A 144,179-nucleotide genomic window follows, 5' to 3' on the forward strand; every position below is an offset into this window, starting at 1 on the left:
AGGGTGTCTAAATATTTTTTTTACTGTGGGACTGAGGTGGACTGTCATCTCAGGCATTTAATTCATACTTCTTTTTGAGTATATTATTTTCTTTGGGTGTATTTTCTTCTCAGCCATAAAAGCACTGATTTTCTTGCTTCATTTTCAAGCTAATTCTTCACAAAGTAGCCCAAATTTTCCACTAATTCTCACCGATGCTGCCAGTGGCATTTACAGAAAAGTGCTGCCCCAGAGTTCAACTACTCAACAGTGTTGATTTCTAGTAGACTGTATTCTTCCGCTTCCCCCACCCAAAACCTGCAGCTACAACATTTACTGGTCTTCTGCAGATGAGAAAACTCCTGTTGGCCCTGAGGGAAAAGACCAGCTCTCACTCTTGGAGAGTTGGGGACCTGTAACGTGGCTTCCTTGCCAGCCCATTTTGGCAAGCTGCAAGGGAGGCACCAAAATGTGGAGTCTTCCTTTTCAGTCTTGTCAGCAAAACACACTGAGCAGGTGGTGCCAGCCCCAGCAGATTGTTCCTTACAGCCAAGAGCAATGACGTTCTTTAAGCTGGAAGGGGACAACAGCATCCAGTAGAACAAAGTAGAATCATCCATCTTATGCTGGGTGAGAGAAAACTCATTACTCTCCTCAGTGGTCCAAGTCCTTCCACCTGCACAACTGGTTTTGGTTGTGCACCCACAACTGGGTTCTCAACACTCTCCTGTTCTATGCCAACAGAGTTTGGCACAGAAACTGCACATTATCCCAAAAATCACAGGCAGCTCTTAAAAACGGCTGTGGGTAGGTTGTGTACCTTGGGCATTTCTGAGAAGGGTTCAGAGGCAGCTCCTCTGCGACCGTGGAAAGCTTCATGGTGGCTGCGTTGTGGAGGCAAGCAGACAAATTTGCACATCACAGAGTGATGAGGAGGAAGCTCCTCAGGTGAGTTCTGCACAAGAGGTGTTCGACAGTGTGTGAGGCTGGACACTGCAGGTGATGCTGAATGGAATTGTCAGCTCTTGCTTCCTATGAAAAAAGAGGACAAAGAGATGCAAACTACCTCACTTTTCAGTCTGGAGTAGTAGAAGTAACTAGGACTGTCATCTTCTGGATGCTAGTAAAGTGTGTGTCAGGATCCAGATGAGAACTGTGTGTGGAGCCCTGCAAACATGAAGCCTAATGAGAGTGCAAGAGCATTTGTTGGCCCCATCACTCTGTCAGTGATTTTGCCAGCAGCCCAAGCAGCAGTGTTTCAGGGCAGATTATTTTAAAAAGTGGTCCAGAACCTTTCAGTTGGCACCTGCAGGGTGGCCCTTTCCAGATGAGTTGCAGGTGCAAATAAGTCTATGTGAGTTTTTCTTTACCTACCTTGTATGAAATTCAGCTTTAGGGGGCAGCCCTCAGAGGTATTTGTGACCAGTCCTCAGAGTGACAGCAGAGTGTTTGTTCTCCTTTTCTTCCTCTCCTCCATTTCTGGGTGATGCATGTCAAGATCACTGCGGAGGAGGGGACAAAACCCTTCCTTGTGAAAAACCTCGTTTACTGAGACATGAATAGAAGATTTGTACCTGCCAGGAGGACTGCAGGGAGGGGAAAAAAAAAAAAAGGAAGAAAGAAAAGGAAAAAAGAAAATGTCATCCAGTGGATCTCAAGAGCTGTCACCACACCAGCAGTGAGTCAACAGAGCCGTGAGAACCTTCCTGCAGCCTCAGCCAGGCAGGGCACTGCCAAGCCAGGCCAGGCGTTTCAGCCCTGCATTCGGAAAAGAAAGGAGCCCAGTTCCCGACAAACAAGCTGTGGGCAGGGTGCCAGCTGCCTGGTTTCTGAGCACTAAGGAGGTGGGAAAGCTGCTCCTTGGAGAAAGGCTGGACTCAGGCACTGGAGATCGGAAGATTTAACCCTTCCAGGTTGGTGTTGTGGAATGTCTCAGGGACACCGAGTGTGCCCAGAGTGCCAAAACTCACGAGCGACAAATCCTGTCTTGCACAACCCGATGAAGCTCACTTTTAAAAGTTGTTTGCCATCAAAAGCCTCTGTAAAGCACCTTCAGAGGACACAGCCATCTATTTAATAGTTTTCAGGATGGTGTCAAATCAAAGGCAACAATCCAGGCACATAGAAAAAGGCACTTACCATATTTCACCTGTTGGTGTTGCAGTCTCCATAACTCTAATGCATCTGTGTGGCCAATACTGCCCCACAATTCTTTTTAGCATTTAGCATTACAAAAAATATGCATTATCTTGGGAAAAAAGAGTCAAGGGTAGCTTGTGTAGTGCTGCCAGTTTTATTTTCCTCTGCAGTCAAATGCAGGTAATCTTCAGTGTTAAATTTCAGATGTTAATTTTTAAGTCTGTTTCCCCACCCTCACACACCAGTTTGTTTCTCAGATGTGTATGAGTGTGCTTTGATTTTCTTACTTCTTTTATCATCCACAGACCACCTGCCTTCTGCCTCACAGACCAGCACAAGATGTTGTGTGCCACAGACTGGAAAGCACTTTTCCCTTCTAAAACCTTACTATCACAAAATGCTGAGTTAAACTGCAGCTTTATATTAAAAAAGAGTAGCCATAAAATCCTAAGAGACGTCCTAGCAGGACACCTCTAACTGGTTATAAAGGCGAAAAATAAAATACAGAGGGGTTAAAGAATATTGCCTACTTCAGAGAAAATGCAAAAGAAACTTCTTCTCAAATTATGCACACTTTGTAGTAACTTTTAAATGCAGGAGAAGGAGTCTCAGAAGTTTGCACTGTGAACTACTAAGGGTATGGAAGGAAATTTATTAGAAACATAGGAAAAGTACTACTGGTCAGTTTGTCAGTTCTTGCTAAGGGACATGAGCATCTCACAGTTGCTATAGCTATGAAGAAGCAACCTGGATAAGAGTCAGTGCTTGATCCCGTGTCGCATCCTACAACTGATCTGATCCCCTCAGGCTTGCCCAGGTTCCTGACCTTTGTCTCTGCCATTCCCTGATGCACTCAAATCATCTTTTCACACTGCAGAAAGCCTGCTTGGGGGTATTCCATGCATTATGGATGATACATGTGCTTAAGAGCCTTGACTCTCATTGCTCAGGAAAATTCACTACATGACCCCATGCCCTTCCGTGACTACCCACTAAAACACTTATCTCTCACATGAAATCATAAACTTCTGTGGCTGCAAAAATAGGTAGTATCATCTGGTTTGGAGCTGTGAATCTTAAAGCATCAGCTGAATGAGCAGGGAAAAGCCTGTTCTTCTGCATTATTATTTAAAAAAATAATTTCTGGGGTGGAAGCCTACACAGAGTAGCTTGGCCTAGAGATGCCCGTACCCCATTTTTCCTTTAAAAGCAGATGATTCTGGTTTGAGTGGTGTCAATGCCGCAAATTTGGGAAGAATTAAAGACTAATGTGTTGTTTCATCCCCTTTTTTATGTGGCTGGATAGAACAAAAATTCATATTACTATAGTAACAGGCTTAAACAGTACTCTGGAACTTGTCAATACTTATCCTGTGATCTAACAGTGGTTTGTTGACTGTGCTACTCTGCAAGGCAAGGGCATTAAGTCAGAGCTTTATTCTTTTAACATATGGTCCCCAGAAAAGAAATTTTCTCCTGTGCTTTGTACTCTGCACTACTCTTAAGTGCACCAACAATAAGATTCATAAAGAGAGGCATTGCTTACCTGTGATTAAATCCCACAAATAAAATTATAGACATAAAAACGAGGCTGCATAGATCCAGATGAGCATTAACAAGTGTGAAGGCCTGCGAGAGTAATGTGCTATTTTACTATTATTGTAGCATATGTTTGTCTTTAAAGAAGGTGTCTGTGAAAGGTATTGCATGGGGATTTAAGTCATGTGGGTAGGTGCAAGTAGCACAGGATTAGGTGGCTGGGGAACCAGGCTAAGACCAAGGAAATTACATCATTCCCAAATTCAGAAAACTCAGGAGTGAATTTCAAGGGATTGGGGAAGCACTCCAACAGAAAAGGTTTTAGGAGATAGGTGAAAATGAGGATGCTGCACTTTTTGCTTGGTGTTTTGTTGTTGTTGTTTGGCTTTTTTGGCGTTTGGTTGTTGTTTTGGAGCTGTATTCCTGTGAGACCTTCAAAAAGTACGGTTCTGTTGGTCAGCTCAGGCATCTCTCCCGGACCCACACAGGGAGAGCCACCTCCCGTGGGATGAAATCAGTTCCCAGGATTACACAGGAGGTTTTGACTTGACTTATTTCTGTAGCTTGTTGGAAAGCAGAAAATGGCTTTTTAGGAACACAGCTCATTCAAAGCTGGCCAGTAGGGGTATGTGGATCTACCTGCAGGACTGGCCACATTCCCACATGTACTGCCTGCACTCCCAACAATGCCAGGAAAAGTGCTCCCAAAAAGTCAGGTATGAATGGATTTTGAGATGTGGGATTCACTAACCAAGGGGAAAGCATGGTATCTGGCTTTAGAAGGCAAGAGTATGACAACATGGAGAATGATAGAGCAGTCAAATGGAGTTCAACACCCAGAAAACTACTCAACCAACTTATTAGACAATCAGTCAGTGATTCTCAGAGCATAAGGGGAAGGGAAACAGCCAATGTGGATTTGTGAAGAGCAAATTGTGTCAAACCAACCAAATTTCCTTCTCTGGCAAGGTCACAGGGCTGGTGGGTAAGGGTGTGCTCTGGATGTGGCATACCTTGGCTTCAGTGAGATTTTCAACAGCGTGAGGCTGGAGAGGTCTGAGCAGCACTTTCGCAGATAAAACTGGAATTCAAAACAGCTCTGATAAAACAAAGTAAAACAGATCTAAAATCAGCAGGATGAAACTCAGTGAGAGAGCAGCATTCAGGAAGGAAAATTGGGTGTCCAAAAGAAGGCCAAGCTGGTGAGAGGGACTGTGCTGCTTCACAAACCAGACAGGGGGACAGAGAAAAGTGGGACTGAGCATGAATCAACAATGTGATACTGTTGGAAAAAAGGCAAATGTCATTCTGGGACAAAACAGCAAGTGCTGTAAACAATTGCTCTACTCTGCACTGCATTGAAGAACCCCGAGGAGCAGCCCTGTGCCCAGACCTTGGCACCAGGCTCTGCAGAGGATTCAGGCAGATGGGAGCATACAGGAAAGAGGAGAAAGAGGAGCTGCAAGGCAATGTAATGCCTTATTTATGGGGAAAGGATGAAGGAATAATTTGTTTAGATTAGAAAAAGGGTCCTACCATACACAATAAATAAAACAATATTAAATGCAGAAACTTGTGGGTTTGCTGGCAGTGTGGTGGCTTTGCTGGTGATCTGCGAGAGACTTCAGGCACAGAACTGGGGAGCTGGTCCAAAATGCTTGGGAATGAGCACATTGCCAGGGAAATGGCACATTCACTTGGGCTTGCCTAAGGGCAGGAAATGGTCCCACTGAACTCCAGGCCACCACTTCATAGTCCCAACCTCTTCTTGACCATGATCCAAACCCACCAGGAGCCCCTGGTCTGAGTCCCCAGCTGTACATTTCAATGTGTGGCTCTCCTAGGAAATGCTGAGCCCCTGAGGATGCTGTGATGGGCTTTTGGCATGCAGGGTGGGAAGGACAGGACACCACTGTCAGTCTGTCTGCCACATGGCACCCTGGGGTGGCTGGGCAGGTGTGGAGCAAGACTACTTCAGTGCCAAAAACCCCAAAAAACCAAAACAAAACAGAAACCCAAACCAAAACAAAACCAAACAAAAAAGTCAACAAACACACAAACAAAACCAACCAAAACAATAGCAAATAATTTCTGGCTCTGGAGCAAAGGACATCTGCGGGTGATAATAAATCTCCATAAAGTGTGAACCATTCCGCTGAGAGAGGTTTAGCTGGGGATTATTGCTCTTGTGCAGGACTGTCTTCCTATGAACAGGTGAGGGTGAGGACAGGGCACCTGCCTAACAGCATCACTGGCTGGGGTTATCTCTGCCAAGTACCACTCATTTTGAGGTGGGAGGGTTAAGAGGAGTCACACGTGTCTCTGGCAGTTGCCAAAATCATGCTTGCTTGCCTTTGGAAAACCAAAATCCCACTTACTTTCCCTGCACTTCACATGACATTCCTCTCTTCCTGGATCTTTTGTAAGATCAGAAAGGGACCAGGAAATCCGCTTACTTTGCTGCTCATGATCATAAGATCATGGATGGTACTGCCACTTGGCTGGTGCTGCACTGCACAGACCACGTGTCCAGTGATTTTCTTACTCACATGCTGCACCTTGGCTGCTCTTATATTATCCTTTGGTCTTCCCTCATTCATACACTCCTTCTGGGAGAAAAATGCTTTTGATAAAGGATTCAAGACTGATTCTGAAATTGAAGAGGAATTTTTTTTTTCAGTTTCTGGGTTTTTCATCAACTTGCTGTTTCCAGGCTAATTTTCTGAGTAGCTGTCCCCTACAGTCCAGAAATGGATCACATTGGAGAGTTCCACTGCTCTCTGACAGTGATGTGTAAACCTTCCCCACCTCCACAGCACAGCTCAGACTGGGATGCTCATGGCTTTGCATGAGCCTCCCACAACTGAGAAGTAAATCTGCAGCACCAAGGATGTGATCTTACCCAGGGTAGAAATGTCTTTTCTATCAGTGGACATAATTTAATGCACATCTGCTACATTTCTAAAGTTGTGCAGAACATTGTATTTTACTGTTAGCACATCTTTTGGGACTGTGCATCCCTTTGGATTCTCTTGGAGGGTTCCCATTCCATCCTGGAGAAGGGCGGAGGGAAGTAGTTCAAACCGAAAAATGTCCCTCCTGCCCTAACCCCCATGCCTTCTTCCTCATAGAGAATAACCAGGCTTTCTGAGAACAGAAAAGAAACATGTGATAGTGCTTTTAGTGTCTGCTGCTTTTCCATGCCCTCCTCTGTGCTTGTTTCCTGGGGCTCTACACAATTTCCAGCAAAGAAAATATTTCTGAGCAATCCTCTGAAAATCCCCCTCCACTGTGCCTAGAGAACTAGTCTTGTGGGACAATACCAAGAAACAAAAAGCACTGTGAGCTTCCTAGTTAAGTGAATAGTCTTCACTTGAGCCATGGATGGCAGAGATCAAATGAAAAAAAAAAAAATAAAAAAACCAAAAAACCAGACAAGCACCTCAGTTATTCTAATTACCACAAATGCTGATTTTCACAAAATCCTTATTTCCACTGACTGAGGTGCAACAACATCAAACTCACCGGGAGCTGTGAGTCTGCACAGCTGCTGTGACAGCCATGGCAACACCCCACTGTGTTCGTGTTCTGGGTTATGAAATTGCAGTTGCTCCAGGCTTGATGTGTTTGCTTTGTTGTTGTTTTACAACCACTTTGGTCTGCACAGTACACTACTCTGAGGAACCACAAAACTGCTCAATATTGGGGTCCAACATTCAGAAACTGAGGCTCTCACCCCATGATGAGCATTAATATGCCAGAAAGAGCTATGAACTTGACAAGTACATTCATTTGCAATTATATGATCCTTCTGTTCCCATCCTGGGATCTTCTGTTCCCATCCCAGCTGTCACGGAAAGGAAAGTTTCTGCTCTTCAAAAGCCACATAGACATTGGTCTAAGGAAATGCTGCTAAAGCCAACATATGTGCTAGTACAGGTCTTTGCAGAGAAGATAACTTGGGGTATGTGCTGCACTTAAAACATCAGTATGTAAAGTAACATGTATTGCGTGTTTTCCAAAGCTTTCTGTGTATCCCAAGGACTGGGTGGTAACAGTCTGTTCCACAGTGTATTTTAGATAAGAGCCCATTGTGAGACAGAAGAATTCCCAGCACTGAAAAGTGCTAGTTGATTACAAAATTCGAGAACTTGTTCACTTGAGGTCTACAAACTTACTTGTAGGCAGCCCTAGCAGATTCCATCATTCACGTAGCTGCAGGGGAGGTGGAGTTACCACTTCAGAGAAAAACCATCCCCCAAAGAGGTAGCAGAGACCAGTGTCTTCTGACTTTTTTTTTTTTTTTTTCAGTACAGTATTACCCTAGGAGGATGAAAAACTAGAGGTCTGCTCTAAGGCTGAGAATTCGTGATCATTTATGAACAGTTGCGTGTCATTAGTGAATCACACTTGTTATACAAATTAGAAGCAGGTAACATCATGGTTTCTGGCTGGACAGAGGAATGTTGTTTACAGCTACATTTTTTTTTCCTGGAAAATGCTGGCACAGACTGGTAAAAATTAGTTCTAATTTATGTCCAACGTTGCCTAGTTGGACTGGTCAGATAAATAAGACCTTAAAAAACCGTGACAAAGTGAGAAAGTAATTAAATGTTCATATTTAAAAGATGAAATGCTATGCTTTCATAACTGAATGCACAGTTCTAGTTTCAGTTAAACGCTTGAAATGTTTGATTTCAGGCACAAAAAGTTCATTTTGTTCAGACACAAATTATATTTTTCACTCCTCAGTTCATATAAAACCCTTTGAATGTTCTCATTTTGGGGCAACCTGAAACAAACTGTGGTTTAATTCTTTCAGTACAGTCAATGAATTGAAAAAAACCCCACTTTGTTAACCAAGCTTTCTTGGCAGGTCCCATGCTCTGTTTTAATCCTGCAAAGCCTCTCTGTGTTTTCTAGCAATTGTGAGCATTTCAAACAGAGCATATGTGTACATTTATCTATAAAATAAATTCTGGCACAAAGCTATAGTATGATGGGGGAAGCTTTCTGATTTATGAGCTGCTTTGCTTTGTTTTGCTTCTTCAGTACCTGGCTGAAATGTGGGTAAGACTAACTTAAAAAGAACCTGAGAAGGATTTTTTATTTTAAACTAGGATTATGGTCACTTTAGTCAATGACATATGAGCAGATCAAAGTTTAAAGATGTGTTTTCTGTTTCTGCCTGGAAAATCAAGCAAACAAAAAATCAAATCTCGTCCTTGTTCTGGAAGTTTTAGTGATAATATGGATTCTTTTATTTGTCACTTCTTACACCTGCCTGTGGAGTGTCAGATGGTTTGAGTCCTTAATGGTTACTTCTATAAAGAAGTAGTCATTGACTTATGTGAGTGCTGACAGAAACCAAAAGCAAAACTGTCTGTCAGCATAACAGGAGACACATTGAATTAACATGGGGAGATCTCTTCAGCAGGGGAGCACTTCTGGCTCAGAGAAGAGCAACCATCTGACTAAGCATCTCCGCCCTTAGGGCTGCCCTGTGGTCATTCTCTGGTTTTTGCAATGCCACCACTTTCCCAGCTGTCCCACGACTGAAGCACCTTCCAGGAATGCAAGATGTAGGTAATTTTTTGATTCATCAGCCCCAGAAACCACATGAAAACTGAGGCAGCATCAAGGCTTTGGGCCCCAAGAAGCTGATAAAGCCTCAGGACAGGGCTTTGCTCACCCAAAGGTCGCACACACAGAGCAGCTAAAGCTTGTCTTTGCATCTGTGGCTGAGTGAAACAGCAGCTCACACGTGCCCTGTCCTCCTCTGTGCACAGCAGTGTCACACAGCACCTCTTGGCCACCCTTGTCCAAGCTGATGTTCCCAGGACTGGAGAAATAACATCCCAGCATTGGAACAGGGTGCTGTAAAACTCAGCCATGCAGGAAAACATCCTTTATAAACCAGAGCAAGGCTGATGTTAAAAGCAGAGGCCTGGAGAATGGTTTCTGTGAGAGGGAAAGGGCACAAGTGTAATTAGATATGGTTATGTCTCAATCCAACCCTTTGCCCCTCCAGAGCTTGTACTTTTTGCAGGATGTTTTGTAGGCAAAAATGGAAGGTGAAAGATAAGCAGTTTTAAAGTGCTGGTGTCTGGAAGCATCTGTGAGGATCCTGTACAGGATGTCCATCCCACCCAGACAGCTCTGCTGGGAATGTAGTTTCATCCACTCATCTCTTTCACTAAGAGATAAAAATGAATGCTCAACAACATAATAATATCTCCTACATGGTGATTTTGACATGGAAAATACCTGATATGTGTGTTAGGTATTCCCAAACACCTCGCATTCCTGGAAACAGCCAACAGTTGTAAACAAAGAGATTAAATTGTGATGGCTGAACAAAAAAACCCCAAACATATACACCTTTTTTCTTATCTTTTTACAAAGCTGTTTTCATACACATTATTTCCTCTAACACCCTTCAAACTCATATGTGTATCAATATATGATGCAGACAAGCATTTTTCTTCCTCTTCACCATTGTTTCCATGACTGTAAAGGAAGCAAGAGTGTATTTTCCTATAATCCAGTTCTTCCTCCAATTTGAATCCAAGGTTTACAGAGCTGAAACGTCTTCATTTGTCTTCTACATACTTCTGCCTTGGCAATGTCAGCTGTGGTATGAGAGTGTAGGCTCCCCAGTGGAATAGGGTTGTAGCTCTGAGTTTACTCTCTCTCAGACCAAACATCCCACTTTGGCTACTAGAAAATTCAATGGGAGATGTGTCAGATGTATTGGGTGCAAAACTTGCTTTATTAGTGTTAAAAGTAGGAGAGTTTAATCCTGGTTTTATGACAGTCTGTAGCAAAGCTCTTGCTGCCTTTCAAAGGGCCAAGTTTTCACTCCCTCTGTTTTTCTAATGAGCAGATGGACAGTGTCAGTCAAACAGGAATCTTCCTGTACTTACTATCTTCTGTCTTAGAAAAAGTGAAACATCCCCAGAATACCACACAGCTGGCCACAGATAGACAATTAATCTTCCATTTCTTTTGACAAGGCACAAAATAAAACACAGTTTATTTTATTGCCTCAGAATTGTGCCAGCTTCTCTGGGGTGGCAGAAGAAAAAGCAGTATTGTCACCAATTCAGCAAGCCCCTCTTTGTACTGATGCAGCAAACCATAGTGTCTTCTTGGAGCAGAATTGCACATTATCATTTAGCTGGATGAATGCATGACACAGAAAAGTTGTTCTTGATTAAAAACAAATATCCAGCATGGCAAGAAAATGAGTAAGGATAAACAGTGATTAAGTGTGATATGTCTGAAGGCTTCCCACAGTATAAAAGCCATATGTGGGAGGCATGAACCTAAAATTAAACTCCTAACAGTGTGAGTTAAGGCTTTTGAAAGAGGCACCTGACATAATCCAAGGGGGAAAGTCTGAGTAATTGGCTCATCGAGGGAGGTTCTCACCACTTTCCCATGATCTGCACCTTCTTTCGCCTGCTGTGCTCATCCAAGCAGGAAAACACCATCCAGGGGTCAGCCCAGACAAACTGACTTACTCATCCCTCCAGATCACTCATCCAAAGGAGTTCCTGTGCAGAGCTGAAGCAGTCCTGGCTAAGCATGGCCTATTCAATGCTACCCTGAGCCCGGGCAGGCTGGAGCTGGTACAAATGCTGAAGTCAAGTCAGTTTACTTATAGCCTCTCCTTCCTCTGCTCAGCCACCTAAAACCCTGCAGGACAAGCTCCAGTATGAAAGAGCCACAGATTAATTGCAACAAGAAACTGCTTGTCACAACAAGCAATTAACACAGGCCCTTCCTCACAAACAATGAGCTGGCGATTCCTGGCCCTGTGGTCGTCATTATGGGCTGGAGCCTCAATGTCCTCGCAAGCAGCAAGGTGGGGTGGCACATTTTCACTTGAGGCTACCACTTTTTATTCCCTTTGGGAGGTGCTGCAGCCTTGGGCTCCGTAAAGAGCCTGTACTCCTGGCAGGAATGTCATCTGGCTTTCCCAGCGCCTGGCGGTCGTAAGGGCAGCCAGCAATTCTCGGGGTCTGCATCACTTGCCACCCTCTGCCAAGCAATGGAATTCCTGCATGGCCTTCCAGAGACTCTCTGCTCTCAGTAGCTGAGAGGGAGCCTATCTTTACAGGGAATCCAGCATCTCCCAGAAGAAAACTGTTTGTGCTGCCACTCAAACCGAGTTTTGCAGTAGCTGCACAAACACTCATTCACCCAGACCAAACTCAATAGCTGTGAGTCACTGCGGCTCGTTAGCCACTCAGCAGTTCTGGTGTCCTCCCCATTAGTCTTCATTGTAGGTGCAATCAACAACATCTTCTCTTTTCTTCAACAACATCTTCTCTTTTCTTCACTGAGGAAGAAATAAAGCAGATCCAGTCAGGGTACATTTGTCATCGGCTGGGAAATCCTGAAGTTTTGAGTTCTCCCTGTAATGCTGAAAGCCTGATTTCTACCTTATCCTGAGGCCTTTGCAGAGGGAGCCCTCATGGTAGCCTGGAGGCTTTTCCACTCCCTCTGGGCATGTTCAAGGAGTGAGACTGCAATCCTTCCCTCGACCATCCTTGCTCACACAAAGAGCTGCTGTGACCACGGAAGAAATTCCTGCTCAGGTGGAGCATACGGGGCCTGCACAGAACATGTACTGCAAAATAAAGGTATAAATTAACTCCACTGAGAGAAAAACAGCAGAGACACCAACCCTGAGGGGTCACTATGACTCCAAGAATACAAGCAAAACTTGCCAGCCTTTTGTTATCTAATCTTTCACCAGTTAAAGAGCTCCTCTCTTTACCTAGTCAGGGTGCAGCACTCTTAGGCCATGCTTGGCTGCTGTTTTGGCAGCCCCAGGGCCAATGCTGTGGTGCCTGGAAAGATGCTTCACAGCCATGGGAAAGGCAGGCAGAGCCCTGGTCCACACCCTGCAGCAAGGTCAGCTTCTGCAGTCCACTCCCATAAGGAAATGCAATGAAGTGGATTTGTTGTTTAAAGCCATCGGCCATCCCTCATCAGGCATGAGATTAATAAATGGTTGGGAAGGGGAGCTTTTCCTTCTCTCCCTCCATGGAGGAGCTGTCTTTGTCCAACTCCACACTGCTCCAAGATGAAGTAATTTTGGCTCCCTGCATTTTGAGATAATGAGCTCAAATTTCTTAGTCATTCAAAGGCCAAACTGCCTTAATGTTATGGCTTAATTTTCTCTCTGACCTGTGTTCTGGGTGCAAGCTTTTGGATGGTGCAAGAAAGACACAGAAGCTGCTCCCACATGAAGAAAGTTTCCTAAATGAGATGTTATGGAAGGGCAAGAGGCAGAATTCAAGCATTACCAGTAAAATTTCCAAGCAGCGCCCACACAACTGTTAGCAGGAGAATTTAATTATTGTAAAATACAACCAAATAAAACTGACAGAAAAGAGTTGTAGGGTTTTTAGTTTTGCTCACAGGTTCATGGGCTGTCCTGTTTTATAGTCATACCTGTTTATTGAGGCTGGACACAGCAAAGGGATTAAGGGAAAGGGCTTCCAAAGATTTAGCTGTTACTAGAAACCCAGAGCCCCAGCATGCTCCAAAAGCCGAAGGGAGCATGTCCTTTTTACCATCTATGTTGCATATAACATTTTTTTATACAGGTGAGTGCACCTTCCTCTGTGTCACATCATAGCTAGGTAATAGATATGGTTACTAAAAATCTGATTCTTTGAGCTGCACTTCCTTAGTCAGAGAGCAGAGCTGTGCTACATGATGAAACATGCAACCAAGGCATCATAGGAATCTGTTACTCAGTGTGACCTGTTCTAGTCCAAGAACAGTAAGAAATATTTTTCAAAATTATCCAGAAAATATTGCTGATTAATGAATGCTTTCAAAATAATGAGCTCTCTTGGAAATGTATTAAGAAGGAAAAAAAAAGACATGAAATTCATCTGATTGATTTTTGCTGACAAATTATTAACCCAGCTCTGTCAAATAGCAGTCTAATCAAAAAGGACTGTATGATCTGCTTTTGCTTAATTGCCCTGTTATTGCCTCTTGGTTTCTCAGTTGTATAGAGCACTTTTTCTTTTCATTCAAGCTTCAAAGAATCCTTCTCCATCAAAAAAAAAAAAAAAGAAAATTGAATTTGAATTGGCTGCTGTGAGGAGGATTAATTTCCATCTACTTCCTTCATCTTAATCACAGTGGTCAGACAAAATTTGGAATCCAGAAGACTGTCAGATTAAGGATCCAGTTGATTTATTGATGGCATCTGTTTATTTAACAAATTAGGCATAAAGAAAAAAAAAAACACTAAAACTCTAAAGACCTGTTCTCCTGAAGATAGGAATAATCACCATCAGGAATGGAGCTCCTTGAAGGTACTTCTTGCAACCTTTCTGGACAGCAAAGGGCTTGGTCAGAGCTGTGTTCCCTTTCCATCTTCATCATCTCCTTCCATGGTGGTGTCTCTCATAAACCTCAGTTCTCCTCAAAAAGCCCATCTATCCAGGTTTAAATTCTTGAGCTAGTTGTGACTCCTCTGAGTGTCACAATTTATACATCCACTGCCTCCTAAAGAAGTTACAGCACCCAAAATGTTTCTTCTGTTCCACCAAAAAGTTACTTGTTAATGATCTCTACAAAGTCAGTGGTACAGTTAAGGGTCAGCTCAGGGGAATTGAATTTGCTTAGATTTCTTTTGGCCACATAAATATGTGCCAAACTCTGCATGTGTGTGCGTGCACACATATACCTGTTTATATATATATATATAAAATATATTGTATATATATATTAAGAACCTATGTCTGGTGAGGAAGCCGAAGGTTTGTGGAGTTGCTGCTGCCAAACTCAGTGTGTCAGGACAAAGAGGAGAGGAGATCAAACACAAAGATGCTCCACAGAGAAATGTTAACAAAAACTGAAAAAGTAAATTCTACTTCTTCTTCAGGACAAAACCACCTCTTATCACTGTGTTTTTAACCAAAACTGTCCTCTGGGGAAGGTCTTCCTTCTGCTTCCCAGTCTCCTATTATGAGCTAGCTCTAAGATTTTATGACCAGCTCATGTAGTCCAGGATGGTAAATGCCCATATTCCTCACTTTCCCACCATTTCTTTTCTCTGTCCTAAGGAAGGAATCAGAGCATGGACAAATCCCATTGACGCAAATGCTGTGGTGTAGCAAGAATATTTGCCACCAGGCCATGCTCTGGAATGACAAATATGCGAGAATTAGCATCTATAACTCTTCATAAACATTGGGGTTAATCTCCAGGGTTTACAAGACTCCTTAAATGTGCTTTAATAGGACAATGTGCCTTACAAAGGACCCATCCAACACTTCACATATCAGCAAAGTTTACAAGAAGGTAAGCTGAGCTGGGGTAACAATTCAGATGTACAGCCAGGGCCCTAATGAGAATGCCAAAGTCAAAGTAATAAACTGATTTGCAAGTCTACTGCCTTCCCAAATGGCTGAAGAGCATTCCAAGTCTGGCAAGACAGCTGGAAAGGAAGAGCTGAGGGAATTACATTGTTGTCTCTCAAACTCCAGAATCTAAACTGATCAAATCAGCACATTTTCTGTGCAAGATGATGAGCTGGCTGTCAGCCTCACCCCGTTTGGGCAGGACTCTGCTCCTTGTGCGGTCCTGCTGAGGGCACCAGCACTGCCCATGGAGTTTGGGGCTGCTGAGAATGATTAATCATGGTTAATTAAAACTGAAGGCTGTGTGTACACCTGTTAAGCCTGAGCTGTCTGTGCCCCCAGACAAACCTGCCATTCTCCACTGATGACAAAAGCCTCCTTCTACCTTCCTAAAACCAGGTGAGATGAATCCTGCCCTAGGTTTATTCAAGCCTTGAGTGCTTCAGGTAGATTCCACCTCTGTAGTCAGAGCAAGCTGTCAGCCTCAGGTGGTTTTATTTTGGAGAATGGTTTTTAAGATGACTGGCCTCAGCCTCACTTTTGTATGTACAAAAGGCTGAATAAGCCTTTCCTAATACATGAAAATTTGTTTCAAATTATATTATTCTTTCTGTGCTTTTCACCCAAAACTGAATACCAATAAGAAAATAAAGCTGGGAATTTTAAGAAGTGAAACATTTCCATTACAGATAATGCTAATAAATACATTTTGACATTCAAAGAAGAATGACCTCATGTTTCCCTTCTTTATCCTCATCCTAATTATCACAGAACACTGACCTAACCCACCCTCCTTTTCCACTCTGTAAAGACCTGAGGGGACTTTCTGGAGGGAGGCAGCCAATATCTTAGCTGCATTTGCTATTGTTTCTGTTTATCACTTGGATTGATTTGCAGTAAAAGGATGATTGCTTCATTATAATAATTCAATCTGCACTGAGACAGGCTGTCTCCTGTGTTACGTGACAAACAGCTAGAAACTTTATTTCATAAGCAGAATTACCACTGGCTGTTCTAAAATGCCGAGAGCAGCTGTCATTAGATTGTGGTTTGGCTGGCTCTGTTCTCTGGTGCAGGGGCTGTGGCAGGCTGGGGAGCCTCTGTGTCAGGAAGGGACCCTCCTGGCCCACTGGAACTAAAGAGTGACAACCAAGAGAAGATCCAACCATTCATTTTAACGTCAAATCAGAAAGTTCAGGGGGAAAAAAAAGAAAAAAATCTGTAATTTCTCATATAGCAAACCAGGGAGAATTTTTGTTCCTTTAGAAACACAAGCTCAACCCGGTCACCATCGCTGAAATCTGGTGGGAAGATTCCCATGGCTGGAATATTTAAACCAACATTTATTCAGGAGGATCAGCTGAGTACAATCTGAGGAGGGCTCTTCACTGTTGGTGAAAAGGGTTTTGACCTCCTTCCAAATTTCTAGCAGCTTGGGAACAAACGTTCTGTAGTGGGTCCTCTGATGTCCAGTGAGTTGAGAACATGTACTGAAGACCTAAGTCCAGAGAAGTCACTAATCAAAAGAAAACATCATTCATGTTAATGAATAAGAATTACAGTCTCTAAATTATAGTAGTATGGTAAGAAAAGGACAAAAGTAGTTATCTGTGGTCAGCAGGAGTTTTAAAAGTGTGTTAGCTACAAATGGGATCATCAGAAAGGTACCAAGTTACTTCTAAATCGACTAAGTCTATCAGCTAAGACTGTCAATAATAAACCCAAATAAGTAAAAATGATGAGTAAATATTTCCCACTTCTGTTTGGGGAAAAGCCAGATAATGCACTGACTCTTATGTAAGAAAAACAATGCCTTTCTTTTGTAACAATGCTTTCTAAACTTAGAAATTTTTAATTGGCAGTTCCTGAATAATTTGCATCCAAAAGGGAAAGATGTGTACCAAACCCCTGCTGATGATTTTGAACAAGTCTTGGAACACAAGAGAAGTTACAGATGTGAAGGAAAGATAAAGCTGTGCCAGCACTTAAACACAGTAACTAGGATGACATGAATAAATATAGACTTTTCAGCCTGACACCAATCTGAACAAAATAATATAATGGTTATTTGGGAACTCTCTTAAGAATTAGATGGGAAAAAATAGAATGACATTGAAATTATCATGAACTTATTAAAAACAGACCCTATCAAAACAATTTTGTAATGCAGCAGCATGAACATGTTTAATCAGCAGAGGTAATAGAGTTGATATAAATGACACTACTGGAGTATTTTACCAACTGGAGTATTTTGCCTCAAATAAAACTGTCTTTGGGGAATTGCCCACTTTCATGGGCTGGGCTCTTGGCTTACCACTCTTTTACTGTTCCCTGCTGATGAAGCTGGTAAATAAGACAGAGGCTTTGAGGGACTGCTGAATGGCAGAGCTGGTTTGCTCCTCTACTGAGACAGAGCACAAGTCAGGTAGAGTAAAACAGGCCAGACTTTCCAAGTGAGGAGAGTAGTGATTCTGCAGGGATTTCCAGATCCTGGTAGAAAACCACAGAAACTTCAGCTCAGTGTCTGAAGAGGCCAAGACGACCTTTTGCTGTGCAAAGCAGGGTCCATGGAGTAGGTATCTGCCGTGTTTCACAGAGGTGTGATGGCTCCTGCCATTCCTTTGGTGTTCAGAAAACAAATGAAGGGGATTCAGAAAAACACACACTAATTTTATTTAAGGATAGGAAAGCACACCTTATTCTGAGAGACTCAAGGGCTCAATTTATGTGATATGCCCCAAGGAAGGCTCAGGGATTGAAATCAGGAATTTCAAGAAGGAAGAAACCAACGTAGGTTCCATGGGTTCTATTACAATGAAGATCTTTCTAGAAGGCCCTCAGGTCTATTCTAACCCTAAACAATCTGAGAAAATAGGTTGTCAGTGGTGACACACGATTTCAGTGACTCTTTCAACCAGCAGACTGTCTCACCACTGAGAAGAAGAAAGACTTTTCTCTACACATCAGAGAGCTCAAACATTCCCAGAGTTACTGTTTGCTTTTACCAGCCAGAATCTCTTACAGACAAGCAAAATAAGAAGTATTAGGTAATGCAACCACCATGTTTAGTCACTGTCAAGCTTTTCAGCAGTTGTTCTTTTAATTCTGCCTTGACAGTACAGACATTTCCTCACGGCAACAGGACTTATTGGTCTTGAAAATTAGTGAACATTTAGTAGCAAGGAAGCTACGGGTTCAAAGCCATTTATCCTGTTTCTTTATCCTCCTCTGCTCATTTTGTGGCCTTGTAGGACTTCTTACCCATTGATTTTAAGAAGAGTCTGGACACATCTTGCTGATGGGAAGCACCACTACAAGTAGATCTGCTGCATTCAGTGGGAAAGTTTCCATTTGCATGTCTTGTTCTTTTAGTTCACATGGCCTTGCAGCCCACCAATTTCACCAAGTCTAAAGTCTTAAATCACGACTTTAAGCAAAATCACCACAGTTTTCCCCTTATTCCCATTAAAAATCTGTGAAACTACCAAGTTTTCCATGGCTTTTGCCCAAAACCACAACCTGCTGCAAATTCATTGAAAAGTAATTCCAAACTTAACCCAGATTAATAATGCTTCCAATTACCACGGCCAAGTTTTGCAGTTTAGCAGTTTAAAAATTGTCAGGTTTCGTGTCTCTGTGTGAACATTGTGTTCCACTCAAGCCACAGTCGGACAAGAAATTATTACTGTCAAACTAAAGCTATTGAAAATTAATAAAAAAAAAAATCCACCTTTGCATTATATAAACTACACTTTGGAGTTCAGATCTGCAGTTTAATTTTTGTCCCGTTGCATAAAGATGGGAGGAACCTGCTTCCAGATCCAGAAGGGTTTCCAAGTCATAGCCCTACCCAGATCAGGATGTTTGGACCCATATGCTTTTGTTTGGACCCTTTGCTATTTTTTCCTTTAAATGGAGGGTGTAATCAGATCATCTGCAAGTGCTTCAAGCTAACATATTTTCAGGCATTAACCTCCCCTTAGCTGAAAAGCACTGCTGTTTGGCTGAAGTGTAAATCCTAGACACAGCTCCCCACCAGTGCAACATGAAACAGGTTTGCTGGCCCACACTCAAGGATAAGAAGGAGATGAGAAGGGTGAACACCTACTAAGATGCTAATTCAATTATTTGTGATCATACTGGATACCCCTACATTTTTCTGAGGTTGGTTCCTTCCCCTGGCCTCTGCATTCTCTCTAGGTATGATATTTGGAGACAGAAGCATAGGCTGTTGATGACTGAAACCACACTCCCCAGAACAGGATGGCCCTTGCATTTTCTAGACAAAAGTACTCTCTGGGACTGTGCTGAAAAAAAGATTTATAGTTTTTAATCTCTTCACAACATGTGACTGTTATATAGAACAGGAATTAATCCTGAATTTATTTAGTAATTTTTTTCTTATTTCATCTGTCAGAAGAATGCCATTTCAATTATTTATTAAGAAAATTATGTTTTTCAAGGTAAATGCATTATTTCGTTATCTGCTTCCAATTAGCTGGGAATTCACTGTGTTCAGCCAAATGTCCATTCATCAACAAATTCCAGATTCCTGGCAGTCTGAGCAAATTCCCAATTTTCTTCTTTTATGGGTAAAATAAGTGAAGATATTCATGCCTTAAGCTAAATTATGGCTGGGGTTAGACTAGCCTGGAGGGAGGCGAAAACAACTGTGGAAGGTCTTAAAATATATTAATAGATGTTTTGATAGAAGTGAGGCTGGAATAGTTCATAGTATTTTTCCTTCAGGTGCTTTGTTATTGTTAACTGAACACCCTCCTGCCCTCCTTTGTGGGCCACTTAATGAACTGAGCTGGTCTAAAATGTGTGCAATGATGAGGACACCTCCAGCAGCAGAGCTCTGCCTTCCACAGGCTCCCCGTGCCTGTCTGAGCTCAAGAAGTGTTTGGGCAATGCTCTCAAGCACATGGTGTGATTCTTGGGGTGTCCTGCGTAGGAGCTGGACTCGATGATCCTGATGGGTCCCTTCCAACTCAGCATATTCTGTGATTCTGTGACATACAGGAGCAAAAGCAGAGTAAAATGCAACCCACGCCACTGCAAACTCCTCATGTCACGTCCAACCCTTCCAGTTAGTGAATTCACATTTCCAGTGCAAGGCTGTGCAAAGTAGTCCAGCCGTGTCACAGCCTGCCCCAGGGCCACCCTGGAGCACTGAGGGAGCAGTGGGCAGGAAGAAACACAGTGGCCAGACACCTGCCTGGACAGAATAGGGTCTGCCTCAAAAATACTCCAGGGTTGGTCCTTCTTTCTCCTTCTGCAAAAGGTGGACGCCAGCCTATTGCTGACACAGACACATGGCTTGTGAGACTCTCCACCAGTTTCTCAGCCCAGCACCATGCCATGCCATGTAGCTGCATCCATTCCAGCTTGTTCCCTCCCCAGCCAGCTGCCTGCTGGGAGGAGAAGGCCCCGTGTACCAGCGTGGGAGCTGGGCTTCTTGCAGAGAGGGTCTTTACCCCAAAAAGGAGCATGAGGATTTTTTAAAAGGCAAATACGCTTTTTAAAATGCCTCATGTCCAAAAATCTCCTACAGGTTGTATAAAGGCATCTTGGTTTTCTGCTGCCCCTCTCTTTCCCAGCTCAGCCATCATTGATCCTTGCGGGTCCCTTCCAACTTGGCATATTCTGTTATTCTGTGACTCTCTAATTATATTGGCTTGGTCTCCTCCTCTTTCCTTCTTTACACTATTCTCTGCTCCTTTTGCTCTCTCTTTCCAATGATTTGTGGTCGGTAATTCTTTCCCTACACTGTGGAGCAGGACTTTTCAGCCTTTCTCATCATATTCAGGTGTTCGTAGGTCTCTCCCTCTCCGTGCATGTTCTGAGAGAGAGTTCTCTTGTGCACCATATTTTTCACTGTGTGAGTGAAGAAACAGAGTCACCACTCTGCCTCGCATTCCCCAGGCTGTGCAGAAAGCTAACCATCCCTACGTGGGCTGATGCCTTTCCCACCAGCCGTGGGAGAGGCAGGAAGACAAGAGTTTTTCCCCTCATGTGATTTGTGTGCATCTCAGACAGACATTGCCCTGCACATGGCAAGATGCTCAGACTAAGACTTTGGGATAAAAGCTGTGGCATCTTCAATTTTTGGGGATGCAGAGCCCTGAGAGCCACCTCACTGCCCAGCAGCTCTGCCAACGGTGAGGGGTCCTCCCAACAGGCAAAAGCATCACCATACCACCAACATCTGTCTAATGTCCTGCAGCCCAGGCAATCATGAACTCCTGTGTTTATTTTACTGGTAGAATACACCTGCAACTTGAATACTGTATGATAAGCAGATGTTCACTTCTATAAATTGAACAGTGCACAAAGATTTATAGACCCCAGAGGTTCAGATTTAGTGAGTGGGAGCCAAGGTCACAACTGGACCTTCAGATTCAATAAATCTCGACATTACTGGGGCGCTGGGGGAGGGGAGAAAGGCATCATTATAGACTTATAACAATTTTAAAAGTATGCCAGTGATGATCTGCAAAGCAGATGTAAGTCAGGCTGGTTTTGATACGTTAAACCTGACCCTGCCAGGTAAGAGATGAAATAACTCAGCGTTTGATTTGGAGTCACATATGGAATACAGGAGTGGGAATGGTGATAATAAGCCCCTGTTCATTTGAGAAGCAGAGGGAAAAAAATCTCCATTAGAAAGAACAAATGTTTTGTTTTCATGCTCCAAGGACACTGTTGATACCATCAGTGGTGAATTTATTCCAATTAGGGTACTTTTAATGACATATCTGTGCTGTGTTTTTCTTTCATGCAGTGCACTAATGAAAACCACTGTTTTAGCTCTGGAAAAAAAACGAAGTCCTGAATGAGCAGAGTAGGTATCTGCTGGGGGTGGTCATCCCAGTGGTGTCTCCCAGCCCAGGAGGCAGAGTTAGCACTGCTTGGGTGCATTCAGAGGCCTGGCAAAGGCTTGCCAGAACTGAATCACACTGTAATGCCCCTTCAGACTCTGGTCTCTTTGCTGGACCTTGGAAAACAGGTTGGCAGCCAGGATGGAGGAGAAAGGAGGTGAGGCAGTATGGGCAACCTGTGCCAGTGCCTCTGTGAAAGGAAGAGAGGTTGGAAATCATGAAAGTTAGAGACAGTAAGAGGCAACAAGGAAGGTCTCAGATGGGCACCAAAACACCCTGACATTGCTGTGTTATCAGCTCAGTAGCCATTCCCTTGAGATGGCTGCAATAAGTCAGTGCTAAGGGTCTAAACTGAAGTGGATAAAGTCTGAAACACCAGACTGAACTGACCCCTGCCAGCCCAGAGCCCAGCCTGGGCTGTAAAGCCCTCTGGAGATGTAGTATAAGTCTGTCTATTCCAGACTCCTCACCATACCCAGTGACTCTTAAGTTAGTGCAGTCACAGCTAACTTTGACCAGCCAACTTGCTGTCACATGTGACCAACTGCAGATGCAAACAACAGAAAGCAAGCACCAAAATGTTGTGCTCACTTTTTTTGTAGCATGTGAACAACTCCCCCAAACTCAAGTATGTGAAAGCAGAGCTGCCTGAAGCAGAAGCAGCCAGGAAGACGTAGCATTTGATGGCTTCTGTGGCAACTAAAATGAAAATTTTTAAGCCAAAGTGAAGTAATCTCTAATAGCCAGATATAATTTTTTAACTGAGAGCACTCCCAAATAATACTGTGGGATCTAACCTGTCTGCCAGCTGTAATACAGTTAACTCAAAAAACTGATCAGTTTTCGAGCTGAATTTTCAAGATTTTCAAACTGCTTGCACAAGGATGCTCTAGGTGCCCATGAGCAGGTTCCTGCATGCCCTCCTGAAGGGAAATCCAATGTGAAAGGCTGGAATCAGGCAGGAGAGGTTGGTGCCCAGAGCACTACCCTTTCTTGCTCTCATTCTGGCTCACTTTTCACTTCTGGGCATGCAGCTCATTTTAACTCTCACACCCCTAAATGCAAGATATGGGTCCATTTTGCTTCAGAGTCTGTAATGAAGCTCCTGATAGGTACAGACCAATTGTGTGTTTTCTGGACCCAGCTCCCAAGTTATGGGATGGAAGCACCTGTCCCAGTTCCACCCAGAAGTCTCCTGAAGTCATCCCAGTCACCACATCTCCTCACCTGGAGAATTTTTCCCCATAGTCACAAGCTCTGGGATCATTAAGGAAAGCTATTTCTTGGCTGTTTCCACACTGCTCCTTGTGAAAGTCCCACACCACCAGGGCAATCGGGAAGTGTTTACACTTTCTGGCCTTTGTTCTTGTATCTTTAAACACTGACTCCAAAATAATTCTGATCTCCATACCAAACAAGCACATTGTGACCTCTTTGCTGGTGAGACACAGACTGTGGATTTCCCTGCCTTGGAAGTTGCAAAAGACAACTCTGGTAACTGCAACATCTTTTGAGGGAGACCCTGGTGTCCTTAACGAAAATCTCATTTAGGTAAATCAATGCTCAGCTTCGTTGTTGCCCTGTGTCAGACCAGGCTGAGGTAACAGTGAGTTTAGTGGTTCCTATTTATTCCCAGACATTTACAAATCCCATTTGCTGCTGCTGAAAAAGGCGTTAAAAATCAAAGTAATCTCCCACTGAAAGGAAGACTTTCCCAACAGCTGTATCCTTCAAAGGCTCCGGCCTTTTCTTTCCCCTTACCCTACCCCTAGGTAGCCCTCCGGGACACACGGTTATGTGGGATGCCAACTGCTCACTATTCATCACGGCCCCGCTCTCCAAGGGCCCATTGACTCTCCATAATTTATCACTGGATGTTTTGTGTGCTGCTGCAGAAATAAATCAGCACTGGGAGCACCAGATGCTCCCCGCGTCCCATCGCACCGCGCTAATTTATTAAAAAGGGGTTTTCTCAGCCCAGCCGTGGGGTGCAGGGATCTCCTCCACAAGGAGCAGTGAGGATGGGGGTTAAGGTCCACTGAGCCAAGAGCAAAGAGTGCTGAGAGAGAGGAGTTCAGCGTGGAAGCGGCGCTAACTTGGAAAGCCTCGCAGGGTGAGCAGGCGGTCGGCTTTCCAAGCAGAGCTGGTTGTGACTGAGCTCCAAGAAAAATACATTTAGTCCTTAAGCGTGTATTTTTTCATCCTGGGCTCACGGTCTTTTTCTGTTTCTTGGAATAGGTCTCGCACCCGGATACAGCAAGTAAATATCAAGCCATAAATCACAAATTTGATGCTTGCTTTTCTTTCTTCAAGGTTGTATAATACAATGAAAAAGATCAAGCAAATGAGAAGCTTTTTTTTACGCTGCACATGCAGAGTGCAAAAGGCCCTGGGTGTCTTCCAATGACCCCACAAGAATGATAGGCCTCCTGCTAACACGGAGATCTGTTTTTCTGAGGCATCACACAAATCCTCTCACGGATTGAGGAGTTTCTCCTGTTCTTGTTTTCTTTAATGCTCTTGCAATACAGTTAATTTAACACGTAATGGCCCTTCCTTCAAACCTTCTGCACATACATATTGTGGTGGTTCCATCAAATGCGCCTCTGGGCAGAACAGGAAACACAAATTTCCTACATTCTCTCCCAGAGTCCTGAATGCACATCAACAGCTTTTCAGTGCTTATCACCCTTGGTCATTTCTCATCTCCCCTTCAGAGGGGGAGAACCACGGCTGCTAACACACAATCCTAGCTCTGACATTACCACTGGAGAATCAGGCTGACCCCACCTGGATGATGGAAGAGTGCTGGGACTCCCCCTTGAAGTTCTGGGACCTTGTTCCTGAAGTCCAGCCTTGCCGAGGTTGCACATTCTGTTCCATCACTCCCTCCTGCAGCAGGACCTGAAGTCACACCACTGGTGCTCTTATAAAATCAGCTTCCCCTTACCTTCAAGTGGAAGAACCAAACCAAGATTTCTTCCTACACCCCAAAACATTGTCTAGGATAATTTCTCTTCTCCAGGACAGTGCCCACAAAACAAGAACAATGTAACGGGATAGGAGCAGCCTCTCTGCTCATCTCTGAGCATGGAAAATGGGACTTTAGAGCACCATGTGACTATCTGACAGCTATTTTTTTGTGGTGACAGCAAGAAAACGCGCTTTCTTGACACCAGCTCCTTTGCCAGGTTTCAAGTCTCTGCCCCACCTCCCCAGGGACTTCTCAGCTTTTACAGGAGGGTTCTGGCAGGTGGGTTGTAAACCCCCATTTCTGCCTCCTTTCCCTCCTTCTCCACAGAAGTATCCATTTGCACTGACATTTTCCCAAACTTGCAAGCTAGGGAAAGATATCCATTGTGCATAATACTAGCCTGAAGAGATAAAGCTTGCCAACGTTATGAGAAAGCATAAGCAAAGAGCTTATAATGGGAAGTGTTGGGCAATCCTGTCTGCACTGAAGGCAAAATCCCCCTGCTGTGCCTGCCACCAAGATTAATTCCAGATTTCCTTAGGTTCTTGTGACATGTAGAGGGCCTGTCCCAGAACTGCTGAAGCGCTGTCAGGTCTAATGCTCTCCTTCAGATCTCTCAGTCCAAGTATCAAGAGCATTATTCTGAGGAGATTTTTCCTGAAATCTGCATGAGACAACATTGGGAAATGCTGGTTAGTCAGTAAGGCTGTTGTTTATCCTCCTGGTAAAGCACAGCTTCCGCTACACCAGAGCCATCCCCTCCTTGAAGATAAGCAAATGTTAGTGAAATGGCTGTAAATCATGAGATTACTGGTTAGGGTTACAGCAAAACTCAGTTTGCATCTTAACTCTGCTTTCTCTCATTTACAGCCTTCTTCAAATGTCTTCTTTGGCACTGAAAGCATTTGTCTCAACCTAAAAGTGAACTTTGGAGAGGGGGAGTCTGAACAAAACCCCTACAGATGTTTTTGAATTATCCAGGAAGAAAAAAAAAACCAAAACGCACATTTCCCAGTATAAACATTATCTTGGTTTTATTTTGGGGGTTTTTTTTGTGTTGTGTTTTGTTGTGTTTGGTTTTTTTCAAGTTCAAGGAGAACATTCCGTTTATTTGGAGTTAGTTATGTGGACTTAGTTTTATTTTATTTAGATGTCAGCACAGCACATCTGTACTTCTCGGTGAGACAGAGGAGCACAAGAACTGCTCTGTATGGTCCAACCAAGGGCTGGTCTGACCTTGTATCCTGCCGGTAGCAGATGCTCAGAGCAAAGCACAGAGGGAACAGGACCAGTGCCCGAGGGCCTTTCCTGGTGTCCCCACTGTGCTCCTACCACTCCATGGCCACAGAGCTTCCTGAGCTGGAGCTGGACCGCTGTGTTTGAGAGTCACCAACAGCCCAGTCCTCTCCAAATTTGTCTAATCCCCTTTGGAGCCCTTTCTACCCTCTTGGCCTTTGCAGATTCTTGTGGCAAAGGCACCAGCACGAGGCAGCTACGCTGCGAGTGAAATCAATACTTCCTTGCCCTCTTTATAGACCTTATTTTGTCCTTGGAAGACTCCTAGTTCTTACATTAGGAGAAACACTGAATAGGCTTTTTTTTCCCTGAGTAGGCCTTTTTTCCACAAGCTGTTTCATCACTCCTCTCGTGCAAGCTTGGCCACAGTCCTCCGCAGTCTTGTTTTAATTCTCTCTGTGCCTCTGGCTTTTCCATATCCATTTTAGGGTGGTTGAAGCGTGGCATGGCTTGGGCTTATGCTTCATTTGACAACGCTCTTGTCTGATAGTATCTAGTACTTAATTTGACTATTTTTTACATCTGTTGCAGAGTAGCAGAACCATGTTTCCATAGAATTTTCCATCAATACTGCAAATTCCTTTCTAAAAGGCTTGCTGATGGCCAGCTGTTGCCTAAGCAATGGTCATTCTATCACTTCTCCTCTGTTTCATTGCTTTGCTCTTCCTAGTGCTGGCTTTCTATGGACATTTTATCTTCCAGTCACTCAGTTGGGAGTGAGTGAAATCCTCCTGCAAGTGTTTGCTGTTGGTTCTCCTGAAAAGTTCTGCATTGTCCACAAATGTGGTTAACTCTCTGTTTATCCCCTCTTCCAGACCTTTCATTAACACATTGGAGTATAACACATCCACACTGTTTTCTAGACTAGAGTAGGTCCAGGAGAGGACTTGGGCTTTTTTCCTCCCACAGCTTGTCTATCCAACGAGTCTGGGGCAAAATACCATTTTTGGAAAGCTGGATATGCTTTATCAGTGATGTCCTGCTTAGACACATCCTGAGCTCTGCCAACAGATTTGCAAAGCCTGACTCTCACCTACATAAGCAACATGTCTTTCCTCTCACCATCACTCCCATGCACACAGGATAGACATTCCTGTCTATCAGCTCTAATCTGTGATAGAACTTTCAACACCCTACCTGGTTATAGATGGTCAGCACATTAGTTTGCAGTTCTCAGGTTCATTCTTGAATTATTTCTAGATATAGTTAATACATCTGAAATAAAAGGTTAAAATATGAGACTTTATTAATAATTAAAAAGACAACAAATATTTCCTGTAGACAAGTTCAGTTTTCTGTGCTAGTTTCCCTGTTAAAAAGCATAACTTCTTCCACAGACTGGGTCAAAGTATATCCACAATTAAAGTATTCAGAAAGTTCTCCTGTTCCTTGAATAAAACACTGATTTATTTTTTTTTTCCACTGCAAAATCCAATTTTCTATTCACAAGTTTCACTCATGTGGTCTCTAGTGGGTCAAACACAATGTAAGGCATCAACTGAACATCCAGAAGTTGTCACATTGTTCAGCATCTGCAATTAATGCTACAATTTGAGTTCATAATTAGATCCCTCTCACATTGGGAAATGCACTATTGTTAATTTGCCTCTATGATTTCAGTTGTATTGGCACAGAGGGCCCCAAGCCTGTCAGTGGCCAAGGGACAACATTTGGACAATGCCCTTAAGAACATGGTGTAACCTTTGGTCAGCCCTGAACTGGTCAGGCAGCTGGACTGGATGTTCTTTGTGGGTCCCTCTTAACTGAAATAGTCCTGTTCTATTCCACTCTGCTTTATTCTGCTCAGTTCTAAATCAGAGCTTTCCCTGTGCACACTCATTTCCTGGAATAACGGTGCATATTTATTATGTTTTAGCATATTTTCCTTCACATATGTACAGGAATTGTGGGATTGGGTTTGTTGATTTTTTTTTTTGAAAACTGTTAAATAAAACCCAGGGAGATGGAAGTTACCTACAGCAGTGAAGGCGTCAAGTATTTAATCATGAACGTAATTACAAATATGAAAGCACTGTCTGTGAAATTAATCCAACCCATCAGCTGGCTTAAAAATAGGCTCATGCCTAAATATTCTGCCTACCACGGGCTTCAGTAGGGATCACCATGGTACCACACAGGTACATAAATGCAGATTAATGGAGCAAGTGTGAGTGCTTTCACCTCTTGCCCTCGAAATCAGCAGGACCCCCACACTGCGCAATAATACATCAGGGCTGTCCACCTTTGAGTCAGTTCAGGGTTGTGTTTCTCTCTGGGCAATGTTAAATTTAGGGCTTGAGTTCCAGGACTACTCATCTTCACTTTGCAGCTCTCTCAGCTGCAGTATATCACTCACAGGCCAATGCCCCTAACCCATAGGGGGGTATCCCATGTGACATACATTAATTTATAAATGAGAATGATATCTGAATGCATCACATTTCAGTGAAGAAAAACAAACCTTATGGACTCTTTTAGGGCTGTGATAAATTAGGATGTGCATGGTGCAAATATTTATCTTGCACCCTTATTACAAGTATTTCCTTTTCACTGGTTAATTTAATTAAGAGGTGTCCCTCTGGATTAAAACTTCATAAGATGGATATATTTTTCTCCAAGCCATAATTCATCTTGAATGAAAAGAGGAAAACTCATAGCTCCTGAACTTATTAATAATGATCTGAATTAAAATACATTCCTGGCTTCCTTGAACACTTACGTATGTTACGGGATAGCTGGGAGTGGAAGCAAGAGGGATTATTTTTGTTTTCATGAGAAGGACCTGATCCCAGAAACACTGTTGAACATGTATGATGAGGAGTTAGTCACAATGATTTCTTTGGCAAGGGAGAAAGAAGCAGAAACAAAAACAACACTGACCCAACTTTCTGTCAAAGCAGGGGAGGGGGATGAGAGAGCTGGTATGGGATAATTCATCTTCTCTCCTGAAGCCCAGGATCTCATCTCACTCCAAAAATGCCTGCCTGTGCTTGGCAGCCTATGGCTGGGCAGGATACCAAGGCCAGGAGCAGGAGAAGTGGTCAAACCTGCCTGGAGTGGCTCGTGGCCCAGAGTGGGTCACTCTCCTGCACAGTCCTGGGAGATGTGGGGGCCTCCCTCGTGTCCCACTCTCTGTAAACCATCACCCAGTGCAGGACACTGGGCCCCCAGGAAAGACAAAACCCACTAGGAGGCCCCAGCTAGTTCAGCTGGCAATTCCTGGGTAAGAGTATCCAGCCCCTGAAGACTTATGGAGATGCAGACCCAAAATGAAAAAGGGAAAGATGAAGCCTGCTGGAGAAGGGGATGTTTGGGGCTTCAGAGGGTCAGGATTTTGCCTTGGGTTGCTGTGCTGATCTTGGATGTGCCACTTCATCTCACTGCTCAGGACCCCTTCCTGACTTTCCTTGGATTTTTTTTTCCAGGGCAGTATGTCTGGATCACAAGTTGACTGCTGCTGTGTCAGTGAAAAGAGACGAGGCTCCACACACAGCTCCTCTGACAAACAGGCATTACAAAAGATGGTGACAAAACTGCAACTGTTTTTCCAAAATCTCAGCTTTCCCTCTGCTCACAATTGTCCTAGAATTGTCCATCAGAAAATTAGTCCCCAGCTCAGTCCCTGCAGTGGGGTGAGTGATTTTGTGCCTGATTATCTCTTCGAGGTAGAGTTTAGGTGAACAAATGCTTGGGAGACTCACCCATTTTGAGAGGCCTCTTCTTCCACAAAGGTTGGTGTTTATAACTTCCATCACTGCCTCTGTGACAGGCTGATGAGGGATGATTTTAATGGCATTCAAGGTTGAATAACAGAAAAAGGCCTGTCCTTTTGCTTCTTCTTTAGAGTAGAACTTTCTGATCAGTTTTGATTATTGTGTCAATACGTCCTGTCACATTTTCTTTCACTACAGAGCCTACCAATACACTGCTAGCAGGCTCATTAACAAGACAAGGGGCATCACTGTCAGAAGAAAAGGCTACTGAAATGTAAATACAAAGTCTAGCAAAACATCTCACACGTATAAGCCTGAACTTGAGTCGTTGCTGCAGGCGCTATTAAAGGGGTTTCTCAATACATTATTCAAATCCATGTTGATGCTGTTTTGCTTCCCACCCCACTCCAGCACCTGCAGAAACCTCTCTGTTGACCCTAAGACCCTTGGTGAGATTCAAGCCAGAGCATTTTGTCAATGCCAGCTCTTACATCAGTGACTGGCACCTCTTCATGGCTCAGACGTCCCGCTTTTAAAAGAATAATTATGGCAGTGCTGTGAGTTGAATGACGAAACTCAAAAGAAAAATGAACTTGAAGATGTTTCCCTAGCAACTGTGTGCAGCAGTGTTCCCACCAGGCCAACATTACAGGGTGACACTTGCAACTGAACAAAAATACAGGCTGAAATCTTTACCACTTGAATGGCAAGTGCTGCCCAGCAGAGACACTGCCTTCCTTGGTAACACCAGTCAGTGCCCAACTCACAACGCTGGCTTTTTAACCTTATGTGGAAGGCTGCTCTGGATAAGGAACAGCAACAGCCATGAACTGAGGTTCAGGGAGCATAGCGACCTCAGGAGCTGGCCCTGAAAATAGAAAAGAAAAATCCAGCTTAATTTCAGTATTGTTAAAATAACTGTTGATTAGCTCTTTCTCCTTCCATTCCTGATCCTTCTCACTACTACACTAGTGCAATCCCAGCACATGCTGTTTAATGAGTCACCTTCTGCCATCTGACACACGCTGGTTTTCTTGAAGCAGCAGCCATGAGTTCCCAGAGGGCAAAGCAAGGCTTACTCACTACCCAGCTGTAACCAGCTTGTGCAGCAAGTCTTTCCCAGTCCTTCTTGCTCATCTTTCCTAAAACTGACTCTTGGGAACAACATGTCCTGGTGCAACCCACCCTTTCTTTCCTGTCAGACTCAGAGGTCTGGATTTTCCCTCTTCTGTGTCACCCAGAGCTCATACGGTGAGTGATGCAAAGAAGAGCAGAGGTAGCAATTCCATCTATTATCCTAAACAACCCACCTATCTTTTCTTTACATTACCACCACCATTTAAACTGATGTAGTCCAGTCTAACTGCACAAGGCAAACTTTCTATGCTGAATCCTGCATTATAATCTTTCAGAAAGACAGTGACCTTTTCCCTCAAGGATGCTATTCTGGCTTGAACATTTAGGAACAAAGATGAAAGGCTGCTGCAACATCATACCTTGAAATCTATTTGCAAATCTAAATTTTCAATCTAAAATCTCTTTCCAACTCAGCATACTCTATGATTCTATGATTAGTTGTGCTCGTGAGATAAACACAACATTATACCATATCACCCTAAGAAGAATTTCTGCTCGCCTGTGCTGAAAGCCTCCTGTTCAGTAAGCTTGGGTTCCACATTTTGGACCTTAAACATACTGAAAATGCTCCCCAGAGATGGCCAACTGATTGTCTTCTTTAGCTGATGCATGCTCAGCATCACTAACATGGATTAAATTAGCAGTATTAACTCCAAAAAAATGTACCTTGCACTGTGATTTATGGTTTACCTCCAGCAATATGAGAGCCAGAGATGCCTCAAATGCCACCAATGGCACAATTTTATAAAAAGATTGTGAGGGGAGGGAAGTGTTCATCAACATCCACGCACTGGTTGTGCAGCTCTTCCTCCTGCTTGTCGGGTGTTAATGCTCACACCATTTGTGCTTTCTATAGCTCTCCACGTGCCACCAGCAGGAAAAGCTTGGCCAGGGGCTTTGCTGGGCTGGGCTAAACAGTCTCAGAGCATCTGAAAGGCTCAGCTGATGAAGCAGGAGGAAGGTTATAAAACTGTCCTTACCCCCAAGAAAGGGAATTGTTCTTCTTACCCAGGGAAAGTGATTGGTTTGTGCAACTGAGCAGAGCAACCCAGGAGGGAAAAGAATGATCAAAAAGCTGAAACCTCTCCTTGGTGAGGAGGCAATCCTACAATTGTTGGGTCTTCTTTGGGAAAACAGTCCCCTGTTGCCTCCCAAGCTTCCCAGGGACCTGGGAAGCCCACGAGACCCACAGTCACCTGCAGACTTCAAATGACGAGTTTCTAACCTGAAAGAAGGGCCTAATCCCACTCCTTCTAAATGCCAGGCAACTTCTCAGGAGGCTTTAGAACATTTCATAACTGCATACAATGTAGCCAGTGGCTGAGAAGTCCAGTTCTTTTCTCTGTAATTCAAGTAACAGCCCACACACATAGTTAGAATACGATGTACTTTAGTCATTCATTCTCTTCTTATGAGCGTTTCTTCTTACAAGAAAATTTCTCTGTTACTCCATCAATCCCACTTTGCTGACACGGGATGATAGAGATGCACTAGTTTAGGCAGACAATATTACAGACATTTTTCTGTGATGCAGAATCTCAGATGTTGTCCCATTCATCAGCATGCTTCCGTGACATCAGGAATGTTTTCTCATACCTAGGAATTACTCCACCTCTGTGCAGTCTTGGTACCGTGTTAGTTGTAAAACCTCCCTCTACACATAGGTTGAAACTGGCACTGAAGTCACCATCTGTCTTTTCTGTCTCCACAGGGCTTGCATCCAGGCTCTCATATTGCTTAGGAGGCAAAGCACAGCTCCTCCTGGCTCTTTGTCCCACCAGGTGCTGGGAACCAGGGGCATAGAGGAGTCAGTGTGACTCTGTCACAGATTTATGGTTGTGGTGGCTTGTGGTCACATTATATGAAAAGGAAAAGGTCCATGAGACTCCTTGTACCCACAACATACTTTCTTCCTTTATATGTAAGTCACAGAATCACAGGATGGGTCAGGTTGAAGGGCACCACAGTGGGTCGCCTGGTCCAACATCCCTGCTCCAGCAGGGTCATCCCAGAGCACACTGCACAGAATTATGTCCAAAGGGTTCTGGAATGTCTCCAGTGAAGGAGACTCCACACCCCCTCTGGACAATCTGTTCCAGTGCTTGGTCACCGCACAGGAAAGAAGCTCTTCCTCATTTTCAGGTGGAGTTTCCTGGGCATCAGTTTCTGCCGTTTCTCTTGTCCCATTGTTGCCCCCCCACCCCAGAGCAGAGCCTGGTCCTTCCTTGTGACCCTCCCTGGCAGACACTGATGGTTCCCCTCTCAGCCATCTCTGCTCAAGGCTGAACAGGCCCAACTCCCTCACCCGCTGTTCATCTGTCGTTCCTATGATCACGTTGATTCCAAGCTCGTATGCATCAATGCTGAGTGTGTCACCCTGCTCCTTTGTGGGTTTTCAGAGAACAGGTTGGAACTAGAGAAGTTCTTGGTCCAGTTATTGTTTAGGTCTTTACCTCCTCTGAAGCCCGTACCAAACTACCGCTAATTTGGTTAAATAAGGGGACGAGTGCATCCATCCCAGACCCCATACCTGCATATCTGCAATACTGCCTTTTGAGCTGGGATCTGCCAGGATCTGCCCCATTGCAGGGACCTGGCTGCTGCAGCTGAAGCATGTGGACTACCCCGAGGTGAGTCGGGGATTATGTGTGCAAGGGTAAGGAAGCAGCAAAGCAATCGCCCTTTCCCAGAAAGTAAAGCCAAACCCCGTTCCCACAGAAATCAATGGTGAAACTGCCGAGACCTCAGGAGTGACAGCTCAGGTCCTTCATGATTGTTTGCCTTCAAAAAGGAATTTTGCTTCATTAGGATGCTGAGTCTTTCTAATTCGCATATTTGATTTGCTTCGGGTCTTGGGTCATCTTCATTGCGGGGCTGCCGACAGGGAATCAAAAGGGGCCAAGGGGGAATCAAAAGGGGAGTCTCTGAACCTGCTGCGAGGCCATGAAACTTCACTGGAGAGTGTTATGTGTGGGGTGAAGAGGGAGTGGGCAGGCACATTCCCGAGGGAGTGCCCTCCCTGTTTGATGCCATTGTTATGGAAAATTAAAACTTGAGGAAGGCCAGTGAAATGCAAATGGCAGGAAGGCCAAGAGACACCGTTTGCTCACTTCTTACCAGGGTTCCACAGAACAAAATATCTGAGTTTCTGCCTTGTGAAAATGGTTGTCCCAAAGGCCAAACTCCGTCGTAGGTGTAAAGGTCAGGACTCCAGCAGCAGCGAGGTGATGGACACGAATCCCAGCGGTCACTTGAGATGCTTACTCTGGAAACAAACCCTCACACCCAAGTGGCAAGAACAGAAGACTCCAATACAACAGCGAAACAGATGAAAACCGTGTGTTTGGTCCCAGGATGAGTCACCTACTGGGAGAGGGCAAGGGCAGTGGCTCTGCTGTGTGCGTTCAGCTTTTCACATCCACTTGAACTCAGCTGGCAAGCGAGGACAAAAAACTTCCTGCATTTTGATGAGCTTGGACAATATGATTTTTAACACTACAGGAAGAAATGTCCTTCAGCAGCAAAGTGACAAGATAGAGGTGGTTCATTCAGCAAGGATTTGCTAAGAAGGATGGTGCCCAATACCACTGCGAAATAAAGGTCTTTTGGACAAAGCAAAAGTGGTGGGTTTTTTGTTGCAAATGGCTTAATTAATCGCTTCCCTCAGCCCCAAATGGAAAAGGCTCAGGCTGCAAAAGGTCTGCTCGTATTAATCTCCAGGCAGAGCAGACACACTTCCCTAAAACACATTTAGCTGTCAAAAAAAGCCAGCAGCAGAGGTTCAAAAATTGTGGACTCCATGCATTTCAATGAGGCTTTTCCTTTAAAATAATAATAAATATTGAAATAATAATAGAAAAGTACACCGAAACCCAACTCTAGGGAAGATTTTGTTCCCATTTCTCCCGTGGGAGAGGCAGGGTGAGGATACCACTAGTCCTTCACATGCAATCCCTCCATCTAAATGATTTCCAACGGGAGCTCCTGCCCTTGCCTGCAGTCAAAAGCAGAATGCATCACTGTTGCCAGACCACCTGGGACATGGGGAGGAGAGGAAATTTCCAGATGGGTTTTAAGACAATTCATTTATATTTATATAGCCAGAACAAATGTTTTTTTTCTGAGATAGCATTTCCCTTTGCTCTATCTAGACCACCAAGAAAAGAGGGAGGCACAGAATTTCTATTGCATTAATAGTACTGGTGTTTACAGTTTTGGCTTTTATGAACTTGTGGGAGCTGTTTATTGAGTCATAAACTCTACTAATGGGGATATTATCTCTAAATTATATAAGTACTACAGTATTTGGGTTAGTTAAAAGAAAGGTTTAAAACAGTTACACACTTACAGTTTATCTCAATTACCAACATGATCCCATAATGGGAATTTAATTGCTAATTGCTAGCTTATATTGTAGAAGAACTACAATAACACCACACAATATATAGCCTGTATAAACATGTCCAGACAATTCTATATCACCTCCTTTCACTGCTACCTTCTAGTATGTTGGGATTTTTTTCTTATTACAATGATTCAATTCCTAAATGCCTCAAATTAGAGATTCCTCTTTGTCAGGAAAGCATTTCCAGCAGTGCTTTGTTTGATGGATTTTAGTGAGCTGCCTGCAACACACTCGAGTGGCTTTGAACAAAAGAGACAGCCTTATGCACACGCTTTAATACTTTGCTAAATTAGATTCTCAGGAGCTCCAACAAAAGAAATTGTACTTCCATTTAAATCAACCCACATTTTCCTGTTTACCCAGCTGGAGTGAGGTTTGACCAAGACTCACTGTCCAGAGCCTGAGTCAAGCTCAAGCACAGCCAGGTCCTGTCGAGATCTACATTTAGCTGGTTGTTTCCAATCCCTTCACAGTGAGTGCAGAGGGATGGGAAGGGGTAACAGGGCTCTTCTAGACATTCCTGTAGGCTGGTCACTCCCTAGAGGTGCCAAATGCCCTTCCATTGGCAAGTAAGGGATCCAGAGAACTAGTGCAGGTGCAGACATCTGAAGGCAGGGGACATAACTCTCATCCATAAACCTCATTCTACTCTGAAGGAGGCTTTGTCCCACCTGCAGCACAGCAGCTCTGCAAAGGGCCTTCCTCTTGTCTTTCAAGACAATGCCATTCTTCTGACAGATTTGCCTTTGGAAGTGGGAGCTCCCTCAGGTCCTGTTAGGTGATACAATGAATTTTGTGCCGTTACAGATCATCCCACCACGCTGCCTGACAGGGATCTGCATCAGATTTCGGATAAATTTGTGAATCAGCTCCTTCTCTTTGGTTGTGGTACTTAAAACGAAACTTGCCTGATGAAAGGGGAGAGCAAAGGGGACAGATGGCTGGGGTGAAGGGCAGATGAGGATAGCTCGTTTATTTGTGTGTAACACATACCAGAAGAGACTTCCAGATGATTCAGAAATGACCAACTCTGCAGAGAAAGAGTTCATATAATCAGTCTAGAACCTTAACATATTATAGCTACATTAACTTCCTTCTTTGTCTTGTTTATGCTTCCTCACTAGTTTAGAACTTTACACTGGACACTGGTGGGGACACAGACTTACCCCACACCCCTCTCTGGTTTGTTTGACCACTGCCTAACACAGGAGTGCTTCCTCTGACTTGGTCTGAGTCACTACCCTAAACAAACTACAAAAAGGAATTAATTTAGAGCAAACACCAACTTTAAAAAGTCTTCTTTCCGGACAGTTTTCTCTCAAATGTTATCTATACTGCCCTTTAAAACCTGAAAATAATTACAAAAATCTAAGCTCAGACTGTGGTATTTTTTTTCCTCATGATACTGTAACTTCTTCTCAAACAAGCTACTGTTTTGTCTTTCTCATTGTACTGGGGCTTGATGGTTAAGTCACCTTGAAGAGGAAGAAATGCTGCAAGTAAATACACAATAGATATTTTACTGAGGGTACAGGGCATTATTGCTTAAAGAATGTCTAATGTTTCCCTCCATCTCACTGAACTACAAAATGTTAAAAACTGGAAAACTCTTCTGTTAGTTCCATGTCTTAAAACCACAGGAACATTTAGAATGGTCCAGCAAGCACACAACTGGTGAGTTACGGTTAGTGATACATGGACTGCTGTTCCCTGAAAAGAGTCAAGTGACTGAAAACATCCAGCGTGTTGGTTATTGTGGAATTAGGATCCCTGCAGTTTTCCCACAGAAAGTTTTCCTCTGGGAGACAGAAATGTCTCCTGGGCTAAGAGGACAAAACAGAGAGAGTAGACGTAGGAGTCAACTGAGCTCAAACTTTTTCTGTGAAGAGCTTTTCTGCCATGAAACAGAACCAACTCCCATCAGCACGAGGGACAAATGCAGGAAGAGGACTTCAGCATCCCTTCACTTACACAGACAAACATCTGTCTGCTGCTGGTGGTCTAGAAAAACACCGTAGCTACCCGGATGATGAGCAAGGACACAGGAAAATATCTCCTGGTGAGGAAATTCCACGTTTTTCCCACAGGTTTTCTGTGGCTGTTTGTGGTGACCGTGCCTGAGGGGGCCCATCCGCCGGTGATCACCACGGGCACTCTGCACTGGACAGGACCAGGAGCTGGCCACGAGCCAGCCCTTCTACAGCCATTTGCTGGCGGCAGCAGCTATTCCCGAGAACTTGGAGCCTCCTATTCTCAAATGCCAAGTTGAGGAAACAAACATTAGCACTGAACAGGCAGCGGAGCCCAGCAGTGGGATGGGGAGCCGGCCCTGTAATGTGAATCCCTCCGCTCCCGCCGGGGACAGCACGGATACTTGTGGAAAGAAGATATCTTTGGCTGCCCTACAGAGATCGAGAGCTGAGATTAATGGCAACTGTGGGGGCTGCCTTCCCCTTTATGCCATGCATGCTTTAAAGCTGTGGCCTCCTGCCATCTTGAAACATAATCCTGTGGTATTGTCTTCATTCAGGCCCCTCATGAGCAATGTGAAAAGAGAGAAGAAGCTGGTGGCAGGATTAGAGGAGAGGTTGAAATATTCTGGGCAGCACATGCTGTAAGTCACATTATACAAAGAGGATTATTGGACTGCTCATTGGCCAGGGCTTTCCATTCTGGAAGCATTGCTGCTTGTAAGAGAGAAAACCTGGTGAAAAGTGTTTATAACATGTCAGGCCACAGTGTATGACACACTGTGAGCACAGTGACAAGCACTGAAAATATTTTTCAGGGCCTGTCTGCCCTCTCCTAGGAGATCGTTTTGTGTTTGTCAGGGTTATGCAAGATGCATGGGAAAAGGGGAAAAACAGAAGTGAGACTAATAACTCGGAATGGTATTATTAAACATCCCAGAATTACCATCATCAGATGACCTATCTCAACCTTAAAACAGAGTACTGTAGTCTTGGAAGGCTGTTTGAGATACTTGTTGTTAGAGGTGAGAAACCACAGTTTGTAGTCCAGTTTTAATTTATCCATGGCAAATTATATCCATTTTTTCTTAGACTAGCAATGTTCTTACCTGAACCAGATTTTCCTCACCTGGCAACCATGTATTTACAGAAAGCAGTGGTATTCTCTCTGAGACTTCACTTTATTTCACTAAATAAGTCAAGCTCCCCTAGTCACCTTTCTTATCCCTATTCTCTTGGTCATCCTTATCTCCACTCTCTCAGTCACCTTTCTAGTTCTTCTCTGCACTGGTTCCAGTTTGCTGTCACCTTTCTTGACCATGACAAACCAGAACAGACGGTGATTGACCAGACCCGTGCACGTGGTTCCATATGAAATTATAAAAAACTCTATTTCTTGAACTCTTTGTTTCTTAAATGGCTCTTCTTGTCTCATACACATAAAGGAAAACAAAATAAAGTGAATTTGTCTCTTCTAAAAGCTATTTGGGAAGTTCTGAATGTTCAGAGTCAACTTTTCTTGGAAACCCTCAACTGTGCAAGATTTCCACGACTGAAACAAATCCTTCTGAAGTCTAAGGAGCATTAAAAATTCACAAGGGAAACTGCATTCATCTAGTGTCAAGTTCAGTCTTGGTGGCACGTTATAAAAATATTCAGTTTTCACCAAACTGGCTTGACACCATCCCTGTGGTCATGCATTTTTCTTGTCATGTAAGAAACCTCCTTTCCTCTTTGGGATCAACAGGCAATTCATGGCATTGTCTACAACTTGGGGCACTTCAGGTTCTCCCAGTTTTCTTTCTGATCCCCTGGACACAGACCATGACTTGCCATTTTATTGCAAACATCTTCCTGGGTAGCAGCAACACACATAATTATGCCCTGCCTTAAGACCTTTCTTGTTGACAAAAAGGTGAAGAGCTGCCAAAAAGTTAATATTTTGCCATATGGTGGGAAAAAGAATAAAAATTTCATTTACACTACCATGCAAAAGTGTGGGAAGGTATTTCTAAATGGAACCTTCATTCTAAAAGGATCTCCAAGTTTCAAAAAAATTACTTTTGTCTTTCCCTCAGTTTGGGGATTTGGATACATGGAATTCCCATCTTTCTAAATCAAACAATTCCTCCCAAAACTGTAATTTCAGATTACAGAAAATGCAGGGTACTGCACATGTGGGCTTCCCAGGCTCACACCTCTTCCCCTTCCCCTGTGGAATCACCTGGATGAGTCAGCTCTGCCTTCACCTCAGCTCTTCTGTTCCTTTAACTGGGGCAATTACTTGTCTCACAAGAACATGCAGTAAATCCAGATTTAATCATGGCTTTGAGGTGGCACAAGCTTAAAAATATACAAATATGCTAGCAGAAACCCCACTTAGTCATGGAGCAAAGAGAAAGGCATCAACTCAGTTTTCAAAGGGCAAGTACAGTTCTGCTGCAAGAAGCTGCACCCTAAAGTTGCACTGGAACACCTCCTCTTTGTACATGTCCCACCCCAGTGAGCTTGGGTGGCTGCTAACCTGAGTCACATCGAAAACAAAAAGCAAGAACTGGCAGCTTCCTTGCCGTGCCTACAAAACATTTGCTTCCACTTTGGAAGGCTATAATTATCCATGATACCAGAGCAACCTTATACTGTGTGAAAACCTTGCTGGCATTTCCTCCACAAAATAACAAACTTTGACACAAACAGTGCTCGAGCATCACCACGGGGATACAGCAAAAACACAGATCCAAGCTGAAGGGCAAGGGAGGAAATTTGAATGGAATTGCATTATTGTGCTAATGCAGTCCGACCTAGCATTTGAAGAGGTCATCCAACAACATTTGTTTGCAGAACAAAGCAGGGTCAGTCAGATTGTGCACTGCTTGACTCGAAGATTTCTCAATACTTGCAAATTCTCCATATAACCAGACACAAAGATCAGGGGATATAGTTTTAATTATGCTTGTGTGACAGAGTACTGCTGATTTAAAAGGGGTTCCAAAAACACACAAGTATGCATCAATGTCGGAAAAAGAAATTAAATGCCATAAAACCTATATATTTTCTTGTTTTACAAGAAATGTTTCCAGTATCTGTCTACGAAATCTTTGGAGCTGAAGCACTAATCTAAAAGCAGCGCCTTGCACAGATGAGGTTATTCTTCCTTGCCAAACAGATCATCCAGAAGAGCTACGTATTTGATCTCTTTCACAGGAAGGGTTGTTGGTATCTGGTTCCAGTCACTTTGTTTCTGAAATAGGTAATGCAGAGAATATCTTACTATATAATAATGAAAACAAGAATAATTTAAAGCTGATCAATATAAGATTGAATAAGCTGCCTCAGTTCCACAGACATATCTGTGAAAAGTTGGGTCTTTTATATAGAACATCTTCCTATAAGATTATTATATGCACATTTTTATCAATCTTGCAGAACATTTTATTAAAAATATTTGCTGTCGTTAGTCCTTTTGCAGACATTTTCAAACAAAATAATGCTAAATTTTCTTTATTAAGATGCTTATACTTGAAATTCTAAAGTCATCCATGTCTCAACACCAAAAATCATACAAAATAACAAGATACAGAGAAAGAATTAAAAAAGCCAGCTAAACAAGCACAACTCTGCTGCAGAAATTCATCTGTCAAGTACAGGTACTGTAGCCCCAAATACTGCTACTAATTCACGGTAAGTCATGTACAGCATGACAACCGAATTCTAAAGTTGAACAAGACACAAATCCCTTCCTTTCTCTGATTTTTTTTTTCCATTTTGCATTTACCTCTTTGTTAAAATATTCTTGTACTGTACCAAAGACAGCCTAGGCATTGCAGCTACCTAGCACAATAACACAATCAATAAAACTCAGTATAACCTACACTGCCATCCATTTAAAACAGTGTGGGATGTGAGTATGACAGTGACAGCAAATCTCTGGAGCTGATGGGAATTGATTATCCCAGCACGATGACGACCGATTATCACTTCTATCGATGCTTTCTTCTGTTTGATTTCAGCTGTAAACTTCCTCTCATAACTCCATGTAGCCTTCTCAACTGGGATCTCAGGCATCAGCCACAGCCCTAAAGTGCATCCACTGGCTGCCCTCCTGGCAAGGACAACACCTCTTTCATACCCAAACAAACCCTGAACTTGTACAGGTGATCAGAACATACGTTTGTATGTTCTGAAATATATGTTCTGATCACCTGTACAAGCTGAGCCTTGCTGGCACGTTATAAAAATACCCAGAACATAAATTTCAACAACACTTCAACTCCCTGCTTGTCTCACAAGCATCTTTTCCTCCCCACCTTCAGTGGGAAGGCTGCCTCCCTGGTTCCATCATCACTTGCACCCCAACTTGACTGTGTCGGAGCCACCTCCTCCCCTCACCTCCCAGAGGTGCTCACTGGCTATGAAAGCCACCCTGTGAGGGGACAAAAATGGCTGAATATATTCAACAGCAAGAATTATCTGTGCCTTCTCTCCTTTCAGCCTTGTTCTCGGGTGAAGAGCTTAGCACCACCTTGAAGGCAAAAATCCCCTGGGCACAGGGTCAGTGGTACTGAGGCCCATGAGGGTCCCTACCCTGACACAATTCACTGAGAGCAGTCACTGTTTAAATACTGAGCTATAACCTAAGCACAGAAAGAATTCTTCTGTAAAAACAAAGAATACCCCCTGAACAAAACCTAATGCACATGTTGAAGCACAGGACTGCTGTTTAAAACATGTGGAAGGGCTTTTATTTTATCTGTTCAAGATGGAAAAATTCTTCTCAATGACAATGTGAAAAACAAACCACCATGGAGAGCAGAGCAAACCCCCAGAGAACTGGGACCTCAGACATCACTGACAGTTTGAGATGCTACAGAAGAAAGAGCTGGTAGGTCAGGTAAGAGGGAGAAGTCAGGCTAGTAGCACAGGGTTTGAAGAATACTGGTTTAAACCATGTAACAATTGAACTTGAATTCAAAGGAATGCTATGTTTCTAAATGGTCTGAATACAATCAAACACATTCTGTACAACACATTGCTAGGCCAGAACAGTAAAATGATGTGTTGGCAGAAGGGGCTTTGGATTTATCTCTTACAAAGTTTTTTTTAAAATTCAGCATAATTGCCTTATGGACCATCTATTTTAAAATGTTCCACTCAGCACAAGATGGCAAGATCTGATTAATCTCTGCAGTTTGTTGATACCACATTTTTATTTACCCTAAGTCACAGGCTGGTGCACATATACAAAGCAGATCCATCAGTACTTCTCCCACTGTACAACCACAAGTGCTGTGGTGTGTTGTGTACAATTTTCTATGGAGTTGTACAAAATTCATAGTTACTTGCTTCGGTGTCAGTGGACCTTAAAGAATTTTGTAGCAAGAAAACAGCTCATTTGACATGTGACAATGATATTTGTGGGGGGAAACAACACTCATGCCCATTGTCCATGGACAAATACACCTGTTTCCCATTCTCTTCTTGTTTTCTTCTGTAAAGAATATAATCCCATCCCAGAGATGGGATACCTATTAGGTATATTCTCAAACTTGTTTGACTGCTCTGCTGCATCCTAAACCTCCCAGAAAAAGTTAATTACTTGAAGAAAATAGGCATAATTACACAAATATGAAAGTTGTTGTAGTGTCCACTGGATAAAACACTCTTGTTAAAGCTGGAGAAATTATATCAATGGGCTGCACGATTCCCTTAATCAGATACACTGATTTACCTTGACACGACCCTTCACTGTCGGGACAGGACGGATTTGATTCTCTCTCCAGTTCAGCCCATGCACAAACATGTTATAGTTCACCTGCTGATGGTCATCTTCATACCTAAGCAGAATATCCATAAGATGACTCAAGGTTAAAGGGAATTTTTAAGGAACTTATATCACATTATCTACAGCACACTAATACATTACCTTTCGGACAATAATTTTTTTTACTCCTCTATTCCCAAACACTGTCAGGAGTGAAAACACAGTACAAACTGTCAGGAATTTCTATATTATACATTCTTTTCCACATTATTACACGTTATTATTGTCTCTTACAGTAGAACTCAACTTCTTTATTTTTATTTCATTTCAACAAATTTCATTTTAGCATTGAAGCATTGACCAACCTTGTCCAACACTGAGATCTCACAACTTGTGACAAACAGAGTTGGGATGATCAGTGTATGAATCCTTTGTGTAGAAAAGAATGGTAGGAAAGACCTGTGCTGTAACACAATTGATCTGCTTTATTATGACTTCTACAATCATTTCCTGAAAATAAGCAATCCTTCAGAAATGCTGCTTGCATATGCCTTGGATTACGTTTACCACTGACAAACATACAGCTTTCTAACCTATGAAATAACAGCCAGATTTTAGAATCACAAGCCTTGTCATTTGGAAGTTGTTTTATGGCTCCATTCTTTACTTCCATGGAATAAATATATTTTTGTGTCTGTTATCACTGTCCCTTAAATGCATGAAGATATATATGCTGCCAGCTAAGGTCTACAGGTACATGTGGAAAATGCTGTTTCACTCCCTCCAATTTCTAAAATCCTTACCCTAAACTAAAAAAACCCCATGGGGTCAGATTTGTAAGCCACATCATCCTTCTGCCATTGATGTGGATGAAGCAGCTTCAGAAATAGAAGTCCACAATTCAGTGAAACACTGAGGTGATTCAGGCACTGTTCTTTCAGCAGCACCAGTCAAATGTTGAAAGATACCTTCAAGCTGAAGCTTAAATCATTCTTGAAATGAGCAGCTCAACTGCTCTGCTATAAATACAGCACTGGCAGCTTCTGTGAATGACACCTGTCTCACCTAACACCACCTGCCTGTGAAAGGGACACAGTTTGGGCACAGAAGCACACCCTGGAAGTGTCTGTGTTTCACTGAGACATCCACACCTAGTAAGGCTCAACACCTCTTATTTTTGTGGGAAACATTAGGTTAAACAACTCTGCCCTGAGACAAATCCTATTGCACGGGAGCAACAAACTCCAGGAAAGGAGTCTTTTAGAAAATCATTTTCCCTCGTTCTAAAAGAAACAGCAGGGCACAAAACATGGGCCTCAAACCCCTCCAAGTAACTGCAGAGGGTTCTGATAAAAATTAAGCATGAAGGTGCTTTAAGGGAGAATTTATAGCACAAACTTGGAAAACCACACCGGAGGAGAAATAGATCCGGTGACAAAAATAAACTGCAATAAACTGCAGCTCATCCTCTCCCTCTCCTCCCCCCACACCTTTCATTTAATAGTCAGCAGGAGAGATAATAATAAAATATACTGAGAGCCATAAACAGAGATGCTAGTGATAAACTGGAATGTTAAGTACAGTGAGTTATGCTGAAGATGAAAGCAAAGTCAGAAAAGAATGCTACTGCTACCAGCACTAAATGGGGCCTGAAACCCTGCCATGAGAAACCCTCCAACGACAGCTTGCTTCTTTATCGCAGTTCACATGCAAGTTAACACTTCCATAAAGCTTTACTTTTGGGGAATATATCCAGTATATGAGAAAATTATCATTCCAACTTCTGCGATGTGCGTGTTAGTTGCAGAGGGTTTCTTTGGAAGGTGGGAATAGGGAAAAGAAAGGAGCATTAGAAGTAAGAAGACAACCAAAAACCTTAGAAGTCTTGGAAAAAGGAAAGCAATGGCATGGCAGGTAGGTAGGAATTTCAGAACTATCACAACAAATTCTTTTTCCCTTTACTATGATGTAGTTATCACAATGTTTGCTCGTTGTGAAAAGTCAAAAGATTAATTCTCCTGCCAGGGCTCAGAGCTGTATAAGCAGGATTTTTAGACAAAGAGCAAGTGAAGGCATGTAACCACTTAATTTTTATGTCAAGGCAATGAAGTTGAGGAGAGCATTGCTTCTGCTTTTAACAAACATTAACAAAGAGAAAAGTCCTTTGATGTCCCAGCACTGAGATGACAACATGGGCATGAAATTAGCTATATACCAAAGATTTTAACACGGGCAGAGGAAATGGGATTCCTTAAATCTCATATTTAAATAGCTACACAAAACAGCTTAAAATATTCCTCTACATAATCCAGAAAGAAAAAAAATCTACTCTTTAGGCCTCTTTACTGCTGTGACTTATTGCATCAATCTACTAAAAGCACACATCAGCGATTTGGCACAGAGCACCCAGATGGACTGAGGAGATGTTATCAATTTGTGCATTATTAGGACAGAGATGTCATACATTTCAGTGGCTGGAGTTAATAAGACTGAGACTGACAGTGCTCTTCAGGAAAGGAAATTAGATTTGTCCTATCAAGAAGATGCAACAAAGATAGCTTGAAACCATGCTCCTCTTCAGTTTTGCCCTATGACTTCACCAGTGCATGTGATTTTAGGCTATGAAAGTCACCTCCCCCGTCCCTATCATAGTTTGCAGGGCTTTTTATTTTAATTTGACATTACAAAAATAATTACATATTTCTGCTTCTGAAAATGTATTTTCAATTAAATACTCCAGACATGTGAAAAATCTGGTTAAATCACATTATGACCATTCCTGAGGATGTTTTGGCAAGTTAGGTTACTTCCCAATATTTTTTTTCTTTCCCATCAAGAAATCTGTAACCCAAACATTTATGTGAAAATTTAATGTAAGTTTTTTTAAATCCTTTGTTATAAGAAGTTAAGAAGTTTATCTGATAATAACAGAGTAGAATCTGATCATAACAGAGCAGAAGCATCATGCTGCTTTAACCTTGGAGAAGATGTTAGGGATTCCTCAGCCTGTTCGATTGTCTCTGTGCAACACAGGGGTACAGAGACTAAATTGTCACCTAAAGTCTCATAAACTGCTCATATGGAAAATTCAAACCAGCAAATATGAATTAGTTCATGGCTACCATCTCATGTACACATTTATTCATGTCTGGAACAATTATGAATTGAACCACCAATTCCTCAGAATATTGAATAATAGAAATAATGTTTTAAGAGATCCAAATACTAATGCTAGAGAGTCTTTTCATCACAAATGGCATAGGGAGTCTCAGGCATCAAAGGTAACAAGCAGAAGACAGAGTGCAGGAAAAAGATCTTGGGACCATTTCCCCTCATGCTCCTGCTACTGGGACCCTCGATGTAGCAGGGAAAGGGGGTTTCTTTCCTGAAAGAAAAAGGTCAGCCCTAAAAAACCATTACAGGTAGGCAACTAGGTAAAAAATTATTAACCAACTACAGTCCAGGGAAAAACTGAGCAGGCAGGAGTGGCCTGGCCTGGCCTATTAATAACTTGAGAACTGGGATGACCATGTAGGAAGCCCACTGAGGCACCTGGGATTCACCTTTTCAAAACCACAAGCCACCTTCAGAGTCAAACAGACTCACCCTGGCAGTATAGAAGGTGAAAAATTACACAGCTGCTTTAAAAAAAAATATAAAATGTATATTTATAAAAAACAGGGGCATATAATTAACTTGCAAATTAATGCAGAATAATCAACATGTAATACTTGTAAACTTGTCATCCACTCTTTCTTCTCTCCATTTTTATTTTTTCTCTCTGCCAGCTGTTTATATATCTTCTGGGAAAGGATTGCCTCTTTTAAGTCCTTGTTAGCATACACTTAGCATTGCAGTCAATAAAAATAACAGAAAAAACCAAACCCTAAATTCATTACTTAAGCACTTTGGCAAAATTCATTTATTAAACAAACTACAATTGTTATTATGCCTGCATAAATTTAAAGAAATGCTTATAATGACTACTGTAGTTTTCTGGCAGAAACAATTGTGTACCATCTGCATCTCTTAGTACATTGTGATTAAAAGTCTGTATTGGTCTGTGACTGAAAACAAGGTGAGGAAATGCTGATGACAAAAGGAAATACTTTTTAACGTGCCAGCTCAGGTAAACTGGAAAAATGGACACATTGTTGGGCACCTAAATCCTACTATTTCACCAAACCACAATTGAAAATATAAATTAACACTAGACAGGCAATATGAAAATGTCTTATGAAAGCCCAGTCTTTGTGGTAATTCTCCCTGCACTATGTGGCAACTGAGTGGTCTTTGGGTACAATAAACAAAGTCTTGGGTCATTTGGAGGTGACCACGAAACTTGACAGTGATGTCTAGTCCCATCCCATGCCTTTAATAAGTGACAGACCATTGCAGTATAATTTAAGAATGTAAGTAATAAATACTTTAAGACTATTACCTTTTAAAATGGAAAAATACAGTCATTAAGTCCTGCAGAAAGTCTTTGCCACCTAATCTCAGATAGCAAAGCTGAATAAACATACAGCTTCAGTCGTCAACTATTATCTGATCACATTGACCAGCATCACTTTATAGCTGAATAGGGTCCAGCTGGTGCATTAACCATATATACTGATTTTGTGGGAATCAGTCCAACAACTTTCACTGAACCACTTTCTTCCTTCATAGATACAGATACACACAGTAGGACCACAACCACCCCTTGCTTCAGACACATCAGTGGACACAAAATTACACGTTTCCTCATTAAAGAAAAAGAAACAGGAAAAGAATACTATTGACAAACTTCACCCACACTGAATGGCACACTCTCCAGGAGCGAGACTGTTCTTTATGAACAATAAATCTGCCTGTTTCATGATTCTTTAGTGTCAAAGAAAACTATATAAAGCAGGAGGAAAGCAAGAGAAAAGCAAGAGAAAAGTCTAAATTTCATGGAGCCAATACAATTCTTTGATTTCCAGATTACTGGAATTAACTCCTATTGAATAGACTTCAAAAAATCTTTCCCTGATAAAACAATAAACTTCCTGAGCTGTGCCAAGTGCACACATTATTAAGGATGTGACAAATTCCTTATCACCTGCAGTGCTGTGACACCATATAAACTGCTACCTTTGAAGCAGCTGATGCTGTAACTTAGAACTGGCATTACACAAGACTCAGTATCATAGGAGGCACTTCTCACACTGATTTCCAAGGCCCAGCTTCACACTATTTACCTTTCTCACACAGAAATCTGTAAGATAGGTTGGCCACAGCCCCTTTAGAAGGCAAGGAAAATTGATGGTAATTTAGAAACTAAACTCTTATACTGACTGGGGAGATAACTCTCTCCTTCTCTATCACCTACAGAAAGAACCTACAGCAGCTGAAATCTCCTCCAGTTGTCATGGGTACCTGGTTAAAGCTGGGTGAAATCCAGCCCTTTATCTCCTCCTTAAATTCTAAGGTTATCTCTAATTTTTATTATAGTGTACTGGGCTTTTCCCTATTAACTGACTCCATTCAGACTCTTCAGGAGAGAAATGGTTCAGGGCACAAAAGCTTTCCCTGGTACAAATTCACAAACAATAAACATGTCCCTGGAGCCCATGATGTGTCAGGCTTGCCTGTTTCTCATCAGAACTGAGTTAGTACACAAATAAAAACTCTCGGTCCCTTGTGCATCTATTCAATTTCAGCCCTGAAGAAGTGGAAACTATAAGAACCCCTTGTCTAACACAAGATGTCGATTGTCCTCCAACAATTGTGCAGGGCAGCTTGGTGGGAGTTCTTAAAAATACGTTTTAGATTACTGTTGAAATTCAGACAAGCTTCTGATGATTAATGCTTGTAACTCACTGTCAGAAGCAATGAACAGCAAACAAATTGCCCAAGTTGTGTATCTGGCTATTGCAAGACACTATCCTAAACATTTTTGGTATAGAAACGGAGGCTTTGTGAAAAACATCCCCTTAGGTTTCTTAAAGCAGTCTTGTTGGTTTTGATTTCAAGAGGAATTCTTGCTTGCAGTACAAAGAAACTTTATTAAAATGGAGTCCACACTTCTGCCTGACAAGGGTCTTTTCATTATTTGATAAACCCAGATACTTAGTTTGCAACTCCTCCTGAAATCAAGAAGCATGCCTACCTGAAAGCATCTAAACATGACAGAAGACAAGACCTGCTCCTGTTTTTAACACAGTGGGGAAGGCACAGACAAAACATTTAAGGATTTCCCACAAGGGAAAGACGAAACCAACGAGTATGCATTTACACCTACCACCAGAAAACTTGGCCATGAAACCCAAACTCAACAAGACATGAGTGTTTTCAAAGCACCATAGCTTACTTGGAACTCTAGTCTTCAATACAAGTGCACTGAATACTAGTTCTTTCCACTGCTATTCCCATTAACACAACTAGCCAAGCAGTTTGTCTCAAAACAGTTAAATGTGCTAGGGAAAAGAACCAAAACCATGCCAACACTCCTTTTCCTTTTCAATAATTACAATAAAATGGGTTTCAGGTGAGGTTAATAGGAGCAACAAACCACTTTATTGACTACTGATGCTGTCTACTTGATTCAAGGACATTTCATTGGATTCATCTTGGTGTGCTTCTTCAAACTCACATAATGTGCTTTCATAAGATTACTGGTTTTACCTTACACACATGAAAAACTAAAGCAAAAAAAGTGGTATCAGTGACTGATTGCTAAAAGACTCATTCTATAGAATTGTGCCAAACCTCAGATGATTTATCATGCCAGACAAAATGAAGTTGCTAAGATGGATGCACATCAGTGGATTATAAATATTCTATAAACAGTAAACTCTGCATGTGTATCAGGACAAAATCTGCATCATGAAGTGATTCATACTAAATACATGACAAATTCTTAAGATTTGTGTGGGCAGTAGATACTTAGCATTGATTTGCACCCATGCAGGCAGCTCACACTATCTGTCCTTAACTTACCTGGTCAGTAAAGTTTCTAGAACTTCATCAGACAGTGGCAACCTAAAGGACTTGCAGATAGTCCTGCACGTCTCATAGGGCAGCACTCCACACCTGCACATCAGAAACAGAGGGGTAGAAGTACACATTAGGTGTTTTCCAGGTTTGCTCCAAGTGAATGTTTCTGTGAATAGTAAAACACATAAGGAATATCAGGATAGAGATAAAGAACAAAAGGTTTTATGAAATTTCACTATTACAAAGCCAAAAAACTTGAAGGTCACATCGTGGTCTTTCTCTCCCATACCGAGGTCATTAATGATTCCTGTGATTCTTTACAAAACAAAAAGGGCAAATGAGTTGCATAAAGAATCCAAGTCCTTTCTTTTTTCCCTAAAATCCCTATTTTTCCTCTTTGATTTAAACTCCTGTGTCTTGCCTGTGGACAGGTATCTGATGTCACACAATGTTCAGTGCAGCACCTATGATAGAGTCCACACGAAAAAGGAAAAAGAGGCAAAAATTCTGTCCATTTCTTGTCCATTCTCAAGTGGACAGAGGCTTAACATGACACATCATATTCTTTAGCTACAACACATCATTTGCTCAGCAACGAACAGTAGGCAGGTCGTTTTACAAGCAGAGCTTCCAAAGTAACAGCTTAGGATACACAAAGGAAACTTACTTTTCACGGTCGTTGTACATAAACACTGCAGACAGTTGCTCAAAATTTTCAAAGCTATTTTTCTTCAGTTTTTCATGAGCCCCTGCAAGGATGAAGGTGAGGTCTGTCTGACTGTCATCTCTCACACCGTACTGACGTGCAAGAGTCATAATTTCGTGTTCTGAAAAGGTTCCACCAGCGACACTGTCTATCCAATTTCTGTTCACAAAAACAACAGCTTACATAAGTTTTAAATAAATTAGTTAAATCCAGTTAATAATAACTAAAATTTGCAGGAGGAAGGATGTCCACATTTTCTCAGTAATTTGCTATAATACAAAAATACATACTAATCATGACTGAGGAGTTTTACCAGAGATGCCACCCTGGTATGGAATATTAGCAGAGTGAATTTTGTCATTGCTTTTACACAACGAGACAGTGAAATAACAAGGTATTGCTCTGTTTTGTCCCTAATTGTATTTTGCATTCTGCAGCACATGGTTAATTCTCTGTAAACACAAAGCATGCACAACAACAGCAGCTCAAAACACAGAGAGAGAAATAACAATGGCAGAGGAAGTTCACAAAACATTGTGAAAGCTGGGCCCGATGGGCAGCTTTCAGGGGAAAGCAGTGGGAAGGGAAACAGAAATTGGTCGCAGAGAGAGGGAAGAAAATTACATCCAAATTGCAATCACAAACCCTCCTGAAAAGAATGGAAGACTGGAGGCAGCAGCAGCCTGGACACTGAAAGCAGAGAATCCTACCCCATGCAGAGATGAGCCTGAGATGTGCTCTTCTAAGACTGCATGTGCTGCTCAGATGAATCAGCCCAGTCCAAGGTAGAAGAAATATTCCTCAGATCCATCTGATAGGCCGGAGCTGGCACTCACTGTCCACTCCCTCAGCTGTACAAGGCCTCTTGTCAAACCTTAGTTTAACTACATTGGCTCTACGATCCCAAACATTTGCCCCTGGTGCACTCACATTCAACAGGATTTTTTTCTCAGTAAGCATCAACATAGGCCTGTGTGTCTCAATCAAAATTAGATTAATTACATACAATATTTCTGGATAAACTGCATTATGAATAAACTTCTCCGTTAATTGCTGATGCAATTAGCGCTGTAACTTGTGGTACTCCTGAGGATACTGAATCACTGTGATTACACACTGATCCTTGAAAACAAATGGAAGAAATTAGTAGTGATTCACAAAGTTCTGACACAAGACTCGAACTGCTGGCTGGAGAATACTTAAATTGTTGAATTAATTTGGTGATGGGTCTCTTAACAACCACATGTGATCTGAAAGCACAGAAACTTAGGACCCTTCCAAATGTGCAAAACTTTAACAAGGAACATAATTTTTCGCTTTCATCCTCTCAGAGGCTTATGTGGTCCTGTTCAAACGAAGGTATCCCTTCATATAATATGATTGCACTTACACAGCTATTAAAAAAAGAATGCTAAACATTGTAGAGTGTCTACTTTGATTCAACTGCTGCTTTTTTCACATTAAATAAATCAGAACAATCCTTTATTTGCAGTGGCAGGAAATAAATACAAGGAAAAGACAAGTTGTTGACAGCAGCAAACCCCATTTGAGATCATGCAAACTTAATGACCAAAACTTAGTCCATCTACTGATATTATCATTATCTTGTCAGTATAGTTAAGCCACTTACTGAGTATTAATATTTATAATGTAGCAGAATTCAGAGATCCAGTCAAAACTGGAGTCTCTTTCCTGCATCCTGCAGTAATACTACTGCAAACACAAACAAGAGGACAATGCTGCCTGATAAGCCTGGCACTCCAAATCCCTGGGCTGGCAGAGCTGGAAGCACAGAGATAACATCAGCCATCAGAATATTTCCACATACTGGATTTCCACACATGGCACAGATTTTTTTCCAGTGTCAGGATTTTAAAAGTCTTTCATTTTCTCAATCCAGTCAGTGACAATCAAACCACCGGAACCCACAGATAAAATTATTGTCTCATTTGGGAACTAAGGAATATTTTAGTGATTGCCAGGGAACTGATGAGTGGGACCCAAGACTTACAAACAGAATTAAACTCTAACCATCTAAACTCTTCCTGACAAAAAGAAACAAGCTTCAATAATTTTTCCCACAGCTTTGCTATCTTTTGTTTTACTTTTTTGTTGTTGTTGTTCTACAAGAATAAGACAGATTGCAATCTGAATTTATTACGGAAAGAAGAAATAATAATTAACTGCTTAAGGGAGCTGCTTCTCAAGCTGAATTGAAGATAGGCATCTTTGTTAGACCCACATGGCTCTTTGTCTGTAACAGCAAACAGTCTTGCCAGTAGCTGATGGGAAAAAACAGACTGGAGAAGGATGTGTGATGCAAAGGATTCTGAGTTTTAATTATTCTTTGTTCTCTTTTTAACAAAGCTTTCAATAGTTTTAATGATACGTTAAGGGGCAACTTCAGTGTACACCGTATATTTATTTTCTGGATGAAGTACCATGGATTTGGACAATTCTGCTTCACTCCATCATACTTCTAGGTGTATTTTTAAATGCAGCTCATATAAAATTACATAGGTAGAAAGGAAGAAATCTGAACAGCCAAATTCAGAGCACAGTGAAGCTTTAGCTGTATTTAGGATAAGAAAAGAGGATTATCATTGAAGCTGTCACAAAGATAATTGCCTGTACTAAAAATAATCATTTGTAGTTATTTACAATCATCAGATGCCACATCAGATTAAAAATAAACAGTGATGTACACAACAAAAAAATTAAAGAAAAGTACATATTCTATTCACAGAAAAATATCTTTGACTTTTCATAAATGCGAAGAGGTGTTCCTGTCTTTGTCATCTTTATCATAAAAAATACTTCTTTCATCCTAAAATAAGATGCATGTTTCCTGTTAGACCCCTTGTGTTCCCTCTGCAGGAGGGATGTAGACCATTAGTGGGTGTTCAGACAGGCCCAGGTGAGTATTGAGGCCAAGAAAACCTTCATTACGTGGGTTCCTCAGCTCTCTTGTTACCAAGAGGGCTGCTCCATTTTGTGTTGCTGAAGCCAAGTCCCTCAGTACCACATAATTAGACACATCTCTCTCCATGCCACAGAATTGCACCACCCTAAATTAAACAGCTGGGCTGTTCACAGCTGCACAGAATATGTCCATGATTAAATGTACACCCAACTCAGCCTCTTCCTGATACAACAAAAATCTCTCCCTGCTATTTAAAAGCACAATCATCCCTTCCAAAAGTGTGCTTCCCTGACTTCCTCATGCAAGTGTTCCAAACCTTTGACCTGCTCTTCGTGCGTGGACAAAGTTTTGCAGATAATTATTTCATAATATTCAATTAAAGCCATAATTATTTGATTTTAAATAGCTACTTCTACATAAATTAAAACCCTTTTCCAAGCACTGAAAACTTTCTCCAGACAGACATTATCTTTCCGTTTTCTCCCCTTCTTACTCTAGTAATAACATTTTCCCTCTTAGTGCAATTAAAAATTCAAACTCTTGCTCCTGTTGAGTAAAATATCAGAGTTCAGAAATATTTTGACCAGAAGCTGCCAGTCACTGTGGCCTCTCTTAGTTTAAACCTTACCTATTAACCACTTATTTTTCATTTCTAAATAGCCACTTGTTTTAATTTCTCTCTACTTTCACTTTGAGCTGCTGGAAGAACCTTCTGAGATATTTCTGAAGCAATTTCTGCCTTGTTTAACATTCCTGTGGGGATGACATTCCAAGTGATATACATCTACTTGTATGCTTTTGTTATTAGGACACTTCCTAAATACACAGGGTATTACTTCTGTGAAAACCAAACTCTTTTAAGTAAGATTTTCTCCTCTGTTCCACACAATTAACTTTACCCAACACAGTTCATATGCTCAAGTATTCTGGCTGTGGGATAAACTGAAATCAGTTTGTATTTGAGCATGATTTCCTTTTTTCAAGTATCTATACATCTGCCCATTGCCATATCTGGATCGCTGCCACAATTCAGATTCCTGCTCCCTCTACCTATGCTGAAATTACTATCCAAGTATTAATTATTTCTCTCACTACTGCTTTCCAGTCTTTTTTAAACATGCTTACCACTGCCTCCTGTAATCCCAATACACCTTGGTTCCATCGAGACTCTTCATCAGTGATTCAAAACTCAAATAATGTCATCTTTGGGAGGCAGCACAGACGTTCCTCCTCTAATTTCAAAACTACTAATGAATTTGTTTGACTCTTAGGATGGAGTTTTCTTTATATTTCAGTGTAGATATTACTGCTGACTTGTGCCTTCTTCACAACACCCTACGCCAGCTACATAAAAAGCAGACAGATTTCAGTTGTGCTTTTCAGCTTACTCGAAACTATCATGTTTCTTTGTATTTTTATTTTTTTTCACTTTCTTTTCACAACCTCCAAGTAAATGCAAAACAAATCTGTGCCTCTTGTCAGCTAAAAACGGAAAGCATGAAAAACCAGTCATGCTCAATACATTTTGGGGGAATGTGCCTTCACTAAATATTAAAACCCCCAATCCACTGTCTTACCTGAAAGTGCCATAGTCAATGACATTGGTGTGCTCAGGGTCAGCATTAGCAAACGTCTTTCGGATTTCTTTGGAACGAGATTCCGTCTTGTCCTTCAGTTTCATGAGGAGGACACCAATATCAGCCACAGGGAACTTCAGAGAGGAGAGCAAGACAGCAATTAGAAACACCTGAAGGATGGGATGCCATCCAGAGGGAGAAGTGGGCCTTGGGAATCTCAGGAGGTTTAACAGGACCAAGCACAAGGTGCTGCACCTGGGTCGGGGCAATCCCTGATATCAATCCAGGCTGGGGGATAAGCAGGTGGAGGGCAGTGCTGGGGACAAGTACCTGAAGGGAGCCTAAAAGAAAGATGGAGAGGGACTTTTTACAAGAGTATGTAGTGACAGGACAATGGGGAATGGCTCAAAACTGAAAGAGAACAGGTTTAGATTAGATATTTGGAAAAAAATTCCTTACTGTGAGAGTGGTGAGGCCCTGGCACAGATTGCCCAGAGAGGTTACGGCTGCCCCATCCCTGGAAGTGTTTCAGGCCAGGTTGGATGGGCCTCTAAGTAACCTGTCTGGCAGAAGGTGCCCCTGCCCATGGCAAAGGCGTTGGAATGAGATGATCTTTAAGGTCCCTTCCAGCCCAAGCCATTCTATGACAAGCATTCTGCAGCCAACCATGCATGTTGTCAAGATGTAGGGCAATACTGAACCGCTGAGTGTTATTAGTTTCTTCCTTTTCTCACTTCAAACGCATAAATCAGTGCTGAGTTAAGTTTGGAGGGAAGCTTGCTACTGAAAAAAAAAATTTGATTCCTACCAGGAACATAAACAATTAAACAAAAATCATCAGATCATGCACTCTCAGAAAGTCCATGCCAGCCACATAAAAGGACATAGACTTTTGCCTCAAACATTGCACTGTTAAAGCAGAAGTAGAAACATTTAAGGTACAGTTCTAAAAACCAGGTCCTCATTTCATGGTGGTGCACCTCACTGAATTCTCTAGTAATGAATTCTCAGCAAGATAATCTTTTCACCACTGGCTCCACTGAAATGTTCCAACAGATAGTCTCATTCATATGGGACCACTATTGTCTTACATACTCAGAATTAGCAGATTGGAAATTTGTTAGGAACCAGTTTTTCCTGTTGTGTATAAGAGTGCTTAAATGCTTATTTCTTCCTAAATAGGCCATTAAAATAAATTTGAACTCAGATTAAACAGAACTGGAGCCCAAGGCTTTCAACCTATATTCAGATTGCTGTATTAGTGCTCTAACAAGGGTTTATTTGCTAAACTCATTTTTTAACATGTAAGTATTTAGTCATTAAATTGGGGTTGAGTTCAAGTATGATTATCTGAGATGTCTTTACATCTGTCATGCTCTACCTAATTTAAAATGCACAGTGAATTGTCTGAAAATAGATTTCACCCATTTATTCCAGAAAGCAGTGTCATTTTAACTAGCAATTATTTGAAATTTGGTATGAGTCACACTAAGGACCAGGACACAGGAATTGTGCCTCGCTCCCAATTATCCTGAAGTGTGTCTACAGCTTTGTGTCAGTCTAAAGCAATCTAGAAAAGAGGATTTAAAGATCCTATGACACTGCCAGAGCAGTACAAATTGATCCAAGTTTAATCAATACACCAGTGGTTGTAGGTTTTTCTCAGATTTAGAGAAGACAATTTCCACCTCTGCCAAAACTCCAGGTGCAGTCCTGGCAGGCAAGGCCATGCAAGGCCGTGGTGTGGAACAGCTGGACCAGCAGTCAGAGAGTTTTAGAGGCAGCAAAATGTCCAATCCCCTCCCCAGGATGTTACTGGCCCTGAGGGCACAGCTTTTTGCTGACAAAGCAAGGAACAGGCACCGAGAAAAGACTGAGCAGAAGGAATCAATGAGCAGAGTATTTAAACCATTCTGTCTTCTCTACATTATCAAAACAGCTGGGTTTACATCTCTTTTTCTAAACTACATATTCCAAACACCTACATAGACACTGAGTATCTGAGTAGCACGGCAATAACTTTACCCACTTTCTCTCTTCTCATGTAATTGCTGACATGTCAGCATGTAGTCACACTCTACTTTTGTTTGATTGTCTTGCCTAAGTCAGAGGTCATCATGCTGGATTCAGCTGGAGTGAAATCCACTTCCATGTTTGTGCTGCAGTAGGCAGCAAAGTTAGAAATATTCAGACTGTTTCAGAGATGTTGAATTCCCTTCCAAGGAGGCACAGTGATGCCTTGATTGAAACAGTCCCTCAAAAACCTGGATAATATCAGTAGGACTGTGCACAACACACGTGGTCTGTTTTGCAAGCAAATCTAATTCTAAATAATTATTTTTTCCCTCAAATCGGAAAAGAAGTGCTGAAAAATTCTGAGTCAGACTTTTAAAGTTACTTTCAGTACAGGTAGTAGTCAAAATGATAAGACTTGGTCATTTTTCTCTACTTATAACTTAAAAACAATACAACAAGTACAATTTTGAAACAGAAAACTGAAATTTTCCAAATATCTCATACGATGTCAAACAAATTTTCAATCTCCACCTGCTTTATGATTACCAATAAAAATTTCATCTAAATCACCACATGCCTATGGAACCATGGTCAAAATGGCAATTTCCAGAAGAAAAACATTCCACACAGATTTCTTTCACCAGTTTTCAGAAATCATACTGCTGTGTCCTGCTGAAAGAAAATCTCTGTCTATTCAGAAGGAAAATTATATTTCTGAATTTTAGAATCAACTGAAAAATAGTGATCTTTAAACTGTTTCCCCTTCTTTAAACTATCTTCCCGCTCTGTTTTCTCTTATAATTGCTGAAGTTGTTGTGATTTGAGCATGATTTGAACATCGTGCCTGATGAACTGAAGCAAACAAGGTGTGTCCTTACTTCTGGAGCTCTAGTCAAAGGATGTTAATGAAACAGCTGTCATTGAGAGAATCAACCTTTTTTTTTCCTACCAGCTGCTTTAAAATCTTAATTGTGCAAAGAATGCTTCAAAATTCACTTTAATGAAGTATTTTCAATGTTGCCTCTTCCTATTTTTCAGGTTTTATTTTGATAATGTACAATCATTTAGTCTGGAAAACTAAGACCTTATCTGTTGGATCCAAGATAATCAATACAAACAATGGTTCCAAAGAACATTTGCAATCTAATAACGTGCTGTGTTTTGGAGGATAGCTTTGGTTTTCATTCTGCTAGGAGGAGAAACTGTCCAGCAGTAAGGAAACATTTAGCAGCCTTAGTATTTTACATCCACAAGCACTTTGCAGATCTTCCTCGTTATTCCCGGGAAGGCAGGTGGTGCTAATTGCCATTAATTAACAAAGAAATTGCACTATTCTGATAAAATATATATCAGAAGAAGCACCCCAGCTCTCAATTTATTGTTGTTGTCCCCTCTGAAGACAACACCAAACCCAGTACGCACTTTAAGTCTGAATTCCTGACTGTGATATGAATTTCTAATATTACAGGGGAAACGTTTTGGCAGAAAAGTAAGTATGAACCCAAAAAAATCCAATCAAGAAATAAAACAGCCTCATCAGTAAGTCTAAACTGGATGTGCTCACATCTTGAGTACCGTGTACTGTTCCAGTCTCCACATCTCACAGTTACTTTGCAAGCACAGATTAAAAAACTGGGCAGCATTATGCTGAGGGGGAAGAACGTCCTAGATTTACAAAATTAGGAAGGTGGTGCGTAAGGTGAATAGGGTTCTTCACCACGCTCCAGATCTGGCATTGAAACTAGTGGGAGGTTGCATTAGAACAGATAAAAAGTACTTCTTTTATCAGATACTTGTTTTTCATAGCAGGCAGTGAACTTTTCAACTTGCTGCCACTGAAAGCTGTGGAAGCTACACAGTATCTGGAGGTTCAACCAAGGTTACATCAACTCAGGGACAAGAGGTCCAGGAACAGTCTCAAGGAGGAATAGGCAGGGATATTCCTTCTAACAACCCCTAATAGAGTATAAGTGGATTCTGAGAAAGGAGAAGGGAACGGAGAGTAAAGAGTGGTCAGAATTGCAGGCACTCCTTGGCTGGCATCTCCTAAAACCATTGCTAGGCACAGAGCACTGGGCTGTGAACTTTGGGTGAGGAAACTGGGTACAATTAATTCAGAAAAATGTACAGCTAAACCATGGCATGGTCCTTAAAGATAATAGAAAGCAACAAGAGCCTGCTTCACCTCATTTGCATTCTTCTCCATGTAGCTGAACGTGTACTCATCAGCATCCACCAAAAGAAAGCTGTGGCCATGGAAACAAACTCTGGCTCCAACAAACAGATCATGAGCCTTGTAGTATTCAGACAGCTCACTCTTAAAGAGCTCCTGCCCAGGCTTCTTAATGCGACCTCTTTCCAAGAACCTCCCACCAGGTATCCCTGTGGGAATAGAATTTAAAAGAATTAATAATGGCTTTACTTACCAAAAACAAACAAACATACAAACCACAACAAAAAAAAACACATAAGAAAAGCCCCAAACCACCAACTAAAAGACACCCCAAAACAGATGATTTGTATTTAAATACTAGTTTTTGTGCTTCAGTTTCTTGTCTCCTAACACTCTCTCTCCTCCCCTCCCTCCGCTTCCTAAAAGGACTGTCTCTGCCAGTGCCCAACAGTTACATTGTGCGTATTCTGTGACACGTCTCATTTGAATGCCTGCCAAACACCTTCCCTGGTTTTGTTTTCTTTAAAATGGGACAGAAATGTGTCTCTCCAAATCTTTCCCATAACCCTGTTGACAGCCTTGGAACTGACCCTTGAGAAACACAAGATGCAAAAAGTGAGATGCAGGCAATTATCCCCAAACTGTTAAAAGCAAGAGAAGGAAAGAAAACCCACAACTTCAGAGAGCTCTGTCCAAAGATTGTGGATTTTAACTTTTTTTTTTTTTTAAGGGCTTTTGAATTTTTTAAAAACATAGGAGTGACATGTCTCTGTCTTCCACATACTGTTCTGCCAATGCAATTTAATTGTGATCTGCTCTTTCCTTTGTGAGGTGGGCATGCCACATGAGTTGTTTAAACATTATAATGATTTTGTTTGTGTCACTAGAAACTGCACGTGGCACTCAAGGGTAGGTAAGATACTAAAAGCAACATTTCACTTTCCAGTGTTATCTTCTGGTGCACCACAAGATTGCTCTGCATGCACCAAGGTTTCTAGAAAACCTTCTGTCCTATGTTTGGTTTCTCTAGGATATGTGCCCTACAACAACTCTGTGGTTTGTGTCCTGGTGATATTTGAGCTTCCAAGCCGACAGCCAAAAGCACACTTCAGTAACATTTAATGACACCTTAATATCAAGTAGTGATGCAAGTCCAACAAAAGGCTGATGAACAGTGTAATAAATGCCTTTTATAGGCACAAATGAATGTGAAACCCAAACCACTTTTTAAACCAGAGTTTGGAGCAAATGTCTGTCTTAATTGCTTTATTAGCACAACAAAAGCAAAAGAGAAAAAAAATACACTGTGGTAGTGGTCAGATCTAGCTTGAATCAAGAAACAATTCTAATCACTAAAGTGACTCTAATCTTAACACATTCCTTTTCACCCAGTTATTAAAACAAATACAAAATTTTAGGTTATGTAACCCTGGCAATTATTTTTAATATTTAATATTTCTCTGTAACCCTGGACCTTCACTCTCACCTTTCTATTTATTGCAATTGTGCACTTTAATTGGAAACTTATCTTAATACTTCTGTTCCATAACTTTTTTTAAAATGTTATAGGTTAGTACACTACAAGTGGTATAAAGAAAAATGACTGAAAATATCTCATTAAGTTAAGAGATTTTGCACTGAAACCTGATAAGGAGTTTTGATGGAAATCTACAAGAGCCAGGCTCAAAGCACAAAATAAACACCACGACGAAAGACCCTCTACCATAAAGATCAGATCAGAGTTTGCAGGTATTTGTACAGCTGTTGGCTGGGTCTTACACTGAGTAAAAAAGGGGATGTGATTTTCTGCATGGGGAGCCAAAGTTCTCATGCTTTGACCCCCATCTCAAGAAGTGCTTTAAGATGTTCTGTGGATTTCATAGAGTTTCACGGCGTTACTAACAGTGTGAAGTACTTCTCTGCAACCCCTAGGTTGCTAAACTTAGATAACTAAGAGCAACTTAACTTGTTACTTCCATCTTAGGAAGTCAGAGATTTGAAGTATTACTTGCCAATTTGCACCAGTTCGTGTAAATAAAAAGGCAAAACCTCTGAACCTGTGCACAAAAGGGATGGTCAGGTTGTTATTTTCCTTAGTCACTCCTATCTGACTTCTGCAAAGCCTTGTCATTCTTAACACTGAAGAAACTCACTTTTCCTTCAGACATGACTAAAATGAGCGAGGGATTGTGAGAGAGGAGAAAGGAAGAAAAAAGAAAAGAAGGAAGGTGGCAACAAATAAACTTCTGCAGTCCCAGGTCTCTTTCCAACTGCTGCTGTACCTTCTCCACCCCATCCCTACTCCTTATCCTGTCTCTTCAATGCAGCATTACACAATATATAAATAAGTGCACATGTATTTAGCTGCAACAAAAGAAGTTGCATAAATTACAGGCCACTGGATGGCAGGAAATGAGTAAAAATAATGATGACAGGACAATGCTGCCATAAGGAGTGCTAAAACTTGATGTTGTAGTGAAGCAGGACAAACTGGGAATGCCCAGTGAAGCCCCAGGCAGGTACTCTACACATTTTCAAAACACTTATCAGAGAACTGCTTGTAATTTAATTGGGGGTGATGTTCCTATATATAAGTTCATAATATAGTTGGATACAAGTAGAGATGCCATCAGAGGTTTTCTGAATTGAAAAAACCCAGACCTTGCCAAAAATCCCACTCATATGAGGGCACTCAAAACTACTTAGAAGGACCACTAGCACTGGAAGTGTTCTGTAGGAATACAGAAGGCTCTAGATATTCACCACACCTTCAATTTTTATGGATGTGATGCTCCTTCATAGCTCTGAAAAGTATTAACATCAGAAATCATTTTCAGCAAAGGCTGAAGCGTAGGGTCACAGGAATACTCAGTCCTTAACTGCAAGCTGGGTAAGGGGACCTCAGAAAGTCAACTGCTGGCACCAGAGCCTGAAGCAAGAGGAGGGGACAGTCCTCCCTGGGACAGTCCTGGCTGTGACAGTGAGAACAGGGCCGTGCTGAGCACAGTGATGTGGTCACCATTGCAGCAGTGCCTGAAGTACCACACAGGTGCTCTGTGCCAAGAACCTGATACAGGGCAATTCAGGCAGTTCCAGAGCCAAACGTGGTAACTGAGGAAACCTTCTATCACTCTTTTTCCCTTGTCTTTGAGAGAATGTGATTTCCTGATTTTTTTTTTTCTCTCTATGGGTTTATCAGAGGACAACAGTAACTTTTAACAGTCAGTCCTCTGATGCCACATGTTGAGAAGTGTCAGAGCCCTTCTGGATGTTAACTGCTCTGAAACTGTTGCTGCACAAGTCTTGTGGGCTCCTCAGGAACACACGAATCTCTCCAACAGGATCATTCTTAGCCAAAGCTTCCCTCTTTCTCTGAGTTACAGAATGACTTCCTGACATCCTTCCCAGCGCTGTGTCCTTCCATCCGTGCACAAGACACTTCAAGGAAATAAAAAGATGCTTGAAAATCACAAAACCTTTCATATTCTCAGTTGGAGGCAGCCACGGTGGCCAAAAGAATTTAACCATGACAATATTTGGCAACCAAGCTCCAGCAACAGGATCAAGAAACTGAGAAGTAACAAAGCATTTGTCACTTAAACACTGGCAGTCTGGCTCTTGGGATTCAGTTCTGTATTACTGAAGAGCAATCTTCACTCTTTACATGCTCAACACTCCATGATTAATGGTAAAATATGTTAAAAAGCATCACAGCTGTTCTGCTTTCATGAGCTGCTTCTATACAATGGATGCTGTGGAGGTTTCATGACGTGATTTTGCAAAACAAAGGATTTAGTCTTTCATTGTTGATGTCTTATATTTCCTGTCCCTATTTATCATCAGTTACAATACAATTCTTGTATGCTATCCACAACAAAAGCAAGTGTTTAAAGGCCAGATTTTCAAATTAAAATGTAATAAAAGTTCTAATGAATTAAATTTGCAGTTTCCAAGGGATATCGTGAAGTACTGTCATGCAATGAACAGTGTAATTCTGAGTGAGGAAGAACATGAATTACTGTGACACACAGCTATGCAAGACAATGCAGTAGACCTGCTGATGTAATTCCCACGGCATTTACAAATCCACATCCCTACTTCTGCTAATGCTGAGCGTGGCCACAGTGTTTACTGGAAACTCTAACCAAATGAGCAGGGAAGCTGGGACTGATCGGAGGCACTACCACATCTTACCAGTGTTCCGCTCTGTATATTCAAAAACTGAGATGGTGTCATCACTCAGGAAGTAGGAAATAATGAATTTCCGATCCTTGTCAATAGGACTTTCTGTGATGAATTTTGCACCGAAGCGCAGTGTGTTACTTTCCATGCCATACCTGAAACAGGCAAAGGAAAAGGTAAGAAATCAAAAACAGAGCATGAGAACACCCCTAAGAGATGCCTTCTCCTGAGTTTTGTAACACACATTAACTGTGTTATTCCTGGACCAAGAAGGGAAATGGCATAAGATTCACTACTTCATCAAAAACCATTTTCAGCTTAAATTAACAGAACCAGCTGGAGTCAGCCAGATAGAAAGGAATAATTTTCAGGGGAAAATTATTTCTCTGCCACAAGTCTGGAATGAATTTGTATTCAAGTTCAGTTGCAAATCAAGCTCCAAGTTTCTTTCCAGAAAATTTATGAAGGTATGTACACTTAGGTATGTATATTCTCAAATCAAATTCTGAGTAGCAATTCATATTGGGATTATCTCCACAAATTCAGGTCCACCAGTTGATCTTACCAGTTGGATATTTGTTAAGTGATTGGGTTTTAAATAATTTGCAGTGCCTGTATATGCACTATGAATACATTTCCAAGACTTTTTCTAACAGCTTTCCTCCTTTACAGGGGTTTTACAGGTGAATCTTTAGCACAAGACTTTGCTCTTCTTGTTAGGCTTCAACAACTGCTGCCTGACAAACCAATACATAATGAAAAGTAAAGGGTTACAGCACTAAAAGTGCTAGAGTAAAGCCCAAAAAAGTAAGTTTCAGAAAAGCAAACACAAAACCAAATCTGTGTTGGACTACTGGATCATACAAAATTCCTGACTAATACTTGGACTAAGACTTCCATCACTTGCAGAAAAGACAGTAGAGGAAAGAAGGTAAGGGATGAGAAGGTCAGAATATTTGCCTTCTCCAAAGACAAATTTTGCAGAGTTTGCTGTAAATTGAAGTACCACTCGCTAATCCAGTCCTCATGCATCTGTCCCTTAAAAGCCTGATAAGTTGCAGATTTCGTTGAAAAAAATTCCATCCCTACATAGCATTTATCTCCTTCACAAAAATACATAATTTAAAAAGTTGAAATTATTTTTCACACAAAATACCTGTCTTTCTCCAGGAATTTCCTGTAATCTTTTTGGGGAGCCTGGGGAAGCAGCTTCTTACAGGAGTGCAGAGAATCCTCTTCAGAACCAAATCCATTATAAGGGGGAACAGGTTTTTCTGGTTCTGGAGGTGGCGGAGTCTTAAATTGAACTGCGGTGAAATCCTCTACAACAAAGACAGCAAGACTTATTAATTACTGCTGTGATGAAGCCATTCTACTAAGCATTTAAACTTCCAATATGAATGCTTATTAGCCTATTTGTGTAACAGAGCACTGATCAAAGTCAAACCAGGATCCCTGCTACTGTTACAGGGTAGAAAAAGACTCCACTGAGCCGACAGCAAAATTATTGTTTCTCCAAGGGTTTCAGGATTTCATCTATAATCTTAAAATGTTTGAAAAATATCATTAAGATACACAGGCAAAAAGAAAGACAAACACAGTTTTTAAAACGGGATAAAATAGTAAATTAAAATTTCTAAATTAATTTTTCAGTTTTATCCTTTGAGACAACACGATTAAGTAAATAATTGGCTTATGAGTTTCCTGCCCCGTGCTTTTGGCCAGAGGAAAATAAATACATGAATAAATGAAATGTTATTCATTATTTAAAGCATATAAGAAGTCTTTGGTACATTGAAGCCAATAGCTTCAGTCCACATCTCATTATATCCACAGTTTTGGAAGCTTTGTTTTTCCTCATTTTCCCTGCAGTGATCAGTGACAATCCCAGATATGCAGCAGGAGCTCTCCTGACTCAGCAGAGGCATGCCTGGTCAGGGGTCTGCACTCCATTCCCACAGAGGTTGCTCCTAAAAGCACTGCTTTCCTGACCCTCCTTATTCCTCACTTGGTGAAAACCTTGTACTATTTGGCCCCTTGTTGCATCATTTGGCCCCTTGTTGCACCCCAGCACTGCCCTTCCACTGCAGGACAGCTCCCAGCTTCACATAAACAACAGGCTGCTGCTTAAATGAGGTTAATGAAAAATGGAAAAGGTAAGAGGAAAAAAAGTAACTTTTATGTGGAAAAAAGTACATGGGCACACCTGAGAAAAATGAAGACCTCAGCCATGGGAACACAGGGTCATTCACGTTGGACAGGACCTCGGGAGGTTTCCTGCTCAGCACAGTGGCAGCCCCAGGTCAGACCAGGCTGCCCAGGGCTGTGTCCAGCTGGGGCTCAAAACCCCCCAGGGCAGAGCCTGCACAGCCTGCCACAGATAACAAAGTTTTTCCTGATATCCAGCTCTGACGCTCTTGTTTCCACTAACTCCTGTTGTCTGGTGCCTCCTGCCACGTCCCCCTGAGAAGGGCCAGGCTGCCTGGTCTCAGCACCTCCCCATGGGTAGGTAATAGTCCCTTACTGGGCTGAGCAAACCCTGCTCCCTAAGTGTTCCTCAGCCCTGACTGTCCCAGGGCCTGCCCTGAACTCACCCTGGCTGGTCTCTGTCTTTCCTGGTATGGCAGACCCAAAATGGGACACAGTACCTTGACTGGGTCTCATGAGCACGGAGCAGATGGAAATAAGCATTTTCCTCGATTTCTGGGCATCCCAAGTTCCAGCTGGCCCTCTTTGCTCTGGCCTCAAGCCCAGGCTGCTGCCCCCCACAACCAGCAGAGCCCTTTCTGCACCAGCACAGGTGCAATAAGAGGTCAGAGCCAACCAGCACAGCACTGTCCATGTGGAAGAGCATCACCTCACACCAGGGTGGGCTGGAGAGGGAGAGCTGGCTGGGCTAGCAAGTGAAAGACAAACTGGAAGAAGATGGATCACAAACCACAGCCCAGGGTGTAAAGAGTGATATAAGTGACCAGCAGGTCCCACGAAATAAAGGCTTCTCTTCTTTAAAACAGAACAGAGGAGAGATGAATAACCTAAACTTGTAGCATGAGTTTTAGTGCAAATAGAGGAGAATGACAAAACTCCTGTCACTTGGAACACTGAACTTGTTTGTGATTAAAATATTTTAAATGTGGCTATATTAGAAAGATCAAAGCACAACACTTAAGATCTGACTTGCAGCAGTGTGAGATGAAAAATAAAGCAAGTGTTCAGAAGTCAGAGTTTCTCTTTAACTTGAAAATACAATGAGATCCCCTTTGGCCTTTGCCTCTTAGAAAAACACAGTCTGACTCAACAAGCTGATACTTTCATCTGAATCAGTCAAAAAAGGGTTCTGCAGAATCACACTAGGATTTTTTTCCATAAAACACAAGCCCATGTGCAAAATAAAAGTCCATAAATGTTTAAAGTCATCTTCACCATGAAAGCTACAGACACACACCAAAATCATAGAATCATAGAATGGTTTGGGGTTGGAAGGAACCTTAGCCCCTAGTTCAGGGACACTTTCCACTAGACCTGATTGTTCAGAGCCCCAGCCAGTGTGGCCTTGAACACTTCCAGGGATGGGGCATCCACAGCTTCTCTGGGCGACCTGTTCCAGTGCCTCAGCACCCGCACAGCAAAGAACTTCCTCCTAATAACTACCCTAAACCTATTCACTTTCAGTTTGAAGTCATTACCCCTTGTCCTGTCATTACATGCCATTGGAAATAGTCTCTCTCCATCTTTCTTGTAGGCTGCTTTCAGGCACTGGAAGGCCACAATTAGTTCATCCTGAAGACTTCTCTTTTTCAGGCCGAACAAACCAAATTTTCTCAGCCCTTCCTCACAGGAGAGGTGCTCCATCCCTCTGATCATCTTGGTGGCCTCTTCTGGACTCGCTCCAACAGGATGATGCCCTTCCTATGCTGGGACCCCTGAGTTGGATGCAGCATTCCAGGTGGGGTCCACCTGAGCAGAGCAGAGGGGCAGAATCACCTCCCTTGACCTGCTGGCGTGGGTTTTTGATGTAGCCCTGGACATGGTTGAATTCTGAGCTGCAAGTGCACATGGTTGGGTCACATCCAGCCTCTCACCCACCAGCATTCCCAAGTCCTTCTCTCCAGGGCTGCTCTCCACCTGCTCATCCCCCAGCATGAGTTGATACCTGGGGTTGCTCCAACACAGGTGCAGCACCTTGCACTTGATCTTATTAAATCTTATTAATCCCATGAGATTCCCACTAAACTTTGTGAGATTCCCTACTTTCTACACGCTGCTTGTTACCAAAACACCACCTTTTCACAGCGCCAGAGCGAAGCACTGATTACAGGCAATGCTCGGTACCACAAACAAGCAGCCTGTAAACCGGCATAGGGGGAGGCAGATAGCAAACCCCGATGTCTAATAGGCACTGAACTCTGCAGGTGGGACGCGGGATTCCCGGCAGCATTCCCATTCCATCGGGAAAAGCGGCGCGGGGAAGAGCGGCCGGCGGCGGCTCCCGCGCTCCCGCAGCGCCATCCAGTGGCAGCGCGGCAGGACGGCGGCGGGGCCAGGGCCTTGATGCTGCTGATCTCAACAAGGGCGGTAATTTATTAATTACGCAACAAGTAGCAGAGTATTTCACCAGGCAGGAACCCCTTCTCTTTGCTCGGTTGCCGCAGGTCCCGCCAGAAGCGCTCGGAGCCCGCTGGAAGCAGAGGACAAGCAGCTCCCGTGTTTCTGTGCCGGTCACAGTGTCTGCACGTTCACACTCACTTATAAGGCACTCATTAAGGAACGCTAAAGCACCTCCCTTTTTATGTACTTCAGCACATGTGGATGAAAATCTGATTTACAAACTAGAAGTAAACTACAAATTAGGAGGAATAGTGTGTTTCCCCCAGAGGGTATGTTAAATCCCTCGCAACGAAAGCGCGAGTACACAAAGTCAAAAGAGAAGTTCAGCCCTTTGATTCCCATCCCATCCCTTTACAGGAAGTAAAATGACTTGGCTTCATTCATAGAATCACTATTTTGGAATAGACCTGTGAGATCATCGAGTCCAACCACTAACCCAGCACTGCCAGGTCCACCACAGAACCATGTCCCTAAGTGCCACATGTTTTTTGAGCACTTCCAGGGATGGTTACTCTCCACCACTCTCCTAGGCAGCCTGTTCCAGTGCTTGACAAACCTTTAAGCCAATAAATATTTCTAATATCCAATGTAAACCTCCTCTGGTACAAGTTGAGGCCATTTCATCTTGTCCTGTTTCTTGTTACCTGGGAGAAGAGACCAAACCCCACCTGTTTAGATTCACTCAGGAGAGTGGTGCAAACATCCAGCCTTGTGCCACCTATATTTTCCAGGATTTTAGAGGATTATGTATTCAGATTCTTTCCTGTGAGTGAGGAAATTCAGAAAGAAAGTGCCATGGAGAAATGCAGTTTACATAACCAGACAAAACCTCATTTCTGCAACTTGTGAACAGCCAGCTACCTAAGCTCAAAACTCATTTCATCTTTGCTCTGCCACACAGGATTAGGGCAGAATGAGACAGGCACTTACACACAAAATGCACTCCTCTCAAGGTGATCACTGCTGCTTAAGAAAATTACCTCTGTGCAGTCTGGAAAAGGAATCAATGCTCTCTTCTTTCAGGTTGCAACATTTTCAGTGCAAATTTACAGTGGGGAGAGAGAGTAAATTGAAAGTCCAGAATTACAAAAGTTCTACTTCCAGAAAGAGCAAGACAGGTATTTTTCCCATGGACAGTTTCACTCTTTGTTCCTGCAGTATGTAGGGGTTTATTTCACCTCATGTATCAAACATGTACCACATACTTGTAGCTTTCTCACGACACCAAAACCTGAGTGAGATTTGAACAAGCACTGGGAGCTGCAAGAAAAAAAACAACTTCAGCCACATCTTTAGCATATAAACAATTTCAAGATAGCAAAGCCTTCTTAGTAGGAAAAACTAAATTCCTCAAGAAGAATTTGTTGCCAGAGAGGAAGCATTAAACCAGCTCAAATGAGCTTGTCAGCTCTCAGTTTCAATCTACACTGTAAGATTTTGGTATACATTGCAAGATTACCTTCTGCCCTCATCAAAGAACTGCAGGAAAACCCTCGTGTGCTAGATAAGACCACATTTCAAGGAAGAGTCAAGTGCTACATACTTTGGATTAGAGTGATAACCACACTGAATATCAGTATATAGCAGGCAGGCAAGAAATTCTCCTTTCAGAGGAAGAGTAGACACCTCTGAGCCAAGAAGAGGAGAGAGAAATCCCACTAGACTTGGACAGTATAAGAGGTGGTGATAACATGGATGGATGGCATTGCTAACATATTGTTCTCTATACATAAGAGGACATTTATAACAAATAGTTGAGACCCGGTTTTGTTGAAAGTCTGTTTCATAACTGAGGTAAGAAGCAAAATAAGAAGGCAATAAAACCATCTTCACAACTTTTATGTGCAGGATTAAAGAAAATTTACTGCTGACAGAACTGTCCATGCAGCTGAAACATGACAGTGTTTATCCTGATTCAAAGTAAATCTCCATTTGCAGAGTCTTACTTCATGACTATTACAGTTACCTGAGGAAAAAAGGCATCCAAAGGTGCACAAGAATATTTAGAAGCTGCTGCTCAGCCTCTGCCACGTGCAGTGGAGGGTTTGGACAGCAGAGACACTGACCTCTGACGAGTCTAGTGAAAATTGGCAGCGGGCTTTAATGCCCCCGCTGAGGGGAGAGCAAGGAGTCAGCTGTTATCCAGCAGCAGCTGCCTGGCCAACAGCACACATGGACTGTCCAGCCCATCACCCCACTCACTGCTCTGCCCAGGCAGCAGGTCAGAGAGGAGCCTGAGAAATGAGGGGGTGGGAGGGCGAGCAGAGCTGGGACAGGAGAGGGATTGCAGGGTGCTGTGGAAAGGCAGAACACACAGGCTTGGGAGGTGCCGGCACAGCAAAGAAAGATCAGTAGGAAACCAGATTTTACTGGTTTTGTTCCTTCAGGAGTAATCTGTTATTTAAGAAAGAACACTTTATACTCAACTCTGTGCTAAGATGCTGTATTAAGTGAGAAGGACAAGTATCAACTTCCCCCCATGGCACATCAGTCTATTTCCCATTTCAGCAGGGTGACCACAACACCTACATGGCTATAGAATATTTTTGTCCTCCTCTGAGGCTGCACTAGCAAGTCTGGACACGTAATATCGCTCATTAATGCATTTTCTCTTGCATTCATAGCACTTCTAAGCTACAGTGATGTCACTAGCTTGCTATTGAAGGGCATTAGCTATGTTTATCCATGGAAAAACTCTGCTTTTCACAAATACATTAAAACAGGCAAGAAATTCTCCTTTCAGAGGAAGAGGACAGACACCTCTGAGCATTACAGCCAAGAAGAGACAAGAGAAATGCCACTAGACTTGGACAATATAAGAGGTGTCAGTAACATGGAGGGATGGCATGGATTGTTACCATGATGTGCTCTATACATAAGAGGACATGTATAACAAACATTTGAGACCTGTTTTTACTCAAAGTCTGTTTCAAAACTGAGTTAACAAGTTCACACTGGAGATATTTAGGATATCATAATCATGATCTTCAAGAGACAATCTAAACTACTCTTAATTCTCCTAAGGGGCAAGTTGCATGGGCAAGCAACTTATGCTGAAACTGCAAAGTAAAAAATAAATGCCAGCCTCTTTAACGGCTTTGGCAGAAGAGGATAAATTGAAGGGGAGTAATGTGAAAACACAATAACAAAACATCTGGATTGATGCCACGAGGTGCTGAGTACTGTGCCTTGAGGTAAGAACTAATTTATCTGCTTGCTTACTCAAGTAAATGGTCTCCCTGGACTGGAACTGCAATTAAGCACATTCCAGGGTTTAATTGGATCAGGGCGGAATGTCGAGCACTTTGCGGGACTGAGCCCACTGAGAGCACCTTGCACATCCACCAGACACAAACAAAATGTGTAACTCACCAAGAGTAAAAGGTGGACACTCAATCACTCTCTCTCAAAACCTGATTCTAAGATAAAACCTTTCCTGGTTCTACTTCTGGTCCCTTCTAGTTAAAAAGTTATACCTGCAATTTTTTAATCCTGATGGGAAAAGAATTTCACAGCAAAGTGTGTGAATCTCTTATCTCTAATAAAGTGTGTATTTTCTGTGAACAAGACAGATTGTATCAAGATGGATGGTTTCTCCTGTTAGCCAGAGTCTCTGCCATCATATATCCTTAAAGGTACGTGTAAAACACTTCCCATTTCCCAAAGGTCTCAGCTAGAGAACAGCTTTGTGGGTTTTGTGTCAAGGAGGCAGAGAAACTGGAGAGAGCACTAAAGAAAATTATCACAGATATAAAAGAATGGACTATGAAGAAAGACTGAAAGGTTTCCCATAGCAGCAAATAGCCCAGGAGGGGGTAGGGTGGTGTGTTGGGATAGTGTTCAAATGTACAAGGTTATATGTTATGGGAAGAGGATACTGAGCAGTTGTTCTTCCAGTGCAACAAAGGTAAGACAAACAAATGTACTCTCTCAGTTTACACAAACCAGCTTTAGAGTAGCTATTAAGCAGCATTTCTAACTATGAGGTTTGGACAAGATACCTCAGGAGACAAAGAAATCTCCTTTACTGGAGAATATTGATAAAAGGCCACACAAACACCTGTCAGTGCCCATCTCTGTATAGGTACCACCCTGCCTCAGAACAATGGGAACGGATCAGATCACCTACAGTCCCAATTCTCTAGAATTCTGCACATCAGCAACTTCTGACTCCCCCTAACTTGCAAACCACCCAACTTTAATATCCAGAGACATCACCAATAATTACTGAGCCAGCATTAGAGGAGAGGAAGGGACTTGGCATTTTTTTAATGCTTGCTTGCACTGCTTGTTTGGTGCAGGATGGTCAGCTGCATTTCAGTTATTGCCTGCCCTGAGTAAGAAATCCCCATTCACTGTTCCAGGATATTTTGCTCAGACAGAGGATATTGCTTCTCAGGGAAGAAGCTCCTGTTTTGCATCTCTGGAGTTAAAATTCCTATTATTATAGATCCTTATAGATAATATTATGGTTATTGAACATGGCTTCCTCACACACTGGCTAGTGCAAGAACAGGTTTATTTTGCTACAAACATGCAAAAGTATTATTAAAAAAATCCTAATGAGACATGTTTTGCCAATTAAAGAATTTAGTATTTGAATGGCAGTGCTATATCATTTAACTCTCCTAATGCAGCAGACAGGCTCTGATCCACACACTGCACTCTATCAGATCACAAGTTAAGGTAAAAGAAACAGCCTGCTCAGGTATTTTGTTTCACAATATCAGAGAAAAGCCATAGAATTCTTCCAACCATCTCTGAACAGTCAGAATCTTAGTTACATTTATTGAATGAATAAACTGCAAGAAAATAATGAAGTCATTTTTGCAGGAAGATATCCATGATGGAACCATTAGCAAGTCCGACTGAGGACATTCAAAGATAAATAAATGAAAACTGCTATTCATTTCCAAAATGCTTTTCCATTATGGACATAGTTGCTAAATGTTTCCAGAATTCAGTGCTGAAACTTCACAGGATACATACTCTAATGGTCCAGAATACACAAAACTGCATTGTAAAAACCAATAATGTGATAGACTAGTACTGTCATGTCAGAAAATCTTATTATGTGAGGATTCTGACATCTATATATAATAAAACATAGTAAAATGGGGAATAATTGAGCTCATTCCACTTACCCGCTCACTACACGCTCTTTATTATTTTCTGACTGCAAACACAGCTATTGAGATGGGAGGGGGAAGGAGAGAAGAAGAAATGGCAGTCTATCCATATGACTATTTTGTCGCTGTCCTTTTAAAACGGAGGCAGTTAGGAAAAGAACATGTGCATTATGTGTTCGTTTTCAATGAAGTAACATATAAGAAAGCTCTTCTGGATCACCTGCAAAATTACTGCTTTGCTGCTAATGGTCTACAACAGATTGTTATTGCAAAAGGTTTTAATGAGCATGTTTTGTCAGTAATAAAATTTGAAGACAGCTCTGTCAAACTCAGGAGTATAAAAATGCTCATAAAGAAAGGATAATTATCACTACTTACCAATTCCGTACTTTTTCCTGTAATATTCTTTAGTGAACTCATCACAATCACAGATTACTATCTTCCTTCCCCAAACATTAATTACTGCCCCTATTTTCAAGTCACAGTCTTTGTAAAATTCCTGACGCACCGCTCCTGTCTAATAAAAGAGGGAACATTCATACAGCAGATCCATAAATCCCAAAATCCCTCCTTAAAATCCAGGTCATTCAGTGAGTGTGATTTAACACATAACCTTCGAAGTCCATTTGCAAGTATACTTCTCCCCATGTTAAGCTACTCCACTTTCACAAACAAGGGATTAACATACAGTAAACCTGAGTAGTTTTCATTTGAGCTACTCTCCAGTGGCAGCACGGTTCTATAAATAACCCTCTTTGTTGCAGAGCATAACAACCACAGAAATTACAAAAACTACTGTGAAGATATTCAACAGCTGGAGGCATTCAATAATATCTGACCTGCAGAGTGTCCCGAATGTACCAGCCTTTGTTTCTTTCTGACTTTCCCAAGACATTGAGAAGAGTGTAATTGGTGATTGTGCCCGGCTGATACATCTCAGTGGGAGCATCCTGCAAGAGAAGGGACCAACTCTTCAGAAATACAGTTGAGAGTGAAGGAAGGGAACTCTGGTACCTCAGAATTAACAGGTTTGTTACAGACTGACTGTTGTTGTAGTGTTTTCCTGGGAGAATTTTTAGTAAATCCTAAGGTAGGATTACACCACCAAACCTAAAAACCAGCGTGTATGTCAAATGCCAGTACATAATCCAGAAGCAGCATCCAAAATCTTACTGTGCATCCAAGGGTAAAGTCTCTTCTTTTATTAAGCAGAAAGCAAAGGTCAGCACACCTGAAGAATGACATCATTGTCAACATCTGCTCTAAAGGCTATTTTTTTGATTGATAATAATTATAAAAACATGCAAAGAACCATTCAGGGTTAGTCTGAACCACTGTACACACATAGGACCTTCAAGTCAGCTTGATTCTGTTGGCAAAATTGTTAGTATATTTGTTTCTACTGTGAGTTTCAAAATTACAATAATAATTTATCCCAGTAATATCAAACTCAGTATGTTACAATTTTTTAATTATGAATTAACTGCTGGTTCAGGGGGATCGAAATGAGTTATTTTGTCTTACCACCTTCCCTGACACCCCAGCTTTTGACTGATCTCCTCTGCTGCCCTTCTCAAAGTTTCCAGAGGAAGAAGCCAGCCCTTAAAACTGCAACATGCACTTCAGTGGTAGAAGGGGTCTGATAACATAGAGCCATTGATGAATCAGCATCTCAGAATACAGGATGCACAAGGGTGAGAAAAGTGTAATATTTTGCTGTTAGGTTTTTACTATAAAATCTCGTGTACATCTATGGCACCACAAACAGATTATCAGTGCTGGAAGGAGAGGAGGAAAAGATTCCCAGTATGTTACTCCATCTGTTGGCTGATGTTATTCTGTCATCAGGATCTGTCTGGAGTGATACAGAAGCGTATCCAGACCATTAATTTCATAATCATAACAGGTTACAGAAGACTCAAACCCTTTGAAGGTTTCTCTGAGAGGAGTCTTTCTCATATAAGCACCTGATCAATGCCCAACAAAGCTTATTGACAGATTCCTATTGACTTTGAACAGCTTTGCTTAAGGTCCCAAATCTAGAAATTCAATTTTAAGAAATCACACTAGATTTGCTACAAAGAGGTATTGTTATGGAATAACAAAAACTGACTTTTCCAAAGGTTGTAAATATGTGTCATCGATCAAATCTGAATTTACCTCAGTTTTACATGAGCTTATCAATATTATTTATTTTTTCTGGACTTCCATTACTGCAGAGTTTCATTAATATAAATTTACTTTAATACACTAATATAGGAGAAAGAAAATCATAAGACATCTCTGGTTTACTTTAAACATGACAAGCCTTGAGCCATTTTTCCATCACTTATAAAGTCACTACATGAAATCCTAGTACAGGATTTTCAAAACAAGGCATTCGACATTTCTTAACTAGTGGAAGAACTTGAATGACGTTGAAAATTTCATTCCTCACCTTTGGAAGTTTATCTCTTTTGAGGAAAAGTGGAACTACATCCCGGCCCGAGTTGACTGGCAAAACTTCTCTTATATCAATTGTATCGTCAGCCAAATAATAACGAAGAACAAGTTCTCGTGGGCCATCATTCAGACATTCTGGGTCATTCCAGGCACAGGTAAAACCCAAAACTTGTCCGTCGTACTCCAGAAATTGTTTCAAAGTGTCAAAGCGCTCGTAAGGGTGCAATGGATTCGTGCTGTCCAGAATCCTCTGGGAAAGGAGAAATGTATTTTTAATTATGTGCTCTTAAAAACAGGATAACAACTGCATGGTACTGTCCAACCTTAAAACATGGTTTTCAAAGGTTTCAAGGTTTTCAAATGATTACACAATTACAGTACATTAACCACCATTTATGGCATTACCAAAGAAGTCTATCCACTAAGTCTAGGCCACCTATCAGGAGTCTAGTGTAAACCAATTTAATTTTACTCAAAGTAGTCCAGAGCAACCAAAAAAAAAATTATCTTCCACAAATTAGGCACAGGAAAGTAAGAGCATAAGGCAGCCAGAATTCGCTAGGTAACTTTACTATAATTTCTCAATAACTGAGAACACGAAGACATAGACTTTTGGGCTTTTTTGTCTTCTGATGTTCTTATTACTCAAATCTTATCCCCCTCTCCATTCTCTTTAGGCACAAATATGCACAACACTTGACTGGTTTGCCTGTAGCTTAAAAAGAAATAAAATCTCAGCAGGTTATACAGTACCTTATATAATGTTGAGACAGTCTGACCCTACCAAGACAACCCAGCACATGTTAATATTCACAGCTCTTACCTACAAAGCCTGAGTAAGAGAAAAGTAACCCATGGCCAGTATGAGTCACCACAACCAGGAGATGTATTACAAATGCTGCAAAAAGGATGGCAGCATGAATGAAGATAAACCAACATGTTGGCCTGAGAGCGCCTCAGAGACATGGAAACTGTCCTACACATCTCAGCCATAGTTACATTTTTGCTGCTGAGACCTGCATCAGTTTTCTCAATATTAAGCTGAATGCAACAGACACAGGAGTATTTGCTGTTTTCAGAGGGCTCTGTCACAACTGGCTGCATATCATGGGCCAACTGTCCCAACAGAGTCAGGTCAAGTGCCATCTGCACTCACATTAATCAAGAAAAGCAGAACTGAAAGAAACTGTCACTATTACCTGCAGAAAACATCACTCCCAGTACTATTCACAGGGGGAAAAAAAAAAAAAAAAAGGACCCCAAATCCTGCAAAGGGGAATCCACGTAGCATGTAGGAGCTGTGAGTGAGATTTCTGGAGGAGGTGTATATGTGTGTGTATATGTGTCCCCATATACTTATAAAAGAGGGAACTCCAAGTAAAATCTCAAAAGTCTTAAAAACTGCAGAGCTCTGGGTTCTGTATGGCAGAAGAATTTGCTCTACACATGCAAAGAGCTGTTAAAAAGGTGTGGGGTAGAAATGAAAGATTACATACAAATAGAACAGAGGAGTCTGCAGTAAGCCATGGGTGTGCTTGAACCACAATTCCAATTAGATCTTCCTTTAAACACTTTAAAAGTATTTATTATCATTAAATTAACTCAAGCAAATCCATAAGTAGAACATGGAATAGGTACACTTTTTTTTTTCTTTTCAGTTTAATACTGAAAGGTTTATTTTATTTTTCTCTATTAATTTTGTTCTGTTTTAGAAGGTGTGTGAACACATCAGGACAAAACTGGTTATATTTAATTATATAGTACAATGAGCCACATGCCAGAATTTTCAAAAGCAAGTTTTGTCTTGGGGTTTTTTTTTTTTTTTAAATAACTGTTCTCTATTCATTCTTTAAGAAATAATTTACATAATGCATATTAATAACATCAAGTTTTCACTACTACTGCCTCATCTGACCTGTCGTCGCTCTGTGGTGTACGGATCATTCGGACGACTTCCGGGAGGATTTACTCTCACTCCCATCTTCCTCAGGAAATTTTTTGTATACAGGTCACAATCTACAATCTTAAATATTCTGGAATAAAAGTTTACTTCTATGTTGATATTGAAATGATATATAGTATAGAACTGATCTTCATGAGGAGGTGGAAGCGGAATCCGATGCCGGCGAAGAATAGTTCCTGTGAAACAATTGGGACAAATTCACAGAGTAAATATTATTTGCTCTAAGGATCCCTCCACACATTTGCTAATTTTCTACGCTGATAGGACCTGAACAGACAAAGCCACGAGGGACAAACAAAATTATTCTTCATTTAGCAAAAGAATTATTAGGTAAAAGGATCCTTTTATTAACAGTAATACACTGATTGCCTTCTGGAACCTCGAGCTCCAGTATTTGACTGAAGTTAATACAGAAAATTGCCACCTTCTTCTGAGACAAGCATGAAACCAATGAAGTAAATTTCCATTTGCTGATGCAAACTTAACAGGTTGGTAAGTTTAAAAGTAGTTTTCCTCATTATGAAAAGAAATGTCTTCTTCACTTTTTCGGAAAAGCAAGAGGAGTCTCCAGTACTTGTCAGTCTCCTTAATTTTTCTTGGAAAAAAACAAAGCATGTAAAAAGTTGTGCATAAAACATGTGGTAGGGGTGTCTGGGAGGGATTTGTCTGTACACTCTGTAGGATGAGGAGAGCCATACAAGCTAAGGATAGAGAAAAAACCTGCCCTAGCAAGGAAAAAGTGCGACCTAATCAAGTATGGAGCACATTAAACTGAGCTTCCCCAAGGAGCACACGGGAAGTGGAGACAACAGGGGTAAGTTGGGTTGATTGCTGGTCTGCAGCAAAGGATCCATCTCAAAAATGCAGAGCCAGGAACTCACAACCCACACTCCAACAGGAACACTATGCAAAAGAAAAGGAAAGGAGGGGAAGTGGAGAGGAGTGAAAAGAGAGATAATTTAACTTTGCTTAAAGTACACACTTAAATTTTCCTATTCATAGTCTTTAAATGAAAGGACTGTTGTTCTGAGAGCATTGAATTTGGTTACATTTACCGCATTAAAAGAGAAGGAAACTGCTATTGGCTATTTATCAGCTGAAAACTCTCAAATACGTTGAGGAATTGGGTAATGCTTCAAAAGTATTCACTGCTGATGAGTAAGAGACTGGAACATCTCTCATGTAAGAAAAGGTTGAGAGGACTGGGTCTGTTCAGTCTGGAACAGAGATGGCTCAAGGGGAGGAACACTTATCAATATGTTTAAACACCTGATGGGAGAGAAGGAAGAAGATGGAGCCAGGTTCTTCTCCATGGTGCCCATTGACAGGATGAGAGCCAGTTAAAAGACACAGAATTCCATCTGAACACACAAACCCACTTTTTTACAGTGAGGGTGATCAAATACCAGAACAGGCTGCCAGAAAAGGTTGCAAAGTCTCCATTCTTGAAACCCAACAGCACATGGCCCTGAACATCTGGCTCTACAAGGTTCTGCTTGGAGTAAGGGCGTAGACTAAACAATCTCAAGATATCCCTTCCAACCTCAACAATTTTGTGATACCACAAGCACTTTACAAATAACATATGAGTACTTTAGAATCAACTTAGAAGCTACAGCCTTAGTAGGTTAAACAAATTTGTAAGACATATATTAAAGACAGGTATGCAGCTGCAGGTATGACCAGATATGATTTGTTCCAAGTTCACAAAGAACAGCAGCTCGGCATAGCTGGGACTTCTATTTTTTAACATTACGACATAACAAAAAGGACAATGGTTGAAGTTTTACCATATCAATACCTCAACATACTTCTGTGAAAATATCCTGCAGAAAATAAAAAGATGGCCCAGTGTTCAACCTCAGGCTCATTGTTGTGCTTATGAACCCAGACACCTCTCTTAACACCAGCTTTACAGTGTGTACATTCACTGGCTAAGACCAGACAGGAACCACCAACCTATAATATCAAAATAATTACTTGCCACATAGATTCCCAGCAACTTTGAAATTACAGGAATTCTAAAAGGTATTGCCACTTAAATACAGTACACACTGTGAAAAATTACTACACTAAAAATAGTTCCAATACCAACCTACTACTACAATAATAGATCATTAGACACAATCAACTGAAAGGTCCATCTCATTATCACTCACTGCAGAGCTGGATCTCTTTCCAGTGCCCTTTAGATGCATATCTGGTATGGTTTCCCACTGAGTCCTGTTTGATGCTTTTCCAGCACTGCTGTTTTGTTTTGGAGGTAGGTGAAGGTGGAGGGGGCTTGGGGACAGAGGGGATGAAGAAAGGCAGAGCAGGAGTGAGAAAGGTATCACCGTGTGCCTTGTTTGCTGTTTGAAGGGCCTTATTCTTAAGTTAGTCCATGGAAACTTTCTGTTGTTCGCTTTATTTCCCTATGGACTAATTTGTATGAAATACCTTTCACTACTACCATTATCAGAGTTGTTTGTTAAATTTTAATTCCTACAGTGAAAACATGTCCTTAATTTTTCAGGGCAATAAAAAGCAACAAAGCAGATCTAGGTTTTGTTCCCATTACAATAGTTATTTAGGACCCGTTCAGCATCCTGATGTTTCACATGTACCAAATCCAACCTCCTGGTTTACTGACCTTTGACTGTAGAACAAATTTTGTCCTCTTACCTGCTTGAACATACTATACACCTATTTAAGATGCACCCTCACTAAAATATGTTAGAAAAGGTGGTAATTAGCACATTTTAACATGATGCAAAACTGCATTGCATTAGTATTAAAAAAACACATACTTTAGAATATGTTACCTAAATTTGGCTAATCCTTGGCTCATTCATAAAAATATCAACAGATAATGGGCTAAGTCAGAACATGCAAATCCTGCTGATTTATAACTCTAGTGAAAATGTAATAGTTGATAATTTTCTAGTATGAGGGGTCTTCTGAGGGCTTATTCACCTCACATTTGGTGAATAAGCTTTCAGCTAGTTTTTCATATCACTTTTCAGGGTAAATACACAGGCCCATTTTATTCTGAGGGATAAGAATTTCTTTTCAAATGGAAAATGTCTTGCAAAGATAACATCTGCATCAATCCTTTGCTTTTATTAGGTATCACTGTGCCTGACATGCACATGTACAGGACACATTTTATAGTGTTGAATTTGAAATTTAATAATGCTTTCCTTTACTGTGCTCTTGGAAAGGGAGCTGGGGTACTGCTTGGAAAGGGAGCTGGTGGTGGCATTGAGCTCCCACACCATAATTTGTAGCATATCTTCTTGTCTCTTGGGGTTTCTGATTATTTGGCAACCACAGCAGCTGCTGAAGAAGACCTCCCTAGTAGTGAAGGCCTTCTGACAATGAAGCTGGGCAGAAAATTATTTGGTCTCTGCTGTTCTCCTCCTCTGCAGAAGAAATTAAGTGGTATCCAGAGTTTCCCCTCTCTCTCTGCACAACTCAAGAGTGCATTAGAGGGAGGAGTAGAATGAGTAACACCTGGAGTTTGTACAGAAAGCACCACCCTGCAACACAAAGAGTTCACCCCAATAAACAAGGAGACTTCTTACATTCACTTAGTCTCAGAACACAGCAAGGTCATGATTTGGCAACCATCAAGTATGGCAAAATCACAATTATTTCAAGGCCTGTGGGGGAGGCTTAAACTCTCAGATAATTGGTTATACTGGAGGAGCTGACTGTAACTTCGTTTTCCTGCTTGTACTTTCCTCTCCATCCAGCCGGCCTTGGGAGCCTGGCCAGCAGGCAGCTCCACTCTCCTTCTCAGCTGGCTGACCTTGGGGAAGCCGGCCAGCTGCTCCTCTCTGCTCTGGCTTGCAGGGTCTGGATTGCACTGGAAGTTACAGTCAACCCCACGGGAGCATAAATGACCTTTTGATAAGACAGTATCAGCCAGCCACAGTCCTGTTAACTGGGAATTAGATGTACAAAACACTTGCACTGCCATATCTGGCCTGGCTCTCCATGGGAGAATTTCTTTTTATATTGAAAGAGTAATTATCATTCTGGCTGTGGAAGAAGCATTTGGAGTTTGTTATGTGGTTGAGTTTACTGCCCTTCTCTTCACTCTGTACTCCTTTATCTTTACTTGGGTCTTGTGCACCGTGGTTGCCCTGGTGTTTTTCCCTTTGATTCTGGTTTCTCAAGTTCAAGTCAGCCTCTGCATTCCTTTCTCTGTTTGTATAGATTTCTCCTAACGTTTCTAAAATTTTCCAGTTTCCAAAATTAAATGGAGTTTAAATTTCAGTTATTTAGTAGCAAACTTATATGTCCAAACTCACATCCAAGTACAGCAGCCAATTTCACAAAGCAGTTTTTAAAGTCCCTGAAACACATTTCTCACAGATCATTTATATTGTCACTCTGAGATTTTGATCAACGGTAAAAGCACGTCTTCTGGCACTTTTTTTCTCTGAAGCCAATTTGTTTTAGTTTTGTGAATTCATAATCAAATTTAGAAATTCTTCTAACTTTTTTTGACAGCTATTCCTTCACCAGATCTTCCTGCAGTGTGTAAGCCCCTCCAAGTGTCTTTCTGCACAGCCACAACTAGAACAAGAGTGCAGTGGGAAATTACTGCATTGCTCCAACCCCACCATGCCCAGGGACACCCACTCAGGCCATCAAACTCTCCTTTGTGGGTTAAGGCACAAGCACTGGTTACCCCTGGCCTCAAGGCATTAACCAGCCAAGCTAAGAAGATCTACCTTTGATCTACCTCATCCTTCCCTATCTCCTCTCCAAAAAGCCTCCTGAGAACAGCCATTTCATCTCTTTTACATCTTTCCTGCCAGAGCAAACGTCCAAGTTAAGGTCACCACCACCTTCTGCCTTCAGCAGTTCAGTGGCACTTGATCCATCACTGTTTTTTGCTGTTCCCCTGTTACACAACCCCTTTCCTTCCACAGCAACTCTCCAACTGTTCATGTAGACTGAGCCTATCCTGCCTCCTGATGTCCCCACACTTCTTTTTTCACCCATATCCCCACACCTGTGCTCTTTTGTTCAGTGCTGTTTGCCTTTCAACAACCCAAGCTCTCCTACAGCTCTCCACAAATCTCTGGAATTTTAATGAACTCCGAAGTTGTATTTCAGCAGATGTGCATTATGGTTAAGAGCCTGAACTTCAGCTCAGTTCCTCATCCTGTTACAACCTTTTCTGCATGATCATGGGTAAGATTTTCATTCCTTTGTGCTTCAGTTTACCAGCTTCACAATGCAGGCAGGTACATCTCTTGTTCTTGGGCTTACACAGTCCCAGTCAGGATAAGGAATTTGAATAATACAAGAGATAGACAGATAGATAAATAAAGAGGGAGAGAGAGAGAGAGAGAGAGAGAAATAGAGACATAGACAATTATAATAAAAGAGGAAACAGGACAATTTTTGATTGAAAATGCAATAAGATTAGCAGTTCATGGTTTGGGATTTTTTTTTTTTTTAAGAAACACTGCTTTTGCATATATTCAACAACAAACATTTAGTGCCTTTAACATAACAACTTTGTCATTGGTCTTCAGTTATGGAGCATGAAGTCAATGGAGTCATGAAGTGCATGTGAGTAGAGAATCCTCTGATAAGTATCACCACCACCTTTTTCACTCTACATCATATTAATCTCTAGGATAATAAGAATATTTATGTAGATGATTATGATAAAGTATAGGCCCCAGATCTATTAATCACCTCTGAATCCTAAACACACCCCAAATAGTCCTTGAGCCTTTCAACCTACAGTATCTTCTCCTTTCCAAACACAGTCAACACACAGAGCTTCCTTACCAGCCCAGGTACCAGCAAGAAATAAAATAAGTGTACTTTCGAGATCCTGGAATGTTTCTTTTCAATCCATCAGTTAAATATGTTGTGTATGTGTATTTATCCCACATAAAGTACTCTGATAAAGTCGTAGAGGCCTTCAGAACATCCCTGCATGGAAGACTGAGAGAATTCTTGTTACCATTTTGACCATTCAGGTAATTTTAGATCCAGTACTAAAGATGACTCCAACAACAATTAACACAAGGCACAACCAAGGAAAGAGGGGGAAATTGTAGCCTTCCTGTCATCACAGCAACAGGACTAGACTGCCAGGAACATCAGGGCTGAAGAGGCAGCCTACACAACCCACGCCACAAAGACAATGAAAATGACTCATTCAAAGGAATCACCTTTGGATTTGCTTTATCCTGCTCTAATGAATCTGGCTCCCACTTTCCTCTCAAAGGTGTCACCTCTGCCTCTCAGGTTAACTCTGCTTCCTTTGTCAGTGGACATTCATTCCAAGCCACAAAATCCAGAAACAGCCGCTCCCACTCCTGTGACACACAAGTCAAGGAAAACCTCAATCCAGTGATGTCTCCCACCTCATGCATTCGGGTGCAGGGAAGGGATAAGTAACTGTAACTTCCCAGGGAAAGAGCTCCAACATGCTTTTCCTCACATCTCGAAAAAGTACTTGTCCAGGAAGGAGTAGGATGAGTTTCCTCTGAATTCAGTCCCTGCTGACAAACCCACAAGAATTCTGGCAAGAACTACTCAACACAGGGAGAGCAGGACCCGAAGCATTGGCTTAAGAAGAGATTCACAGGGAATTTTGTCCCAGGTCTAACAGTGACGATGCACGTGACACCTTTAAATGTCACAGAATCATAGAATATGATGAGTTGGAGGGGACCCATCAGGATCATCGAGTCCAACTCCAGGCCCTGCACAGGACACCCCAAGAGTCACACCATGTGCCTCAGAGTGCTGTCCAAAAGCTTCTTGAGCTCTGTCAGGTTTGGTGCTGTGACCACTTCCCTGGGGAGCCTGTTCCAGTGCTCAACTACCCTCTGGGTGAAGAACTTTTTCCTGATATCCAAACTAAACCTCCCCTGACTCAGCTAAAGGCCATTCCCTCAGATCCTGTCACTGGTGACAAGAGGGATTTTGCTCTGTAGATAGGTAAATTGATGTCATCTACTGATCTGGGAGAAGAATGGGGTAGTTAAATGGTTAACTTACTTTTGAAAATCGCTGTGCTAAGATTCACCAAAATGTACAAAATATCTTTGGGGACTGGGAGGCCCAGTCATCCCAAGACATCCTGCTTCTTTGGATTATATCCCTTGAAAACTTTTCATTTTGGCAGGGACCCATAAACACCAAGAAGCAGCAGCTGTGTTCCCCTTCTGCAACAGGATGCTGACCGCTAGGTCACATTTTCTTAACGTAAACCAAGTCCATTAATAACCCTGTAAATCAGCTCAGTAAAAACCCTCTTCCAAAAGCCCTCAGGCTGGTCCAAGTGCCGTGATGTGACACACTGAGGCAAGGCAGCTTCTTAGCTTAGAGGCATCCAGGAAAAATTACTGTGCCAAGGACAATTTCATCACAAAAGAACTGAGAGTCAGAGGCACAAAAGATGCTCTTCTTCAACAATGGCAGAGACAATGTTGTAGCTAATGAACAATTACAGAGCTGCTGCTCAGAACTCCCTGTCAGTGCCAAGATGGGAGGAGCCAGGCTTGGGAATGGAGACCTAGAACACAAACTGCTTCTGCAGAAGCGACACAACGCTGACAAAGACCTACCATCCTATGATTTCAGACAACTGTATTGGAGAAAAAATGGTATGCTTGAGTATGGAAGGGGATTCAGCCTTACAAAGCCTGCCTCTTGAGGAACTAAGACAATGGAAATGCTCACATCATGATGTGGAACAAGAAAAGACAATTATAGCTGTGCACTTACATCCCATTTCAGCTATCAGAACTCACATTAGGTATGCTTTGGAACGGCCCAAGACTGTACTGGAGAAAAATATAAAGGAAAAAAAAGAAAAGACTGCTATTAAAAATAGATACCTTGATCTATGCCACTATTTAGCACATGGGGTTCAGTCACTTGAATTGTGTCATCTTCAGGGTAGAAGTATATTTTACAGTGTCTGATTCTGTAAAGCTCTTGATTTTTGTCAGGCACTTCTTCTTCAAAATAGGCATCAAATCTCAACACCTATTTAAAAAAAAATAAAGCAGAAAAATCTCCAACACTTTTGCAAAATACATCAAATAAACTTGTATAGATTATAAGTAACTAAATGTTGGCATTTCAGGAGGTAGATTTATTTCTCTGAAATGTAAGAACAGAAATCCACATTAAATCACATAAATTTAACATTCTTTGTTTGGCATTTTTATTATCACAACATCTAAGCAGAGATGGAGCTCTAAAGTAAAGAGATAAATCAAATATAAAACTACCAGCAGGCTTCTTGGAAAAATCTCTCCAACAAAGCATTTTTGATAACACAATAAGCTACCCAAGTACTGAAGCAAATTTTAAGACTGCTATTTTATGAATTACAGAAAAATAAAGTGCATCATGACAGCAATGGCTTTACCACTGAGGTAAGAATTGTTTTTAAGCAGATCCTGAAAGCTTTCAAATGAATGGCACTGAAGATGATCAGAGAGAAATGACATTTTTCAGGAGTCATTTGCAGCTGTGCAATATTGACATTTCAAAACTTACCTGGTTCTGCAATCCAGTGAGTGGGGAAATCTCAGAGAGCACAGCAACTGCTCTTCGTGGACTCTTGCAATAACAACAATGCCAAAAATCCCACCTTCACAGGGGAGGTGCTCAGTGGTTTATACAGCGGCCTTTGTTGTCTGGAAGTCTCAGCCTGAACTTGGCAAACCATTACACAACTTTGGCATTTCTTGGTATCATTTATGGTCTTTAATCAACAAGACCAGTTCTGAGGGAACATGCAAGACACATCTACTGGGCAGTGCTACATCTACCAGGATGCTTGCTGTGGTAAGTGCAGGAGGGCACTCCTTAAAACAGGTTACCATCCTGCTGCCTCCAACTCATTTGGGTCAAATCAGTGCTAATTTATACTTCATTTTTTCATACTGGTTATATTTAACAAATTCATTTACCTTTACTCTTGATTAATCAGACAAACTGAAGCATGAAAAAAAAAAAGATAACTTAGCTGTTCCCTATGTTTCAACAAACATCAATCAGACCTTTACTTGAAGTGTCTGAAATCCAGTAGGCTGGCTGAGCTCCCTACATGACAGAACACACTGGATAATAATCTGCGGTGCCTTTGGGAATCTCAATGCACTTGATGACAGAGATTTCAAAACACCTAACAGACAAAAACAACCTCCTTTCCTACATTTGGGGAGAGAGAGCCAGCAGCTTGCCCAGGAGCACAAGAAGGACACACACCCTGTGTCCTACTCAGACCTGTTCCCTTCTCTTGGGCAGATTAGGTGCAAGATTAGAAAACTCTCCTTCCAGAAATTATTTCAAAGGCTCAGATCCCACTGATTTTCAGCATTCATCAAACAGTACGACAGACACATTTTTAGCATCAACTTTCCAGCACTATGATCCTCCACCACTAGAGAAATAAAATTCAAATTATAATCAAATGACATAAACTGTTATCTCTCAAACCTGATGGCATTAGATCTTGACACAAAAGAATCTAGACACCATCAATTGTGGTTTGTTTAATTAGTACAATATGAAAGTTTCTGAACCACCTACAGACTCAATAGTTGAAAATAAATAAAAAAATTCATCCTGTCCACATTTTTTAACTGTGCATTTCACTGTTTAATGTACCAAGCACAGAAACATCTGACATACAACAAAGCCAACACAAACTCTATCAACCTATGACATCTCCTCTTCCTTCCACTTGTCTAAACATTGGTTTAGAGTGCCATTTTTGGTGACCAAGGTATCCTTCCTGGCTCCCAAGTACTATTCTGGAATGACCAGGAGCTCTGTATAAATCTCTTGAATACTCCAGGGGACTTAAGAGGTACTATGGTGGAATTGTACTGACCATCCTGGGGTTCAGCTGACGAGGCTCAGAACCTATGTCCTGGTTTATTCCATTTGAGGAGTTTGTGCAGGTTTGTATTTCCACTTTATTCTCTTTATACCCTTATCAACATGCTCCTGTATGACTGAAATACATGCAGCAATCAACTGCAATTTTGCAGATCAGAGCAGATGATTCAGGGAGGGTGAGGAGGGGAAGGAACAGAAAAGAAGATAACTTACTTTTCATTTTGAAGCAAACTTAATGTTAAAAATACTCAAAATGCAACACTTCCTAACTGATGTCTCGTCTGTAGTACACTGTTGTGTGCAAAATTCCCATCCCACGCCTTAAGAAACTAAATGTTACCTATGAAAACCAAAAGTAACAAACATTGAATAAACTCTGTGGCACTTTTTAAAGTTGGCACAAGGCTTTTCTGGCACCTCTGGTAGCCAAATCGCAAACATCATTTCAAGCCCAGGAGGCCCCGTGTGTATATTTAACTGTAGAAGAAATTAAATTTACACCTGCTTCCTATTAGGCATATGGAATTGCAAAAACTATTTCTCAGCCTACTTAATGATGAAGTTTTGTGCCTGTCCTTCCTCCAGTTACTCGGGTACTGCTGAAAGTCAGAAGCCAAAGAAAAATGGTAAGAAAGCAGATCACATTTCAAAAGACAACCACCTGCTCAAACCATTCCTCACACAGTCCATTCTGCCGAGCTACCAACTGCAGCACCAGAGGACAGAGCTGCATTCCGGGGTCTTTAACGGGGCAGATAAATTAGTTGGGTAGTCAGTACCCTTTAACAGGCTGCAATTAATACAAACACATGAGCCCTCCGGAGGCCAACTCCAAACTTGCAAACTCCTGATCTGCACTGCCCTGTGGAGGCACAAACTGATTAGATAAGGAATGTCAAAAGGCCAGCGAGCTCCTCTCACCAGCCAAGGCCAGTGCCTGATGCTCAGTGGGAGGTCCCTCTGCCTCCTACCTAAGCTTTTTAGCCCATAAACTCGGATCCAAGGCCTGCTAACTTACACATGGCCCTGAGAAGCCAATACACACCTCCTTGTTCTCAAGAAGGGTGAAGTTAAAGCAAGTGTAGGACTGGCTGAAACCTTCACACCTTAACACCTCAGAGCAGTTCATACCTGAGCATGTTCTTGAAACCCCTGTGAGCAACACCAGGGATTTCAGAGGCAATGCCAACCAAAGGCATGTGTAGCTGCTCAAGCCTTACACCTTCTTATTGTAGTTCTGGTCTGCCAAAGATTAATGTGTAATTGCACTGCAATTACCTGCATGGCTTCTCTTTTAAAGTAGGAATTACAAGGTTAGCCACTCTTTCCAAAACTTAAAGGCAGTAATCATTTAGTAATGTAACATTTCGGTGATCTGCTGAATTATTTCTTTTTCTGGATCTTTTCCTTCTCTGATTGCAGGCTTTTTGCTTTTAGAAATAAAACACCACTAAGTAGAACTCAATGTAAATTTAAACATGGAAAGTAACAAGCATGCTACAGAATTCTTGTCATCACAGATTACAGTTATTGGATAACTCTCTAACTATAAAGGTGTCACTATACTCTTGCAAAATAAAATACAAAAATACTAATTTTAAATTGCTGGGTCTGTAATGGCCATAGTCTATTACACACGAACAGGTCACACAAAAAGTTAACAGGACTTTAGGCATGCAAATACAATGGCATAAGTGAATCCCAAGCACGTTGCATTTGACTGAGTTTAAGGGTTCCCAAGTGCCCGTTCAACTTTTCTCCTGGACTGGGATCTACCTTGCATTCACTCTTACCAGGTTCCCAAATAATTCCTTTACTGTCACCATTGTCACAAAAAAGGAATATGTTGACCACTCCCTTAGTCTGGTTACATCCTGTATAAGATATACCCCAATAGAGAAATACTTTTATATGTTGCTGGATATATGTTTATATTAATTGTTCAATATGTGACTATAATGAAAAAATACCTGGTACATCTCTTTTTATGTATCTAGGAGCTTTTTTTGCATAGACAAAATAATCTTCTGAAATATCTAACTGAATTTCACTTTATACTCTGTCATATTGTAGCTATTCATAAAAAAACCACAGATACAGATTTCTACATACCTGCTTGTCAAATGCTATCCAAGCTGGAGGATTACTTCCCATCCCTGCAGGAAACTCAGTGTATTTAGGTTTCGGCCTCTGATCAAGCAGTGGTTGACCTCCTATTCCAGGTTTTTCTTCAAACAGCATGGGAACATTATTGCAGTAACCCCAGCGCTGCGGTTTGTGGAAATTTTCTCCCCCTATCTGTTAAAAAGTTTGGAAGAAAGAGAGAAAAAATTGCCTGTGTGTTTGTTTTTAAATCCATAACAATTAACTATCTAGGCAAGGAGGATTAATCACACCAAAGTTTCTCTATAATTATTTTTAATACAGAACCTAAAAACTTGTAACGACTGGAATGCTGAAAGTGAAGTGACATTTTTCAGTGGTCAATTTGCCAGTCTTACAGACAAAAATGGAATAATATTCCAGTAATTTACCTAGGCTGAGAGACTGGATGATAATGATACTGTTTTGCACACACACTCCTTCCCTGCAACAAGGATTGAGGCACGTGGTAGAAAGAAGCAAGTCACCCACAAGAACTGTTGTAAAAAGGTGGAGGGGAAAAGCCTTTTCTTCAGCTCTCCAGAGGGCAAATGGAAACAGTTCAGCAGCACTCAGAGAACAGCCTGCTCTCGTTACTCACGTCAAAGATCTTATTTGCACTTGTGTCCCTGAGTGTGAAATAAAATCCTCTGTACTAGTGCATACACTTGAATTTTGGGAGGTTGGACCTGAATCAAACGACAGAATATTCATTCCATCTGGGCTTATTTCAAAACAAGGTCTCTGTAATGATTTCTTTATACTATTACTAATTTTTCAGGCAATAAAGGATGGAGTGCTTAAAAATGTAGGACCAACCAACTGCAAAGAAACCCATCTTGCCCACTCGAATTTCTTGGCTGGGGCTGGAACCAGTGTTCAAATGACACAGAAAAGCCTCTGGCCTCACATGAATATCACTCCTGCCTGTGGCAATGTCCCTCCTAAAGAGCTGCCTGCACAGCTGTGCTGTGCTTGGGCAGCAATTTCCTACCCCAAGTATCAGTCTCATAGGACAGGACAGGGAAATAGGAAAAGCCAACAGAAAGTTCCACTTCCTTCCAGGAGCAGCAATCCTGCCTCGTTAGCTCCTCTCACTCTGATATTCTTCCCTTCCTTGCCCTCTCAAATCCTCAAAATATTTTATTTGGGAAGGTAGAGAGGAGACATTGGGTAAGGGGAGAGAGGGAGCACCCCAGCTGTGCCCTCCCTCAGCCTGGGCCTGGGTGAACATGAGGGAAGATGAGGCTAAAGGGGAAAGAACTGATGTCATGAACGAGCACACCAAAAGCCCTGGGTACAGGAAAAGGCTGGACAGCAACACTTCTCACAGCAGCACCAGAGCAGGTATGTTGGTAAAGTAGCAGAGGGACAAAATTGCCTCCCCACTACATTTGGCATCACTGATTATCACAGGCTTACATGTAAACCCACTGCTCCCCAGAAAGGGGGAGACAGCCCCAAGTTACTATCATAAATCAGAAAATGGTACAAATAATCGTTTTTCATTGTGGCAACACTCAATTGCTCCAAGACAACATCACACACAGCAGTTCTGGGAAACAAGTGCAAGCAGTGAAGCAGCAAAAACTGAAAGTACATGAGTAGTTATTTCATTCCACCAATATGAAAGAGGGTCAGGAATCTGAAAGGCAGTGAACCAGCCTCAAGGCACATAACATTCAGTGCTGGCCTACACAAACTGCAGCACACTGGAGGTCACAATCTGAACTGCTCCCCTGCCTCAAGGTGCTCCAAATCCAATGACACAGGAGGGAGAGATGCTGACACAAACTGCTCAGTCACTGCTTTAGCTTAACCTTTGCTTAAAATACTTCTGCAAGGACGGTGGTATGAAAAAGAATACTTACTATTTTTACAAATTAGTATTTTTAATACCATAATAATCAATGGCCATACCTTGCTTAGGTTCAAAGAAGCTGAGCTAGCCTTTGAAATAGTCACTGCAAAATGAGATAAGGTTCACATTCTGAGGACAGAAACAATCAGGGGTATGGAAGCACGTCCCCAAAAAAAGATATTTAAAAGGTAAGCAATGTTTTGAACAAAGGTGAATAAAAGGGCACATGACAAGTATCATAGTTTAAAGAACAATACAAGGGGGGAAAACAAGTACTCCTGCACTGTATAACTCAAGAACAAGGGTTCTGAGTAAAAGAGAAAAATCAACACAAGGAAATGCTTGTGTACTGACTGACCACAGAGCATTGTTCAAGCCAGGAATATAACTAGACTGAAAAAAAGAATTGCACGTTTGCAGGAATGATGCCCAAAATAAAATATTTTGCATCGGCATCAGCTTTTTGCGCTCGGATGTATAAAATGTCACGTCTCAGCCTGCAGTGTCAGCACTGACATTTAAACATCACTCATGAGGTCATTCCACCCCTTCCTCAGGAACTGAGTACAGGTGCTCTCCCGGTACCTGAATCTGGAACAGGCACCAACAGGGGCTGGCACCTGCTCTGTAACCCATCTGCACCTGGGATGGTTTCCTCCCTCTCCTTTGGGTGCTTCTCAACTGCCCTTTCTTCTTCTATTTCTTTTTTACAATAGTTTTGTTCCTCAGTAAGCTGATGAAGAGTTGGGGAGAAGTCAGAAAGGAAGGGAGATTCCTGCTTTCACCAGTTCAAATGTAGGATAAATCCAGTCAAGCTGAGTTTTTAAAGGGAAGTTTCCAGGCAAGAACACCTCATTTATACTGAAGGTGCTATAGAACAGATTCACTTGCTGGCACAGCAAGTATTTAATTATTCTCCCCCTCTAACCGAAGCTTGAGTTAGGGAGAAAGGCACAGACAGAAAAGCAGGGTGAGGGTGAGTTTTCCTCAGCAAAGGAAAGCTTTTCATGTCCCCAAAGCTTTTTCTAGAAGCATCTGCTGTTCAAATGTTTCTGGGTTTTAGTGAGCTACAGTATGGTAAAGAGTTCATCAAAGTTATCCAGGTTTGGTCCTGCTGCCAATTTCCAGAATTTAGGGCTAAAATTACAACATCCTTCACAATTAGATATGAAAAAAACATGGCCAAACAGCTTCAGTTCTGTTAAGAATCTTCTGTGGCATTCTGGTAACTTTTTAGGGTTTGACAGAAAGATTATTTCAGAATCCTAATCGAAGAATTACTTATAATCCCCTGCTCCAGAAAAGCACACAAATCCATAGGCAAAACAATCTCTTCTAAAAGTCTGTACAGTTATTTCTTTAAAAAAGCCCAAGACAACAACAAAGATAGAAAGTTTAAGAAGAAGAGTAATTATAATTGAAGATCACAAAAGAGAAAAATTACATTAGGGAAACTTCAACTAATGAACTCGACCACATCCAGCCTAAAATAGTGACAGAACATCATGTTACCTCCACACTAATATTAAATGACTTCTAAAAGAAATCTTTTACAGAGCAGGGAAAGAGCTTGACTGTATCTGCTGTGCTAATGCAGCTACACTGAGCAGGCTGTAGATCTGCTGAACAAAGATGGACATTTTCTGTGCAGTGAGCCTGAAAAATATCGAGGATACATTCAATAGTGACTAATGCAAAGGTCAGGGTTCTCTGACTGCACTACTGGCTTTGCAAACTCAGCCACTGCAGTCCCTGGGGAGCGCTGCCTTGTGCTCGCTCCATCCTGCTCTGTAACAGTAACAGCAAACTCACCAGGGAGCTGCACATTCCAGCCGAACCAAACACACCTGGAAATGTCTGCAGAGCTGGGGGAGCCCTCAGTGGCACACCCTGTCCCAGAAGCCACAGGTCTTCAACCCAGTCCCACGAGGAGTTGTGGTAGAAGTCACTGGTAGCAGCCCAGTTCTCTACCCCATATCTATTTTTAATTCCCACTGCGGATGCCCTGCTCAAATCCTGGATCAGGATGAACTGTGGCACTTCTGAACTGTTCTAGGCTGGTGATACAGTCTCCTGGTTAGGAGATAAATGGAGATAATGCAGTAATGGAGATAAATGCAACTGCTGCACACTGTGCTGCTCAAATTTGGATTTTAAACTCTTCTATCATCCCTGCCTTGTTGCAGAGGCCTCAGGACATTCAGAGATTAAGTGGTACTGCCAAGGAGGAACACTTTAAGACCCAGCAACTCTGGTGCCCCTCTAAAACATCACAGAACGAGGTGCATCAACACTAACAGCCTGGGTGAGCACAGGAAAGACGTGGATCTGTTGAAGCAGGTCCAGAACAAGGCCACAGGAATGATCAGAGGGATGGAGCACCTCTCCTCTAAGGACAGGCTGAGGCAGCTGGGGTTGTTCAGCCTGGAGAAGAGAAGGCTCCAGGGAGACCTTATTTTGGCCTTTCAATACTTAACAGGGGATTCTAAGAAAGATGGGGACAGACTTTTTAGCAGGGCCTGTTGCAATAGGACAAGGGGTTATAGTTTTAAAATAAAAGAGGGCTAATTTAGGTAAGATATGAGAAAGAAACATTTTACAGTGAGGATGGTGAAACACTGGAACAGGTTGCCCAGAAAGGTGGTGGATTCCCCATTCCTGGAAACATCCAAGGTCAGACTGGACAAGACTCTGAACAACCTGATCTAGATGAATATGACCCTGCTCCTGGCAGGGGGTTGGACTGGAGGATCTTCAAAGGTCTCTTCCAACACAAACCAATCTGTGATTCTACTGGCTTGCTCTTACTGCCTGAACTGGTACAGCCTGAGAGAAGACAACAGATGGATAAAGGATCCAAAATGAAACCATGAGGAGCAGCGACTGGAAGATTTGGGCCTGGGGGTTGTGACCAAACAGAGATCTAGGGGAGCGGGGCTGAGGGGCAGAAGGCAGTGGAAGGAGTTCAAGAAAACATAAAGGGACAGCAGGTAGGATTACTTATAAAGAAGTTGGCAAATGTTCTGTCAAGAAAAACTACTGTTGGTGCCAGTGATAACAGAGCAGCAGAAAATACTTAAGCCAGGAAACACAGAGACAGCAACAGTAGCATTGAGGGCAATTCCAAACTCCTGCAATAAACAAGGAAGAAGGGGAATCTTTGCTGTGCCACTGAAGTTTGCACAGAAACTGGTATTTTCAAGGACGTATTTTCCCTTGAGATCTATAAACTTATTGGCTGGTTCTCTAAGAAATGCCATGCAGAACTGATGCATGGAATTCTCTCTCTGAGAGGGACTTCAGACCTCAGGCAAGAAAACACACTGGTCAGCCAGCACTTACCAAAGCTGACCCATGTGAATTTGTGGCCCTCTCCACTGGCTGCTGACATAAGACAAGGACATCAATCTGGAATCAGAAGGAGCAGCTGCCCTTGAGAATGGGAGGCAGACCAGGAACACTAACCAAGTTAGTACTTGTAACCAGTGTCATCTCTAACATGGTCCAGGCTCCAAGTGCACAAACTTTTTCTTGCAGTAACAGAGGAAACCTATTACATGCTGCTTTTCCACTGAATGCAGAATTAAACACGGTTACCAAGACCTACCCTGATAAAGGGGCAACATACATAGAACTTGTGTGGACAAAGCTGAAAATGTCATCACTGCACAATTTCAATACCAGTTGGGCTCTGCAGGCACAAGCCACAGTAGCAAGGTCTCCCTGTGGCTTTAAAACATTGGCTTCAAAAGCAGGTACAAAGGAAAAGAACTGAGGAATTTCCTTTTTCAATAGGATGCAACAGGTAGAAATTTCCGAGTGAGTAACCCACATGTTACTAACTGTTTGTGAAAATAAAGAAAATAATAAACTTTTTAATGCAATAAGGTGGCAAATGTTGTGTAAGTACCACACCCTGCCACTGCCAGGCCAACAAGGGCATTTGTCTAAGGCATTTGCCAGGACAGAGGAGCACCAGACAGGGGCACGCCCAACACTGACTCTGACCTCCCCAGCCTCAGCAAAGGGGAAAGAAACAGGAGTTTTAAAAGAGCTTAAGGGTGTTTAATTGATGGATGGACTTACGTGTACACAAAATACTGTAATTTTGATTTTAAAGATATTTGAAAAAAAGAGGTGGTTCCTTTCTCTCTCTTTGCAGACATTAGATATTTTATGCTCCTGACACCTTCTGCTGTCGTTCTTCTCCAGGCCATCGAGCCAACCACCAAAGGTGGCACTGCTTGGGCTCTGCCTGTTGCTTTCATCCCTGCTCTTCATTTGGCACAAAGGAAACATTACCTTATGTTCCCATAGGAACCACTCCATCAGTTTTAGAAGCACCTATCATCTCCCTGGGTTTCCCTCCGGTTTCATCACCAGCTGTGATGCCTGAGCAGCAAGATTTTGTCCCAGCTGCACGGGAACACAGCGGCAGCATCGCTCTCTGGGATGTTGCTGAACTGGGCACCTGTCACTTGCAGTTAAGGGAGGGAAAAATGGGAAAAACCAGGCAGAAGGTGCTGCCTTTCACTGTGCCAGCACCACGGGCAGCTGAGAGCTGCCTGGCCTCGCTGCCCTCACTCCTGATTGGAGAGGAAGCAACTCTGCTCCTGGCTGGAGAAGAAGTCAGCATTCCTAGTAAAGTAATAATGATCATAATGGAGGGTAATACAAAGGCCAGAGGCTCTCAGATCCAGAGAACTAAGTGCTGTGAAAAGATTTCTCACTCCCCATTTGTCACTGTCATCCCAATGCCTCGGAGTCAGACTTTGTGGCCCTCATTGCCTTAAAGCCCTGATTATTTGGAGGCAGCTCAGCCACCTTATTAAACAATCCAAGGCAGACAGAACACGTATGTGCTTCCCTTCTGCTGCCTCTCCTGGGCCTATAGATAAGGCAGGTGGAAGCATCAGGAGCAGAGACAAGAGGAGTGTGCAAGTAGCTTGAACATTGGAATTAATACCCATAATTATAAACGAAGGGCTGACAGGAACAGCAATCCCTTGTCCTCTATGCATCCTTCTTCAAGGAATGCTCTGCCACTGTTTTTTCAGCCCAGTAAGAGACACTGATGGTGATGCTCAGAGCCCTAACAGGTGAAAATATTTTCTTCCTTTTTTAAATTTATCTATAGCAGTGACACCTTTTTCCCCTTTATATGCTGTTCTCAGCCTCTCATTTGTGGAGCTATATGAAAATAAAATTAAATCTAATAACCAGCAACAACCAAGTGGAGATCAGAGATGCTTTTCAATAAAGGTTAGTTATAATTATTAACTCCACTATCTCAAGGACTGACAAAAAGAGCAATCTGGAGCCCTAAAAAGGGTATAACCATGGTTTTACAATGCTGTCTTGTGGAAATGATGACAGCTTTCACACCTTTAGTTCTCATAACGTACTCACTGTATGCACTTCAACAGGGGGTGTCCAGCACTCTCTATAATGTAACTCTTCCTAAGCATGTAAAGTTAAATTAAATCATTTAAGTGAAATCGAAATTTGGAGACAAATAAAGTCACAAATAACACTGAGCTGCTTCCACCCAGCAGGCACCAGTGGCACACGCCTCTTTCAGTGTTGCTGACAGGCGTGCTCAGCAACCACCACCTCAAGTGTTATACACACAACCAACTCTTTACAATACAAATTCCAGTTCAGCAAGAGAGACTGAGAATTCACCACCAGGTCTTTTTTTTTTTTTGCTTCTAAAACAACAGCACCTAGCCTGCTGTTTCCAGGGGGAGGAGTTTCCTGAAAAATCCCCACTGCTTGAGGCTGGCAATCCTAAGGAATATTCATAAGGAATTTCATGTCTCATGTTGAAGGGGTGCTCGTGGTACCACTGGTGTTAAAACCTGTGTCTTGACAAATCATTTGCAAATTGTCCCTGCACTACATTTATCACCTTCCTTATACTCCCTCGTAGGGTGGTCAGACTCAGGAGCTGGCAAAGCAGCCCAGCAGTCAGGATACAGAAATGAGGGCTCTGTCACAGAATCATGGAATGGTTTGGAAGGGACCTTAAAGGTCTCCCAGTTCCATGGGCAGGGACACTTTCCACTAGACCAGGCTGCTCAGAGCCACATCCAACTCAGCCTTGAACACTTCCAAGGACGAGGCATCCACAGGTTATCTGGGCAACCTTGGCCACAACATGTTCTTAGTGTGAAAACACCAGATTTCCTTCCAGATATTTTAGCATTATTAATAAAGTCTGCAGTTTAATTTGCCTCCTGAAAGCACCAGCTATAGTGCTGTGCATGAATCCTCCCTTTACTCCCTGCACTGCTTCACAGTACAGATTGTGTTCAGCAAATTTCTAGCTATCCTTGATGAACAAGTTTGAAGTAGTGATGGCAGCCTTCTCTTTTGTTTGCTAGGCTAAAAATACCATCTTATCTATTCAGCCTGCCATTGGTATTAATAGCATTGGCAACTGTGAAACACTGTGTTTGCATCCATGGCATTCCCCTGCTCTGCAAAGACTTTGGTTTATGCAGAGGATACCTGTCTCTCCCTGGTTTGCTCTGTTAGAGATGCAAAAAGAGCTCAAACTGCCCCACAGCAGCTGCCAGATCACAGAATGACACAATCAGTTAGGTTGGGAAAGATCTCTGAGATCAAGAAGTCCAACCTTTGACCAATCACCACCTTGTCAATCAGACCATGGCACTGAGTGACACGTCCAGTCCTTCCTTAAACACCTCCAGGGACAGTGATGCCATCACTTTCCTGGGCAGCCCATTCCAATGTTTAATCAACCATTCAGTGAAGAAATTCTTCCTAATGTCCAGCCTAAGCCTTCCCTGGCCAAGCTTAAGACTGTGTGCTCTCATCCTGTCACTGGTTGACTGGGAGAAGAGGCTGAGCCTATCTGGCTCCAAACTCCTTTGACTGAGTTGTGGAGAGTGGTAAGGTCACACCCTGAGCCTCCTCTTCTCCAGGCTGAACACCCCTGGCTCCCTCAGCTGCTCCTCATAGGACACAGCATTTTGTTTGCTATGATAAAAACACAGTCTTATCTATTCAGCCTGCCATTGGCACTAGCAGTATTGAAACACCACATCAGCATCTCTGGCATCACCACACTCTGCAAAGACTTTTTCCTTCATATAGAATAGTATGTGACTCTCCCTGTTTTGCTCTGCCAGAGATCGAACAAGAGATCCAACTGCCCCCCCAGCAGCTGCCAGATCACAGAATCTATTCGGTTGGAAAAGACCCCTGAGATCGTCGAGTCCAACCCATGACTGTTCACCACTGTCTCAACTAGACCATGTCACTGAGCACCAGGTCCAAACCTTTCCTTAACCACTTCAAGGACAACCACTCTACCACCTTCACGGGCAGCCCATTCCAACGCCTAATCACCCTTTCTGTGAGGAAATTCTCTGATGTCCAATCTAAACTTTCCCTGGCCCAGTTTAAGACTGTGTCCTCTCGTCCTGTCGCTGTCTGCCTGGGAGAAGAGGCCCCACCTGGCTACCCACCTACCAACCAACCTCCTCTCAGGTGGTTGTAGAGAGTGATGAGGTCACCCCTTTTTCTCCAGGTTAAACACCCCCAGCTCCACTCCTCAACCAGACCAGATGCCATCACTTTCTGGCAGCCCATTCAATGTTTGATCAACCATTCTGTGAAGAAATTCTTCCTAATGTCCAGCCTAAGCCTTCCCTGGCCAAGCTTAAGACTGTGTGCTCTCATCCTGTCACTGGTTGACTGGGAGAAGAGGCTGAACCTATCTGGCTCCAAACTCCTTTGACTGAGTTGTGGAGAGTGGTAAGGTCAACCCTGAGCCTCCTCTTCTCCAGGCTGAACGCCCCTGGCTCCCTCAGCTGCTCCTCATAGGACATAGCATTTTGTTTGCTATGATAAAAACACAGTCTTATCTATTCAGCCTGCCATTGGCACTAGCAGTATTGAAACACCACATCAGCATCTCTGGCATCACCACACTCTGCAAAGACTTTTTCCTTCATATAGAATATATGTGACTCTCCCTGTTTTGCTCTGCCAGAGATCGAACAAGAGATCCAACTGCCCCCAGCAGCTGCCAGATCTACAGAATCTATTCGGTTGGAAAAAGACCCCTGAGATCGTCGAGTCCAACCCATGACTGTTCACCACTGTCTCAACTAGACCATGTCACTGAGCACCAGGTCCAAACCTTTCCTTAACCACCTCAAGGACAACCACTCTACCACCTTCACGGGCAGCCCATTCCAACGCCTAATCACCCTTTCTGTGAGGAAATTCTCTGACGTCCAATCTAAACTTTCCCTGGCCCAGTTTAAGACTGTGTCCTCTCGTCCTGTCGCTGTCTGCCTGGGAGAAGAGGCCCCACCTGGCTACTCACCTACCAACCAACCTCCTCAGGTGGTTGTAGAGAGTGATGAGGTCACCCCCCTTTTTCTCCAGGTTAAACACCCCCAGCTCCACTCCTCAACCAGACCACGTCACTGAGTGCCACATCCAGCCTTCCCTCCAGGGACTGCAACTCCACCACCTCCCTGGGCGGTCACTTCCAACGTCTGATCACCCTTTCCGTGAAGAAATTCTCCCTGATATCCAAGCTAAACCCCACCCCTGGCGCCGCTTACGGCCGAGCCCCTTCCGTGCTGCTGCACAGCATCCGCACCGCGGCCGGGGGCACCTGGTGGGCCGGGACGCGGGGAGAGGCAGCCCCCGCGGCGGGGCCGTGCGGGCGGGCGGGGAAGGGGCTGCCCTGGGTGTCACTCACGTTGCGGCGGAAGGAGAAGCCGGGCAGCAGCGGCAGCGCCATGGCCGCCCCCACCCGCCCCGGCCGCCGCTGCCGGGATACGGGCCCTGACGGCACGGCGGGCGTGACGTCACGGGGCGCGGGGATCGTCCTGGTCCGACCCCGCGATACGGCGGGGATGGAGGGATGGAGGGACGGAGGGACGGAAGGGGACGGAGGAGATGAGACGGAGGGATGGAAGTGAGGACGGAGGGACGGAGGAGAGGATGGAGGGACGGAGGGATGGAGAGGAGATGGAGGGGATGGAGGGGATATGGAGGGGATGGAGGATGGAGGGATGGAGGGATGGAGGATGGAGGATGGAGGGATGGAGGGATGGAGGATGGAGGGATGGAGGGATGGAGGGATGGAGGATGGTGGGATGGAGGGATGGAGGGATGGTGGGATGGAGGGGATGGAGGGATGGAGGGACGGAGGGATGGAGGGACGGAGGGACGGAGGGATGGAGGGATGGAGGGACGGAGGGATGGAGGGATGGAGGGATGGTGAAGATGGAGGGATGGAAGGATGGAGGGGATGGAGGGAGGAGGGATGGAGGGATGGTGGGATGGAGGGATGGAGGGACGGAGGGATGGAGGGAAGGAGGGAAGGAGGGATGGAGGGATGGAGGGACGGAGGGATGGAGGGATGGTGGGATGGAGGGATGGAGGGATGGGGGATGGATGGGGATGGAGGGGATGGAGGGATGGAGGGATGGATGGGATGGAGGAGATGGAGGGATGGTGGGGATGGAGGGATGGTGGAGATGGAGGGGATGGAGGGATGGAGGGATGGAGGGATGGAGGAAGATGGAGGATGGTGGGATGGAGGAGATGGAGGGATGGAGGGATGGAGGGATGGAGGGATGGAGGGATGGAGGGATGGAGGGATGGTGGATGGAGGATGGAGGGATGGAGGGGATGGAGGGATGGAGGGATGGAGGGATGGTGGGATGGAGGGAATGGTGGGAATGGAGGGATGAAAGGGATGAAAGGGATGAAGGGAATGGAGGGATGGTGAAGATGGAGGGGATGGATGGGGATGGAGGGATGGAGGGATGGTGAGGATGGAGGGATGGAGGGATGGAGGAATGGATGGAGGATGGAGGGATGGAGGGATGGAGGGACGGAGGGATGGAGGGATGGAGGGAAGGAGGGATGGAGGGATGGAGGGATGGAGGGACGGAGGGATGGAGGGATGGAGGGATGGAGGGATGGAGGGATGGAGGGACGGAGGGATGGTAGGATGGAGGATGGTGGGAAGGAGGGATGGAGGGATGGAGGGATGGAGGACGGAGGATGGAGGGAAGGAGGGATGGAGGGATGGAGGGATGGAGGGACGGAGGGACGGAGGGACGGAGGGATGGAGGGACGGAGGGATGGAGGGATGGAGGGATGGAGGGGCAGTGCCCCACTGTCCTCCTCCTGAGGAACCGTGGGAGTGTGGGGGAGCGGCGGGAATGGGCCCAGAACGGGGAGAGGAAGGCGAGTCAGGGTTAGCGACCCTTGGGGGCGAAGTAAAACTAAATACAACCTATAATATATAAAATATTTTTATATATTTGTATATATATAATATATATAAAATATATACACATAAATATATATATTATAGTTCTATAATATATAAAACATATGTAATATATAATATATAATAAATAATATATAATATTAATTATAATATTGTATTATACATGATATTATTATTATAATTGATGCGATATAGTATTATATTATATATAATAATTATATATTTTATATATTATATATTGTATATTTTATATACTATACAATATACATTATATATTATATATTATATATTATATAATATATATTCTATAATATACATTATATATTATATATAATGTATTATATATTCTATATTATATATTATATGTATATTATATATTTTATATATTATATATGATACATTTTCCATATATACTTATATATGCATATATGCCTACATATATGAAATATGTATTATATAAGTGTATAAATATATATTTCATATACTCTGTATGAAATATGAAATATATTTTATATATAAGATGTAAGTATAGTATATATAAATTCTACACCTCTAACACCTATTACCTGTAAAATTTTTATCATATTTATTGTATATGTTACACAATAATATATAATATATACTGCTATTTTTATATGATATACAATAAAGTTATTTATTTATTATACACATTATTTACCATTAAAATTGTATGTATTATTTATTATACGTTGTTAAATTTAGTATATTGTTTTATATATAATATATATTTTCTTAATATATTATTATTTACTAAATGCTAAATACATACTAAATTCAACACTAATGCATGGTAAAGCTTTTTTCTTTAATTTTTCACAGTTCATGCCTGTTTTCATCAGGAATCTCTCAAAATTTGGAGAAAAGGGGGCTCTGGGGTGACCTTATAGCTCTCTACACCTGCCTGAAATGAGGTGGGGGGTGAGGTGGGGGTTTGCTCTCTTCTCCCAGGTAATCAGGGACAGGACAGGAGGACATGACCTCGAGCTGTGCCTGGGGAGGTTTAGGTTGGACATCAGTAGGAATTTCTTCACAGGAAGGGTTGTTAAACACTGGAAGAGGCTGCCCAGGGATGTGGTGGATTCATCATCCCTGGAGATACTCAAGGAATGCCTGGATGTGGCACTTAGTGCTGCGGTTTAGCTGACAAGCTGGTGATGGGTCAGAGGTTGGACTGGATGATCTCAGAGGTCCTTTCCAACCTAAGTGGTTCTGTGATTTTGTGAAAACGTGCCTCAGTCCCAAAACCTTGCCTTGTTCCCTCACTCCCTCCCACGTGGTAAAGCGCAGTGACCTCACTGGACATGGTCTCCCTACAGTGCCTCTGGAACTGGGGTCACAGATGGGGCAAATCCCACCTCATTCGCGGTTTTCTGCACCAATTAATTTTTAATGTTTTTCGTTTTGTGACTGTTATACAGCGCATTTTACTCTGGGGCCCTCGTGGGCTTGGAGGAGGGGGGTGTGTGGGTTGCTTTTACAGCTTTTCCTTTGGTTTTTTTTGCATTTTTTAGTCCACCGGGACAGTGAAACTGGGTCAGTGGGTTTCCACCTTCTGGTTTCCCAAGTGCTGTGTTGAGCATCTGCATTTGCATTTAGTGCGGGAAGGTAAACATTTAAAATGTATTTTAATTGAAAATAAGAGGAACCGTCATTTTAATCACATTCATTTCGTGAAGTGGGTGGTATTATGCTCAAATTTAAATTTCAAACAGAAAATACAACCAGAGTTTCTCACGGATGGCTTGTGTGGGGGAAGGGTTGTTTCTTTCTTTAATGGTAGTGACATTTTCCTTGTTAATAAGGGAGGGTGCATTCCAGATCACTTCCAAAGCCAGTTCCAGAGAACAGCAACTATGCTGTGTTATGTTCCTCCTGTTCATTAATTTTTTTTTTTTATTAGAACTGCTTTTCACAGAAAAATGAGTTTATGGATAAAGCAGCTTAAACCCAAGTATTCCAGTTCTGATCTACTGTCTCGGAGGAGCTGTACTTCACTTGCTTAATGTCCTTATTCTCATAGATGGAGTGGATCTCCCATGCCATATTTCATACTCTATGATGCATCAGACCATGAAATTCCCATAACATATCATCCCTCCTCCCTGAAACAGAGGTTTGTGGAACAGCATGGGCGATGTGTTCAGTCTGAATGAGCCTGAGAGGGACTCCCTGTACAGTTCCCAGTTCTCTGAGTTAGTATTTAGCCAAAAATATTCTGATTTCAAAACCTGTGATTTCAGAGGAGAATTCTTTGGGGTTTTTTTGTTTGGTTGGGTTTTGGTTTGGGGTTTGGTTTTGGGGCTTTTTTGCCAGAAGTTTGAAATGGGAAAGGAAGGGAGGAAGGAGGGAGGAAGGAGAGGAAGGAGGAAGGGAGGAAGGAAGGAAGGAAGGAAGGAAGGAAGGAAGGAAGGAAGGAAGGAAGGAAGAAAGGGAAGAAGGAAGGAAGGGAGGGAGGGAGGAGGGAAGGAAGGGAGGAAGGAAGGGAGGGAGGGAGGAGGGAGGAAGGAAGGCATGTCCTGTTAGGTTTTCGTGGCTCATTGCATAGCAGGGTGGTTGAAATGTCTTCATACCCTTGTGATATCAATAATAAACTGGTGTTCCAAGGTAGCACGAGCAGAGACTCTGGGTGGAAAACACGCAAAGGGAAGGGCATCACTGCTGGAGGAAAGTCAGTGAAATGCAGAGCACCAGCAAAGAGTCCAGTGCATTTCCAGCAGAAAATCCTGTGAATTGTCCTTAACTTTCAAGTCAAATCTTTCTGCACAGGATTACCTCTGCCTCACCCAGTAAAGGAGCCACAGGGAGCTGTGGAGAAGGGGAGCATCTCCCTTGTGCGCCAAAGCACTGCTACAATTCACTGTTTTCTACCAGTCTTCAGTCATTTTTTGGCTTTCAAAGGCAAAGGGGGTGGAAAAAAGGAGTATAATCTACTTTAGAACAGAATCGCTTCTTTCTACATTACCTTCTCTTTGGGGTTTCTCTCACATGTTTATCTTTTTTGTTCCTTGCTGTATTCACTCAATAGTACAGACTGAGTGAAAACAAATTAATTTTAATGCCTTTTCTGGGAAAAATAAAAGTACTCCAGGAAAACCAATTTTGATAAAAGCTTTTTATTAAATGAAGATTGTTAATGACAACAACAGCAAGCAGCTGGCAGTAGTAAATTAACTGTGTCTTCTGACTAGTCTGCAGATGATAGTGGTGGATGTACATAGGACTGTGCAGTTCAAAGGAGGAAGAAAGCAGGGGGGAAACTAAAGCTGGGAAAAATACGGAAAACACTGTTTTTGTGATAAAAAGACAGAGATTCTAGTCTCTTTGTATTGGGATTGAGTTTTACTAGCAAAGTTGAAATGAGTAGTGGGGTTCAAACTGTAAATGAGCAACGCAAAACTTTTTAAAGAGGCCTAATTTTTTTTTAAATACTGTTTTTTGCTCTGACCAAATTCTGTTGGCTCCAGGCTTCCTAGTTCATTAGTTTGAGTGGAAGACCAGGTCTTCCACTTCCAACTTGTGTCTGTTTAGAATAGGAAAGTTTAGAAAGATGAAGAGACCAGGAAAGTTTGATTGAAATCAGCATAATTTAGTGTCACTTGTTTGTGATGACATGTCTCTGTTTCTGTCATACTTGTGACTTCATCCTTTCCTTGGGACTGGTTTTACAGACCATGTTAAGGCTGGGCTGTCCGAAGTCAGAGCAGTCCTTAAAAATATTGATTCCTTATGTTTTTCCATGTCTTTTATTACCTCATTCATTTTGATTTCACCAGTCAATGAACACATAGACCACGAACTTACTCATTCAGTGGCCAGAAAACAATGCTGAGACCACAGTATTTGGCTGCAGCTGTGGAGTGATCCACACAACTCACATGGGGGAAATTGGGCAGCTGTAGGTCTGTGCTGACCATGTACCACACAGGTGCTTGGTGCAGGATTCCTGCAGCCCCTACTGCCCCAGGAAGGCAAAATGTGAATTTCTACGGCTCATGGCCCGTCACATTTTGTTTCCTAGTGATGCCATAGGGGATAGGAGAACAGAAGAGTAGTTAAATCCAGTCAGGTCTCACTGGAGGGTTTCCTTAGCTGGAATGACCTTTCCACGGCCAATTACTCCAATTCATCCTGTCCTAATGAGGCGTGTTTGCACATCAGTCACCTTGCTCAGAGCTGCCATGGCCCTTGGGGAAGCGAGGGATGAGGGTGGGAGCTGTAGTACCTCTAGTGGTGCACCCTCCCTGGCACAGACCCTGCAGGCCTTCCAGAAGGCTGGGTTTCCTCCCTTTCTGTCCCCATCCCATCACACCATCACAAACTCATCTGGAAACTCGACAGGAGAAGTTTGCTGTCTCACAGAACAGGCCTGGTGGGTGTTTCACTGTGCTGTGCCTGTTTAAAGCATTTTGAAGTTCCCACTCATCTGATATCCAGCTCTTATTTACATAAGGTGTGAGCTTCTCAGGGATATTTGCAGTCAGCCTGACTTCCCCATCATTGAAATCAGGGAGGATATGAGGGGCCACTTTCCTAAGTCCCCCACACTTGGGAAAGTACATGGAAAACGAAACATTCCGGGCCTGGTAGATACCTCTGAGTTGCCCCTGCTGCATATATTCAGTGAGATCTGCAGTACAGAGTAGCTGTTCTGTTCCTCTTCACCCTCCTTATGTGGGCTGATCTGAGATGCAGGCACGCTAGTGAAGTGAACCTGACAGAAGAGCCTCTAATTTAATTCAGAAACAGAATGCAGATTTTTAATTTTTTTTTTTTTATTGCAATTAAACTGTAGACACACATTTAATACAGCATGCAGTGGTCACTGGGAAGAGTGGGTAAAACTCAGGATGAGTAACACAGCTCACACACCGATGGGAGGAAAGTACGAGCGCGGTGCTCGGCAGTGTAACCACGCCAAAGTGCGGCTGAGGCCTCGAGTTTCGTCATCACCTGCACCTCCCTCCCAGCAGATAACACCTATTTTGGGGTGAAGACAAATCCCTCGGGAACACAAAACCCCTGTGCCTGAGTGACACAGTGACTCTCTCACAGCCTGACAGGGCAGCCACCCCTGGACAGCCCCATGAATGTCAGGAAAATGCTGCTGTCGCTTCATCAGGCCCCTGATGACAGTGTCGGGCACTGCAGGATGGGGAGTTGCACTCCTTTACTCCTGACCTTTCTGGGAGGTCGCTGGGACTGAACCCATCCATGTCACGAACATTTCCTGACTTTCCTCTCACACTGATTTCCTGACAAAACTGAGGGGTTTGGTTCAACAGAAATGTCGATACACCTTCCCTCCTTTCCGGCAGTGGTGCCATTTGCCAGTAGCCTGACTCTCCATGCCCATTGTCAAAGGTCTCTCATCCAGCCAACGAGGCACCCCAAGACACTAAAAAACCCCAGCCCTGGCTCTGTTCAACCAGCCTTACCAGTCTTCTTCCTTGTGCTTAGGAAAATTCTGTCGGCGTTTCTCCAAGTCTTGTGAGTTGCCTTGAGGATACGCCACGAGGCTGCATGACTGATCAATCCCTCCCTCTTTTCCCATCCTCCATTTTCAAGCTTAATCTTTTCAGCTGATGGATAAAACAACAACAACAAGAAAAAAAAACACCCAACAATTTTTAAAATTCCCAAGGCAATAAATAGATAGAGAGATTACAGTCAATTACCAGAAACTGCTATTGATCAAGGGTGGTTTAGAAGTATACTTGCTTTCTACGATCAAGCTTACAATACAATTTCCCCTGCATTCAGCATCTATTTCAATTAAAATGAGAGGGGAGAAATACCACTTACTTTAAATAAAAAGCTTTCAAGCTATTCTTGCAGGCTGCTTTGAGGATCTAGGACAGATCAAAGCTGCTTTGAGAATTCATCCATTCTGCTTCAATATATGATACCTCATTGTCCATAGGAAAAAATTAAGGCAGTATTAGATATCAAAGCAGCAAGTGCATTTTGGGTTCTCTAAGCAGTGGTCTCAAAACTGGTGAAGCCTGCCAGGATAATAACAGAACAGTAATCCCCCTCCATCACAGAGACCATGGCAATTGCAGGCACTACATCAGAAATTGTTTCTTAATCAAACTCTGTCTTAATGGTAGTTAGGTCATCTGTATGGATCAAAAGTCTTGGTCAATACCAGTTTCTCAAAAGTGACTGAAATCGGCCAATTATGAATAAGTTAGGAATCGAGGTTTACCCCAAACTTAATCCCTTTGCTGATTAGGACTTTATTCTGACTTCCAGCCTAAAGGCATTCATGGGAAACAGATTCTTTTGATCCTTGTTTTGGCACTGCCCTTTTGGCACTGTCTTTTTTGCTGTTCGAAGCCTCCTCCTTATGTAACTGCAGATAGCAATCACATCTCCTTTCAGCTTTGGGCCAAGTTTAGTGAACCAGACTTTTTGGCACACTGCTTACGTGATAGTTCATCTCTCTTCTGAACTCCCAGCTCTGCTTTTCTTTTCCCTCTGCCTGCTCCAGCCCTAGCGTGTCTTCCTTGAATAAAGGTATCTATGCACAATAACCTAAAAGAACTCTCTCTCACCGAGGTGCTGCACTGTTCCCTGTCACTCTCATCTCTGCTGTTGCTCTGCTGTGTCTTCTCAATATTTCTTTCTCCTTTCTTTCTGCTTTCCTAGGTTTGTGCTTCCTCCTGCCCCCTCTCATTCCCACTTGCACCGCTTTAGTTCTGCTTCTTTTCTCCACTGATGCTTTTCTCGTCGAAGGCCAAAATAAGTGAGAAAAGTGTCGGGTCCTCCTTTCCAAACCTGTTGATTGAACGTGCTGAAGAATAAGTGATCTGTGGGGAATAGGATTTATTGGGCTGTTAACTTGAATGGAGCCGTCTGGTTCAGCCTGCCGAGTTTCTGAGCACAATTTCTCTCTGCAAGGCTCCACCACTGCTCTCCCTCTCTCTAAATGTACTTTGAAGGGCTTTTGTATCAGTGTGTGAGGAGTATGGGTAAGACCTAATTTAGAGCATGGGAGAAGCAGACTTCACCATCTATCAGAGGTGTTTTCGTGCCCTTAAAATGTATTCTTCAAGGCAACTGCTACTGGTGCTTCACGGCTATATTGCCTTCCATCCTTTGGAATTAGAGCTGCTGTCCTGATAGGGTTTTACCTCTTTCTTTGGAGGCAACCTGTGTTAGCAAAGAAAGGAACATCTTCACCTGAAGTTCATTTTGAACTTGTGATTAAAATCAATCCTTTTTATGAAGGAGGTACCTGTTTTTCTATGTTTCTACCTTAAAGATGGGACAAACTCCAGATCTTGTCAATTAAAGGATAAAGAAGGTTTAAGTGAGAGATGAAACCCTTCTGCCATGCCAGGGCACTACATTAGCTGGTCACTAGCACGTTCCACACCATATTTGTTTTTGTGTGATAAATGCTGTAGAGAGGTTAGTTGACAATTAAATAAATGAGTTGAGGTCAAATACTTAAGGGAATATTTAAGGGAACTGGTACAAAAACTACCGTGAGAGTTGAGACTGTAACAACCTCGACAGCGTCCCTTTAAATTACACTTAATAAATACCAGGCAGCTGAAGTGTTCTGTGGTTGTGCATATATTTGTAACAAACGGTTGCACAAATATTTGGCTCCTAACAATGAACTAAATGGTATGACATTTGCCAGGGAAAATTAATTACTTTAACGTGTGTTGTATAAAATATGAGATAATCATGTAACCTATGTGTATGCTGTAAGAGTGTTGCTGAGTGCCTAAGTTATTACCAAAGGAAATTTATGAGAAATAAACAAGAAATAGTCAGAGATGCTGTAAATGTCATGTTATGCTCAAGGGCCTTTTGCGGCTGAATAATTTTTATGTGGATGAGGAGGACAAGATCACGTTGTGAAAAATCAAGTTAGAATGAGTTAATCTTTGTATTTGCACATAATTTTATTGGTATTTAATGTAGCTATGATGTTTCTGTTTCAAATTGTAGGGACAGTTCATAGAGAAGATGACAAGATCAAATCAGACTGAACTGAGTGATCCAGCGTGGTCTCGGCATCAAATTTTAAGCTGTCTGTGTTCAAGAAGAAAAGCCGCCTATTAAAGAAATGAGAAATAAAGTGGTCCTGATAGTCAAGTCATGGCTGCTGGTTTGGGCAAAGTCGTACTGCCTAATTTATGTGACTTTTTGGAAAGGTGAAGTCATCTCCCTTGGAGGTCTTGCCTTCTCTGCGCAACTCTCATGTCTCACAGGCAGGGAAGGTTCAGCGACTGCCACAGCTCTGCCCTTTCCCCTCCCACCAGGATGCTCTGCAGAGTCTGCATGAGGCTGTGTACAGGAGGAAGGAGTGGAAAGCAGTGAACTGGAGAAATATGAACTGGCGAGGGAAAAGCAGATACACACATTTCTTCTCAGACGAGGAGTGTAGAGCGAGACAAACCCGATCTCTAAATAGCAGCAGGGAATAATGCGGTAACAAAATCACATCTATTACATTCTTCTTCTCTCCCCCAGCCAAGAAACTCAGATAGATGCGGGTCTTTCTTGAGCAGATAGCAGAATAATTCAAACAAAACCAAGGCTGATTGGTTTGGGGGAGGGTCTTTAATGACTCCCATAGTTCTACAGAACATGACAAACTAGGGCACAGCCCGCTCAGCAAGTGTCACTGGCATTTTTCAGGCAGCAGTACAGAAAGCAGCTTCCCAGGTGGTGATCCTGGAGTCCTGGAGTTCCTACCATGGCAGAGAAACAGCTGGGGAGTGTGAAGGTGGAGAATAATGTTGGTGAGAGATTTACAGGATTTGTAAGCCTCAGACAATGAAGGAAGGACGTCAACCTGAAGGCAGCAGACTTTAATGAACACACAGGATATTGGCAGGTAAATTCCTCTGGGAATCAAATCCATGGGAGAAAAGAGCTCCAGAAAGAGTTGATGGTTCATTAAATGTAATAAAAAAAAAATAAACATAAGACAGTAGCCACAGAATCACAAAATATCCCAGTATGTAGAGAGGATAGAAAATGCAGTAGCAGATATCTGTGAAATCACAAGCTCTTCAATGATCTCAAGTGCAAGAAGGGAGTGTACAGAACATAGAAACTAGGTCAGATATCTAAAAATGAACATTAAAAAAATCCTCAACGTGAACGTACAGAGACAAAATCGGAAAGCCTAAAGCACAAAATAAAATACTTCTCCTATTCTTTGCTTATACTAATAAGGCATTTTAAGGGCATTTTTTCATAGTAACAAAAAGGGAAATGAAGGGAAGAATTACTCTATGGGTAGGAAAATTGGTAGGTGATGCTGAGAAGCTCAGAAAGCTTAGTACCTTTTTAAAGAAGACTAGAAGAGGACCAACATAGAGATTCTGTTAAAGGTAGGGGCAGGGAATTGTGGAACCAGGGAATTAGAAGCAATCCCTGTGATTCCTAAGAAAAGAATGAAGCGACCAACGAGGTGATTCATAATTCCATGAAGTTTAAAAATTAGATGAGGCTTGATATGATTTGACTCTTTGCAAGTGCACCAGATTTCCTCTTATGACAAGGAAACAGGTGTGGGGTCTGTAATAGCTGTACAATGTGGGGAGCACCTCAGCTGAAGGGAGCTGGGAGGGAGAGGTGAGTAGTGGGCGTGCTCTTGCAGCTGGGAGCGGTTGTGGCCCTTTTAAAAGAGGATGTGAAGTGAGAAGAGAAGGATGTAGGGAGCAGGATGTGGGCTGGTGGGGCTGTTTGCTGAGTAGCTCTGAGCATCCCATGCTTCTTGAGCCAAACAGCAGGAAAAGGTGTGGCCAAGGAGAAGATCCCCAAAGCCTTTCAGATAAGAGGGAGACAACCTTCACAGCACTGATGATGTGGTTCTGCATCCCAGATGTTTGGGCCAAAGCCTGAAGGAGAACAGTGAATGGGGGGGGAATCTCTGTTTGCTGGCCACAGTGGATAAGACATGACAAAAAGTAACCCAGTTACACCAGAGAAATTCTCTAGCAATGAGGACGGTGAGGAAGAGCATCAAACCCCTGAGCATCCTCATCTCCCAGTGCTTGTAACAACAGGTTATGCAGATTTCTGCCAGGTATAGCTCAGGTACAGCTGAGGCACCCCAGGGTCAGTAGGACCGATCCAGCAGGTGGGATATTTTCCTTCTGGAGGAAGCCAGGCCAATCACCTCAGAAACACAGAAGGTGTGTGAGCAGGTAATCAGTGAATAAACTGCTCACTGGTGGAGGAAGAATGGCAAACAAGAGAATCCAGTTTTTGCATGAGGAAATTTAAGCCATAATCTGAAGCACAGCTACCCAAGCCCTGAGGCTTCTCGTGTTTAAACCCTTCTATCCTCACTGCTGGCAATCTCATCAGCTGTGCAGTGGATGACATTTTCTCTAATTCTGCAAGGCTGTCAAGGCAGTGAAGCTTCATCTCCTCATTCTGTGGAACAGCCTTCCTCTCTTCTCATGCCCTGCCTTTCTGTGTCACGGATGGGTTTTGCTGGTTTGCTATGAAAAAGTCAAGAGAGGTGCCAGGTCTACCTGCTCTTGGTTTCCTTAGCTTGTATAGTTCTGACTGTTCCTTGTGTAAATCAAACAGCTTCCTCAGTCTCCATTTGTTTGGGTTTTTTCCCAAGTTTCCTAACAATTTCCATTAATCAAACCTTACATTTCTGTGTCTTCATAAAGGGCTAGCATTAACCTCTGTTTTAATGGAGAAAACCAGGTTTTTCTGAAGGATGGTGGAGAACAGTAACCTATTGTGAGATCCTTGAAATATCTCCTAGGAGAGAGCCAGAGCTCGCTCTTGTCTGCAGAGAGGTCTGAGTAAGCTCCTTAAGATAAATCAGCTCTTCTGAGCAGGCCTCTGCAGAGCATTAGGCTGAGTAGGACCAGATCCAGTATTCCAGGGGAATCCTTTAATCTTAATGGCACTAAGTGTCATAATATTGAGTCTCTTTTCCATCCCATTCCCAATCTTGTTTGTGCTTTGACCACTGTTTACCACTGACCTTCCCAGTAAACATCCCAGTCTTTCCCTGACTTTTTGCTGTCTGTGATTTGGGACCAAGCACTGTGCAGAGGGCTTCAGGTCAGTCCATCCACTGGACATGATTTTGCATTAATGAGCACCAACGCAGCTTTATTGTCCCACTGCCCACATGCTCAGATTGGACAAAACTTCTGGGAGTTCTTTTCTCTCCATTGGCTCAGCCTAACCTGGATAACTTGGTGTCACCTTCAAATGTTGCTCCCCCAACTCTTTTCTGGATCCCAAATACTGTAAAATGCCACTCTTTGTGTTACACAATTCATCAGCATACTAATATTAATACAGGATCTAAAAAAGACCCACTATTGAAAAAACATTCCAGTTACAAAGACAGGAGGTGCCAGGATTAAATGTTCTTATGTAGTTGTGATCTAAATCCCTCTGTACAGCACTATAGGTTTTAGTCATGTGTATAGAGACTATTATTTAGAGGATCCCTTCTAGTTTAGGAGGCAGTGTAGGTTCCAGACTAGATGGATTGTTTTTCTGACCAAGGGTGCAGTCCCTGGCTAAAGGGACTGTACTCCCTGGGCACAGAGGAAATGCAGCACCATTTCTGATCTGTGCTGGACAGACAACAGAAAAGAGACTTTGAGATGCAGAGGAAGATTCTCTCCTAAGCTTTTTGTTTTGTTTTGTTTTGTTTTATGAATAAGAAGGGAGAGGACCTGTTACTTTATTTCAATACAAAAGGGAAAAGACTGCTTAGTTAATAATGAGTTTATTTGTATCCATGGGGCAGGAATTTCACTGACTCCTATTTGAATAAAACAGAAAGTGGCAATGGCTTCTTGGCATTTGCCTGTCCCACTTGAGACAGTTGATAAAGAGAGAAGGTTTTAGAGGGATCTAGCACCCACCTTCCCACACCTCAGGGAGCTCGCTGATGTGAGGCAGATGGGCTCTTCAGGGGTGCATGGCAAGGTGAAGAGGGAAAACAGGCATAGAGCGAAACAAGAGGTTCAGACTGGACATAAGAGGAACTTGTTCCCCACGAGAACAAGCCTGAAGTGGAGCAGGTTGCCCAGAGAGGCTGTGCAGGCTCCATCTCAGAGGTTTCCAAGTCCTGTCTTTCTCAAGCCGTGAGCAACATGGGTTGATCGCAGAGCTCATCTTTATCTGAGGCCCCCAAGGTCCCTTTCATCCCAAATTGTCCTGTGTTCCAGGATTGCTTTAACACTCATTATTGGCAGTGCCCAGACCCCACCTGATCTCCTAGCAGGTGGGATCAGCTTGACTGGAGCTCTGTCCCTCAACACCCCTCTCTGCAACTCTTTCTTCCTCAGAGAAAACAAATTATGCTCTGGCCAAGGGAACTTGGTGTTGTGTCACCTGTTGCAAGGTTGTCTGTAGGCTCAAGGTGAACAGTAACCCACCCAGAACGAGGTGTGGGAGAAGCTGTGGAAGGGGTAAAAACGTATGCCAGGCTAAATTTGAGCTTTGTAACTTCAGCACTGTAATTTCCTCCTTTGGTAAGACACACAAATGTACTTCTTCTGTACTATGTGCCACGTTGTGGGGCAAATTTACAAGTCACCCGTGGAGGTAATTCCCTGATGTCAGTGGAGCTGCACTACTGAGTGTGTAGTGGAACTGCTTTTGCAAAAATAACTGAACTGATTATTAAAATGCTTTTGATTAGGGATATTACTCATTTACTTCACAGCTACAATGACACCATTTAGGAATACAAAACATTAATCTCAGATTGCCTGTGTTTTCACACCTTGTTTTCCTTGACCAGTAGATGACCAAAAAAACCAAAACTGCATTCCTCAGTAACTGTGCATTTACAAAGTGTTTTGCTTCACACAGAAAACATTCGGTGCTCAGGTGATTTCTCATCTCACACATGCCCTGGGCTGGTTTGTGCTGCCCAGCTACAGTGATGGGTTGACATCTATACATAGAATACATAGAAGGTTCCAGCCACAATCCCCTTTTACCTCCTGTCCTCCCCCACCAGTATTCCTTCACCCAGCACCCTCTCAGGACTGGGAAAAGGAGAAGCTGGTTTCTCTGTAATTTCTGTAATCATGAAAGTCATGGAAAGCAACCCAATTTTCTTCTTCCCTGTGGAGAGATGAACAAGCCTAAATTCATTTCTGCATCTGTAAACAGCTGGGAAGGGCTGAACCTTAAACTTTGTCCATACCAGTTTTTTTCTGGATTCCACGCCCAGAAGTTTGGCAGATTCAGTGAATTTTGCTTTGGGAAAGCACTGAAATGGTTAGAAACTTTACTACATGTTAAACATGTAGCTGTGTTAAAGAAATTAATTTAATTGTAAATAAGAGCCAAAATTCAATATAATCAGATTAATACAATGACCTATAACAACATCCATTGGAACAGAATGATGCAATGTCAACTGCATTTGCAGTTTGTGCTGACCTGGAGAGGGGAAAAGAATGTACTTGGGAAGACTGTCACCAGAGTATTACTGGGAGGGTTTTATTTCATGACATTTCTTTAAGAACAAGATCTATTTACTTGTCAATTGGAAATTAAACCAGTGAGACTCAATTAATGCATGACACTGTTCCCTTTGAGCACAAACATGACTCAGAAGCAGTTCACAAAGAAGACAAGCTCTTGCTTAGTTTAGCAACATGACCTGCTTAGTTCTCAAAGGGACCCATCAAACTGAAATTAGGCAGTTAAAAAAAAAATCTAAATAAATTCAGGAACTAACAGATCCTGGGATTCTTCTGCTAATTTATATAGCTTTGAAATCACATTTTTGTTGTGTTGTTTCTTTTTTTATTTTTTTTTGGTCAAGTTTCCCTCTTAGGTGGGAACATGAAGGTGAGGGGAAGTCGTATAGCCAAAACTTTACAGTCTGCACATCAAGTGACAAGTCACACACAGCATGATGTGAGCCCAGTACCAAGAGAAAGGGGCCCTGCTCTGTCCCGTGATGGGTCTGACCACAGTTTTCCATGGTTTTGGTGCTTGGTCAGCCGTGATGAGGATTGCTATGGTGTCACTGGTTCATTTAAAGCACAAAGGTTTGTGCAGGGCCAAGCTGCCAGCAAGAGCTGAGCACAGAAAGTGTCTGCCTTTCCTATCGTACCTAATCGAGGTCCTGGGAAAGGGAAAGGATGTCATTCCATGTGGAGTGTGGTCATTCTGGCCACGACACCTCTCTCAACTGAGAGACTCCTCAGGGTGCAACGTTTGCTGTGCTTTGCTGCAGGCAATGGACAGCAGGTTTAAGTAACTGTGGTGATATTTGGAAAAATAATCCAGCCCCTTTTTTAAAAACGTTTCAGGCTCAACAGTTTTGTGTTTGGGAAGAAGATAAGTTGGTAATTTTTGTATATTTTCGAAGATGAGCTATATTGAGGTTGGGGTAAGGCTGCCATAGAGCCAAGCTGGATCTCAGCTGGATCTCAGTTGTTACAGAGACATCCTGTCCTGAGTGAAACACCCTCCAGTGTCCAAATCATCCCTACAGAGCTGGTAGAGCTGACACAAACCCCCATAAGGATGGCTCAGGTATCCCGAGGTGTCCGAAGGTTGCTGGACCCCTCGGTTCAGCCACCTGAGTCCTGCCCCCTCTATTGCCCCACTCGAGATGAGGGGGTACTCAGAGCTACAATATCTTGGGCAAACAATTGTTTGCATGCAAGGATGGTACCTGTGCTAAAGGGGTCCATCAGGTGAACTTCTGAATGCTTAAGAGGGCGAAATGCCTGAAGGACTTCATTGTGTCCCTGTGAATCCCTCAGCAGCACTAGGCTGCCTGAAAAGCCTCTCACTGCACTAGGTTAGTGCACCCCGAAGTCAGAGGGACTCTCAGCTGGAAGGGACACCCTCCCAGTCCTTAATGCCTCATGTACTGATACAGGGCTGAGCACTTCTGAACCATCAGTGCTGGATGGTTCCATGATATTCTCCTCGAAAAGTTGAGCAGAACATCTCTGGGTTATGTCTGCCAGTGCTGCATGAGTCCCATCATTAGGAAGTTTTCTCCATTCCCCAGCCTAAATCTTCTTTACTTCAGTTTAAGCTGATTTCTTCTTGTCCTTCTTTTGATGGACATGATGAGCAGTTGATGATAATCCTCTTTATAACAACCTTGTACCTGCTGGAAGACTGGGAGACAGATTTTCTGAGAACCTGATTTTGGCCTTAAAATAACTCTTTCAAATTATTTTGCTTTTGTACCACTTGGCCACAAAATGGGCAGTGTTCATAAAAGAAAGAGACAGGAATGATCATTTGATAACCATCTCTGTCCCTCTGCAAACACAAGTTTTAGTCCTCTGAGGGGAAACCTGACAGACATTAAATTGATACTCTTATTTAATAGTGTCATGTGCAATCTGTAAACTCTTTTAGTGAGATAAAGGTTTGCAATTTTGCTCCAACAAAAATGTTTGGAGACTTTAACTGACTGGTGCCTCTGATCCCCTATGGAACTCGCAGTGGCCCAAGTCTCCAGCCTGCTGAGCCAAGGAAAGGTTCATTAGGTAATCTGGGTAGTTACACAATAGAATTCCTACTTCTTATAAAGCTGAAGATCAGGAAAAGCAGTGCAGATAATCAGCAAAACCAAAATATAGTGATTTTTAGAAATCACACAGGAGCATTTTCTCATCCTTGTAGGACCAGTGATGCCACTTCAGCTGCGCTTGTGGCTCTGGGTGTGAACCTCGTGGTCCACATCTCCTCCTCTCTTCAGAAAGAAACTTCTTGCACGAAACTTGATTTGCTTTCTCTGGAAAATGGAAAGGAACAGGAACCCTCTCTGAGATCCACATCAGTTGGCATTGCTGCTGCTCACCCACAGCAAGTGCTGACAGCCTTTGAAAAGCAAGGCGGAACCTGTGGGTGCCTCACAAAAGTATTGCAGTTTAGGTTATGGGGCTGGGGAGACCAAGTCCACCACCTGAAGGGGATCCGTGTGAGGAAGAAGCAAAGAGCAAACAGGACTGTGCGTCTCCAGATGCTGAGCAGGCTGGAAGAAACTCAAACCCCAAACTGAGAATAATGCATATTGCACAGGGGTGGTTTCACTTTTAGCAATTTGTAGAAATACTCGTGCTCTGATTTCACTCAGCAAACACCAGTTTTGCATGTTGTGTGGCTCCTTGGCGGTGTGACATGATAGCAGGAGGAACCAAAGTAATGGGTGACAGAGGTGGGCGCTGCCTTGTTACCCCCAGAGTTAACAGGAATTGAAGCAATGCCCATCCATGAGCTGAGGAGCACAGCACAGCTTTGTAGGCTTGCTTGTCTTTCCCAAAAAAAACCCACTCCAGCAGTGCAGTGCTGTGCCCACCCCCATCTCTGTAGCCTCCCCCAAGGAGCTCAGCTGCTTGTGTATGCAGAAGTCAAGGCCCAGCTCTGGCACAGCACAGCTCTGTGACCTCGAGTCAGGCTGCTGAGAAAGCCCTGAGAAAGTCAGCACACAGATAAGAGAGGTACAGTTACAGCCAGAGGTAGGGATGCTCAGGCAGGCTTGTCGTAGAGATCAAGAATTCAAGAGGGAAAACACCTGCAGGGAAACAGATTGAATCCTTTAAAACAACAACAACAACAATAACAAAAAGGTGAGGCTGTTTGAGAGCTGGTCAGAAAATAGGGGAGTGTCGGGTCATGTCCTTGGTGTTACCTCCCACTGCACAGGAATAACCAGCTTTTTTGGGATGCCTCTCATCCCTTGAGCTAAAGGTGCTTTGAGGCCCTGGTGTCCCTGCCAGCCTCAGGGGTTCTGTTCCACACAGAGAGAGATGCTGCTGCAAAACACCAGGGGTATGGCTGTGTCCTGTCCATGTTCCACGGTGTGGAAAAGCAGGAATTGACACCTTGAGGTGAAGCAAGGACTCAGGTGGGTCACACTTGCTGGCCCAGTGCACAAAGCCCAGGAGGGTGGCGTGTGCCTGGAAACACAGCCACGCAATGGGTCACCACCAGATTTTCTGGCCCTCAGCAGGATAATTCCAGCTGGACTCAGTTGTGTCTTTTTTTTTTTTTCCCAAGTGCTGAAATTTAGCCAAAGATGAGTTTGGACATCCAAAACAGCACAGCAGCTGCCAAGCAGAGCAGAGGCCGTGCTGGAAGATGAGCTGGTGTCCACGGGGAGCCGAGGAGGAGGGGGGTTTCTCCTCAGATGGGAGCAGGACAGAGGTCTGCCCAAGGTCCCAGCTCTGGGTGGCCACATCTCCAGGCATCCTGTCAGGGTTGGCCTTGGCATCTCTTTTGCCTCTGCAGTGCAGCTGCACGGTGGTCCTGTCAAGTCTCCTGGCCTTGGGAACCACACTGGAACTGCAGGATCTGTGAGGGTCTGTTGGCCACCCTGCAGGGATTGTCATGTCCCACTGACTCTGTTCAGGATTTGGGCCTGCACAGGTCCTGGAGAAGCAGCCCCTCATGGCAGGTGCTGTGTAAGTGTGCTGGCTGTAAGGGTGGCTGCTGTGGATATGGAGAGGACCTGAGGGTGTGTGTCCCTGAATGATGCCCTTGTGTCCCTGAAAGCTCCTCTCATTTCCCCAGTGGTGATTATTCCCACACAGGCTGGTGCTCCCACAGCTCTTGCCTCACTGGTTTTCTCCAGTCAGAGCTATGCTGCTGGTGCTGGGCACTGTGGAAGCACCCTGGAAAGCATCTTTTCTATCCTTCAGCTGGCATCTTCTGGCAGATGATTCCTCCTGCCAGCTGGAGAGGGACAGCTTTACTCAATCTCTCCCTGCAGAGGCTGCTCCCCTCGAAAGGTTCAGATTTTTCCATCCCATTTCCTTGTCTCCTTTTTCCCCCTCAAGCAGAGGTGCCCATGGAGATGAAACACCCTCTGCAGCTTGTGGCCTCCCTCCTGCCTGGTCTCACTCCTTCAGCCCCTCTTCCTCTCCAGCTGCTCCAGTGCCTCTGGCTGCTCCGGGCTGGGCGTGGGATATGTCTGAGCTGCCAGGCCATTCCCTGTCACCCCTGCCATGGGCATCCCCCACAGCCCCATTCCTTGGGGATGGATGAGGGTAAGGGGACCTTGCTCCCTTGAGCAGGATTCAACTAGCCCACAATACCAAGTGCAGTATTTTACCTATTATGTTTTATTTAATATTTACTGGCAGCAGTTAAACTATTTTGTAAAGGAGCCGTGTTTCTTTCTAAAATGGATCAAGCAATATAAAGGTGTGGAGACCAGATGAGGGAAGGTGTATGTAGGTATAGCATATGAAGAATTTGTATTCCTCTCCCTTCTTATTCAACCTGTGGACGAGAAACTGCACAGTTCACATATTTACAGAGCTTTGCAAAAGGTTAGCAGTTACCTCCTCTATAATATATATTAATGCAGGGAAAAACAACATTTGAAATTGTAAAAATGTCAGAAACCCTTTGGAAAACTAATTCATGAGTGTAACATTGCCAAAACCTCTTCTCCTATCGACAAGAAAGGATTTGCAATGAGAAATTCTATTAGTAGAGGTTATTTGCAGAAATCTTTCGTGCAGCACACTCCAAATTGTTTGTATTATATATACTTCTCTTGTGGCACGTATGTTAAAATAATGTATTTTTAATAGTATGTTCGTGTTGACACCTATAAATCTACAAAACCATGACTCACCAGTGTCTGGTTTCTCCTGAAGTCAGGTGCAGTCAAGCTTACAGGTCTGTAAATGCCCAAATTTTGTTAAACACTCACCAGTCCTCAGTAATTCCCTTTCCAGTAAGTTATCACAATTGTCCCACAAAAGCTTTCAAGCATCTCCCTCTCTCTTTACAATCCTAGGATGTGATTTATTACTCCAGTCTGGGTGCTCTGAGAACTTTTTAATAGTACTAATTGCCTTATTATCCACTGCCGTGCAAGAGTAAAACCTTTTGACATTTTCCCTCCTTCCCTGAGGAAAACAAATCCCAGTTCCTGGGATATTGCCTTCTGCTGCCTCTGTGATTACTGGGGCGAGGAATTCCTTTAGGCCTTTGCCTTATCAGCCTCATCTGTCACCAACTTTCCATTCCCATCTCTCTCGGTGCTCCCTCATCACTTTGCATCTTCTGTTATTCTGTGTTATTTTTTTTCCTCTTCCTTTTCACTTGTGGTGTCAATCTTCATCACATATTCTATTCCTTATTTTCTATCAATGTACTTTTTCACATCAGGCTCTCTGATACTTACCTTGCCCCAGTTTGCTATTTTTAAATTAGTGTAGGAGTGCCTATTGAAAAAGAAAAAAAAAAGAGGCAATAAATGTATTTTTCTAGCTGTTCCATATTTAAGAATTTGCTGCAACAGCTCCAAGCAAACCACACGCATACACAAATTCCTGTATGTCACCTACCAGAGGATCTTAATTTTCTGAAAGCAAACCTAATATCACCAAAAAAAAAAAAAAAGGCAGATCTCTAACCCTTCCTATGCTGATATAATAAATAAAATTTCTTTTTTTCTTTTTTTTTTAAATGAAAACCTAGAATTAATCACAGTACCACACACCCCCAGCATCTATTTTTCCTGCTCAGTATGAACAGTATGAAGAGATCAGCCATAGAAAGCATTTATGTTGTATGTTCAGATGTGAAGGAACACAAGGCTAAACCCAAGAGAAGGATGCAGGGGCTGTGGGGGGATAACACCTGATATCCTGTTGATGTGATGTTTGGAGGGGACCACTGGAGTCTTCTACTCACAGGAGGAGGGTTGGTCACCAACCAGGTTGGGACAAGTCAGCTGTGGGTTTGTTCAGCCAAATCCTGTAAAATCCCTGAGGGGGGAGAATCCTGGATGAACTGTCCCACTGCTGCACCACCCTCCTGGTGGAAAACCTTTCCCTAATGTCCAGTGTGACCCTCCCAAACCACAGCTTGTGGCTGCTGCCACTTGTTTAGGAGGGGAGGCTCCATCATGTTTGTGACTCCCCCTCAGGTAGGCTGCCTTAGATTGACCCTCAGGCTCCTCTTCTCCAGGCTGGAAAATCTCAGCTCCCCTCGTAGCTCCAATGCTTTAGACCCCTCGTCAGCTTAGGTGTTTTTTCCTGGAACCTTTCTTATTTCTCCACATCCACCTGCAACTGGAGGGCCCTAAAGCAGTCATGGCATTCCAGATGTGGCCCCATGGGGGCCGAGTACAGACAGGGCAGGTCACAAATTTCCATAACTGCTGACCATGCTCCTCCTAAAGCACCTCAGCCTGTGGTTTCCATCATGGGCAGGGAGAGTTCAGAGTTCACTGAAATTCAGTTTGAGGTCCACCATAACCTCCATGCCCTCCCCAGCAGAGCTGCTGCTCCTGCCTAGGGGGTTCAAAGGCTGAGAGAATTGGGATTGAGTCTGAAAAAGAGAAGGCTCTTGGGGTGACCTGATTGTGGCCTTCCAGTACCTGAAGGGAGCCTACAGGAAAGATGGAGAGGGACTATTTACAAGAGCATGGAGTGACAGGACAAGGGGGAATGGCTTCAAACTGAGAGACAGCAGGTTTAGATCAGATATCCAGAATAAATTCTTCACTGTGAGGGTGGTGAGGCACTGGAACAGGTTGCCTAGAGAGGCTGTGGATGCGCCATCCCTGGAAGTGTTTCAGGCCAGGCTGGATGGGGCTTGGGGCAACCTGGTCTAGGGGAAGGTGTGCCTACCCATGGCAGGAGGTTGGAACAGGATAATCTTTAAGGTCCCTTCCAACCCAAGCCATTCTCTTATTCCATGACTTCCTCTCCTTGCCAGACTCTGTGAGGTTGCTCTTTGTGCAATGCTCAACTTCCCAGCTTTGCCTTCGGACTGCAGCTCCACAGTTCAGCCTGCCAAACACCTCTCCTAATTTGGTGTCATCCACAGTCTGCTAAGGGGCTGCATTCTGGCCCATCACACATGTCTTTGATGAAGATACTGAATGGTATTTGTGTGGCAGCAGTCCCTGATGTACTCAGCCTGCCACCACTTCCAGCTGGACACCAACACAGTGATCACTGCCCTTGGGGCCTGGCACCGCCTGCCTAAGCCCTCCCTGTCTGTAGAGGCAGACATTTCATCAGGGAACAGCCTGCTTAAGCATGACTTGCCCCTGGTAAATCACCTTGTCACCCTTCATGCCCACGGCAGTTCAACATGCTTCATGGAATTCATCTCACCCAACCCTCAGCACCTGCGGGTGAGCAGCTCGTGGGCCAGGCTGCCTCTAAAAACAACAGGGAAAAACGTGTTCTTCTAGGCCAGATCCACCTGAGCCGCTGGAAATGTCTGTGAGGATGATGAGGCACTGGAACAGGCTGCCCAGAGAAGCTGTGGATGCTCCATCCCTGGAATTGTTCAACGGCTTTACTTGCACAACCAGCCTCGAAACAAAGCTCCTCCACAAGCCAGTATGCAAGTTGGCTTTTGAGTTGGGAAACTAAATATCATGTTTAATGCCATATAAATAGAAAAACAAATTATTAATGTTGTAGAAAGGCAATTCTCAATGTTTTTTAACTTTAACCATCATACACTGTTATAAGAGCATTAAGAATATAGGCTGACTGCTGCTAATTTCCGTTCCTCCTCTTTATTGTCCCAAGTGGATTTTGAAACAATATTTGGCAACACTTGATTTTCAAACATTCCTTTCACACATCTGTAGGGTTTTCTTATATTTACAGATTTATTCAAATGTATTTTGGCTTAGATTTCTGTCTCAGCAACATCCAGGCTATCAAGGTATTTCAATTGTCCTATCAGAGAGGATCTGAAATCTGTAAATAAAAATCTGCAATTTGGCTGCAGTATGAGATGTGCGTCTGATAAACACATGAGAAAACAGGATAACCTTTACTTCACCATTAATACTTCAAGAAAGTAAGACATTTAATTACAAATCATACCAGATATATTGGTTCTTAATTCTCCAGGCCCCATGAGTGCGTATGGCAAGTGTATGTAGACAGCCTCTTGTTGCAATCAAAGTTCAAATTACCCATATTAAATGGGAATCATATGGTTCAATACTCAATTCCCTTTGTGGATTAACATTTTCTATTAAGTATTTTTTTAAAAAAATACAGTCCACATATGCAGAAATGGGGGGTTTTTTATAGCTTAGGGCTATGAGGAATTATTTTGTGGGGCTTTGACAGTGAATTCGAAAGCCCCTTGTAACAAGGACTGGATGTATAGCAATATATTCCAGTTCTCAGGTGAACATCCTACCAAACGAGCAGCAAAATATCCTGGCTGTAACCTGCCTTCCTGACTGCCTTTTACAGCATTTCCACCTCAATATTTTAACTATTCAGCAATGACTTCAGGTAAACTTTGAGGAGATGAGATTCAAGTTCTTGTCCGTGCTCCCATGAACACTGAGACACATCCACACAACAAAATGTGCCAGCAGGGGAGACCAAGGACATCTCATGCCAAAATACCTTATGGTTTGAGAGCCTGGTCTAGGAAGGAGGAGAAGTTTCCCAGGAAGATATAATGGAATGTGGTCTCCAGCTTCCCTGAGCTCTCTAGCCCAGAAGAATTAGCTGGCGGGATTCCCAAAGGTGAGCTGACTTGCTGGATTTATTCCCCAACTTCACCCCATTTTGGAGCACAGCATTTCCTTTTTCACAGCTCATTGTGTGCTGTGCTGCCCTGTTCCAGGGAGCTGAGATAAAAGGAGGTAGACAAACTTAATGCAGGACAGTAGGAACAAGGAGTGCTCCGAGGAACTAGGGACAAGAGCAGAGGGTGAGGGAAGCAGAAGAGCTTTGGGTGCAGAATCCATGAACTGGGTAAAGTTTGTACCAGCTCTGCTCCATGTCTCTCAGCACTCCAAGATTTAGATGTCTCTGAGCTTGAACGTGGGACTAAACAGAGTCAAGGTTCCAGGGTGCACTGGATCGGCACTGGATGTTTCGTGCACATTTACCCCACAATTATCTTGATTAAAACTGACTTCCAGTCTTACAGGTCCTGATGAATGTCAGCTGTCCCGCTTCCCAAACTGCCCCAAAACAACAAAGGCCAGCTCTTCTACGTGTCCCAGTACTGGGACATCACCACACTGCACCAGACCTGCTTCCCAATCTGACAAGGGAAAAAACAGTTCCCTAAGCTCATCATTCCTAATTATTGAACTACAATGCAAAATACAGGGGAGGATGGCACCTCCATGGCAGATCTGACTCTCCTTCTTTCCCCCCCACTGTCCTGCCCCATGTGCAACCCAAAACCCACTTATTTTCTTTTTTTTTTTTAATGCTTAATCTCCTTCCAAAATGTCTCATCATTCTAGCTGTGTTGAGTTTGGGTGAACATTATCTTTTTCCACTATCATCCACAGACCCCACAACAGGCACCTGCATTGATTTTTTAAAGTAATTCTTTGAGACTTCCAACCGTTTTCAAAAGGTTAGGGGGATGTATTACTGATGCTTCTTCACATTACCGTATGCCTTGTAATTTATGAAATCTGCACAGGCAGAATTACTAAATTACAGTCCTGACTCCTGCATTTTTCTCTGTTTGCATCCCCCCTTCTTAAGCCCTCATGACAAACGCACTTGAATCTGGGAGGCAGCTCTAATTTTAACTACAAAATTTTAATTTTTCAATCTGGCTGCTAAAGCAGAAACAGCCTTCAAAGTTTTAGCCAAATTCTGGCCTCTTAAAATTCGGTAATAAGATTACACTGGTCTTGATCCACCAGACATCTCACTTTAAATTAAAACTTACTGCCCAATGCTGCTTTAACTAAAATGAAATAATTACAGAAAATGGATTATCCCATTAAGATAATGGAAAACAAATAGATGGTTTGTTAGCAACCTCTCCCAAAACTCACTATTTAATAAGCTTTCAGGAGATGTTCACCACAGAGGGATATATGCCATGCTTTCCTCAATCATTTAAGCACAGCACTAGACTTCTTGTGAAGTGTCTTGCTCCCAGCTATTTGAGGGGGGGGAAAAATTACACAACCCTGTGGAAGGTAAAGGTAGGATCATCAGCTTACTGGAATAATTTTATCATGAACTTGACCAAGTACTATTAGCTATGGCCAGAGAGACCAAAAGTTGTTTTTCTTCCCCCTTTAGGTATAAGAGATTCCTGCAACGTTGCCCCCACCTTTCCCTGGGGGGAGCCTGGCCCTTGGTCTCAGTAGCACACAGTGAAGTCCCACAGATCCATTAGGCATTACGGAAAGCTCTTTCCCTGTGCCAGGTCTGCATTTTCCACCTTTACTCAAGTTCTTCAGCTATACAATAAAAACCACAGGGTTGATGGCTCAGCTTTTCATTGATTTACTTACATATTTTTAACACTTTCCTTCATAATTTGCTTTCTAAAATTGATGTTGGTGGGTTGTGGGTTTTTTTTCCACAAAAACTGTTCTTCAAAGAAGTTTTATTCAGTCTGTTTTAGAATCACAGAATGGTTTAGGTTGGAAGGGGCCTTAAAGGTCATTCAGTTCCAACCCCATGCCATGGGCAGGGACACCTTCCACTAGACCAGGGTGCTCAGAGCCACATCCGACCTGGCCTTGAACATTTGCAGGGATGGGGCAGCCACAGCTTCTCTGGCCGACCTGTGCCAGGGCCTCACCACCCTTTGCCCTTCTCTGAAACTCGTTAGCCTGCATTAGTTTTTGTCCCAGAGGGCAACAGTAAGTTTGAAATCATTCCAGAGAAGACTTCACCACCAGAAACCCAGTACTCCTTTATGCTCCATACCCTTCCGAGTAACCCCACCAACATCCATTTGTCCACTGGACCCTCAGAGCCCTCCCTCATGTCCGGTGGTGGGTGCCACTGGCTGAGCTGACACAAAACCCCAGGTATTCACAAGAAAAGCTGCATTTATTTGTCTTGGTGCTTTCCACTCCACTGTCTCCTCACCCTGCCAGCTCCTCCTGCAGCTCCTGGCAGTGTCTGCTCTGCCTCACCAGCCTCAGGAGCTGCATCAGCAGCTGCTGCTGTGCCAGGAGCTGTTCCTTCTTCTCCAGTCCTGAGTGCAGGATGTAAAGCCACTCCCAACACAAACCACCACCGCTCACCTTCTCAATAACACCATTTCTACCTGCCTTTTTTGGGTCCCGTGGACGGTTTTACACGTACAACATTATGTCTCTTATTCCAAAGGTTTAAAAAAAAATAAATCCTCAAATAAATCTAATAAATAAAAATAAAATAAACCCCTCAAATGTGTTTTAACCAGGTGACTCATTGCCTGAGAGTCTCAGATAATGGCAACAGTATAGCAGAACAACCTTCCTCTGCAAAGATCAGTCTTGCATGCGTACTACTATATACTTCTGGTTTTAATTCTACCTTTAAAGGTGAAGTAGCTTGGTCACAAAAGCAGCCTTTTTAGCAAGAATACCAAGAGATTCTCCTCTGGAATCCTTTCACAGAGAAGATAAAAATGCACATTTAGAGGTTCATATCACTGAGGCGGTTGCTTCACTCCCAAAGCCCTCCAGGATGCCCAGGTTGATTCCAGTCAGCGTGGGTGACTCACATCTGTTGGCTTCAGTAACATTTTGGTCATGCCAAAAATCCATGAGCTTCATCAGCAGAAAAAAGCTGACTTGTTTCCCATTATCCCTTGGGCTGAACACAAAGGCAAAGACTTTAACATCTTAACATTTTCATCTTTCTTAGTTTTGCTCTAAATCCCAGGTAACCCAGCAGGCATATTCCTCTTCGGGCTTCCCATTTTCAATAAACTGCAACAACTGGGTTGACAAAGCTTTAGATATTTATCTTGATACAAAATATTTAGGATGCTAATGTGTTATTTATGGCCATTTATCTACCTTGGTTTTGGAGGGTTGGTTTGGTGGGTATGTGTGTGTAAAGATATATTTTCAAAAGCCTTAAACAGGATTAATTAAAGCCTTCAACCTCAGAGATGTGCATGACATGCTTCGTATCATGCTCACCTTGGCCACAAGCACACACAGATGAGGCCAACACGTAATACAGGTCTCTGAAGCCCAGAGATGCACAAATCTAAGTATTTAGTAGGTTATTATGTCAAACACCCCGTGTCCTGTGCATCCCAAGGTCCCACCCATCCATCCACCCGGTGCTAATGAAATCACTGTTGTTGATACACATGAACAGGAACCCAACAGAACCTGTGTAGGAGAGACTCCAGTTCACATTAACCTGCAGGTACAGCACAAACCAGAGAAATCAGGGTAGAGCAAACTCCTCCTTGGGTAGAAATTCTGAAAGGTCCACAAGTTTGAAATGCAGAAAAATTAGAATAACTTAGTAACAAACTACTAAACCCACCTTAAAAACCTGTCTCTGCAAACGCTGGCACCAGGTGCCTGCAGGCTGTAAACTGAGAGACTTGACTTTCTGTGTACACAAAGGCCAGAGTCAAAGTTAATTTTCACCTTTAATAAGCTCATGGTTCTTTGTTATTTAATACTCTGTAAAAAGGTATTACAGATTGATAATTATTGCAGTGACTTCTAAAGAAGATGGGCAGCCATGAGGCTGAAACTACAATGTCATATACAGTATGTAGTCAGTGATCCTACCTACTACAGCATGAAGAAAAATACTCTTTAAATAAACAACATTCAACTGAAAACATAGAAATGGAGCTTTCATTCTTACAGTATGGCTACACAGCTATATTCCAAGAATAACATTTTAAAAAATGCTAGATCTTGAAAGGCCATAGATAAAAACAGTCATGATGAAGATGAACCAGTTTTGCCCAGAAATTGCTATAATGAGCACACTGCAGAGTTTTTCAGCAAATCCTAGTTTTGCCAAGCTTCAAGAGGCAAAAGCCTGAAATGTGAAAGCTTCCAAGTTGTCTAGCTAGTCCACTTGTCTTGCTCTGCAGGCCCAGTGACCCACACTGCTCTCACACAGCGTGTCACCACAACCGTTCTCTGCCGGCTCGGATCCCATCGGGAAGGGATGGTTCAGGTCCTTACGACGCCAGGCCCAGCAAAAAGCCTCCAACAAACCCACTGGACACCACGATGTTCTGTTTGATAAACTCTGTGGACTGAGAACAAAAGCAGTATTTGTAAAGGACAGAGTTAAATGTGGCTGACATGTAGGATTTAACACTTATCACAGCTGCCTGCAAACAGGAACATTATGGAGGGAGGTGCAGGGGGAAGCAACGTGTTTAAAACCATATAAAACAAGGAGGCACCTGCTGGCACCAGTGGAGTGCAAACTGACTCTCAGCTGTTTTAACAACATATTTAAAATAGAATGAGCCTTTAAAAAGTCAAAATACAGAGGAATTGTTGTATCAATTCCATGCCAATACCACTCTTGCTTTGATAAAAACAAGAAAGATGTTTTACAATCTCCCTTGGCAAAAAAAGCATGAGAACCACCATGACTTCAATTGCAATCACATGACAAATGTTTTTTAAAAAAATACTGATTTTTGGAAGGCTAGATCACTGGAAAAGAAGTACACTTCACTCCATTATGAGCCAATTTCCTAACAACTTAATCCTAGAAAAAAACCACTTATGTGTGATGACATTGGTGTACAGTATTTAATGAAGTAACAGCAGAGACTATAACATATTGTATCAAACATTTGATACATCCTCCACTTCAAATTGGCCACTAATACACAGAAGAAAGTAATATAATGTGAGAGGACAAAAAAAACCACAAAGGAAACCCAAACCCCCCATCCTGTCCCACCCATTTCTGCAGGGCAATGGGGAAGGGCATGTCAAGCTATTTGGGATACAGAAGCCAGAAAACCATCTCTCTTGAGCTTTCAGTTCATATTCACACTAAAACTTAAGGTAATTTTTATCAACCTATGTGCAACTCCTTACAAGTTAAACCTGAGATGTCAAAACTCATGAATTACAGAGCTGCTGTTTCATTGTCTGCAGCACGTTCCCAGTCGGGATTCAGCTGTGGAGACAGAAACTCATATTGCACATATGGAATGTGAAAGTATGTAAAAACAGGCTTTCTTAAAAAAAAAAAAAGAAAGAAAAAGCCACAAAATCGATTAAATGAAAGTCTTCACAGGACAGGATGGAACAGCCCCAGTGACAGAGGATCAGTGTCAGAGCTCCCTCTTCTCAACCCAGAATGTAACTGACAGATCCTGCAGACAGATACCCTTCAAACTGTATAAAAATGAGATAAAATCTCAACTCTAGTTACAAAGTAGTTATAGCTTTTCTCCAGAAAAGTCATTCTTGACCAGCCAGGTAATTTCATTATCAGCAGTCTAAGAAGATTTGGGTTTTTTTTTTCTTTGTAGTTACCATGTTTTAACCACACCTGAAATTTCCACCCCGCTGTGACCTTGCTGGCTCTGTCACTCACCAAGAGCCTGCACGGACCAAATGGCAAAGCCAGGGGCAGCCCCCAAGCCACAGGAGCTGCAGAAATGCAGGAACTCTGTGTGTCATCCTTAAGAGTGACCAAAACAGAAAGCTAAATGAACAAAAGAGAGCAGAAGCTGACAACTTTTAACAAAATGTACAGCCAGGCTGTTTCTGATGCCCTCCAGTTTTGTAGCTGCACCTTGAGCTCAACATCACCCGCAGGGGAAGGTAAGAAAAACTGGCTGGCAAGAAACAGTTCATGACCTTAGACTTACCTCTTCAATTAGAGTGTTGATTTCAGGAGCTGCCTTATTTGCACGCTTTTTTAACTGTTTTTTTGCTTTGTTTACATCTTTTTCAACTCTCTTCCAGTCAACTTGTACATATCCACTATGACTAGCAATCTGGGAAAATTAAGGGCAGTTAGTACAGTCAAAGTTCACATTTCATGAGGCAAAATACAGTATTTAGTGCCTACAAAGTTGTTTTTATTTTTTTTTTTAATTACACATATAGGAAAAAAAATATTGTTCCAATTTCAGCAGATTCTCTGCTTCAAAATCTGATCCTTTCCCCAATAACATCAGTTCAAATCAGAACAGGCAATGGCAAAGTTCAGTAGACTCTTGTTAATTTTACCAGTTCTCTGTTCTTTAGTTATAAAAGCTTTACACTGTTTTCCCTTCAGCATTTACTGTAACTTCCAAGAAAAGTGGGTTTATAGGACAATAATGAAAAAACTGTTTCGTTTCAGCTTCCTTCAGAATCGTGGAATTCTGATTTGTGACAGAGCATCTGGGGCTAATCAAAATCGTCATTAGAAACACCAAAAGCTATTATTTTATCCTATGTGATTTAAACTGTCCCACAAAAGGTATTTGACACAAAAGAATTTTCATGCTTTCTACAAAACACAGCCACTGAGTAGAGAAATAACATGGCCTGAGTACAGCTCAAGTTCTGTCACATCAGCAAAATGGATAAATTTGGGGAGACTGGTTCATACCAATTTACACTCAGATTCCCAATAATTTAATCATGTTTAACCATCATCCCAACCCTTCTTATTTCTCTCACTAAGATTTGAACCTGGAAGAAGATAAGATGTTATGTCCCATCGATTTCCATTAGACAATTCACAGAAGAAAGACATATTTAAATGTTTAAAGGATCATAGCTTAAAAAAAAAAAATCAAAACTAAGGATTACTGCTCATTTTAACTGTTGGGACAAATAGATATAAATCACTAAATTTATAGATAAATGATTGCTATCCAAAAAACTCCTTGTAAAGAGTGAGATTTCTCAGATCCTTCTTGAGGTCACGTTTGGGAAATTCACCTCACTTACCTAACAGTGTCCTATGCAAACTGTTCAACTGGTAAATAAAAGTCACAGATTGTGAACTTTTGTGGAACAGATATTTAAATACACAATTTACTAGGTTTAGCCTAAAAAGAAATGTTTCACATCACTTACAGGCACTGAAGCTTGACTCTCACATAGTTTTTTCTACCAAATAACTGAGACCATCTAGTTTGTAATACAACAGTCACAATAATTAAGCAACATATTTCACCCCAAATTAAGGATTTTATGATCCAGGATAAAAAAATATAAAATGAAACAAGTGTCAGCCAGGTTTTGCCTGAATTCAAAACAAAGCTCCTAAAACACCATCTATGTAAGAAAGTCAACTTCTTGGTTTCATCTCTATGCAAGTTTTAAGAAAACCAATTCACTGGACAAATGCAAAATGAACTGACTATATTTCAAACTCTCTTTTACTTCACACCTCAGAACATAACAAATTAATTGACTTTGCCTGTCTATTGTAAAACCATTTATCCACATGGGCACTAGTGCTGGGCACGGACAGCTCATCAAGGACTGCAGAGCATGAAAACATGAAACCAGCTTGAAAGCTGTAATGGTGGCACATCCAGTCACTGGATGACGTATCAGAGAGAAAATAAAGAGCTGCAGATTGGGGCAATTGTTATTTTATGAATTGAACATCACCACAAGAATTTCAAAAAGGCCCAGGCAGTGAACTGGGGCCTTCTGACTCGTACAACCGAAAGCTAAATGCAGACTGCTCTGCCCAGTCCAACACAATGTAAGAAATGCTAATGTGTTTGCTGGGTTGTAAAATGCAAATGGACTTTAAAAGAGACATTTCATTAGGACTAGTTTAATTAGCTCAGTTATCCAGACAGCACAAAGATGAGGCAGAAGTTTTTAATTAAGTTCTGTTTGTAACTACTGCAGAGCAAACTTACATTTGCATCAAAACTCCAGTTTACACAATAAAAACATGACTACTTTTCTCCCTGAACTGAGTAGCAGGGATTCCAAATTCTACCTTTGAGTGTTTATACACACACCTATAAAATAAGCAACACAGGACAGTGTTTTGAATATAAATTTAATAACTGAGAAGAAAAAAAAATCCTGTACTTTAGAAGTAACAGTCAGAGCCTGTGTCATATCTACTTTGGCTGCAGCCCCACTAATTACATAATTTCATATGTAAGGGCAGAAATAATCCCACTGAAATCCAGTGCTGGAGAGACAGACTGCAATTTTAAGGCTCTAATACATCATAAAAAATATTTGCTTACAACAGTAAATTTAACTAAATTCAAATTCTTAAAAGTTTACCACTATTTTTAAAACCAGGCCCTACAGTAACAAACTAAAAATAATAATATTCCATTATTAGTTCCATACTTAGAACTAATTAAAACTAATTAAAGAGTCTTGTAGAGCCATACATATTAATTGCATATATTTGTAAAGAGGCATATGGGGGTGTAGATTTTTGGGTTATACAGAAATATCTCCCTATATGATAATGGAATAATATATATTACACTCATAGATCTCTCTCACAGCTCATTAGTAAAACTTATTTGTGTTCAAGACCTCCCAGAACTGTTGGAAAAAAACCAACACCATTTTTTCAAAAAGTCTTTTCTTTCAAAAGGTCCCTCCCAATCTGAACCATTCTGTGGTTCCATGGCCATCATCGTGGCACAGCATCCACAAATCCCTGTACAAGACAGAGCCAAGGATATCTCAGAGTTTATTTTGTTTCTTATGTTGTTTTCAAAGATTTACTTCTCCTCAGTCATAAAATAATTTAAAGAAGAATTGAGTAGAATTCATCAATGGCATATTAATGGGCTGAGGAAAAATATATCAGTGAAGTAACTGAATAAAAATATAATTATATTATTAAACAATAGTCAACACACAATAGAAAGACCTGTAATTGGTATCTTGGCTGATGAGCAAAAAGCAGTTAAACTGTTATTCAGGATACAGGGTTTTAAAAATAGAGAGCTATTAGGTGCTCATTAAGAACAATTGTCTTTAACTAATTCACTGTAACAGAACCATGTGAGTTCACACTTCCCTACTCTTCAGAATTTCACTAGACTGTGCTGTATAAACTGGAAGTTAGACAAGGAAAATCTCTCCCCTGTTATGAGAAATTCGTTACATTTTCCTTAGTATATAGTACATGGATATTGGTCTTATACCAGCATACTTGAAGAGCTACACCTATTTCAATAAAAAGGATAGTTAATTGATCAAATTAAGCTGTTGAAATATCCACCACAAAGATGTGATGACAGATCTTAATTTTGAAAAGCTATGCAAATTTCTTAAGGTCCTTTTTATTTTCTTCCTCAGACTACTTTTCATTTAACCTGTATTAAATTCTAGATAACCTACAGAAATCTGAAAAATCTTTTTTGCTTCTTGTACAAACTGACACTCAAAAATTTATTGCTTTTAGTTTTCCTACTAGATTTCTTGAGATGAAGTCATCACGCAATGAAGTGAAAATGTATTTTTTTTAATTTTAAAACCGGAATGTTTCACTGAATGGGCTTTAGCCAAGAATCCTGCCTTCTGTAGTTATTATTCCTGTGTTAGCACGTAATTACAATGCCAATATTGCAATCAGCAGTTGAAATGAGACCTATAACTTCAGAGAAGTTTACAGATAAAAAAAGGAACTTTCTAGTAATGTGCTGAAATGCTCCTCTGCCCACTCAGGGGAAGCACCGAACACGCATTCATGGAATCACAATGTGTGATCTTTAAATGAAAAAATTAAAGACTACAGAAATGTAATTACACCATAGAATTTATGACTCAGCTTTAAAATGCAAAATGTTTTGAATTAAAGGAGAGACCAAGGCATTTCCTTCATTTCCTTCCAACAGAATCTGATCTCACTTAAGATACAGGCAATTCAATCAAAATATGCAACTCATATTTCCTCTTGGATAATATTCCTTCTCGGATAAATGAGATCAGCCAAGAAATCAGACACTCAAAGGCAAGGCAAACCTACTGCACGTACAGGAAAGCTCCCAAACTTCACAGCTCAAGAAGCAAAAATCCTGCACAAGGAACGTGTTTTGAGCAATTTCTGTTCTCCTTTGTCTAAAAGGGGTGTTTTAACTTTCCAGGTTCCTGCAGTGAGCAGTACCAAGGGAGGCATCTGCAGCAAGGTCTAGGTGCCAGACTTAGAAAAGAATTATCATTAAAAGAATTATGACCAACAAAGCATGGGTAGAAAGGTTCAGATCTTCAAGTCAATGATAGGAGTGAGTACTTTAGGAACCACTGTAGATTTAATTCTTCCCTTGTAATCTAAAAACACAAATTATGGGCTAAAGAAGTCCATAATAACTGCTTTATTTGCAGGCACAACGCATTTTGCCAAAAAACTTACACCTGGGTGATTATAAACCATTTCAGATTCAACACCCTTGTAAAGTTCCTCCCGATGTTTAGGTACAATAACCAGTGATTCCCAGGAGATTGAAAAAGGCCATCAGTGCACCACGGAAAGGTGGAACAAATGCCAATGCTACAAAGTTTCAAATCAAAACTATTTCTCTTTGAATTTTTACTGTTGTTGATGCTTGCTTTTGAGTAATTCAAACAAAACACACCTTATATTTGTTGAAAACAACTCAAACCAAACAGTTCAGAGAGCACAGACTCTCTGCAGTTCATTGAGATGTTTAGCATGGGGTTTAAAACAAGAAAAACTCACACAAAACCAACCCCCAAAGCAGTAGAGAACATGACCATGAAGGAAGTGTGTGTACTTCACACAGCAGCAATCAGAGGTTCTGCCCCACCCTTCCTGATCAATGCTTGACTGCACCAGCCACTACAATCAAAAGGAGAAATAAAAGTGGGATATTCCTTTCAGAAACCCTCCAGGGTGATGGTGGAAAGAATAATATTTATATCTTTAACATTCCATCTCAAAAAAAATATTATATTGTTGAGCCTAAGTAGGCACCAATCTACTTGTTCCAGAAAAATTTGAGGAAAAAGGAGAAGCTCGCAGGTATTAAGACATGAAAAAACCTGGCATCATACAGGAGGATATGTAAAATCCTCCTCCACTTAAAGTTGTGTCACCTGATTTAAAGCTTTTTTTTTTGGAAATATGTCCTCCTCCAACCACAATATCTGATGAAAAATGCAAATGGTGATGCCAGATAACATCATTCAAACTTTTAAAGCTGAAAGCCAGCAGAGAGGAATGCAACGAGGCTGCCAGGAATCCGCCAGGCTTCAGAGGCCCAAAAGATGGAACATGGCATGGGGAGAAAAGAGAAAAACGTGGCTCACACTGGGACCAGAGCAAGCCTTCCACAAGCAACTGCCAAGGCAGCCTACTTCTTCTAAAGCTCTGAAGCAATTCTCAAAACTATTTAAATAAACACAGATTAAACTCTCCCTAACCACAGGTTTTCTGTGAGGCAGTTCCTCATATCTGACAACATTGAATAACATACAGTACCTCAGTTTCTGCACCAGTTTCTCTTGTTTTACTACAAACTATTTTACAGGACAGAGTAGATTCTGATTTTACCACTGATTCTCAGAAATGTCTCATTTCTACACAATATTCCAGCTGAAATGTAAAGTTTTGACTGATAAGACTGAAAAGATGAAGCAGATAAGAAGCCTTCCTAATTAAAAGTTACCCAACAGCTGTGTTTTTCCTATTGTTTAGTAAATAACATTTGCCAACTTATAAAGCATGAAATGCTACATACTTGAAGCAGAAGAAAGCCACCACCTACTGCAGTTGCTGCAAGCTTTCCGACTTTCTGGAACAAAAATCCCGCACACCTTAGGGGAACAAAACAAAAAACAAAAAGAACCCAGTCCAGTGAAGTTGTCTGATGAACAAATGCCACACTCCACAATTCCTGACTACAACTATTACTATTCCTTCATTTAACAAAGCATTTCACATTTTTAAATTTAAAGTTCAGATTCTTTAATACAAGCAATGTTTAATTAACAAGGTCTAAAGCAAGTCAACATGAGCAACGGTTGCTAGTTCTTGGCTGGCTGATGGCCCCTTTAAAATAAGCTTGAGATCTCCAGATCTTGCTGCTATTAATTGTAGCATGTTAATAAAGCACAATGTAATAATGTAACAGAGCCACTGTGGCTGTTGTCAAATGGAAAGTAAACATATGATACCATCATTTGTATTAACTACACAGCTCATTACTTAAATATCTTGGTAAAAAGAAGTTACATCCCTGCCACAAGAGTTAAACTTGGCGAGGCCCCTCTACTGGGACATGGCCTCAGTCTATTTTTAATGGATCAAGGCAACCAGAAAATTAGTTATCTCATTCTCAGTCTCCAAACCCTCCCACACCAAACAGAGACTGATAGCACAGAACAGCAATAGGGCAGGATGGGGCCTCTGGAGGTCACCTGGGCCAGCCACCTTCCCAAAACTGGGCCAGCTGCAGAGTCCAATCCAACCTCCAAGCCCAACCAGGCTGCCCAGGGCGAGCCTGGAATGTTTCCAAGGCTGATGGTTCCACAGCTTCCCTGGGCAACTCTGCAGGTGTCTGAACACTGGCCCACACACAGAGGGGATTTCCCCCCTGCCGCATATGAACAGTGAAATCATATTTATAAACATCAGTACACAGAGATATCTGCAGATATTGAAATATACACTTCCCAGATCACTCAATAAGCCAGTTTTTATGGATGCCAGATGAACCATTCCCTAGAAGCTTCCAAATTTACATGGATACATCTAACTTTTAAAAATAATTTTAAGGCTACAGAAGAAAGTAAGAAAATCAGGCTGAAAGCTAAATCTCCACAGCTCAAAGCTGGACTGAGTCTAAATAGACTAAAAATGAAATTGTTGTATTTAATCTTCCAACTCTTGCACAATGCCACTTTAAAAGCCACTGTGCTACCACAATGGTGCTTTTCACTGAAATTGCCTTTTTTTAGAGTACTGGAATAGACAATTACCATTCAAATACCTCTGACAAATAACAAATACCTTGACACAGCTGCTGAGGCTGTAGCCACATTTTCCAGTTTAAGTTCTCATCTTTACTGTCTAGCTTTCCCCATTAACTATTTTAGTGTAACTAAATGCTGTGGTGTCTCTCTTAACATCAGAGCAGACTGTGAATTTGATCAGAATGGCTCCAGCTGAATTTAGAGGAGAAAACTGTCTCCATTAAATGGGGCTCTTAATTAACAGTGTATTCTGCCAGCTTTTATTTTTCCTTCATTTCTTTTACCTGTAAAATACGTCTTAGCCATGATGTAGGTTTCTAAATCTTGACTAGCAAGGAAATGAGCTTTTCCATACAAATAAAAGCTATACGCAGTAATTTTCCGTTTATTCCTTGTACTTTTAGAGCTCTGACATTTTCCCAAATCCTTTCCACAGTAACTAGTACGAGTCCCCTTGGATAACTGGTGTATTACCAATATTACAAACCACTCCAGAACGATGAGTCAGAGTAATGAGTTAAGGAATTGTTCACTCATGAATAACCTTGATCAATGCTAAAGGAAATCCCGGTAGAGAGGATACATTTATCTGCCTGGAATACCCTTGGGAAGGGATTTTCTAAAGCTCTAGGACAGTTATGGAAGGGGAAGCTCCCTCACCAGCCAGTCACGCCGCCCATCACAATCTGCGTGGCCACGGAGTATTTTTCCACAATCGGTCCTGAATTCCGGCCAAACACCCGGTTCCACCAGTGGTGACGCCGCGCGTACTCCGTTAGATCCAGCACTTCGTAGGAGTCATCGTCACTGTCGTGGTCTGAAAAAGGAAAAAAGACAAAGAAAGAAAGGAGTTATTTTCTCAGTTACGTGGTAAATTAACGACCTCTGTAAAAACCCCAGACCCAGTTTACTGGCTAATCCAATGGTTTAAACTGCAGTGCACAGGCTACCCATGATCCAGCAGCTCACAGAACAAGGGATTTTGGGATGGTACGCCATAACTTTCGAGGCAAGGAGGAGGCTATAGGGAAGGTGTAATCTACAAAATCCGTGAACTGGCACTGAAAAGGTGAGCAGGAACCTGTTCAAGTGCAGGAACCAAGAGGTATGAGATGGAACTACCAGCTGGCAAGTTCAACACAAAGAAAAGCAGTATTCCTCTCCTCTCCCTCCACCTGGCCTGGCTAACCTGTGGAACAGCTCGCTGTAGGAGGCTGTACGTACCCAAAGCTGATGTGGACTCCAAATTACAACAGAGCAAATGTAAAGAGGGAAAAGAAACCAAACTAAAACAGAACAAAAACCCACCGAGGGCTGTCAGACACAAAGACAACAACCACAGCTAATGAGTTGGGCTGAAAATCATTCCAAACATCCTGAGAAGGCATCAGTACCTGCTCACCCTGTTCAGTCTGTCTGAGCTCACCCTGCAGCTGATCCCTCTCAGGCACAGGGTGCTGGGCTCTCATCTGACCTCCTACAACTCTGCTTTTATGATCATAATCAATGTGGAACATTTCTGACTTAGGAGAGAGCACACAGCCCTCCCCTGGATAGACCCAAACTTGGAAACATTGAGGACTCCCAGCCCTCAGAGGGACAAACATCCCCCTATGCCAACAAGCCCAAGAGCAGACACTTCTCTTCCTTCTACACAACAGGTAAAACAGGTGACACTGGGACTTAAGTTCCAGGTTTGCAGGACAAGTCTGTCAGTGTTTTCAAAATGGGCATCCCACAACTTCAGATTAAGTGACCCTGAACACCTCATATACTCAAAACATCAGAGGGAACAGCTGGTTTTAGATTTTTAAAGAAAAATATCTCAAAACATGTCATGTTCTGGGGACATAAATACATGAATTGGAATCCTTTGGTTAAACATATTTAAGGTGAAATGTAAGTTCAGCAATAATGGTGGGAGATTGCTCAGGAAGAGCAGCTAAAGAACTACCCAAAATTATTAAGTAAGACTGCAGATATAAGCATTTTATTAAGAATTTTGGCAGCTTTTTTAAACTGGTACTACAAGTACGGATTAAAGGTTCAAAGAGTGCAAGAAATACATATGAAAGTTTGCATTATTTCACTATATTAACACTTAAGTGTTCTTGAGTACTGAAAGATAAAGAGCAAGACCCACAGTGCTAAAAAGTTGTTATTGAATGGCCTTTCTTTCCCTGAGGTATGGAGAACAATCCGTTTAACTTCTTTAAACGGAGAAGAACATCAAAACGCTGTCACAGACGGTTAGCTATACTAATTCTGCAAATTAATACTATACTAATCAAAACGCGCACAGGTTGCGTGGAAAATAACACCGCCGGAGCATTTCTGCGCTGATCAAAAACACCCCCTGCATGCGGCACGCTGTTATGGACACTCTCCAAGCTCACCAAGCCGTGCCGGTGCCGGAAGGCGCCGCACGGCGATGCCCGGGGAGCCCCGCAGGGTGCGGGATGCGGCGGCCGTGGGGGCTCCCGGCTCCGGCCCCGCATCCCCCCGGCCCCGGGAGCGCTCGGCCGCCGCCGGAGGCCCACCGCGTCCTCCCCGAGCCCGCCTGGAAGGGGGCTGAGTAGTTAAATCCCAGGAAAGGGGATTTATCCCGCGGGATGCCGGGGGTATAGCGGGGCCGGTGCGCCACGGCCGTGAGGGGAGACATACCCACACACAGACACACACACACACATTGATGGGGGAGGCGCAGAGCCCGCGCCATCCCGCCCCCGGGACGCAGCAGCGGCGAGCGGGCTGCCCGCCACCCCCGAGAGGGAGGAAGGAAGGAAGGGAGGAAGGAAGGGCGCCCGGCGCGCCGCCTCTCGCGTGTCCCGGCGGGCCGGGGCCGGCACTGACCTGAGGCGGAGCGGGGCCGCCGCGCCGCCATGTTGGGCCGGTGCTGAGGCGGCGGCCGCTCCGCCCGCCGCGGGGCCGCCCCCTCGCGGCCGCCCCGCGCATGCGCCGCCTGCCGTCCCCCCACGGGCGAGGGTTCCCTCAGGGAGAGCCGAGGGGAGCGGGAGCGGGGGATGGAGCTCGGGGAATGTGCCGTGTTGGGAGGGACACGCGAGGATCGTCGGGTCCGGCTGCTGGCCCTGCACAGGACGGTCCCCACGGGGTCACGCCGTGTGCCTCAGAGCGTTGTCCAAATGCTCCGTGTGCTCCGTGACCACTTCCCCGGGGAGCCTGTTCCAGCGCCCAGCCACCCTCTGGGCGAAGAACCTTTTCCTTATAGCCGACATAAACGTCCCCTGACGCATCTTCAGGCCATTCCCTCGCGTCCCGTCCCTGATCCCCACAGAGCAGAGATCAGTGCCTGTCCCTCCCCTGCCCCTCACAAAGAGGTTGCGACTGCAATGAGGTCTCCCCTCAGTCTCCTCCAGCTGAACACACCAAGCGCCCTCAGCTGCTCCTCACACGGCTTCCCCTCAAGGCCCTTCACCATCTCCGCTGCCCTCCTTTGGACACTCTCTAATAGCTAAATATCTTTATTTTTATACTGTGGTGCCCATAGCTGCACACAATATTCAAGCCTGGGCCCCTAGACCCCTCCGAATAACTCGGGATGTGGGTGAGGAGCAGACAGCGGCCGCGTCGCCACGTGCCCCATAAAAATTAATAACCAGAAAAGAAAACAAGCCAAAAAGGCCCCTTGAAGAACAAAGGTTAAAGCCAATGCGAGCTGTGAAATATTTGACAAAAAAGAAATTTGGGCTTGCCTGACCCCGGTGTGCTCCCTCCTTCAATGCACATTGGTGGGGTTTCAGTAGGCTAAACCCCACATAATTGTGTTTTATTGCTTTTATTTATTTTTTATTGTGTGCAGCCGTAACCTGGAGGTGGCTGACACAGTAAGTGCAGCTTCAGCAGCGTTGTGGCAATATGAACATTAAGAAAGCGTCCATGGACGTCACTTATAAATAATAAAATTGGAAACAGATTATTTAAAAGTGTTTGCAGCCTCTCACTTGGACTCTTACACTGCCAATACACAAGACAGGCAATTATAATGGAAAAAATCTGCTTTTGCCCATGTCATAAAGCTGTTTTTATGGAATAAACATTTAGAATTTTAATTAAACTCCTTAATTACACCAGCCTTAACAGACATGCCAGAAAAGGGGAAACATATCTTCCACAAGAAGGTACTTCTTTAGCATATTAAATTTGAAGTTAGTGTACAAAGTGGTTTGCTTATTAACTGATTTTTATTACAAACATTTGCCGTCGTGATAAGCAGGCGACAGCTCGCCAGACAGAACTAGGTAATATATTGCATTCTTTAAGGTTTTCCATAAATACATCTCTGTATGGAACACAAATGTGTCTCTTACGATTTGTTTTGACAAACACCGAACATCTACAGAGTTTTCTTGTTTAAGCACAAAATCGGAGGGTTTGGTATTCACTTCCCAATCAGTAACAAAAAGCTTGTTGACTTTTATTGCTAAATGAATTACAATCTTTGTTCTCACACTAGCAGTTTGTCAAAAATAAAAAAAAAAAAAAAAAAATTTAAAAAAAAGAAGACAAAAGAGGAGAGTTTGGGGGAAAAGGCTGCTTTCCTGGTTTCTTCTACAATACCCAGAGCGGAGAAAAGGCAACCCAGCTAACTCATCCATGGTGTCTCTGGAAAAGGTTTCCATTCCTGAGGTTTGTAGGTATTTTGGGTCAGTGTTTTCACTCCTGTTTCACTCTCTGGCTGAGTGCATCCCCGTGGAACTCCCACAGCCTTTCACTTTCCTCGCTCATTGTGTAGGCAAGGGATAGAACAGAGGGAAGGGATTTTCAGGATGGTTGTTACAGCCGCTGTGTTTTGTATCCTCTCAGCCAGTGCTTTGAATTTTCTTACTGAAGATTGTGTCTGACAGACAGTTTTAAGTCTGGGCAAGATTTCTGAGTAAGATGCCAATAAGGTAAGGGAGGCAACTACAAAATTTTGCTTGGGTTGTGTGTGCCTGCTGGCTGAGATATTTTTGAACCTTCTATTGCTCAAATTCTTAATATTTGGTTTTCCTATTTTTAACTATGATCAGTTAAAAATAGCTGCACTTATCAGATGACTTTCCCCATGTCTGTACAAACAATTATATTCATTTTCTCTCAGAATAGAGAGATTTATATGATTGATACTTTTAAAAGATGAACATTACAAACTGGATTATATTCTACATGCAACTTCTGTTTGTCTCCTTTTGCACCCCTCTTGCCAAGACAGGGCAGTGTGACAAGCTGCAATGAAGGATTTTGGGAAAGAGCCAGGGAAAGACCTTTTGGCAGGTTGTGGGCCCTCTGGTATCTCTCTTCTGGGATCAGGATGCACCCACTTCCTAACACAAGGCATTTCCCAATGGATTCCAACAGTTTAGGATGCAATAGGTCTCTGGCAGCCGTTGTGCTCAGCTCAGCTTGCTCCTGGGGTCTGCAGGCACTGCCTGGAGGATTGGCTTGATGCCCGCACAGAAAATGCCATCAGGATTGTCCTTGCTTCCTGCGAACTCCACAAGCTGTGCAGAGACAGCAGACCTCGTGGCTCCAGAAATCCAGAATACTTTGGAGAGCTTTTGCCCAGCCATGATGTGTAAAATTCCCCAAACGCACTCAAATTTCATGCACATTCATGGGGGCAGTTTTTCCAAGGAAAGGTAGGCAATTTAAACTCAGGCCACATTTTGCCTTCACCCCTAAGGCTCTTTTAGAAACAAAAGGTTTCCCAGTAGCATCAGAGGGACTGTATACGAAAATTGCTGTCTTTTTTTCTATGAGCCCCGGTTCTGACTCTGCATCCACCCTCTGTCCTTGTATCTGTGACAAGCAGGTTCAATACCTCGGCTTGTAAGAGAACATACATGACCTACACTTGCATTACAATTACTAAAAAGCAACAATAAGGAACCCCCAAACCCCCAAAAAGCAGAGGAGAGGCCCCCAGCCTTCAAAGGCCTGCGTGACTCTAATCCTAACAGCTCCTTTGTGCTGCTGACCAGATTCCCGAACTGGGACACACAGGCTTGAATTTTTAACCATCTTGCATGATTAATTATAAAAACTAAAGGCAACACACGCTGCTGGCCATCTCCACCAGGCCTTCCATGTGAGTGAATCTGATATTCTAAGCAGGTTTAACCTAGTAAATGCAGTCTGGATGACCTGGCAATGAAGATATTGGAAGGAGTGGAAGATTCCTTTTCAAAAGCTGCACTGGGCATGCTGTTATCCAAAACTGAGAAATGTCTTCTCAGGTACAGGAAGGGATTTGGGTTCTCAGTCCATCGAGATCCTGAACAAGGGCTGTTGTGGGTGGACAGCAGGCTCTCACTTTTGGAGGTTACAAGGTTATGCAACAGCAACCAGATTTTTTTGGAGCAGGAGTGAAAGCTTGCACTGGGTCTTATCCTGGCTCTTTCTTGCTTGCCAGGCAGCGAGGGGATGTAACCTGAACTGGGATGCAGTTCCAAGACTTCCTTGTGAGAAGCAGCAGAGG

General features: G+C 42.6%; 2 protein-coding genes across 2 annotated transcripts; both read right to left on the minus strand.

Moving 5' to 3' along the window:
- Nucleotides 1-40,119: 40,119 nt before the first annotated feature.
- EFHC2 (EF-hand domain containing 2) lies at nt 40,120-100,630 on the minus strand. Its single transcript, XM_050333875.1, has 15 exons — nt 100,513-100,630; nt 89,876-90,061; nt 85,744-85,894; nt 77,831-78,054; nt 75,911-76,165; nt 74,313-74,423; nt 73,852-73,990; nt 64,893-65,058; nt 63,749-63,891; nt 59,567-59,763; nt 55,366-55,499; nt 50,827-51,024; nt 50,163-50,255; nt 43,164-43,269; nt 40,120-40,676 (listed from the first exon to the last, which is right to left on the minus strand). Exons 1-15 carry the CDS (start codon nt 100,552-100,554, stop codon nt 40,581-40,583), a joined length of 2,241 nt encoding a protein of 746 aa, XP_050189832.1. The 5' UTR covers nt 100,555-100,630; the 3' UTR covers nt 40,120-40,580.
- A 27,781-nt stretch (nt 100,631-128,411) lies between these two features.
- Nucleotides 128,412-140,613, minus strand: FUNDC1 (FUN14 domain containing 1). Its single transcript, XM_050333219.1, has 5 exons — nt 140,555-140,613; nt 138,362-138,518; nt 136,468-136,543; nt 130,639-130,767; nt 128,412-129,051 (listed from the first exon to the last, which is right to left on the minus strand). The coding sequence occupies exons 1-5, from the start codon at nt 140,583-140,585 to the stop codon at nt 128,974-128,976; spliced, it is 471 nt and encodes a 156-aa protein (XP_050189176.1). The 5' UTR covers nt 140,586-140,613; the 3' UTR covers nt 128,412-128,973.
- Nucleotides 140,614-144,179: the final 3,566 nt, after the last annotated feature.

Source organism: Myiozetetes cayanensis, unplaced genomic scaffold (assembly GCF_022539395.1).
Source record: "Myiozetetes cayanensis isolate MyiCay16 unplaced genomic scaffold, myiCay2020 scf5-8, whole genome shotgun sequence".
In the NCBI taxonomy this organism is placed as follows: Eukaryota; Metazoa; Chordata; class Aves; order Passeriformes; family Tyrannidae; genus Myiozetetes; species Myiozetetes cayanensis.

Bases quoted from the DNA above. Each gene is read 5' to 3' on its own strand.
- EFHC2 (XM_050333875.1), bottom strand. From the start codon at position 100,554: ATGGCGCTGCCGCTGCTGCCCGGCTTCTCCTTCCGCCGCAAC. The intron at 76,166-77,830 runs GTCAGATGAGGC...CTCCTTTCCCAG, and splicing joins ACACCACAGAGCGACGACAG to AGGATTCTGGACAGCACGAA. The intron at 73,991-74,312 runs GTCAGATATTAT...CTCTTTTATTAG, and splicing joins ACATTCGGGACACTCTGCAG to ACAGGAGCGGTGCGTCAGGA.
- FUNDC1 (XM_050333219.1), bottom strand. From the start codon at position 140,585: ATGGCGGCGCGGCGGCCCCGCTCCGCCTCAG. The intron at 138,519-140,554 runs GTCAGTGCCGGC...TTCCTTTTTCAG, and splicing joins GCGGCCCCGCTCCGCCTCAG to ACCACGACAGTGACGATGAC. The intron at 130,768-136,467 runs GTATGTAGCATT...TAATTTTCCCAG, and splicing joins GTGGCTTTCTTCTGCTTCAA to ATTGCTAGTCATAGTGGATA.